Genomic DNA, 103917 nt, shown 5'->3' with positions numbered 1-103917 from the left:
TTTTTCCTTCCAGTGAACCTGAAAGGTTGTGCTTGCCATGTGATGTTTGTTGCCTCAGCTCCTGTGCTTTCTATCTCCCAGTTGTGCCACTGGGCAGTACAATCCTGGAAGAAGGACTGAGTATCAGCCAAGTGTCCAGAGCCTGTTTTAACCACAGATTGTTCTTTTAAAGTCAGTACAGACAGTCAGCTGCCTGCAATTGTCACACATCTCTGACCTTGCCCAAACTCTTGGGTTCACCCACAGTCTTTGGAGTTGTGACCCAGACAGTCTGGCACTGTTCTCCAGGCCAGCAGAGGTGACCTGCATACCAAAGGGACCTGTTACTGGGATCATTCAGCTGCTCTGTGATTCTGTTATCCCAAAGCGCCTGGCAGCTTTGGGGGAGCAACCATGGCCAAGTGGTGGGTACTATCTCAGATGAGCTGACTGCCCCTCAGCTGTTCCAGTGACAGAGAAATGCTCTGTCAGACACCCTAAAGAAGGCTGATGCCAGGTCATCTTCATGCTTGACTCCTAGATGCAGTATGCAGCACGGTTGTCCCCAACTTGTCTGGCACTGTTGCCACTGATTGAGTAAGCAATGAAAATAGCAGGGCATGGAATGGAAAACAATCCATTCTGAACAGGTTACCAGGGAGTGAGTGCTGCCAGGAGGTCACACAGGGAGGCAGCAAACCAAGTAAGACCCTCATTTGGTACTGAGCAGCCCTGAAGCATGCTGTGTTTTTCGGTCATGGTGATTGGGCCCCTGAACTGTGGCTGGAAGGACAGCCGGAGTTGAAACTGCTGCAGGATAGTGGTCTTGGGTCTGATTTTCGTTTTGTCTAGTTTAGTCTATGAAGCCTCAAAGGCTAATGCAGTGTATGGTAAATCAGGTGATTGCTGACAAGAATCCCATTTAGGATCTTGCATGCTGCTACAGAAAAAAGTGGGGCAGAAAACGACTGTGGCAGAAAGCACAGGTGCTTGGTCTTATCAGGTGCTCACAGAATCACAGAGTAATTTAGAATGGAAGGAATGTCTGGAGGTCATCTTCTCCAACCCCCTGCTTGAAGCAGGTCTTAATTAGGTTAATTCAGGTTGTCCAAGGCCATGCCATTTAAACAGCATTTCTGTCAATTCTGTTATATATCACTGGGAAGAACTCACTTCTCAGTTTAAAAGTAGTGACTGACCGCTGTCTTTCGTCTAAAATTCATGGCCCGGGTTGAGTAACTGGTAGACAATTATGTAAAACATCTTTGCTTGTAAATTCTGAAGACGTTCTTGCTCTAGGGCTGGTCAGTGGTCTTCTCCAAAGGCGTTCTTCACCTCTACAGCCAGGCTGCCTATGTAAGTATGCAAACATAGATCAAGGTAGCCTGTTATTACCATTCTTTGGTGAGCAGTCTGTCTGACCAGCTAGGCTGACTTGGCAGCGTTGAACACAGACAATGGTCATTAACATATTTTTACACTTTCATTCACAAAATCCTGTGCACCCACATTCTTAGATTTCATGCTTTGATAGATGGTTTCTGTACTGCTTCCCTGCTATTAACCAAAAAATATTACTAACTGCCTCTGCTTACTGAATGACCTCATAATATCAAGCACTTTGCAACTTGCTAATTTATTATGAAGAAAATTGTTCCTTAATGAATGTATTTTCTTGGCCTGTCTGTACCATTGTTCCTGGGGGACAGATGTGTGTAAATTGATTTTTCCATAATCTGACACAGCTGAGTGCATTTCTTTGTTTTCCACTGTTTTCCAGGACAGTTCATTTTAATGGCTAATTTGAAAACAATTTTTACTAGGCAGGTTGCAACAAAATTGTTGATTGTAAGGAAATAATGTTCTCTCTTGCCCATGCTTAGGAGTAACAACAGGAAGGTCTGTCCTAGTGATATGTTACCTGAAATTCATTTATCTGTTGTCCAAGACTCTTCCACCAGTGCTACTTCCTGACACCCTTTGCAACTTGATGTTCTTCTAAAGAATAGTCTTCTTCTCCGCAACTCTTCAAACTCATTGTGTAGACCAAGATTTCAGGAAACCTTTGCCTCAGACTCCAACTGTTTGCTAAAACCCAACTCTGGTATTTGTTTTTTACCAGACTCAGGAGAGTAGAGGTGGCCCTACAACTTCTGTGCACATCAGGGAAAATTCTGTGCATCATTACTTCAAGGGTCACCTTTTCCTGATGTGCTCGGCCTGGGTACTCAGAGCACCTGATTAGTGATCTCTAAATACTAATGAAAAAATTAATGTTAGTAACTCATTAACAATTCTGCTAACTTTTATCTCTGTGAACAGCTCACTGCGCACAGCCTCAGCCTGACAACAAAAATTGCTACCTGCTTTTTTGCATTGCATCCAAACTTAATTAAACTTTTTCTGTTCTTGGAGTGTGTTTTGTAAGCGTGACAGGTTTGGTGATCACAATATTAAAAGAGAAAAAAGATCATTAAACCAAAGAATTCTAAGATATTCTTATGACTCCTAGATTGAATCAGTTTATCATTGATCTCCAGCACTCTGAGTGCTGAAGTTTCTGTGGGTATCCATATGATACTGGGTAGAGCAGAGATTTCTTTTAAGCACGAACTCTTTTGAGTTTTGCTAATCTTGAAAAAGAAAATAATGGGGCTGGTGGGGAAGGGAAAGGAAGGGCCCAGGGAGAATATTAGTACTTGACAGGTGACTATGTTTTCAGTCAGTAAAGCCCCATGTAAAGTAGGTAACTGCAACAATGTTCTTCAGGGAGCTAGGAGAAGTCAAAAAAAGCGCCATTTATTAGATCAAGGGAAAGGAAGAAATCAGCGTTGGAAAAACAGGAGATGCCATGCAACAGTGCTCAGCTTTCCCCACTGTTATAAAGACTGGCTATCCAGACACTTGCTACTATAATTACATTGAAGTGCCTGTGAATGGACATCTCTGGGGAAAGATGGAAATGGACTACATATGATTAGGTGAAAATTTCCTCTGACTGTTTCCCTTCTACCCTCTGCTACTGAAGTTCTTTCTGTAAGATAATGTTCTCACAGTGAAGAGTGTTCCCATAAAAATGACTGTGAAGCCTCAGTACTTCATTGAAAAATCAAATGCTTCAAACTTTTTGGCACAAATCCCAGCACATCAAAGGCTGGAAACGAGTTTGGTTTCTGGTAACTTTTGGTTTTGGTTTGGAGTTTTAGATGCAAATGCAGAATTTCTCACTAGAGAATATTCATTTTTCCCAGTTCCAGCTGACTCTAAGGAATCATGTTGATGATGCGAGAAGGGAATTCTGGGAAGACTGGTGGCCCTTTTCACAGAGTAAGCATTTTCCACAGGCGGGGTTATGCCAGCCATTAAATGACTAACGTGTAATTAGGGGGCTGGATACTTACAGTTGTCATGTCCCTGATGCCAAGGGAGTACACGACAGCTGTGGAGGAGTGAGCATCGAGGGAGGTTGGACTTAGCTGACTGAGCCATTTATATCTGTACTGGGTTTTGTGTTCGGCCTTTGCGTTGGCTGTCTCGGGAGAAGAGTGACAGTGTTGGGGACAGTGCAGTGCCTCTCTGGGGTGGGTTTTACAGTGAACATACAGTAGAAGGTGCTGCTGCTCAGGAGAAGGCCTGCTGTAGGGACATGAGTTGGACAGAAAGGGAGTGCTGGAAAAGGGAAATTTAACGCCCTTCCTGTTCTGCTGAGGTGAAGAACAAGTTGTCTTGCCTGGGCTGGTTTATCTGCTCTGTCCATCTCTGCCTGGGGAGCTCTTTGATGCGGAGCTGATCTGAAGGTTGCAGTCTGCATATCGACTCCATGCTTACCTCAGTTTGTTTTTATTCTGAAGTTCGCTCCCTCATTTTGCAATAACCCACAGGGTGCTCTGGGTGTTGCGCCAGCTGTGCCTCAATGAAGGATCTTCATTCAGCACCTTTCCCTTCCCATCACACCAGTCAATGTGACTCCTGCGTTTTCCAGCAGCATTTGCTCCGCAGTCCAGACTTTAGTCGAGCCTTGGTTGGCAGTCAGAGAGGCTACCAGACCTACCGAGACTTACCATGGGACCTTCAAAAGTAGGTGACGTGTTTTAACTTGGCAAATCTGATTTGGAGGTGTAGCGGTGGTAAAAAATATTGCCTGCAGGAGAGCTTTAGGGCTTCAAGGACATATATAAATCCTGAAGAGAAATCTTGGACCTCGTTGCTCTATCTCTGCTCCTTTCATCCTAATATATGGCTGGAGTGATAAATGCAGAGGGAAATAAATCCTTCCCTGGCATGGGCAGGACCACAAAGATTTGGTTTCTGTTCAGAAAGACAACGTGATGGCTTAGCTTGCCACATTTCCTCCCTGTGATTGTTTTGTCCTGCCTCAAACAGGATTTTATTGCAGCAGTGCAGAATCTAGAAGCTCTTTTGTGTCAAAATCAAATTTTAATAACATGTTTTTGGAAAATGGTGGGTTTTGGTCAGGTCTAGTTGCAATATTATTTTTCCCGTACTCTGCAAATGTTCCAGTTAAATCGGTGACAGCAGCACAACTACATAAGCAGAGTTCTATAGGTGTTCGTCATTCCAGCTTGACCCTTTTATGGAAGAAGCCACATTTTTTGCAGAGCAATGACGAGGTATTTTGTGTCTGAAAGTGTTTTGTGCAGTCAGAGATGCTGGACATCCTTCGCTGTGCTTTACTCTAACTTAATACTGAAGACAGTGCTGGCAAGTTTAGAGTATTTTTACAAAAGTGAGTTCTCTGGCTGCAATGCTCTGCTGTGCTCTCTTGGGTCAGAGCAGGGATCTGGTCATAAACCTCAGTGAATCTCCTGGAATTGGTTGTTTCTGCTTAACACTCTGGCTCCTGAGTTCATGTGGCAGCAGGAGATGCTCAGACTCCCTTGAGTTTGGTGTTTGTTGCTCTGGCAATTGATGAAGCACAAAAGTATAACCTCAGAAACAAAATCCAAAATAATCTAAAATGTTTTGTGTGTGTGTTTTTGTTGATTTTAACATCCCAGTGGTTTAGCTGGATGGCTGCTTTTTTTTTGCATGTGATTGATAAACACTACACTATTTGTATTTTCACTGCCCTTGCTTTGTGCAAACAACTTTGCGTGGTTGCAAGATACTAATTTTTCTATCGTCGGTATTTTTAATTTTTTAAAAATAATTTCTTAGATGCTGAAATAGAAACATTGTTTCTGAATTGGCAAATATATTCTTTATCCCCACTTAAGTGCTTCTCTATTTTTTGTAAGGACAATAACATTTTAGTCAATACAATGGTTGACTTTGCCAGGAGACTGAGTTCAGCTTTTGACTCTGTGGTCCTTAGTGGTACCCTGCTCAGTACCCCAAGATCCTGGACTCTGAGCAGTGTCCTTACCTTCAGAGCTACACTGCTCTGTCAGGTAAGGAAGAAATACCCATCAGTTGTGAGTACCAGTTTATGTAAGAGTTCTCTACTTAGCAGAGTCAAAAAGCCATTCCTTTTTAGAGGCAGATGTAAATCTAGTTGCTATGTCTTGTTGATGTCAACACTGGTATAAATTTTAATAACAGCATGCTAGGGGGAAGTTAAACAACATCTAAATCCAGTTTGGTTTCCTCCTAGTTAGGAAAGGATTTATTTGTTTGAATAGTTGTTTAGATTAGTGTAAAAATCTCAAGTATGTTGGGGGAAATCTGTTTCGGATAATTAAATATTTACACATCTAAGTAGGGATGGAGACTGACGGGTCTTAATCAAAGACTCTGTGTAGCCTGTTAAATGTCCAGCATGTTTTGCTGGGCAGGGGCGTAGATCTGAGCATGGAGCTGTAAGCCTTGCTGTTTGAGAATATCATGCTGTTCTTTAGTCTTTTATGAGAACAGTTATTCAGAATTAGCTTTATCCAGTTCCAAGATGCCTTCTTTCACAACATTTCAAGCTGAGTTGGAACGTGTACTCCATAAAATCCTTCAGGAAGCAGAGCTGCCAAGGAAAGCTGGGTGGAGTGGACAGCCTTGCAGGTCTTGTCCCTCCTCTTCTGTGTCCTGCAATCCTGGGGAGCAACCACAGTGTCCAGCCTGCAGCTGCCTTGTGAAGAGCTTGTCCCTGGCAGGGCAAGGTGCGGAGCAGCTGGTGTTTATACAGTACTGGAAAAGTGAATATGTAGATGGCAATGCGGTGCTGCTTGCACCAATTTGTCATTGGGTAGATGGGCAAAATTAGTGTAAATTAGAGTGCTGAAGTGTAGCAGGAAACGAATACCAGCCCTGGTGTGAGGACACTTGTGTCCCATCGCCATTAGTGGGAGTTAACTTGATTATTGTAGGAGACAGTCATGGTACCAAACTGAAACCTCTTCTGCTCAGGTTGTCCTAGTCTAGACTCTGTTTCAGGGGAGTCTACTGATAGAATTGTCACCAGACCTGGTTTGACTGGTGTGGAATGGGTATAATTTGTGTTTCCTTGCCATATTCACTCTGTTTCTGGCCATTTTGAACAGAAAAACAGAATAAGAAAGGATGTCCTCCTGAGCCTTAAAATCCAGTAGTCATCATTAACTGAGCAAGCCCCAGTGTAAGCCCAGCAGCTTTTCTGGCCTCTGCTGCTCCTGTTAGAACATGTTGTAGAAGTGCCTCATATAATTATTTTTTTTTCACAGACAGTTCTATGATCAGGCATTTTGCATCATTGTAACCATCTGAAGTCAAGTCATTCTGCTTCCATCACATACTCCTTCCATTTCTGTATTTCTGGTTAGACAGAGATTTTCGTTCTGAATTATGTTGAGCCAACACAAATCTTGGGTTTGTTCAGTTTGACATGATTCTGGTACAAGACAACTGGAAAATTTCATATGGTCAGTGGACAGATTAGGTGATAACATGGGTACAGATTTCGTTGACAACTGGATGTGGGAATTACCAAGTGTCTCTGCAATCAGAGACATGACCAGGGTTTCAGTCTCTGCTGAACCTCTTCTCTAAGGAATGTTTTCTGATTTCACCAGCATTTCTCCCATTATGAAATCTGTCCTTCTATGTTCAGTGAAAATACATTGCTAGGTCACAGAACTGTTTACCCAGCACTATTTACCCAGCTGAGCGGTTGTTTATAATATATAAAGTATAAAATACAGAAAAACCTATTATTCAGCCAAGAACATAAGCTTCCAAACTACAGGAAAAGCTGGATGCTTTGGGCCAGATTTTCAGTGGATACTGTCTGTTGGAGATGCACACAAACCATCATGAAGGGAGAAGGGCTTGGCTGTTGCATCAGACTTGCAGAACTCCTCAGGAGTGATGTTAAATATATATGGTTGTTTTAATGTGACATTTCATGTACCAATAGACAGATTTATTTCAGTAAACAACTAAACCACCATCACTGTCCTATTATGTGTGTATTTATACACTACAATTATTGCTAAGGCTCGTACAGTGATTTTTTTTTTTTTTTTTCTCTCAAAGCACCTAATAAGAGAGAAGTACTGCATGTATTTTAAAACTATGGAGGAAAATTGTCTGAGCATGCCTCTCTTACCTCTGATGGATTATCATGTGGACTGAAGCTTCAGTTTTGGGCTAGTTATATCTCATGTGTGTATTGAGCCGCTGTAAGTACTGTCCAACATTACACACAATGGGACCTGCTGTCAGATGGAATAATTCGTTTTTGAGGCATGAACACCAGGAGACAGAGCAAAGCAGGAATACAGCTCAGAGTTAATGGAAATGGAAAAGTATCAGCCCAGAAATTGCTTTTGTTTCACGCAGATATCTCTGAAAGCCTGGATTTGAAATCCTCCTGGTGAGCTCAGTCCACACCTCTGTTCACATGGAGAAGTATCCCAATGGTACAGCCTAAGCAACGACATTTTACTCAAAAACACTTTTTGTTTTCAAATCAGGTTAGGAACGGAGTGTAAACATTAAAAAACATTGTATGTTGTTATGTAAAAGCAAATAGGAAAGATTATTCAGGAGGGAAAAAAAAGACATCCCAAGTCCCAAAAGAGTCTCCCATCTATTGACCTTTTAAGATTAATTTATTAAACAACTTATTGTCTGAGGAAACTAAGTTTAAAGGCTGATGCTGAGGCCCCTCTGCACCTCTTTGAAATGATAGTCTCAAACAGGCTTCATTAATTGAAAGTCATGTATGTGAGTAAAATTACATGTGTGAGTGACTGTTATGGACTGTTTTCTGTTTGGTAAATGATGACATGGAACTTGAAAGGGAAAAAATGAAGAATTAGAGTTAGAAAAAAATTATACTATGTACAAAAGAATGCTGAGAAAGTTTCCAAGTGTATGATACTCTATATTTAACTGTGTCCCAGCCATGTTACTGCTGCTCTGTAGCAGTTATTTTGCTGATATGATAGGCAGTTATTTCTTCAGGCTCACCTGCTGCCGTGTAGAGTTAACATTCAGCCTTTTAAATAGGCTTCTCAAACTCAACATTTTGTTTTGGGGCTCTGCCAAGGTCATTATAGCTGAAAGAGCTTCTGAGTGTGTTTCCTTCTGTACAGCTTAAGACAAAGCTTTTTAAAATAAGTATCTACAACAATGAATGTGGGTAGGTTGTGTCAAGTTAATTTGTTGTTGGTGATGGTGTTTTTCATTAGCTTGTTCTCACTTCAAACTTAGTAGAAACATTTGCAAGGCACATGAGTCATGCAAAGGAGAACTAGCTGGAGTGGCAGAAAAAGAAACAAAACTGCATGGCAAATGAGAGCTGAACTTACCACTGACTTAGTGGTTTCACCTAAGAGCTGCTGTTCAGAAATACTCTTCTTAATGAGGTAGCCCTGACTATTTATACCTGCATATTGTTCATTTCTCCAGCTAAAGATTTAAGGGAACTTTCCTACAGTATGCTCAGAAATAACCTTGGAGCTGCTCATCTCCAAACTCTGAAAAGCATTGCTTAATTTCAGCTTTTTTTCCCCCCCTATGGATTCACAGATGTGCTTTAAAGCAAACCAGATGAGATAAGAGTTTAACAGCTGTTTTAGAGGACAGGAAGAATGAAGAGAACAGTGGCTAGAAAGGTCAGGGAAAGTCAGAACAGGTATGAGTGACAAACTGAGTATTCCCATTTTCACTCTATCAAATGTCACAATATTTAGTCTGACTTGGCTCCCAAGCTGAAGTAGTAAGGCTATAATTATAAGGCTTTAAAATTACTTTAGAATGAAATATAGAACTTCAATATCCATGTGCAGTGCACAGTAGGCCTGCTGACTCATTGGTGGTAACTTGCAATTATTTTCAACTTACTTTAGTGTATGTACACTTAGGGCTCATGAGGTATAGGTTCCAGCTTTGTGTACTTGGTTGTGAATGTGGGACCCCACAGAGATCCCTCATAGCCTTGGGAGAGGGTCCCTGCAGCCTGTGTTCCTAGGAAGGATGTACCTTGACCTGAACGTGTGTGTGTTTGCAGGAGTGAGGTAGCTGGCTCTAGAATGAAGGACTTGTTGCCAAAATTTGAGGCTTCCTGTTTTGTATTTTGTAATGGTTGATAACATCATAGAAAAATTGCTTTAAGGATCTTCCGCTATCTTCATGTTCAAAGCCGAAGGCAGGATTTGCTATAAGTAACCTTTTCAGGAAGTTTTTTGTCTAACTATAATCCTGACCTACTGACTATTGTCCTACCTTGAGTTAAATTGGTTTAGCACCTGCGTAATTAAGAGCATGGCAGAGAGAAGTGTCTGGCAAAGCTTCCTACTGGTGTTCTCTGGTCTCCTCATGTGTCCCTGCCCTTTCCCTATCACTCCATCACTTCAGCAGATACTGCTCAGAGCAGTGCGTGCCTTCTGCTTTTCAGTTTAGTCTGAGTGAAACAGGAAGAACAGGATGGCCCTCTGAAATCTGCTTCTCTTTTTTCATCCAGCTTTGCAGGCTGAAATGGAGCAGCTTGGGTAATGTATAAATACGTACTATACAAAGCATAGGACACTTCCTAACAATTTTATTGCACAAAGCAGTTTTGGGAGCAAAGGTGTCCATGATAACTGATTTGTTTAATCCGTTGAAAGCTGCACACATTGCTGTATAAGTTGATCTAGCTGAAAAATATGTTTTATTCTTGCAAATTTCCAGTCGGGGGTCACATAAGAGAAGTGCTTACTGGGATTCCTATTTAATTTGGCCCTAATAATAATTAAAAGCTAACAAACCAATCCACAAACAAACATAACCCCTCAAACCCTGTCTGTGTTCCATGACTTCCAACATATCCCAACATCTGTTTCAAATAGTCTTGAGTCATGGAGTCATGGTTTCATTTTCAAGGGTGTTTTGTGAGAAGTCAATACTGCTAGGAAGAATCAGCTGATGTGGAGGGACGAAACTTTAGCTTCCTCTTTGTGGGGTTTTAAATAGAAACGGATCCCTTATTATTTTTTTTTTTTTTTTTTTCTGCCCTCTTGCCCAGAATTCAACAGCCAACAATCAGAGAAAGACATCTTGAGCCCTGGAAAATTGCTCTAATTGTTATTGGAACAGCAGTGGCAGCAGCTATCACCATTGGTCTCCTAGTTTATTTCCTGGCATATGGTAGGTTTTACATAATGCCACTGTTCTGTTTCTGCATTTAGTGTGCCTCCTTTGTGCTTGTTGTGCCACACAATGCTGGGAGTTTGCTTTTCATCAGTCTAACTAAAGCTATTTTGGGGAAAAGCCACCAGCTTCTGTAGAGCTTTCTTTCCTCCCTCATTTTGCATCTTTGTAGACCTCTAAGGAACATTTCTTGCTGTGCAGGCTGGTTTAGGGCTGTGGTTTCTGTTGCCTTTCACTTGCTTTCACTCCTTTCACATCTTCCTGATCATCTGCTTGTGTGATGAGGTCAACACACAAGTCCTCTGGTCTCTGTTACATGACTGACAGAGCCTTCCACCTGTCTCTGCCCATGGTGTTTCTCTGTTCCCTTGCTCAATCACCTGCAGCTGCCTGCCAGGACTTGGTGCTGGGTGGGTGCAGAGGCCAGGAAGGCAGCTGACTGGCAAGATGCAGCTTGTGACCCCAAATGCTGTTTGCTGACCACAAACGTAACTCTTCGGGAAACTGGGCTTTTCATCACTACTTGGCTTAGATCACTCAACTTCTCTGAGTTCTCACTCTTGGGGTCTGAACTTTGTGAATAGGTTGGATACAGGTGAAGACTCATCTTCTCCCTAGATGTCTGCATCTCAGTCAACCCTAAGAGTTTCTCTAAAGTTCATGTATCCTGCTGCTTTGTGAGTATTCCCTGTTCCTTTTCTTTCCCTTTCAGATCAGAAGCTCTTCTATTACAGTGCCGATGTAAAAATCACCAACATCCACTACGGTAATGAATTTTCCAGGCAGTCCTCAGGAAGGTTTAGAGACCTGAGTGAGAGGGTTGAGAGACTGGTAAGTTCGCACCATGCGATTTTCCATTATTGGGGACTGTGCTGATATAAGAGTCATTAACGTGAACAGCACAAATGTCTGGTATATGCTGAGGCCCTGTGGTTGGCAGGATCTGGGCAATGGGTAGCGTGAGAGTCCTGATTGTACCCAACAGACCAAGCACTTGCCATTCTGCTTGTTAGAGCGTCTCTGTCTCTGCAGTGCTGAAGGTCATGCTGACAATATTTTCAGCTTCTTCCTCTATTGTCAATCATGTGTGTCTTCCTTTTCCCTACTCTGAGCCTTGGTTAGTGATTTCTGCCCCACTGTCTCAAAGGAAAGCAATGCTTTTACACCCCCTCCTTTATAGGGCAGGGCACTCTGCCTGTCAAGCTGTTGCTGTGTATCGAGAAAACAACATGCAAGCCCTTTTCCTGCACCTTTGGTATGTTTTGTTGGGAAACCCTCCTACAAATAGCGGAGGCTGCTGAGTGGCTCTCGCTCATACAGTAGCTATAGAAATAAATAGACATATTGCAATTTCCTTTCTGGTTTTCTCTTTGAGACACTTCCCCACAGATGATAATTACAGAGTTAAACTCTTTACAGCAATAAGCATGCTTGTATCTTTTTGTGTTTCATTCATCAGGGTCTGATACATATCTCTTACCAACTCTTTAGCAACCTGCACAGATACTCAGTTAATAGGACAATCAATGCTTTGCTCCCCACTGGCATTTAATTCAGGGTTGTGCCACTTGTCCACAGCAAAACGTGAGCTGTGGTGAACATCGTTGTGGAGCAGCAGGGTGCTGTTTAGGGATCTGGCAGCACTAGCACCTCTTCCGATCTCCACTGAGGGCCTTGGAGATCTTTGTCAAGTTGTCCTCTTTTCTATACTTGATTCCTTTTTGCCCTCTTTGCCTATCAGGGACTGTACCATATTTCCCAAGATCTGCTCCTGGTACATATCTGTATATAAAGAATCTTACATAAGCTGCACTTAAGTTAGGTGCTACCATTTGACAGCTCTTAGCTAATAATTGCAGGCTCATAACCTGGTGAGATGGGACCTTGGAGAGGGAATGTTCTCCCTGGCCAAGAAGACATTGTGTGTTGCTGAGGTGGGAGGAAGGCAAGGGTTGGGGACAAGTCTTTGAGGAACAATCATTGACTAAAGTTATACCCTTTTCCCCTACTTAATTCCTCCTTTCCTTTCCTTTCCTTTCCTTTCCTTTCCTTTCCTTTCCTTTCCTTTCCTTTCCTTTCCTTTCCTTTCCTTTCCTTTCCTTTCCTTTCCTTTCCTTTCCTTTCCTTTCCTTTCCTTTCCTTTCCTTTCCTTTCCTTTCCTTTCCTTTCCTTTCCTTTCCTTTCCTTTCCTTTCCTTTCCTTTCCTTTCCTTTCCTTTCCTTTCCTTTCCTTTCCTTTCCTTTCCTCTGTTCTTTTTTTTTTTTTTTTCTAAAACATGGGTCCTTTGACAGGGAAACATTTGTTTTAGCTAAGAAGGTCTTTCAGATACTGTCCAGTGCAGTCAGATTTCCTGTGAACGTGGCTATTAATTTAGATGCTTGAATGGAAGCCAGAGCATTAGAAACCCGGTCTCCTTTATGGGTGTTGAGCAGTTCTGACAGTAGTGGCAGTAAATACCGGTGCTGGTTGAGCAGTGAGAGCCATTATTTCAGAGCATGTTAATTGTACCTAATGAGGAATACCATAACAAACACACAGAACTGTCTTGCCTTTCCTTCATTCCTGTGACTTTTTTTAAGAGTTGACATTGATTCAGGAATTAACTTCTCCCTCCCTCTCTCAAATTTAGTGAGTAATTTTAGGTCAGCTACCATAAACACTGACTTTTTCTGGATTTAGCTCCAGGTGTTCCATATAACAAGGATGTATGAGACTGAGAATTGTCCATAAGCTTCTTTAAAGTGACTCCATTCACTAACGTTTCCTATAGTATGTAATGCACAGTATGTTCCTTGTAAGTCTGACTCTCTCCAAGCAAAACTCAAGCTTGTGGTGATAAAAATCAAAGCAAAAAATAATATTTCTGTCCAGAGACAGAAATATTCTCTTAACTTTTTGACAGCTATCTCAAAACATCAGCATTTTATTTTCAGGTGTTTCACACTGTCTCTTTAATAAAGGAGGAGAGAATTGAGTTTTTTATCAGATTTCTTGATTTGTCTGGATTCACCAAAATCTTTCTTGTAATCTTTCCCTGGCTGCTGTTAGAGTTTTGCATGTCCAAGCCTTCCCATATCTTTAGTAGTAACGATACTTTAAGCTCATGTTGTGAAACAGTGAGTCAATGCAGATAAATGCATAAATCTTTCCCAATACTTGGAGCAAAGTGAACAGAAGTGAATCATCTTTGATAATTGGAAGCATCCAAATTACCTGAGTTAGTGCAACTCCCTGCTAAGCGCTCCCTTCTCTGATCCCTCCATGACAAAGCTTCCTTCATTAGTCCCCCAGAACAACCCTGAAAGGAGCCCTTTTCAGAGTTGATGTTTTACCAGGAAAAATTTGGTTTGCTCCCATCTTGTGCCTTTCTTGGGACGGGCAACGAACACCCTGGTGTTTGCCTTGGTTTCCAGAGTTGAGCAGTAACACCCATGGTGTGAATGACATTCCCGACTCTCTTATCTCACAGAAGGTGGGAGGGAATGCAACCAGATCATGCCAGAAAGCTGATGAAGCCGGTGCACCCAACCCATCAACATCTCAGGGCTGACTGGAAAGTCTGGAAAATGTCTTGTGGGGTGGAGCTGGAGGAGCCGAGGAACAGATGATGAAAGGTCTTTGCTACTTGCCTGGCCTCCTGCAAGTGACTGTGAAGAGGGTTCACTTTGCTCGCTTGAAAAAGCAGACCCGAGTGTAGCTCGCCAGAGCCTCCTCGTTTTTCTAGCTGGGCCAGTTGTCCTTCCGTTGCCAAGTTCAGATGCACTGTGCCAGACCCTCCCCTCCTGAACTGGATACAAGGGCACAGTTGTAGCCTCAAAGGCTCCTTCCCCAAAGAACCTTTTTTTTTTTTTTTTTTAAATAGTGGGTTTACCTTATGCTTGGCTGATCTGTGCAGGTCTCTTAGATGCCACTGCTGTGTTCCTGTGCCACCCTTCCCCATTGGTTTTGTCTAGCTCCTGCACCACACTTGGATTTTTTTTTTCTTCTCCCACAAAATGTATTAATTCTTTTGGATTTCTCAAGAATGCCTGAAAGTCCCTAACCACACTCTTTATTAACAGCATCTGGAGGAAGATTTCCAAAGGTTTCCAAGCTTTGCTGCTTCAGCCCCCTGGCACCCTGAAGTGTGGTGAAAGCTGAGGCAGCCAGTTCTAGATAGACCTGGGTAACTGGGATGATCCCAGCACCAACTGCCTTGTGCGCAGGGAGGAAGTTGGAGGGACTTTGTGCCCAGTATGGAAATCCATCTTTGACCCCAAGGGAAGGAGCTGTGCATTCAGAAGAGCTTGAAAGGAACACCTCATTAAGGCTGTCTTAATGAGAATTGTCTCAGCTGAAGATGCACCTCAGTAGGAGTGTAGTGTGGCTTTCTCCTTGGTGAATTGGGTGGCTGGGGGAGAGGCATTGTGGTTTGTTTTCTCTCTGTGAGTGCCCCAAGTCACAGAATGGACTGCCATGGATTTACCCCATCATCTCGTCCTCCACAAGGCACCTGGGCTGTCCCCTGTCCTGCCACCATCTGAAACCAACCACTAGCTGGTTGGATCTGGGCAGAGTGGCTGGGGACTGCATTAAGAGGATTCCCTGGGTAACCACTGTCTGCTCAAATACTTGTATTGAAGTAATTGAATTTCATCAAGTAATTTTTGCCTCAGGACTCAGTATTGTGTGTCAGGACAACTCTTTTAGAAGCAGACATCTTGCTTCAGGGATTTCAAGTGATAGAAGTATCTCGTATGCTCTAAGTACAGATGTTGGGGAAAGTTTGTAATTAATGCAGTTCTTGAAATGTGCCCTGTCTGAGAAGAATTGAATTAGAGCAATTTTGATTTAGAAATAGTGTCTCTACTGGGTATTGCAGAGGCACTTGAGATAACACAATAAAATGCTGCAGAACAGCTCTGGCTGTGCCTGTTCTCAGTTGGTTTAAGGACTCACTGATGAGTCCCTGTACTGGAGTTGGTAAGGAAGGAGGCAGTTTTCTCCCCTGGAAGATGATTTTAGAGGCTGTTAACACATTTCTCTGAAGTGCTACCCTCTGCATCCTCAGTGGTGCAGATTCTCAGATGCTTCAGCACAACTCAATTATGACCAAAGGACCCAGTAGTTACCCAGCCCCCAGGCACTGATGTCTCCACTGTGCAGACAGGGTACTGAATTGGAGAGGAAGACCAAATTCATAAAGCCACTTCAGCACTGGAGAAGAGATAACCCAGAGACAGGAAAGACTTTTTTGGTTGCCTATGGCTGATCAGGCAAGAACCCAGCTAGTTCTTCTGGCATGCTCAAGTTTCATTCACCCTCATCACTGTACTTGAGTTTTTTTGTGGTGGTTCTCTGAACTCCCATGTAGATACTTCTGCTTCCAGGGACAGCAGAGCTTTAACACCTGAATACCTTGTTTGGTGGATCGATTAGTCCTTCAGCAGGATGCTTGTAACTGCAAGACTCTCCCCTTTATACCTGGTGGTAAGCTGGCAGTCATCCTGATATCAGGAAGTATTTTTATGGCACTTTTTAGGGTTAGACATGGCACAAGTCTTCCTGGGGAGCAGAAGTTTGTGTGTGTGTGTATTTGGTAGGTGGAGGGAGATGAAATACAAATTAGTTTAGAGCCAAAGCGACTTGCAAAGCTGGCTGAAACTGTACATGAGGTGTGTCTGTCACACCTTCCATGTGATGAGTATGAAGGTAAAGCTCAGGAGAGTGTGGCTTCATCTACTAGTGCCTTTTGGCCTGTGGGTTGGGAAGTTGACGCAGCAGGAGCAGATCTCCAAGGCATCAGGCTTTGGAAACACTCTTAAAGAGACTTAACTCTGGGAGACCAGGCAGTGAGGACTGATTCAGAGGTGATAATTGAACGTGTTTCAAAAAAGGGAGCGTGCTGAAGTTCCAGGGAGTCTAATGTGACTCTTTGTATACAGCAAGTTGAAAAGTACAGGCATCATGTCTGTTCATTTGCTGCATGTGTGCTATCCTCCCACCCCCATAAATTAATTATTTTCCCTTCTAAGCCCCTGAAACATAAAAGAAGATGAAGATCACAAGAAGAGACATTATGGTGGCTGCAGCAGTCAAGTCTTTCCAAGGGTTTCTGCAGCACCCAGACCAAACTCAGTAAGAATGTTCCTGGTTGTAATAAGTTTCAAGTTTTCAGATACGGATCCCAAAATTTAAAACCTTAAGTCTTTCTTTAAACCCAAGCTTTCTTAGGCACTATATGTGCCCTTTCAGGTACTTGATTAGTACTGATATGAGGTTGAGAAGGTCAGAACTTCTATTGAAAGCTTTTCTTGTTCTTCAGTGACAGTGTCGTAACACACTTGACTATCAGTATATACATGCACAGATGTGGCCTTAAAGATATAAGTAAAATGCTGAATGCTGATGGATGAAATCGCTTGCGGGTTTTTTTTTTATTATTTTTTTTTTTTTAGAAATTCATATTTACATCTGAAAAAAAACACTGGCATAGGCATATGCTGCATTGCTTTCAAAATTGAGATGCTTTCTTGCTTTAAATTCTCTTGCCAGTTTTTCCTGTTTCCACATGTAGCACACAGGGATCTATAAAAAGAGTGAGGAAAACATGTAGTATTTTTAAATGTTAATGTGAGTTGATGCAGTGGATTGCATGAAGATGTGGCTTAGTGTTTTTTCTCACCTGTAATATCTCAAACTGTCAGTGTGCTCTACCTAAATAGCACGTACTTCCAGGATGAAATGGTTGTCACTAACAATGTGCCTAATACCTAGCTTTCTAACATAAACTACATACTTCTTTAGCTTTACTGATTCTTTGACTTATTAATACACTTTACTTTTTTAAAATAAAAGGCATGCAAGCAGATTTTTCTTTTTAGTGTTTTCTTTTTTCTTGGTTCATCAAGGCAGAAGGTCTATGAGCGTGTACAACAACAAAAGAAGTAGCTCTAATTCAGATTCAGTATGTGGCAAGAAAAGCTGTAAAATGTGCACAAGGAAAATGGATGTGAGCCTGAGCTGGGTAAAGGAATTCCAAATGAAATAAAGGGCAGTTATCGATAGTGTGTGAGATTAAGGGTAGAATATTATCTTAATTATAGACCCATGATCCAGAATGACTACATTGTTTCCAGGTAATTAAATCAATGAAGTGATTCAAGATGTGAACTGGTGTCACTGAGATCAAAATCTGGCTGGTCCAGAGAGTGTTTAGAACATGGTGTTGTCAAAAGGGAGAATCCGAATTCAGTACTAAACTTGTGAGACTGATGGTATTTGGGGACTTGTAACATGAATGTCACTACTGATCTTCCTCAGATTTCATAACCCTGTTCTTATCCTAAGAGCTACTTGCTCCTCTATTTCACCTTCTTACGTGTAAGTATGGCTTAAAAAACCGCAAAGGGATACAGGGTCGTTTTTCTGGGGAAAGCATACTTTCTGAAAAGTGAAAGCCCTTCTCCGGATGCGTTTTTCCTTACATCTCAATTTTCTCTCCAAAAGTTGGAAAATCTTCTCCCTAAGTGGACAAAAACTTCTATTGCAGTGTGAAAGTTTTAGGAAGTTAATTACAGACAATTGGAAGCAGGGAGCGGGAGTGGGAATACTCAGGTGACCTTAATTCCAGCTGTCACTATTAAATGGCTATAATGAAACTCTAATGCTGCGACATGCCTTTCAAATTGGTTGCACTAGGCATGAGCACGGTACTTTAAATCCTAATGTTATTCCTTGTCTTACTCCCCTTAATTTCTTCTATCCACAAGTCCAATCATTTAGGATCTGCTGTACAAGGTCAGTTAATTCTTTTGCAGCCGACACCTGAGAATCATCTAGCTGAGCTCTGTATTGTAGTGCCAAGTCAGACAGAACTCCCTCACCTCCCAGCTTTAGCAGTCCAGGTAGCTGGAACTCCGAAGAACTGGCGGTACTGTTTGCAGATGTACAGGCTCACACTGCCCTTGTCTGCCCTGACATGTATTGTCTTGGTGCATGTGGCTTCTGCTGGTAAAGTTTCTGATCCTATGGTTTGCTGATGGCCTGTGGATCATTACATGTCTTTGTCCTCAGGTCCATTTTCTTCTCTTCAGGCGAGCACTGTGACTGTTGGGCTGTTGGCTGCTGCGAGTAATTGGTATCTCTGTTTGTAAGGGGAGTGTGATGTCTACATCCTGGTTTGGGACACTGCCAGGTTCAGCTTCTTTTGCTCTCTCTGTCTTCTCCTGGCCTCTATCTCTGGCCCCTTATAGGGTTCCTGAGTAACTCCTCCAGTGAAACCAGGCACAAAGGATGTCAAGTTCCCAAGGGAGCTGCTACTGGATTTGCTTTATGGTCATCTCTGGAGATCTCAGCAGGTTGGGCTATAAATTGGATGCTCATTGTCCAGCAAGTTGGGTACTAGATACTAGAGTTAACTAGAGTTAATACAACTGATTAGTAAATTGTATTCTATGATTACCACAAAACTGGAGGGTATCACTGAGCCAGGTGGTATGTTCCAATTAATATTTGTGATAGAAAAACTTTGAAAATCAGTACTAACAGGCTTTACGTACTAAAAGGTTGTAGTGTGAGGCTGTTGAAGGACTAAACTGGCAGCAGACAAAAGAGCAGTAGTGTTCAGCAATGAGAGGATTTGTGCTTCCAAACCTACTGAATGCTTTTGAACATCCCATGAAAGTAATTCAATGGGTTCAACAAATACCCCAGAGGAAAGTTCTGACAAGGTGGGTTTAAGATCACCTTTTTGGTAAATCTTGTTACCCTCTGTGCAGTGGCAGAGCAGCGTGTGGTGGGAGAAAGCAAAGGCTGACACAGCTGACCTTGCGAGGTCACTTCCAGGCCCAGCTCATGTCAGCCCCATCCTACACTGGAGCAATAAGATCCCTGTCACATATGGCCTGTTTCCAGAACTTGGGGGTTTTTTGGGTCCCAGGGAGGCAGGACATGTCAGGTGACTCTGAAATCATGGAATTATTTTGGTAGGTTGCTCACAGGGCTGGCCTTGCTGCCATGGTGTGACACAAGAAAAAGAGGATAACGATGATAGCTGGAATTATTCAAGATAGGATAGAAAAACAAGTCTTGATCATCAAGGTGTAAAGCAAAAGGAGGAAGAATTTCCTTTGCAGTTGGGTTTCTACAGGTGGGAATGTTTTACCCTTTCTATTTCATCTTTTACTGTATTGGCATTGATGGAGTGAAGCCTGGTTTGTCTTTAAAAGTTCTACTGCATGGAGAGAAGTTTTTTAAAAAATTATAGATGATTTGAAGTTGAATTAAGGAAATACCAGATGGTATTAAGCTAAACGAGATAGCAAACATTAACTTAAAGTCTTGTTTGGATGAATACTAAAATAAAGGTGGTCAGGAAAATGCTGCTCAATCAAACTTGGCACTCAGTTAAGGATGGCTGTAGACCTTGCCTGCAGCAGCAATTGTCACCATTCAGCATTTGCTAGACAAGGGTCAGGAAAACAAGTGAGATGCACTAAATCAGTGGTGAAGATACAGGATCTGGTCAGGCCAGCATCTCTTGATTGGCTGTAATGAAAACAAAATGCTTAAAATGAGTGTAGATGCTTCACCCTGGCAGGATCAGTTTCCACCATGCTTTTGCTTCCAGGATTGTGACTCAAGCTGAGAGGAAACCTCTAAGCAGATTGGAGATAAATGTTTAATGTTTGACATGGGTGTGAAAGATTTTACTAGAAGATTCACAGTAAAAACAGCAGATAGACTATTAATTTTTCAAGTTATTATTTGAAAGCATCTTGCTACCTTTTTTCCTCTTACATAAACTCTGTATGAATATAAAGATTACTGTCAGTAATTCAGGTTACCAAAATCATCACTGAAGGAAAGAGTAGATTTGGGACAGATTCATATCTGTCAAACTGATTTTTAGCAGGTGAGAGTCAGTGGCCATGGTGCAGAGATTTGGCTAGCATATCTTTCCTGATTTGATATACCAGGTTACAAAAGTAAAAACCAAACCAAACCAAAAAACAGGTCAAGTTTGAAGGTGTTAAAGACCTTACAAGAATCACTGGAAACAAAACGACTCTCCAGTTGTTTTATCTATTGGTGATGTAGTACTAAGGCAACTCTTCAGACAGAGAAAGTTAGTGACAGTATGTAACGAGAAGAAAAAACTGACTACTTTCTCATTCAGATATGAAATTGTAAAAGTTAATGGAAGTAACTCAGTTTAAGTAATTTTGGTGTAATTTTAAATAATATGCTTACTGTTCTCTCCATTAAAAATAACTCTCACATCCCTTTTGGGTTGAATTTCTGGGAAAAAAAAAAAGTCTGTTGCTGATAGCTTAGTTGCATTTGGACTCATCAGATTATTTTCTTGAAAAGCACCATGTCTGCTGCAGAAGTGAAGGTGGAAGGTGTTGCAAAAACACAATCTCGGAGATGAGAGGATACACATGGCTTGAAAACACAACTTCCAGTAGGAGATACAGGCTTCAGTAATGTGGTATTGATTTCAACCTCCTTTGGAAGGGAATGCAAATTCTTACCCTCTCCAGTCCTAAGCTTTAAATCAGCCTGCTTTCACTTTTCTCTTCAGTGCTGTAGAAGCTTGAGGTGTACCTCAGCCCAGCTGAAGGCTTGCTTTTGTTTGTGCAAAGAGGTCCCTGTCCTAAAGACCTCAAAAGACCTCAAAAGTTCTGAGAGGCAGCACAGCCCAAGATAGCACATACCATTGTGTGCCACCAAGCTGGCAGTGTGGCTTAGCTATGGGTTTCTGCTTGCACAGTCACCAGTGAAGCAGTTAACACTCTGACAGAAATGACAAGCAAGTATTATCACAAAAAAAAAAAAAAAAAAAAAAAAAAGTTGTCTGAGGACAAGCACTTTGAATAACCACAGGCTGCAGAGCTATAGGAAACAAACCACTTTATTTTTTATTTCTAACCGTATGCCTCACAAAATGCAGTGGTAGCAGCTGGCCAGCTGTCAAGTGATAGGATAAAGTGCATTCTGCATATATACAGGGGCTTGTCACAATTGCTATCTGTCTGCTGTGTTTTTTTCCATAGCATTTTTTTGGTGGCTTCCTAAGTAATTCCACATAACTGCCAGTAACAGTAGGATAAAAGATCAGCTCATGGCATGACAATTATGAACTTTTTTCTTTATGAGCATAGACTTAAAATCACCTTAAAATATGAAGTTTTCATCTTGAAATTATTCTGGCTCAGTACCACTGTGTTGCCAATGTCTTCGAACAGACCAGGCTGGGAGGAGGGGCTTTGTGTTCTTTGGGAAGAATCACCCCCAGATTTCATGGATACATGCTTGTTTCTGTACCTGAAAGACTTCAAGGTGCCTGTGTTTGAGAACCATTACCTCTTTTTCTTTCCTTCCAAAGTCTGAAAATCTGGAGACTTGGTTCTAAATCGGACTGCCTTTATAGGCTAAAAACTTACAAAATCATGCAAGTTTTCTTTTTTTTAAAGCATTTCTCTGTAGTTTTTCCTGTAATACATTTGATGTTGACAGGATAAGTTCAATATACTGACTCTTGCTGGTAGGAGGAACTGCATAACTCACTGGTGACTTGACTGTTTCTCAATATTTCGGTGATCCTGAGCTATTCCTGGCAGAATTTCATGCCATGTTTTACCAGGTAGCACTGTCTCAGACTGATGACGCAATCCTGAGACAACGTTCAGCCTAAAGCAGGATGTGGCTAAGCAGTCACCAGCAAAGATATCATCTGGGGATTGATTCCTTATACTCAGAAGTTATGAGTCACAGATTTCTGATTTCTGATGAGAATTGCTTGATAATTCTCATAACATGTGGAGCAATCACAAGGTGTTATTTGACATCATTGGTAGATTCATTTTTGCATTTCTACAGGACTGAGGGTAAGTGCTGCATCAGAAAGGGCCCTTACAAGAGGCTCGGTGCAGCGCAGAGCACAGCATGTTGTATCCATTCTGTCAGGGTAGACCTTCTCACTCTCTACAACTACCTGAAAGGAGGTTGTAGTATGGAGGGTTTTGGTCTCTTCTCCCAAGTAACAAGTGATAGGACAAGAGCAAATGGCCTCAAGTTGTGCCGGGGAGGTTTAGGTTGGATACTGGGAACAATTTCTTCCCAGAAAGGGTTGTCAGGCACTGGAACAGGCTGCCCAGGGCAGTGGTGGAGTCACCATCCTCGGAGGGGTTGAACAGATGTGGAGATGAGGTTCTTAAGGACATGGCTTAGTGCCAGGCTTGGGTTAACAGTTGGACTCAATGATCTTAGGGGTCTCTTCCAACCACTATGACTTTATGACTCTAAGATTGCAGCAGTGCGATTCAGGATGTTTATAAATATCCCTCATTATGCCTGGTAGTGGACTAGACAGCACACTGATGTACTTCTGGGATATTTATAAAAATGAGTTAACTTTTTATGATGTGCCTTAGGCCAAATGGGAAACAATTAGGAAAAGCTTGTGGCAAATGTTTTCCAGAATCTGGGCTGGATTGCATTTTTTGTCTCTTTCCTGTCAGTTTGTAACTACATGCGGTTTTCTGAATGTTCCTTCCAGCAACACATCCCTTTCTCTCCCTTTTTTGTAGTTAACTCATATTTTTCTTTTTTCAACAGATTGACAAGACATTTCACAATTCCATTTTAAGGAAAAAATACATCCGTTCACGCTTAATCAGAGTGAGGTATGTGAGTTAATAAATGCACAGAGCTGAGAGACAATGAAATGGTCACCAAGCCCAAGTAGAGAGCTATTCGATCAGATTCAGTTAAGTGTATTTTACATAAAACCAAAGCATAATCTCCAGTTAAGCATGATCTTATTCTGAACCACGCTCTCCTTTGTGCTCAAACCTTTAGCAAGCTTTAGCTAATAAAGCACATCTAACTTTAGCTATTAAAAAACAAAAAGCATTTTCAAAATTATTTTCTTCACTATGATGCAGATGTCATTTTGCTTCTTGTGTTGCTGCTGTGCTGGGCTTGTCAAGTGAAACCCAAGTGTGGCCGTGCTGGTTTGGAAGGTCCCGTTTGTCACTGTTGCATCTCACAGAATGGGCAGAAGTAGCAGTGGCAGCACAGCAACTCTGTGATAACTTTAACTTTGGTGTGCTCCCAACCTCCAGCTGTTTACCACATGGGATTCCCTGGAGTCATGAGGGTTTGTCTGTTTAGCAGACCTCGGTTGAGTTATCCTCCAAGGACCCATTCAGTCTCCCCTGGACTCCTGAACTTCGTGCACTTCCATCCTTTAGTGAGAAGGTCCTTGTGAGGAGACACCTTCTTTAGATCAGTTGATGGCCCCTAGTTCTTGTGCTGGAAGAGGCAATGAAAAGTTGACCTCTATCTCTCCTCTCCACGCAATTAGTGGTATTGGGCACTCCCACCATTTTGCTTTTCTCTCCTCTACCCCATCAGCTCTACTCTTTTTTTTTTTTTTTTTTTTTTGTCAGTTGAAAGTCCCAGCCTGCTCAGCCATTCCCTACAGGAGCTGTTCTTTGTTCACCTTGTCACCCTGCTCTGTTTCAGGTCTGCTGTTCCTGCTTTTTGAAATGAAGAAGTCAGACCTGTGGTTAGGATTATAACTGCACAATTATTTTTGTTCTCTCTTATCACTGGCAAATGAATAGAGAATACCTGCTGTATTATTTGCATGTTTGAGCACTGTTGAGTGCTGATAGTGACATTTTTATTGAACTGTCTATTGTAATACTACAGTATTGTTCATGAGCATCCACTGCTTTCCATGTGAACCTTGAACATCTTCACAATCAGACACTAAAGCTGCCAGACTAATGATAACAGCCTTGAGAACTTATTCTCATGAATGTATTTCTCCTTGTTCTTCCAAGGTTTGTGAAATCCTGCCTCCTGCCCTACCTTAGCTGAGCCCTTGGTTAGGCAAGTCACTAAATTAATTATTCGAATGTAGCTTTAGGAATGCTTGTACACACTGACTACAGTGGTTTAAGTGTAGACAGGATGGCTTAAGGATGTGAGTGGCCAGTCCATAGGGAGAAGTAATATCCTTCATTCCTAGCTGTTCCCAGGAACAGACCAAAGCAGTTGCTGTGGTGTTTGCTGTGTTGGATGGAAGACGTGCATGTGCTGAAACTTGTTTGCTTTTAGCAAATGTGCAAGCTTTATGCATGTTTAGTGGCCCAGACTGCAAGCTCTTTTAAGTGGGGTAATTTATTATGGATTTGCTCACAAAATTCTTGGCACAGTGTTAACAATACGTTACTAATAATGCTAATAAACTAATAGAGACAAAACCTTGACTTGGGTGTCTTTTGGCTCTGGACCTTTGCTATATAGCGAGTGATTCAAGGTTGTGCCAAGGTGAGGGTTTTGAGAGGTGTGGTGAGCTTGCAAGAGTTGACATGGTAATTCCAGTGTGGCACAGGACAGGAAGAGGAGTGGGGGGAGAGGTGAGGGAACACCTCAGAAATGCAGAGCAACACCCATGGTAGGATCAGATAGTATCTGGCAAATAAACGGAGTGGCAATCATGCTGAAGTTGGCAGTAAGGGAGAAAACAGCCTGTTGGAAAGTTCACATGGAGCTACATGATCTCAATGATGAGGTCCTTGGGGCAAGGAACATGTCTTTCTGCTCAGCTAAGAAACACTCAGCATGCCTCAGTGTGATAATAACAAATTTTGGTGTGTGATTCCTTTGTGTATAAGCTACCTGCCTTCTGTTTTTATTTTGTTTTTTCCTTTTATAATTACAAATTTCCAAGGTAGTGACATATAAGTGGAAGATCTTCTCTAAAGTGGAAGATCTTCTCTATTCCTATCTGAATGATGCTTAAGATGGAGCAACCTGCTTTTAGCTCGTTCCCTGTATGCAGTCAGAGCAATTCCGCCTGTTGTGGGTTGCGTTATTGCTGCTTGACTCAGGCAGGAAGAGGCAAAGGAGACAAGATTCTCAGTAAACTCTCATCTTTAATGTATAGTGACCAAGGATGAGCTGCCTGCAAGCACAGTGTAAGATTTACTATGCCAGGTTAGACTTGTCGATGTTTGTAGTCTAGCATTCAGTCTCTTGCAGTATCTGATGCTCTAAGGAAAAAACAAATAATACTACTGAGTGAATGTAGTCCATTATATATATTTTTTTCCTTGCTTTTATTTTCTCTGATCTCACATGAGCTTTGCAGTACACACTTCAGACTGTGGAATTGTGTGTCCCAGCATGGATGATGCTTGTTCTTTTCAGTGAGATGTTAAATGCCTCTTTTTTTGGTCCATCTCTTGAATTGTGATAAGTAGATTGTGGATATGCTGCTGAGTTTTGTTTATTGTTGTATAACATGAGGTTATGAGTCACATTCCCTCAAGAATGGCTGAGCAGATCTTCTGACTCCACACGAGATTGCAGTGGTAGAATTGGACTGTGTGATCTCTCCTCTTTCCTCAACCACCTTTTTGATGAATATTGGAATTTTTTCTTTTGTGCATATACAGGGCTCTGGAAAGGCCTGTCTAGATACCATTAACCATCTACCTGGTGTTTCTGAAGTGCTGTCTATCTGGCTTTTCACTGCAATCAAATCAGTTCATTCCCTGCTGCTCCTGTGTCCATAAACCTGTGGTCAGTGACTGCTTTTTAGACTCCAGGAGTACAGTGTTGGTCTGGCCATTTGTTCACAGAAAGCATCATGAAGTCTCCTAGCAAAACACATACTTGACCCTTCAGCATTTGTTTGGTTGTCTTTTGCCAACTCCTTCTCTCAGAAATGTAAGAAATGTTCAAAAATGTATCTAATCTTTTGTAACATCGCCATCGCTAGAGAAGCTAAGATAAAGACTAAGAAATGAAGGAATGGGCTGAAGGTAACCAGACTGTGTTTTGTTGGTTTGTAGCCCAGATGCGGATGGTGTGATGGCAGAGGCTTTGCTCACATTTTGGTTCTCCTCCACTGATTCCAGAGAAGCATTGCGAGAAAAAGTTGAAAGGATCTTACGGACGGGCCTGAAAAAATACACTGGCCCCCTGCGAATAAATGTCAGATATTCTACCATCTCAAGTAAGTATACTACATCTCTCAAAGCGAGCTCTTGCCCTTTTCTGATTGATGGGACATGACTTTTCCCTTTTGATGGTGGCTGTTGCAAGTCTGAATGACCAGCCTCCTTGCTCATTAACAAAAGTGGCAATGTATAAACCCCACCTAAGATAAGGATTAACAGCAGCTGTTGCTTTGTGGCCTTTTCTGTACAGCCTTACCCTCCCTCCAGACTGCAGTACCAACCTAACCAAAGAGCAGGACCCTAGGTCTTGCTTTCTCTGAGGAGCCTGAAACTGCAGCAACTATGTTCGGGTGACAGTCTTTGTAGGGAAACAGCAAATGGACTGAAAGAATAATCTTTGGTGAGGGAGATCAAGATCCTTGCAAATTCCCTGTGGGAAGGGGAAAGGAAGGGAGAATGGTCTTCTCAGTGTCGTTTCTCAGCCCCTTTGCAAAGCAGCCCTGTATCTGCAGGGTATGCAATCTGACAGCACTATGTTTTTGATGTAGTGAATTACCAAAGAGACACCGAAAGGTGAGTTTCGCATTGCTTCTACACTCCTGATCTGTTAGAGGATTTTTGTGCAGGCTTAGACTCTTGTCTCTACAAATGGCTCAGCCTCACTTTACATATAGTCAGCATCTCTTTTGGGGAGGTGCCAGACTTGTCAAGAAAGAGTTACTAGTCAAAAGTAAGGCACATATACTTGCTCTGTTTGGTTTTGCAGACCTTACGCTTACCCTTAGCACAAAGGTGACTGTTTAGCACATGGGTGGGTCCTTTCTCCTTGCTTTTCTATATGAGACTGCTCAACCCAGCAGAGATCTACAGAGGCTTGGACAGCTGTGTTGAGAGAACAAGAACCTTGGGCTACATTCCATACTGGATGGATCCAGGCTTCCTCCTGCTCAGAAAGGACCAGGAGCAACCTCTTGTTCTGCCTCTTGGTGCTTGAAATGGGCAAGTTGCATTGTGGTAATGCAGTGAAACTCAAATATGAGCTCTCACAGACCCATCATTTCTTCATGGGCCAAACCATCTTCCTCACTGGAATGGCTTAGGATAGGTGACATCCCTTTGGACAAAGAATCGCCAGTGTGATTTATACTGTAGTAGTTCCTGTTCAGCAAAGACCACATGGAATTCCTCTCAGAAATAGTGTGAGGGCATCAGCCAGAGAGATTCAAAGAGATTTGGTGGTTGTTGGTTTTGTTTGTTTTTAAGACAGGCAGGTTGTGATTTAGTGAATTTTGAAGCTTTAAATAAAGAATAAAATTGCAAGTATACAAAAATGCTTGTTAGGAAAGGACTGTGATCTTCATGTTGAGTTATCTGATGAGCTGCTTTTTTTTTTTTTTTTTTTTCAGTCTGGTAAAAGTGCGAAGTGACTCAAAGCTGGTTAAGTTGACCTTCAGCTGCACCAGGGCTGTTACAGTTTTTTAACTAGCAACTAGTGAACTAATTAGCTGATATAATTGAATCACAATGTTTTCATTAAACACTTGGTCTCAGTAAAAGATGGCATCTCTCTCTTAATTTGATGAAGCTGTATGATAAACTTCCTGTTGCTTTTCTTGGCTCTCTCAGCCTAACCATAAGACACTGACTACATAAGTCTGCTACTTAGGACAGGACTAGCGTTGTGCAATCGTTCCCTGTGACATGAAGGAATATAAACAAAACCTTGCTGTTCCTAGGAGATGACAATGAAAGATCCCATTTGGATCCTTTTCTGGTGATAGGATTTCATCATTTTGCACACTTGCTATTTTATCACATCTGTACTATTAAGCTTCTACTTTTTTTGAAAAAAAAAAAAAAAAAAACTAATAAAAATACTGTCAGTTTAGACTTTATCCCACCTTTGTTGCGAATACTCAGCATTTAGGCTTAGGCTCCTGCTGGTGCTGCTGTTTAAGGAACCCAGGCTGACTCAAGTGAGGAGTATAGAACAGAGCACTCCTATGCTTTCGGAGGAGATGCAGGTCTCAACTTAGAAATTTAATCTCCTTCCCCACACCTGGGAGAAGTGACAATTTTCAGTAGATCCTGGAAGGCAAGGGGGGATCTAGAGTTTGCATTTCTCACTTCTCTATTCTCTCCTGAAATATCCCACCCAACATCAGTATTTAAACCAAGGCAAGCTAAGAAACCCTATATTTTTTTCTGGGCTCTGCAGCACTTTTAAAACTTCTGCTTCATTCTAGCTTTGGTTTTGCCAACTGGAGTCCTTGTTTATCTTGAGGCAATCCCAAAACATTTTCTTAATGGCTTGTAAAAAATAATTAACCTGTTCATTGTGATCACCTTATCAAAAAATTCTAACTTGGAAGATGTGATATGACTCAGTTTAGCTAAGCACAACTAGTTGAACAAATCCAGGTCAGGCCCTTATTTACATTGCGTGCTAGGAGGGACAGAGAAGGAGAACTTCTTCAGTCTTCCTCCTAGGATCTAATCATTTTGTTGTTCAGCACCATGTCCCAACTTGCACTTCATTCAAAAGCATTTGCTCTGGGGACCAGCTCCAACAAACTCCTGCAAATTGAGTCCAGCCTTGGGATCTTTGGATGCAGTTCAGGGCAACAAAACAAACCTAAGTAGTCAGCTGGCCAATGGGTAGAACTTGCTTGTCTCTTCATTCCTGAGGATTGGCAATAAAGGGGCGATAAAGCCTAAACTGACAATATTTTATTAGTTCATTTTTTTTCCAAAAGAGGTAGAAGCTTGACCATACAGATGTGAAAAAATGACAAGTGTGCAAAACTGAATGGAAGAAAGCAAAATAACATTGCCTGTGTTTTGTATCATTGCTAAACAGTAGATCTTCTTAACATAATGCTGCAAAAATACATTTGTATTGGGGTATCTTTGGATGCATTATTACTGAATTCTCTTCCTGCCCCTGGCCTAGGACAGAGCTGTCTCCAGACATCCACTGTACCTGTGACAGAAAATGGGAAGTGATGAGTATCTCTGCACTTGTGTCCAAACCCCACTGGAAGCCCAAATATTTTTCAGTGGAGAATCAAGCCAACTAAGTCCTGTGTTCTCTGAACAGCAGTGCAAGGGCCAGCAAAATGAGATATCAAAATTGGGTGACTTGGAAACACCCCTGTTTGTCCCCCTTATGGTTCTGGCAACAAAGAGATCTCCTGCAAGGCTGATTTTTTTTGTTTTGTTTTGTTTTGTTTAGTTTTGTTGCCCAGGGTGTCTTGGTTAGAAGTAGAGTTACCTCAGAGCCTGGATCCCTGTTAAGCAAAGTGTAGAGCAGCTTGCCAGACTATTTCCCTCTGTCAGGTAGGTTGGAAGTCTCCCAAAATGTATTTTTGGGAATGTATTTCTGATGTCAGAAGGAAACTGGTTGCAAGAACACTGGCACTGTTCAAAGTGAGTAGGAAGTTCTTCCTACCTGTAATACAGCCAAAGGTTCTGACTGTGAACAATGAGTCATGAATTGGTTTTGATCAACAAGTCAGCTGTTATTATTTCTGTTTATCTGGCATCTGAGGCTTGCTAAAGCTCCTTACAAATACAAAGTACAGGACCTAGGAGACAGATTTTCACTTCTTTATCGAATCTTCTTTGGGAGACACACAGATGAGTGTCTGACCTGGATGACTGAGGAATGTTTCATCTCAAATAATGTATGTAGCAGTGTGGTTTTTGGTACTTTACAAGCCACCACAGCAGCCTGGGGGAATGGAACAGGACATGCATCTGCACATTGGGAAATGCAGCAGAGATCTGATGTTCCTCCACTTTGATGCTATTAGTTTAGCACAAGATGGTACATTTCACTGTTTGCAACAGTCTGCAGAGGCTGACTGAAATGGGATGGACTGCAATGTATTTTTAAATCATTATTTTTTCAAGGATGTGCTTGTGATAAAGGAATTAAGCAAGAAATCATCCTGGCCTAGACAACCCAGATAAGTTGATTTAATTAATTTCTTCACTCAATTCTTGCTTCTCCCCTTCTCTGCCTTGCCTGCAGAGGTTGCAAGTCAATTGGGTTGCCCCTGCTGTATTAGGACCTTGAATGCAGCTGCGGTATGAGTGTAGGTCAGGAATCACAGAATGGTTGGAGTTGGAAGAGACCTCTGGAGGTCATCTAGTCCAACCTACCTGCTAAAGCAGGTTTGCTAGAGTAGATTGCACAGGATCGTGTCCAGATGGGTTTTGAATGTCTCCAGAGAAGGAGACTCCACAACCTCCCTGGGCAGCCTGTTCAGTGCTCTGGCACCCTCAAAGAAGTTTTTCGTCATATTCAGGAGGAAAAATAATGCTAAAAACTGTAGCAGCTTGGATCCACACTACAGAACTGGTACACAGTTTCCCATGCAGATGCCTCCTTGGGCTGCAGGCTGCCCAGCTGGAGAAGCTGTGAGGATGCTGTGAGGTGTGGACCTCTGTCCATCCTTATGGACAGAATTCAGATGTGGTAGATATTTTGCCATCTTTCAGGAAACTTCTGCACTTCCCTTCAGATATAGTTTATGAAACATGGCTGAACGTGCTGCTCTGAAGGACTGGTCTGGTTCCCATCTCACCCCAGGACCTCAGGCCTTCATGGTCTTTAATGTAATTAAATAATGAAATGTAATTAAAGTGGCTATAGCTATTATCCCCACCTCTGTCTGCACTGGAGGGCAGGTGTACTCTGTGACATCCTTCTCAGCTGCCCAGTTTGGTGACATACTAAAACGTGCCAGAGATCCCTTTTTGCCTACATGCACTGTTGTTACCCTAAATAACACTCAGCTAGGTGAGCCCCTGCTTCTGATGGAGCTGAGAAGTCTATAATTTTCTCTCTTTTTGAGGAAGTTGTGATTAAAATGTGACAGTGGGGAAAACACTTCCTTTGCTCTGTGGTGCATTTCATGGAGCTGTGTTTCAAATGCATGTCCAAGAATGTCTTACTAGTACTGAAGCACATACTTCTTATTTCTTTTTTTTTGTGTGTGTGTGTGTGTGTGTGTGTGTGTGTGTGTGTTCAAAATTCTTTCCTCCTGTCATACCCAATTTATGATAATCTCTACCTTGCCTTCGCTGTGGGGAAAAAACAACTCAAGATGTGGGAACTTTATATGATAGAAGACAGAACGCACAGTTTGCCTTTGATGCTACCAGTTATGACTATATATAGACAATCACAGGTGGAAAACCTTAAAGAAAAAGTTTCTTGTGGGAATCAACATCTGTGAAAGATGATGTAATTGAATAAACCAGTACCAGACATTTAGAACATCTTTAATTTTGCAGCCATCTCTGGCCTTTTCCACACTGAAAATGCATAATATCCCCTAATTTTGCATTTGCTTGCCTTTCTTGATCTACTTCAATATAATGTCTGCTCCATTTATGTCACTGGCAGTTCTGCCTGTTATTTTCCTTTTAATATCAACACTGGACTCTGTGGCTAACATTGAATGAGGCAGTGGACACAAGATGAATTCTTCTGGTGCAGTGACACTGAGAGATGTGGCAAAGCGAGCACCTTTTTCAGTAGGAATCTCAGAATCCCTCAGAAGTGGTCACATTCGCTAAGCAGTTATATGTGAACCTGCAAACATTTATATGGTTGCCAAATAGATCCATGGGCTTTGGGCACTGAACTCCCTTAGAAATCCTTGTGTGAACTAACTATTACATATAAACAATTACCAAAATGAAGATGGTTTCCTGCACTTGGTTACTCCCTGTTTCTTTCCATGTTTGCTCAAACACATACATTGTTAACTGCATTAGCAGAAGTAGTTGGCCACTTGGAGAACAGAGCCCTCTTCTGCAAGATGGAATCCCTAAGCTGCATTTCAAGAGATTTCTGTGATTTTAATTTAAACATTAGTTTTATTTTTCAAGTAAGGCAAGCTTTAATTAAATAGCAAGTGCCATTTTACAGAGGCAATGCATTTTCAGGTTGAACTTGTTTCTTGTTTACAATGGAAGCCTGAACACTGTTTTCCTAAATGCAGCCCAAACAACTATTTTTGCATGTGCTGTATGTGGCTGGGACAAGATATGACATTTTAATTGTTACTAATTGATGCTTTTTCTTGGTAATGCAAACAACTAGGGCAACTAGAAAATGAGCAGGGCAGAAAAATTGTTTCTCATGCCATACAAGTGATTGCTTCAAGGCAGAGCTTGCAACACGTTGGCTGGTACAACATGAACAGCTATGCTCTTGCCCAGGCCAAAAATGGTAGATTAGTAATGACTGAAGCCAAACCCCTAATGAGGTAAGCAAGTAAGCAACGTGATTTTTTAGCAGTATCCTATAACCCAGAGCGCTCTCTGCTTCTGATGGGATTGATTGTGGGCTTGGCTTATATGAAAATCATGCCAGTGAGGTCAGGTTTCCAAAAATGTACATGTGCGCTAGGTTTGGGACCTTGGTTTTGAGTCCTGTGTATTGTGCCCTTAATTTCACCTGTCCTGCACAATGGGTTCTTGGTTCTGTTGCCAGGCAGACCTGCTTTCACCTCTTAAAAGCTCTTTAGTTTGAGGTTTTATCTGTGATGTTTTCTTTGTTACACTCTGCATTCCAGCTCCTGGTATGGGATACATGCTCAGGGTGTTGTATCTGGCAGATCTCTAAAGCAAACCCTGGCGAACACAGCGTTTAATTTATTAAAAAGTGTCACTGGACTTTTTCCTTCAACAGTTGGGAAGCAGGAGAGTACATTGTCTGCGTAGTCTTGATATATTATGAAATACATTAAAATTCAAAGCTGTACAGACATCTTATTTAAGACTTGGCAGTGTATGTGTGTTTAAGTCTTGTTCCTCCAAATACACACAAGTCACTCCACCTGGAAGCAATGGATACAGCTCAGAGCAAGATTTTGCCCTTGTGAGGTTTGCACTTTTTTTGTAGGTGTCTCATAAAAAGGCAAACAGAGACATAGACAGGTGGCTGGCAGAACAGCCGCGTGACTCACAGCAAAACTCCATGCAGTGAGAACATGCTAATCAAATTGCTTTCGGCACTGCGCTTGAATGAGCTGCTTGCTCCTTTTGTCGTCTCCATGAGCTTTGCAACATACTGTAAGTGTTAATAATTGACTGCAGGCTTTATAATTAGGCATTGTGAGGTAAAGGTCTCTCCACCCAGAGAAGAGCTAAAAAAACATTATTATCAATATTGCAATTGAAGGCAAAAGGTGCTCTTTCATTGCTGATTAACATTTGTTGGATTCTTACCAGTTTCAAGATATAAAAATATTAGAATGGCCCAAATGCTGAGCTGGTTCTGAAGGTGGGAATTTCTAGGAAAACCCTGGATGCTCATCATAGCTGAAATAAATAAGTAGGGCCAGATTTTTCAAAGCCCTTCTTGCCAATATAAACATATCAGTGAAGAAGTCAAATCTTTAGCACAGCTCAGCACCCTTTTTTCTTTTTTTAATCCTCATTTTAATCCCGTTGCTGGCCTAGATTTTTTACTGTCTGGTAATATTACACCTTGATATTGGGGATCTTGGCCAACAAGTGACTGTGTTATCCATGGAAATTCATAGGATACAACTGCTATTCTTTCATAGGAATTGAGAAAGTACAAGTGAGCATTTTTACTGAAAGGGGACTCAGAAGTTATTGCTTGCCCAACAGTAAACCTTATTTATCTTTACTATGGGAACAATTGCTGTTTATAGTTAATAAGACTGTGTTGCTACATAAATGTCCAATTATAACTCATCTTCCATTCTTACAAAATAAACTAGCAGCTGCATATGCATATGGCATCCTTGGCACTGCCTTTCCTCTGTATCACTCCCCGCAGTCAAGCCGTGCACATGCTGGAGTTCTGTTTGTTTCCTTTTTCTAGCATAATCTGCATAATGTCATTAAGAAATGAATGAGTACATGTCTAGTAATGGTGGATTGCAACCATGCAATTCATCCTGCATACCAGGAGGAGTGCCAAGCCCACAAGCAAAACACAAGTGACAGAAGCACAATAGGTGACAGGGATGAGCCAGAGCCCTTTGCTTCCAAAGAGATTGCTCCTGGCTTGGTGTGGTTTTGGGTCGAAGCTGGAATATTGTTTTGTGTAGCTGCAAAGAGAAAAGAGTAATTAATTAAGTGGGTAAGGCCAGGGATCTGCTGAGAATAGCTCTCCAGCTGCAAAATGAGTTGTGGATGCTGCATGAGAATATAGAAATAACCTAAAAGTTGTTCTGTGTGAAGGGTGTTTTTGGTTGGTGGTTGTTGTTGTTTTTAAATTTTATTTTGACTGCTGGCAACTAAAATGGTAGCACTAGTAAAATAGCATTCTGGAAGAAGTGCGATAGACTTATACCTTGAGCCAATGCTTGTTACTGTGAGCACAAGCATACTGTGTTGTCTGTGAACATCCAATGTGCGTATTAAAGCAGGGAATGCATGGCTAAAACCTGCTGTGCCATGCAATAAATAGCTATTAGTTATCTCTCATAGTGTAGCGGACACCCTGTTGCTCAATAAGATGGGAGAGAGTGAGCCACTGCTCTTGTAAACTGTCATTGCTGCAGTAAAGTCAGTGCCTTCTGGTCCTGAAGACGGCATGGAGTGTCAGAATCCCCTCTGGTCCTCACTGGTGAATTCTACAGAAAAAACAAGGAACTTGAAAACTTTACGCTGTCGAAGTTTCTTTCCAACAAAATTGTGGATTTTGGTTAATACGGGGCTTGTTTTGTCTGTGCTCCCCTCTGGAAACATCAGGGGATACCCTGTGCCTGCTCCTTGGAGGATGCTGGCTGGAGAAGAGCAAGCGGGACCACAGAAGTTAACAGCCAGCACAAGAACACGGCCTTAGTGTGAAATTCTACTGGTTTCCCTCTCAGCCCCCTCAGCTGTAGCTCCTGTGGTGCCCTGTATCCATGTAGCTGTTGGAGGGGCTGCCCAAATCATGTCTCTGTTGTCCTGGCCTGACCCTGATTGTCTATTTGTTTCAGATGTGGAGCCAAAAAGAGCAGAAGCCCTCTTCAATGACAGTAAGTGAGGGCTTTTAAAGCCTGGGCAATCTCTAACTGTTTTAATTAGTGTTAGTAGTCTCTGAGAACTTTTTCTGGCCTTTAAAGGCCTTTTCTCATCCTCCTGTTTAATGAATGTGACCTTGTACTTCACACAGGTGAGTGGTGGGATTAGAAATGGTGCTCAGTCATGGGGAAGCCTTTTGTTTATGTCTTCTGGGATGTTTAGGAGAACTGACATAACTGGCTTGAAAATAATGTTGTTGGGTTGAAAATTCCTTCTAGAAAAGGTCTACATGCACTGCTGAGCCCCCCTGTCGTGGAGTTTTTTTGGTGTGCTTTTTGGGTTTTTTGGGGGGTTTTTGTTTGTTTGTATGTTTCCCCAATATCACAGTATCACAGTATGTTAGGGATTGGAAGGGACCTCAAAAGATCATCTAGTCTAAACCCCTGTTGGAGCAGGAATGCCTAAGTGAGGTCACACAGGAACATGTCCAGGCGGGTTTTGAATGTCTCCAGAGAAGGAGACTCCACAACCTCCCTGGGCAGCCTGTTCCAGTGCTCTGTCACCCTCACTGAGAAGAAGTTTTTTCTCAAATTTAAGCAGAACCTCTTGTGTTCCAGCTTGATCCCATTACCCCTTGTCCTATCATTGTTTGCCACCGAGAAGAGCCTGGCTCCATCCTCATGGCACTCCCCCTTTATATATTTACAAACATTAATAAGGTCCCCCCTTAGTCTTCTCTTCTCCAAACTAAAGAGACCCAGCTCCCTCAGCCTTTCCTCATAAGGGAGATGCTCCACTCCCTTAATCATCTTTGTTGCCCTACGCTGGACCCTCTCCAGCAGCTCCCTGTCCTTCTTGAACTGAGGGGCCCAGAACTGGACACAATATTCCAGATGTGGTCTCACCAGGGCAGAGTAGAGGGGAAGGAGGACCTCTCTCGACCTACTAACCACCCCCCTTCTAATACACCCCAGGATGCCATTGGCCTTCCTGGCCACAAGGACACAGTGCTGGCTCATGGTCATCCTGTTGTCCACCAGGACCCCCAGGTCCCTTTCCCCTACACTGCTCTCTAATATGTAATTTCCCAACCTATACTGGAACCTGGGGTTGTTCCTGCCCAGATGCAGGACTCTACACTTTCCCTTGTTAAATTTCATTAGGTTATTCCCCGCCCAACTCTCCAGCCTGTCCAGGTCCTGCTGGATGGCAGCACAGCCTTCTGGCATGTCAGCTACCCCTCCCAGCTTAGTGTCATCAGCAAAGTCGCTGATAGTACACTCTATTCTACTTGCTATTCTGTTCCTGCCACACAAGATGCTGAACTCCACCATCCCATGGTCACTGCAACCCAGGCAGCCCTCAACCTTTACTGCTTCCACCAGACCCTCCTTGTTAGTGAGGATGAGATCCAGCAGTGCACCTCTCCTAGTCGGCTCCTCCACCATCTGCATGAGGAAGTTATCATCAATGCACTGGAGGAATCTCCTGGACTGTGGCTGGCTGGCTGAATGGTCCTTCCAGCAAACATCAGGGAAGTTAAAATCCCCCACAACAACCTGGGCCTGTGACTGTGAGGCCACTCTCAACTGCCCATAGAAGGCCTCATCAACTTTCTTAGCCTGATCTGGTGGCCTGTAACAGATGCCCACAACAGTGTCACCCCTGCCAGCCTGCCCCTTGATCCTGACCCATACACTCTCAACTTGCTTGTCATCCACTCCTGCGCAGAATTTAGTACATTGTAGTTGCTCTCTCACAAAGAGAGCAACTCCACCACCACGCCTGGCTGGCCTGTCTTTCCTGAAAAGGGCATAGCCATCCATGACCACATTGCAGTCATGTGAACTGTCCCACCATGTTTCCATAATTGCCACCAGATCATAATCTCCCGACTGAACATAGGATTTTAACTCCTCCTGCTTATTCCCCATGCTGCGCACATTGGTGTACAGGCATATCAGGGAGCGAGCAGAGCTCACCAATTTCTCCCTAGGGGCATAGGAAGCCACCCGGTCCTCATCAGTTTTAGAATGCTGCCCCACTGGGGCAAGCCCAGCTACAACCCCATACCCCTTCGAGCCTAGTTTAAAGCTCTCCAAATGAGCCCAGCTAATTCCTGCCCCAGCATCCTTTTGCCCCCATGAGAAAAGAGCAAACAATGAGAAAAGTGCAAGTGCTGAGGGCACCGTAGAGATTCCCCAGGTTGGGCAGAGAGAAGACATGTGGGTCCTGCTGTGTCGGTGCCTCCAGCAGTGCTGGTGTGTGAGACGTAGGGTGCAAATTAAATGTAAACCCCACTATCTAGGAGACAGAGAATGTAGCCAGTGAGGGCTGAGCATTGCAATGTTCAGGACACTTGTTTATTTACCAAACTGATGCTGTTGGTAGCAGGGAGAGGTTTTACGCTGCATATTTGGACACGCAAAGACTAAGTCATGTTTCTCCATGAAAGCTGTTCCAGATGGCTCCAAGGTGTATGTAGTAAAACTGAGTGAGCAAGGACTTCCAATAAATAAAGGAAATTAATCGTTTGGGCTAGTTGGCTGCTCTAATGTGTAGGCACAGCAATTCACTGGAAGGTGTACTATAGTGTGCTAAAGGCAAGGGAGTCCTTATCAGGGATTGAGTACATTGTATATTTGAGCAGATTATATATATGTTATAAATAGATTAAAACCTGTACTTAAATAGAATACTTTAATCCTGCTTGCACAGGGCAGACACCTTATCTTGTGTCTCTCTGATGTAAAGTATTAGAACTGCATCTCAGAGCAGCAACTGCAGAATCTGTTTCATATATGTTTGTCCTGGATGCTGTAGCATAATAATTAATCTCTGCCTTGTTGCTTGTCCTAAGGGGCAAGGTTTAGACCTGGCTGGGTACCAGCATGTTGTTAATTGGTGCTTTAAGGACAGCAGCCTAGCAAAGACCACTGACATGGCCTGTGAGTGAGAAGTGCCCCAAAAGCTGGTAGGATTGTGCAAAGGCAGAAGAGTTTGGAATAATCGCTCCCAGAAACTGGGACTATGTAATTTTCTTCAGTGTGCACTGGAAAGAAGGGAAGGGACCATAAGGAAATGTATAGAAGTTACATCAGCCTGTGATTATAATGAAAATGTTCTGGATTTTGGCATGGCTAGTATCATAACATTGTTCCTTATCGAAATAAAAGGCAATATGATTGGTCTTCTGAAGGTATTGCTGTAGGAGTTGAGGTAGTTTTTTTAGGGATATTTTTAAGCTTTTTGAGGAGGAAGTCAGCTTGTTTGGAGACTGAATAGTCACAAAAAGCCATTTTTGCTTGCAATTTGGGTTTCTTTTAACTCTGAGAAGGTTTGATCTGTTCCTTAGCCACAGGCTGCCTAGTAACGGCAGGTTAAATAACATCACTTTGGGTTGGTTTTAGGTGCTGGTGTTCTGGGGCATTGATAGAACTGTGAGTTATTCCCTGTGTTTTCAACACTGGCTGGTCAGAGGGTTGATAGGATTGTGCAGATTTAGGAGCAGTAATTGAGTGTTGCCAAGAGCTTTCAGGAGGGAAACATGCTAGTGCAGACACTTTTATCAATTCCGGTATGTTCTCTAGTTTTCCTTCCACATGGAAAGTTTCAAACAAGTAGCTGTATCTTTAGATTTCACTGATTTCCTTCATTGTGGTTTTAAATCTCAGAACAAAGCAGACTCTGCTGAACACATGAGCTTCTCAGTATTGCATGACTATTGTTTTTTCCCCAAATTTATGAACAGTTTTTGATTGGCTGTGTTATTGCTGCTGCTTTTGAATACAAGGTACAGTTAACATAACCTTGTGCAGATCCTAGCAGAAAGGGGCAGAGGTTATACTCTGCGTGGCTCCAGCGTTTTGCTGCTGAGGACTCCAAGGGCCCTGAGGCTGGTGTCTCTTCAGTGATGTACAACCCATTTCTGCTTTGTCCCCCTCTGGGTCACTGGAGATATGCAATGCAATGGTTTGGATGGTATTGTCACTATGCAAATAATTCTTAGCTGTCTTTTTCAATGGATTGGGATAGTCCTGTCAACGTTATCCTAATGTCTAGCTGAAATCGGGGCATGGATGAAAACTAGTGGGTCTTGGTCCAGGTAAGATGGATTTGATGCTGTTGGCATGGGAGAAGACAGCTGAAGCAGCTCTGTCCGTCGAGGAAGCTTCTAAAGCTATTGGGGAGCTTCAGCTCCTCCTGAATATCCTGTGTTTAGTGACTGAAACCATGGATATTTTCATTTCTGCTCTCTGGGTTTGGAGCATGGCACTTTTTGTCATGGATGCACAGCGTGCTGGAGGTATCCATGCCTTAGTCTCTGGCTTGGATTACTGTGATGCTCTTTGCCTGAAGTGCCTCTGCAGGGCCACTTGCAGACTGCTGGGTTTGCAATGTGCAGCTGCCTGTTTCCAAGTGACATCTTGCTGATATAATCTGCCTGCATGCATGGTAAAAACCCATGGCTTGGATCATTTCCATCTCAGCTTTTTGTCTTGTTCATGTTTTATCCTAATGACAAACTACCCGGGGCATGAAAGCTAGCAATCCCTGTATTTGGGAATGGTACTGCGTGAATGGTGAAGGGTTTGGTTCCTGATTTGGGCTGCTCATACAGCTAAGCCTGAATGATTCACCATCATGGCTTTCCATAATAGTCAGTTGTTCATTCAGGCTTGTAACAGACGGGGTTGTGCATGAGGATCCCTGATTTGAGGGGCTGGTGGAAGGTTTGTTTTCTCGTTGATGTTAATACTGTCAGAGAACCTAAGTGGTGTGTAATTTTACATGTTTCTGGCAGCCCTATTCAATAAACTAATACACTCTTTCTCCTTTTTGACAGTCTGTGGGTTACGGCAGAACAGATCAGTCAAGTCAATGGCAAAATCGTCATCATTGCGAATAGTTGGAGGATTGTCTACTGCAGAGACTGGCGACTGGCCGTGGCAAGCTAGTTTACAGTACAACAATATCCATCGCTGCGGTGCAACGCTCATCAGCAATACATGGCTTGTATCTGCAGCTCACTGCTTCAGAGAGTAAGTTCCCAGCTTAGGGAAAATCTGCAGCAGAATGTGCCTCACATGTATCAAGTTAGAATCATAGAATCATTTCAGTTGAAAAACACCCTCTGGGTCACAGAGTCCAACCACAACCTAACCGAACTCTAGCACTAAACGATGTCCCTAAAAACCTTGTCTAAACACCTTTTAAACACCTCCAAGGATGGTAACTCCACCACTTCTCTGGGCAGCCTGTTCCAATGCCTGACAACCCTTTCCATAAAGAATTTTTTTTTTTCTGATATCCAACCTAAACCTCCACTGGCGCAACTTAAGGCCATTTCCTCTTGTCCTATCACTTGTTACTTGGGAGAAGAGACCAAAATCCTCCATGCTACAATCTCCTTTCAGGCAGTTGAAGACAGTGATAAGGTCTCCCCTCAGCCTCCTTTTCTCCAGGCTTAACAGCCTCAGTTCCCTCAGCTGCTCCTCATCAGACTTGTGGTCCAGGCCCCTCACCAGCTTAGTCACTCTCCTCTGCACTCTCTCCAGTACCTCAGTTGTGTGGCTTTCCAGATTTGTAGTGCACCCCTGACTCTTTCCAGGGGAACAATTTTCTGCCTTGAAGGAGAAAAGTCAGGGTTGAACAGACTTGTCAGTTGTATCTTTTAATGAGAAATTAAAGACTGACTTTTTGGAGCAGAACTGGCAATTGTATAAGTGGGAATCAAGTCATTTGGCATATTCAGCCAAGAAATGCAGAAAAGGTAATGTGACTGAAATGGCAGAGCATTTGTTTCCTGTTGCACAAAACATTTCTAAAGGTGTTACAGGTAGGCTGCTGCCAGAAGTTATAATCTCACATTCCTACCCCTCCATTCAGCCACGCACTCCCAGCCTGCTTCTGTTTCAAGTGTGAAAACTGTGGAGCTGCAGGGCGTGCAAGATGGAACAATTGGTTGAACAGATAATTAACAGGCAAAAAGAGTAAAGGAGATGACGAGTTTTCTAGCAGAAGAGGTTTTTGATTACACCCTGCAGTCACACAATGGCTAGCTTGGGGGCAAGGAGTAGGGGAGGAGTATGAGACCACATTTGAGGAGGGAGTGAAGGATTGCCCTCCTCTAGCAGTGACCCACAATTACATGGGACACAGTATCATGGAAAGTGATGGATGCTCACCAAGTTTAAATTCTGTAATACTTATATTTACAGCTAGATACTTACAGTACTCTTACCTTTTTCAGCATGAGTCACCCTCAGAAGTGGACTGCTACTTTTGGAGCACTTCTGAAGCCACCAGCCTTGAAACGATCAGTCAAGACTATTATCATCCACGAGAAGTACCGCTACCCACAGCACGATTATGACATTGCACTTGTGCAGCTCACGAAACAAGTTGAGTTTACGAGTAGCATACACCGTGTTTGTCTGCCTGAGCCATCTCAGACTTTTCCGTACAATATTTATGCTGTCATCACAGGCTGGGGAGCACTTACCAACGACGGTGAGTCCTGAGTCTACTAGGCAACCCATATGTTGCAAGAACAGTAGCTCTAAGCTGCTGCTGAACTGACACGACTTCTGTAGCCTTATGTTGTATGGCAGAGTCTAATTCTTTGCCTATAAGAAATAGGTTTGTTTAATAGTGAGCAGCAGTTTCTTGCTCTAAAATTACACTGGACAAAGAGCTACAGTCCACTGAAGCAGAAAACAGGGAGAAGACCCTTCTCTTTTTCCAGCCTGTCCATTTCATATTCTAAATTCTTAATACAGGTAGTCTAGCCATGCACGTGTTACTGAAGCACCTAAGAAAATATTCTCCCAGCCCTAGCGAGAAGCTACAGGTAACTCTGCGAACTTTCAAGAAAATGTGCAGAGTGAGCTGCAGATGGTGACTTGCCAAAGCTCATGCTCTTATCACCTGCAGTAGATTTAACAACTGAATGAAGATATCTTAATTTTGTATCACCTGCCTAAATGGCTAGGTAATTTGCGTCCCATGGTTTTGTATGGAACATCTATGGCATATATGGTGTTACACTTTAGGCGCTATGTACCATGTAGTCATTACTTGTATCTTACTGATACAGTTCCTAAATGAGACTGAGTGTGTGTGCACATTTTCCTTCATGGCCTAATTTAGAGAGAGCAACAAGCAAAACCTCCATATTAAACCAAGTTAAACTGGTCCTCTGTAAGAAAACATTAAACGCTCTTCCTGTATCTTAATCCCTGCAAAGTAATTCTGTTGGTAAACTCACAAACTATTTTTTTTCCCTCAGGTCCGACTCCAAATGTTCTCCAGGAAGCAACAGTGAAACTTATAGACTCAGACACTTGCAACAGAGAAGAAGTGTATGATGGGGACATAACACCTAGGATGTTGTGTGCTGGATACTTGGAAGGAGGAGTAGATGCTTGTCAGGTAACTGTAGCTGAAAATTAGAAAGAAATACTGTTTTAATGCTGAGTCTAGCATTTGGTCAAATAAATATTAACTGGCAGTGTGTTAGTCCTTTATACAGACTCAGATCAAACAGGAATTAGGATGTAAAATGAAATAGCGTTTAGTACACATCATTTAACACATAAACCCCATACTAAGAGAGTTAAATTAGTATAATATTCACAATTAAAACCTTTCATAGAATGAAATGAAATTCTTACTATGTAACTCAGAATAGATGCTACAAGCCCATTGGCTTCTTATAACATCTTGTGTGAAATCTAAAAAATTAGTTTGCAAAGTGGTATGACAAGACATTTACAGAGATAGTAAATGCCAAAATGGTAAACAAGAGCTAAAAACTACATTACTTAAGTGGCCAAGAGCAGACATCTGTACAGCTGGGAAGGAAGAAGATGAAGAATGTAGCAATTAAACTGCCAGCAACAATGCACAATCACTCAATGGAATTAAATTTTGGACTAGATAATCTCACAATAGATCTCTGTTATGATATGATCCTGGTAACAGACATGGATCAGTGGAAGGAAAACTGTCTGAAAAAACAAATATAAGGAAGCTAGGTGTAAATTCAATGGATAAATGCATGGTTCAGACTGGCAAATGTCACAAGGAACTGTTCAAATAAAAATATTTCCATAATAATAACCTTGAGAAAGGTAATTTCTATAATGTTATTTCTAAAGAATGTATTCAGAAGCACTGGTTCAAAACAGATCCCTTCTAGAATCCCAGATGTACAGATTTATGCCCAAAGCAAAACTCCTTGTGGAATAAGTCTGGGCAGCTCAATTCCTCTGTTCCTGCCTGGCTCAGCACTGAAGAGACCTGGACCGAAGGGTGCAGCTGCTGGTTATTTCAGTAAAGCATTTTGGTGGAAGATGGGGAATTTGGGCTGTTGCAAGAGGATTGCCTTTCAACCTGCAAGGTTTCCCGTTTAACTATTATTTTGATAATAATACCATGTAATGCAGTGACCTGTATCTGAATTCAGCCTTTGAGAGTGGCAAACATCTTATGGAGTGACTAATTAGAAGACCAAGTTCCTGACTAAATCCTTTTTGAAATGTAATGGCTGCAAGTGACTAAAAGAATTTGTTGAAAGGATAGTTGTTACTGTAAAAAACAAACCAGGATGTTAGGTGGGCTTACCAACACGCCAGGTCAGTTTAGGTTGCTGTATATATTTGTGTTTCCCTACTATGTATGAGGAAAAAGAAAAGGCAGGTGGGGAGGTGGGGAGCAGTGTTTCACAAAAGGAACTTTTTTTTTTTTTTTTTTTTTTTTCAAATGAGAAAGAATACTGTAAAACCACACAAGACAGGTCAGGGGGTCGAGTTTCAGCAACAGCCTGGATTCTGCACAAATGGCAGCTCTTGAAGTACTGCTTGCTTTCTTCTCTTATTGGAAACACCTCATGTCTATGGAGAGAATTACATTTTCTCTTCTGATCAATTAAATCTTTTTTTCCCCTCTTTCTCTAGGGGGACTCTGGGGGACCACTGGCTACTCCAGACTCCAGAATGATGTGGTACCTTGTGGGAATAGTGAGCTGGGGAGACGACTGTGCCAAACCAAATAAACCTGGAGTTTACACACGAGTAACTTATTTCCGTGAGTGGATTACCTCAAAAACTGGCATCTGATTCCAAAATCAGAAAAGGGATTTAACTACATAGATTATGTGTAACTCCCATTTGTCTGTAATCCTGAAAGGTTATTTTTTTTAGTATATATATTCCTATGTAGGTTGAAGCAACCTTCGCCTGCAGCAAGTGCTATCTTTGCTGTCAGAGATCCTAACTCCTTGTGAATTTATATTAAACATATGAGATTGCCTGCCTCATTTTGAGTCTCAAAACATTCTCACAAGAAATTACGAACTGATGTCATTAGGCTAACATTTGAAAGCTACCAATTTACCTGCTTTGTAAATACAAATATTTTCCAGGAAAAAAAAATAATTCTTCAGCCACAGCTGAGGTCTGAAGCTGAGCATTCTTCCTGCATTGAAGCAAATGTTGTCACAGCTGTGTTTCTAGCATAATGAACCCTTAATTTTAATTCTTGTTAGAGACTATGATCTGCACAGACTGCAGCAGAGACCCTGGATGCTCACCCTGCTCGGTGGCCTTGATGACAGTCAACAGTGGATCAGCTAGGACTGAGCGTATCCCCTAGCTAAAGAAGGGGAGAATTTTTGTGCTTGCAGTAAGTCAGAAGGCACAATATAAAAGCTTGATGTTTTTTTGAAGCACATTTTTAACAGAAAATTTTTGGTGGACTCTGGGAGGTCCAAGTTACTCGAAGGTGCTGTTGTTGAAGCGCCTTATCACAATGCTGTGCTGCTACCTCTGTGCCAGCTGCTTTCTGGACCTACTCTGTTCAACTCAGAACATGCTTTAAGATCCAGAGACACAAGTTCTACCAAATTTGTTTGTAATAAGTGTGTCCCCATGAACAACCTCACTGGAAGGAAACATGGCATTTACATTTGTGCTAAAGGAAAAATAAACATTCACTGCAAATAAACTGAAGAAATAGTGTGCTTTTCCAAGGGCATGCCAGCCAGATGAAACCATCTTGCTGCAGAGAAAGCAAATAGTGATAAACTGCCTTGCTTCACTGATGAATTAATCTCTACCATGAGTGAATATGCTCCTGTCTTATGAGGCTGAAGAGTAATTTCACATTAAAAAAGTCAACATAGGTACTTCAGAGTAAATGGAATCCTTATACATGGATTAAGCACTTTTCCTACCTCCAAGTGTGATGTTCCATGGATTGCTGGTGATGTCACTATCGCTGTCCCATAGAGCCCATGCCTCTGATATGATGTTTCAAAGTGTCCCTCCAGAACTGTCTCTGGCAGTCCCTGGCCACCAGGCTGCTTCAGCTGCAAGTGCAGGACTCACAGGAGCCCATATGAGACACAAAAGAAGCTGCAAGCCCCACAGCTGAACCCACGACAGCTGAAAATCTCTCCAAAGTGTTCTGCCTTCCCTTCTGCTTCGGATTTGGGTCTCTGTTCAGCCTCCCTACTGTGCCAGCTCTCCAACCATCAGCATCCCTGGGAACAAGATGCTCAGCATTTCTTGAAAAATTACCCCCTGAATCCAAAGCCTATATAAGGATGGAAAAGCCTGTGCTGAAGTCTCAGTGGTGAAGGAGGAGGTTGTCATATTACACGCAGAATCACAGAATGTGCTCCTTCCAGTCTTTCTATCTATCTTTTGAATTTTGGTAAAAGACAAGTTGCCTTATCTCAGAAAGAAATTATCAAAGGTTTTAGTTTAGTTTTTGTTTTGATATAGTAGTATGTTTATTCTGATTTTCCATGTCCATTAAAAAATTAAGAAAGGATCTTGGGACAGTTAGGAGGATAGTTAGATGCAGCAAATCTGTTTCCTTAATTTATTGTTGAAGTTTTTAATTTATGCACTTTTGAGTTGCTGCTGTTTTTCAACTAAGAACTTACTCTGGGTCATGTTCAGTTACAAAATAGAAACTTAATAGAGATTTGGATTAGGTCACCTAGAAACACTGGTGTCTTCTAGTGTTCAGGTCCCCCTTTCTTGAAAGCATCCTTTGGGGTGAAAAAAAAGAATACATCTAGTTTTTGTGCTTCATATTGCTGCAAAGGTGAAAATCATGACAAGTGTCTGTCGTCATAATCAACTGATGAATTGCAATTGAAAGAGAATAGCAGTTTGCTTTCATAGATAGCTGAGGCTGTGTTTTGCACTTAAATCTGTTTTTTTGCCTACAAAATGGAGGGGCAGCAATAAAGGGGTGAAGGCCAAACTAGATACAACCCCTATATACTGGTTCCTACCTCACACTGCAAGTGACTTGTATATATAATACCTTTAAAATGAGAAAGGGGGCCTTTATTTCAGATTTTCTCGTGAGAAGCCAAACAGCCACAAGGCATGTGGGAGAATGTCTACCTTACTCAGGGAGTCCTGAGCCAGCCAGATGCACTTTTCTTCACAAATTTTTTAGCAAACTGTCTGGCCTGGGTTTGTCTTACACTCCATGTCAGTGTTTTATTTATGAAGACTCTGTTTTTCTGCCCTAGAATAAAACAAAGAAAATATTGTGTGATTAAAGATTTTTAAAAACCTTTTATTATTGTGGGTGTTAAGATTTAGCAAGGATTCAAACAATATAAAGGGAATATGTTTCATAACATTAAATGTATTTAAAAACAATTGCTCTTTTTTGTCCTTTTATTTTTTGCGTAATGATAACTAAGCTAAAAATTTATATGATTGAAAATAGATTAATCTTCCTTATTTTGACCTAAGACTAACCTAAAACTGCAGTGCTTTTTGTTCATCCTGCCTCCCCCCGGACCTGTTTTTCTTTATCAGTGGTTGGAGCTCTACAGATGTTTCAGCAAAGACAAGGTGGGACATGGGCTTTTCTAAAATACTCAAAAGGTGAATTTTAGCTAATTTTAGCGCTACACAGATTTGATTATGGATCTGAAGCTTCATCCAAGAATCAACCACCTTGCATCTGGCCTTGGAAATACTTGTAAGTGGCATTCCCAGCAATCAGCTGTAGGGAGCAGCTGATTTACCAGTTCTCCTGAGATGTTCCAGGCAGATTTACAGCATTCAGAAATGTGTTCCGAAGTTTTGGCTATTCAAATCAGATTGTGTGAGGCTTGCCAAAAGCTGATTTTCAGCCTGGAGCACAAGGCGGAAAGAAATTAGAGGCTGATTGTGCAAAGTGTGATCACTTGAGGAGGTCTGGTTGAATGCTATGAAGCTGTCACTGGGATTCCTTGGGTGGGTAAAGCTTGCAGAAATTCTGCTTCCTTATCTGCTGTTCCTGTTAACAAATCAGAAGAGCTGAGAGCCAAAAGTTATCATTTAACTCAATGAATATTTATCTGTGAGCTTCCAGCCTGTGTTGGAGATGCATGCGCATAGAAGAGCTGGCGCTTGCTTTTGGAAATGCGTTTCTGTGTGTGTCAGTGTGGAATCGGCTTAGGTAATCGGTGCCATTGTTTATCTGGATAAGGTTTTTAAGAACATTGTTAACGTGGTTTCTAGGAAGGCGTCGATGGCTAGAGCAGCCAAGATCCCTTGGCCCACGCCACTAGGAAGCTGGAATCCTCTTGAACATGCCAGCCAAGCACTCCCACACCTCAAGTTCTGCCAAAAAGTGGAGCCGAAGCTTTGCCAGTCAGGACTGCTCTGCTGCCAGAGCCCATGGCAAGCCACAGCCTGGAACAGGGTGTCTGGAAAACCATGGAAGCAGCACCATTCATGTGGATTTACAGTCATTTCTGCACTGGCCTGCATGCTAAACTGAATTGTGTAGGCCTTGGTGCTTTCAAATAACACATGAAGTTTCGTCTTTTAATTTGCTTAGTAACTAAATGAGACAAATAAATGCATCCTCCAAATCCCTGCTCTGGAGTCCCCAGTAAGAATGTGAAATTGTGCCTGGAAATTAAAAGACTGGGAAAAACAAAACAAAACCCACAACTGTGGAAGTGGCTGGGATTTCCCCCAGCAGATGGAAAGGAGATTCGCAGCTATATCAGCTTCAGCTCCTTTTGAAAAGACTGGCTCTAAAGTTGTGTTTGATAGCTGCACGTAGAATGAGCCTATGGCAGCGCACATCAACTGAAGTCAGAAGGATTTTGGGGCTTGAGTCCAGAATTGGTGGTGTTCTCCTGTCCAGGTATAGCTGACTTGAATATGGCATAAATATGGAGCTCAGAACTTTATTTCTTTATTTAACCAAATTTGAAAAAAGATTAGGGTTATGTGTATTTTTAAAACAGGAGGCTATTGGAGCAAAAGTCAGGTGGCTCCAGATATTTCAGATTTTGCAGTCTTGGAAAATAAGAGCAAAATCTGTATGTTTTTTGATTTGGTACCAACAACCTGGAGGGCTTCTAAGTACAACTGCTTCTAATTGAAGCATTTGGGAACTGGTTTCTTTGGCTTTTTGGGTAAACAGAATCTGACCACTTTTATTTATTAATTTATCTTACAATGCCTATGTTCACACATTCACTGATGGTTAGTCTTTGCTTAATTACTGCTACATTGCTAGGCAATAATTAACTGGATGTTGTCTCCATTTAGGCAAAGGACTTTTCAGTATTCACTGTTATTATGCAAAATCTGTTTTATATGAGATGAAGTGACTGTTATCTAAAAAAAAAACCAATAACCAGGACAGAAAGATGATACATATATGTATTTTTTTTTTCCACAACATATTTGATTGGTAAGTTCTTAAAAATCAGGCTCATCTTCAAGGAAAGAAACCACAACACTAAAGGTAAAAATCACTGTCAGAACTCAAAATTACCAAGTGACAAAAAACTGAAGCTGATGTTTCTTGCTGTTCTTAAACTTCCCTTCACTTTTTTTTCCACCCTCTATAGCTAGGGCTGCTGTTCATTTTGTTCGGCAGATATGTGCACTGCTCTTTGAAATTTTCTGAAATAAGAAGTAATTTTATTCTTGTGCTTTCCGATTTAATGTATTATGTGAAAAAAACTACAAAGCAAATACCAGCCTTAAATATCAATTTCTTTACTGGTAATAATTCCATTCATCATCCTGAAGAACGGAACAGCTTTCTACCTTTCCCTGTGTTTCAGTCCAGCATTTCAGGCTTCTAGTGACCTCTAGTGGTTTTGTGAAATTTGCCCACATCTTTAATTTTCTTTCTGTGTGGCACAAAAAAAAACCCTATTTAGCAGGTGTGAGTACTTTCACCCTGATCTTGCTAAAGCAAAGCCCGTGTTTGAATCAGCACAGTGTGTTCTACCTGTTCTTAGTCTTCGTTACTAGTTTAGTACAAAGGGTGGGTAAATATTGAAGATGATGTGGAAGGGTGCTACGTCTCTATTAGTTACAGCCACAGAAGAGATAAGTACTAAAATAATGCACTGGATGCTAACAAAGAAGGCAAAACTTGGCTTGTCTTGCCACCAGAAATTCCCAAAAACACAATGAAGGTAGACAAAAGGTGCCTTTTTTTTTTTTTTCCTTGTGTACTGTAGGATGGTAGATAGTTGGGAGGTTTTTTAGAGCTACATAATGATACTGATGTTTTTCAGTCATTATTGCTTGTGCAATAAAATGAATCCCTCCTGTTCTAAGTCAGATGTGCTAATGATACAAAGATTTTATGATTAGGCTAGTTAACAAAAGAGAAGGCTGTGTTTAAGTTAAGGGAGATTTTGTTGATAGGAAGGCAGGTGATGCTGGGATCTTAAACAGAGTTTGGGAAACAACAGAAAAAAATGTTTTTAAGAGGGAATGTTGAGTTGGAGGAGGCAGAAGGATGGTTGCTGCCACCAAAAATTCTAAAAAGAGGAAACTTTTCCATAAACCTATACACCGTGTTGGTATGGGACATTTTATGTCCTTTTTGACTACTTTCTGCCAAATCTCTGCAGCCTTGGCTGCTCCCAAGGGTTTTGTAATTTCCCCATTTAATGAAATTTTCTTTATTTTTGGAGTGGGTGCCATCTTTCTGGCTCTCTCCTGCAAGAAATGGTGAAGAAGTTCCTGCAGTAGCAGGGCTCAGAAGTGCTCAATTGTCTAAACCGGTCATTCTTAAACCTGATGGGCGTTTGTTTTTTTAACACATGTGTTACTTTTGGAGCTGAGAATAGTGGTTTTTGTGGTGGTTTATGTGTTTCTCGTTGGATACCTAGCGCGCGGCTTTCCGCTCGCCGCCATCTCACGCCGGGCCCAGGCCGCCTCCCGATCCCGCCCTTCGGCGTCAGGAGGCGGCCCGCGCCGGGCGGCCTTGGCCTGGCCCTTCGCGTCGGCGCAGGCGGGGAAGCACGGCGGAAACCATCCCTGCCGCTTCCCACCCCCTTCCTCCCCCTTTCCCTCGGTAGTGCCGAGGGCTCGATCGCAACGGAGGGCCGCTGCGGTGGTGAGGGCGGATGGCAGGGCCGGGGTGTCCCTGAGGCGGGCTAGGTCGGGGCGCGGTGCCCGGCGGGGAAGAGGCTGAGGCCGGGCTGGCTCAGCTTGGGCGGCATTGTCTTGGTTCCTCACTGTGGATCCGAGGTGTTTGTCACCCATGAGCTCGACTCGGCAATTAACGCTCTCCTTTCTCTCGGCTGACTGAACAGGGATCCTGCATCGCCTGGGATCTACCTCTGGAAACCCTGGACAGGTGGGATGAATCCAGGCAGCCTGCTGAATAGCCAGTAATTAATAACAGCTTCAGCCCGCCGTGACTTCGAGGTAAGAAGCACTGTGGCACAGCTCCTGTGCTTTTGCTGGTTTCCACAGTATCTTTTAGCCCTCCTTAGTAATGCATGGCTTCTCAGTTTGTGCTTCGGCTATGTCTCGTGAGCAGCTGAGGCTTTAAAAATTGAAGGACATTACTTATACAGTTAAACAAAAGCCTTGCATTAAGACTGATAGTCCCTTCCTTTAAAAGGAAACAAGCGAATGTAGAAATGTTGGGCCTTTGGTAGGAACTAGGCCATAATGTTAGAATACTGCCCCCCTCCCTTCATATTGCATACTTTGCTTTAAGACATTGAATACTGGTTGAACTAAAATGAGAAATACAACTTGGATGCAGATATACATAACAAAACTTCCTCGTAAAGCCACTCGACAGTAGTACTACCAAGTTCTCTTTTGGAAGGAGAAAACATGTTTTGCTGTACCTGACAGGTACACCGGCAGCAGCTTGGTTCTGCAACAGAGAATGCAGGAGAAGAACATGGAATTGATAAATTGATAAAAGCCACTGTCAGATGGGTCTGTGTGATACAGGTGAAGAAGGTTCTCTTGTGGGTTGATGGCACATACTCGTTTCTTACAAAAGGCTGTTTGGGAGGGCACGCTGATTGAGATGGTTGTCAGCAACCACAGCAGAGTAAGCTGTGTGTTTTTATCCAGTGGTAGGTCATCTTCCCCACTGTAATACCGCAATTATTTTATGTTGGACAGCCCCAAAGTGCCTGTGTTGTGATGATGGTGGAGCAGAACATCTTGGGGAGATCTGGGCCATGATGAGATGGTGCCAGTTTGCCTTGAGGGTCTTCTGTCCCAGGCAGTGGCTGAAATGAAGGTTTTTCCTGAGCAGGGGCTGAAGCCCACGGCTCTTAGATGAACTGTATTGCTCTCTGGCTTCAGATTTGGGTCCTAAGGTGATCCAGTGATGTTGGAATTACTTGGTTTTGGTGCTTGTTGTGTAAGGAGGTGGGAGCTGCAGTGAAGTGGCTGGTGGTGTAGATGCGATGGAGGTGCCTTGTGCTGAATGCATACACACGTACCAATTAGTATCCACACTGTGGGGGAGTTTAACTGGTGGGATTTGTGGCCTGACTTCATTGTAACTATGTCCCTTTACTACTTCAGTGCTTTCTAATTCAACTTAAAAACAGAAGAGACAAATCTCAGGTCAGAATCCTGTAGTCTCCAAGTTGTGACAGGCTGTGGGTGCCACATTTCAGAAATGTTAAAATGCCCGCCAAAACCATTGGAATGGCGAATAGGAGTTAACCTTTGGGCAAAATTGTGTTGAAAGCTGTTTCAGGTTATATCGCACTCTCGGAGGAAAAGCTCCTTAGTATGTCTGGGCCTTGACTTTCAGTCTTTTAGGAGAAAGGGTTGTCAGCCGTGTCTAGTTTGTAGGGCATTGAAATAAGACATGTGCCTTCCTAGTAGCCATGGGAACTGATGTTCTGGGTCATACATGGGGTGTGTTTTCCTCATGCTGCGTGTGGTGACAGTCCAGGTCTGGGAAGCTCCAATTCCCAGTCTGTGTAACTAAGGAACAACCTACTCCATGGAGGATTTTGTTCCTAATCCTGCTGCTTAGTTATCGCTGAACAATGAAAAGGCCTTTGCTAATGACTGAAGGCCCTAATAGCACAAATATTATGTTTTTTCTTAAAATTCTATTGAACTGATGGCTTAGTTATATATTGTATTAATTCAGATCTTTAGGTATTGATTTCTTCCATTAGCTAAAATGGTAACTTGTTTCCTAAGGATTTTTAATTAATGTAGAAATCATGGAGCATAAATAACTCTTCCTTGTCATTCAGGGATCTCCTGGCTTTTCCAAAAAAGCACCGATTGGGTAGATCCAAGTTAAACAGCTTGGAGCTGTTAATAAAAAATGAAATTGTACTTTGAGGAAATATAGCTCTTGCAAATAAAATAAGACTAGTGCCTCCTCAATGGGGAAATTAATATGTTTCTTTGTATTTTGAAATAGTTTATTGATGTTCTGGAGGTTCTTGTCTTCTGGCTCTTGTGTATTTTAATTACCTAGGTGCTGTGTTCTGTAGGCTTCTTGATGTCCAGAGTGACTCCTATATAACATCGCTCTTTTGTATTTTTTCAGTTCTACTGAAGAATGGGTGTCTGGGGGGGAGAGGTGACAAACTATGAAATTGCATACAATGTAACTTTTTTTTTTTTTTGGTAACCCTTCTAGTTTAAGGAAATCACATTGCATCATGGCAGCAGACTCAATGGAAATTGATGATGCTTTGTATAGGTAAGAACGTCTGATTTTTTTTTTTAGCTTGTTTTCCCTTTCATAAAATAGATCCTCCTTTCCTTCTTCATCTTTCACTACCTTATTTTCAGCTTCCTTTTTGACACTATGTAATTTATGTCCGTCATAGTTTCATTTGTTCTTCAGTCTTAGCCATATTTCTCCATCCTCATGAACATAATCAGTATCTCTGTTATCAGACAGACTTCAGGGCATTGGGGTTTTTGGTAGATTTTTTCAGGGTTAGGTGTGCGATTTTTTTATTTTTTTTTGTGGTTTGGTTGGTTGGTTTTGGTTTTTGTGTTGTTTTTATTTGTTTTGGTTTTTGTTTTGTTTCTTTATTTTTTGTTTGTTGTGGTGGTGTTATTTTTAGTTGTTTTCTTTTTTATTATTATTTTTGTTCTAATTTGTTAGCTGGGAGTGACTTGAGATCACTTGGCATGGCAATAGTTCAGAAAGCCTGCACTGGAGCAAGTGGTATCCTTGGAAAAACATGGTGGGATTAAAAGCTGCTTTGAAAAAAAAATAATCTGTGTGCTGAACAAATGAGGCTTCTTTTCAATTCAACACAATTCTGTGTTCTATGTGTCATTTTTATTTTTGCACTAGTTTTATAAAAGCTGTACAAGAAAGGGTGGAAAAAGTAGTATTAAGGATGGTTTAAGTTTAATTGTATAGTTAGAAACTAGGAGTCTTTCAAAGCTCAGAGTCTGACTACGAAATCTGCTGCACCCTCTGGTTTGAAGATTTCTGGTAACAAAGAAATTCTTTGGCTTGCATGTGTCTTCAGCAGTTAATTCCAAAACACTACTATCCTGGATGGGTTTTACACTCTAAAATTAAAAGTTATTTTTGTTTTCTAAAACCTGGCATCGAAAAGGTCTACACTAAATGCTTTTCACTGTTTGAATTGTGGCTGTGAATATTAAATTTGATATGCATTTATTTCTGAAAGCACTATACAGTTGAGGTATCTGCATGTTATAATTTAAGTTGCTTGTTGAATGGAGGACTATAAATAGAACTGTGCAGGTGTCACTAGTGACAAACCCTCATCTGCAGAATTAGAGATGGATTGGGATGGAATAAGTGAAAATATTTGGACTGTTTTGGAAATGACTGGGAACTCTTGACTTGCTTTCATATGCTCTTGACTTCATTTGTATGTTGTTTTCATCTGAATTTATCCCTGATGTAGTCGCCAGCGGTATGTTCTTGGAGACACGGCGATGCAGAAGATGGCTCAGTCCCATGTGTTCCTGAGTGGCATAGGTGGTCTTGGTGTGGAGATTGGTAAGTTTAGGTAATGTTCATTTAACTACACACAAGTGGATGTAAATGTACTGTCCCAAAAGACTTATAAAGCTTATTTGAGATGTAATAAGCATCTGAAGTATCTGAATGAATTTTTATGTTGTGTGAATAACACAGCAGATGCAGGAAAGATCCCAGACTTTTCTCTAGTAAGCTTTTTACTAGAACAACATTTCAAATTTTGCTTTAAAATGAGCTTCCATGGTGCAGATCACTTTGCCCAAAATTTTGTGTCTTGGGTGAAAGTTGAGGGTGAGTAATCCAAGTTATTCCTTTAGGCATCAGTATCAGTGCATGTAATAGAGGAAGAGCTGTAGCCTGAATTATCCCCATGTAGGAAATGCAGGAGTGGGAGTTAGGCAAATAGATGCAATTTGGTGAAAAATGCCCCGGCACGAGAGACTCATTAACAATTTCCTTTACTCTCTATGAGCAAGGCTTGTCCTGGCTGGTTCTTACCTGAGGTATTACACTTCCCATTGGCTTTAACAGGACTCTGCACCAGCTGCCAGAACAGAGTCATGGGGTTTTGCAGTTTATTGTCATTAGTGTTTCTGTAATCAGGCTCGTGGGATGAACAGCTGACAGTGACAAGTGTCGGGAACCTTTTGAACCTTGCTCATGGTGTTCCGCTTTCACCAGCGCTGTTGAATGCTTGAGCCAAATGTAAGAGGACAAAGCCTTAAGCTGCAAAGTTCTTACTAGCAACATACTGATATTGTCCACCCACATAACTATTCAGTTACAGCTTTGCAAAGATCTGCATCAGTCTTTCTTTATTTTTTTTTTTTAGCCAAAAATATAATTCTGGCTGGGGTAAAGGTATGTAAAACCATTCTGGTTTGGGGTATGTTTGGGTGAGTGGGAGGAGAAGGGACAACACAACTAGCTAATGTTAAGTTTTTGAAACTATCTTTCAGTAGTAGAATTGCAAAATATTTTAGGACCTGAAGGTGAAAACTTTAATGATCTGGCTATTCTAGTGATATGGTTTGAGTCTCACATTAATGTCAGTCTGAGTTTTTATATCTTTTGAGGTGCGACATAGAAGCACTCTGAAGTACATCATGTAAGGTTTAGGCAGCTGCTAATCAGACATTAAATCTTTTTGTACAATGTAGCCTCTTCTAACTGGAGTGTTATAAACTCAAAAGCCAAACTATTCAAAATATGTTATCCTGTTCTGTCATCCATCAGAATTTGCTTGTGTAGATGTTAGAATGATTGGGTGTTTTGATCCAACAACTGCTTTTGTGCTGCTAGGATTAATTTTACTAGAGAAAAGCCTTTTAAAACTTTCTTCTGATCAAAAAACCTAGTTTATAATTTTAGAAGTTAATTAACTTACAGATCACAATTGCCTCGTAATTGCAGTGTGGCAAAAATCACCCTTGATATTTAAATGCTCTCATCCCTGTGAGCTGGAAGGAAAAAAATAATTTTTAGTTTTCATTTAAATTTAGTTCTTAAGGAAAAATTTAATGAAATAAATCTTCCACATCGCTTCTGTCTCTCAAACAGTAAAAATTTTCTCGGAGAAAGCTTAGAGGGGCTTGTCCTGATACGTGGTACAACTAGGCCTGCTGCAGTGCTAGTCCTCTAGTGTCTTATGTGGGGCTTAATCCATCCTTTTGGGTGCTCTGGCCATATATGCTTCTTTCAGTAAATGCTTTTTGCCCAACTTTCTTAGGCTCTTACAGTTCATGACACCAAGCAGTGCACAAAATGGGATTTGGGGATCAACTTCTTCATCCATGAAGATGATATTACCAGTCAAAAGAACAGGTTTGTGAAGGCTTTGGGGCAAGGAAGGGCTGAACCTGAGTAGGAGTAATGGTTTTATCAGTGGCAAAAATAGCTGTTAACTGTCCTAGAGCTGCGAACACAGGTCAAATACTTGTGAAACCCTTTCTCTGGAGTTCCTGGCCTTGAGTATGGTGCCTGGGTGGATATTAGAGGAAGTCTAGGTTGGGACTGGGGTCCTGTCTGTGTTGAGCATCTCACTGCTTGTAATTGGGAGCTTATAATGTCAATTTAGTAGTGGGGACCAGGGCTTTTTTTCTTCCTTAGGCTTTTTCTGTCACCCATGTGAGACGAGTAAACAGCCATGACACCAGAGCGTCAGTGAGGCCTGCTGTATATCCGGCAGAGCTTTATCCTCAGACCCGCTGGGAATTTAAGTGCAAATAAATAAGTTTGTGCCAGGAATCTTCCTGATGGACTTTTGTTAGGGCATGTGTGGAATGAAATTCTGTTTTGAAAATATGAGTTTGTAGATGCATGAAAACAGTGAAAGTTGCTGTTTTTTCAGGGCTGAGGCCACACTTCATCATATTGCAGAACTCAATCCGTATGTCCATGTAGCAGCATCAACTGTGCCACTAGATGAAACCACAGATCTGTCTTTTCTAAAACAGTACCAGGTATGTCAGGCTTAAAGCAGTTGTATGTGGTATTTTGCTCAGGACAAACAACTTGGATTTTTTTATGTAAGTAAATAAAATGAAAAATAACTTTGAAGTACATTTTGAGATTATGTAAACAAATAAAAAGTCTTGTATTTGGACTAATTAAATGGTCATGCTAATTTTTTTCCAAGGCTGAAGCAGTGTTTTTTGTTCCTGCAATTATTATGAAACTTACTGTGACAATAAATAGCTGAGATTGCCATGATTTTTTTTTTTTTGTTCTAAGATGAAACTGGATATTTTTGCAGCTGCCTAGCGCAGATGTTTTACGAATATTTTGTATGCTGTGTTACAAGCGATAGAAACTCGGACTGTGTAATTAGAAAGGTCATTTATGTATGTGTGCATGTATCTAACAAAATGTAGGCTCCTCTGTGGCAGAATGCGGATATTTTCAGTTGTTCAGTCAACTGTCTCCTGCCTGTGTGCGTGGCTCAATCTAAGTTCTGAACTTTTGCTGTGTGGCTATTGATTATACCCAAACTAATCAAGTTTCTGAGTGTCCCAGCTGTAATAAGCCACGTATATCTGAATGGGACACAGTGCATGTCCTTTGTAACCCAATATTATCCTAAAACTTAAAAGAATACTTGTAGAAATAGTATGTCTGCAATTTGATGAGCACCAGTTCTTGAAGCTTGTGCAGACTTCTTGGTGCACATCGATGAGTATTATTTGTTTGTTTTGCTACTTTAATCTTAAAACTCAAGATCTCAATTTTTTCTGAGATTATCCATAGCTGGTTTTGTAAGTATTCTGATTGGGCTTTGAGTTTCACAAGTGCATTTAAAACAAAAAGGTAAATGAGAGTTTGCTGTTCCTGCTCTTGCTTATCTTGCTGCTAGAACCTGTGGAGCAGTAACCCATCTGTTTTAATGTGCAATGAAAAAACAGAAAAAGCAGCCTTGAGTCAGTTATGTGTGGGGGAAAGGAAACAGGACACTTAAGTAACTTACTTTTAGTGCTATTTTTTTCCATAGCCTGAAGATGTTGGTGGCATTTGGTGTCTTAGATTGATTTCTGTTCTTGTTCATAGTGTGTCATATTGACTGAAGTAAACCTGTTGCTGCAGAAGAAGATTAATGACTTTTGTCATGCTCAGCAGCCACCTATTAAGGTAAAACAAAAACTAAATTCAATGTGTGAGGTTATTCCTTTGGCTTGTGCTGTTTTAGGGATACTCAAAATTTTTACTTTCTCTTGTAGTTCATCAGTGCAGATGTGTATGGAATATGCTCACGTTTGTTTTGTGACTTTGGTGATGAGTTTGAAGTGCTGGATACAACAGGAGAGGAGCCAAAGGAGATCTTCATTTCAAATATAACACAAGTAAGGGATAGAAGTTGTTGTGCTGCTTCAACTTTTTTTGTAATGACTCGTTACTGGCTATGTGACCAAGCAGAGTTGAAAACTGGTGGTATAGCAGAGGTGAATAAAGTTCATTGGTTCTTGTTTCTTCCTCAAAACCAGTCAGTGATGATGTCCTAACATCATAGAGCCTCCTGGTCATTACTTGAAATGTAACATAACAACACTGAGGCTTTTCTGTTGTTGAGAGAGAGAAAGAAATGAGATGAAAGAGGACATAGCCTTGGTGCAGGAATAGTTTAAGTCTTCCAAGGAAGCTCTGAGATAGGTGTGAAATGAACCCAGTTTTATGAGAGACTGCAGCACATATGGAGGGAGACTACTGGAATGATCAAGGGGAGTGAGAGTGAGAACCTGTTTGTAAAGACATTTAACAGTTTGTTTTAACCTACCAAAGCAGAGGTGACAAGAAGAAGATGTTTTTGCTAATACTTCCAGTGCAGAATGTTAGGACGTACATTTGATCTTGTATTATTGTTTCTATGAAAGGGAACACCTGTAGCTGCTTCTGTCAACTCTGGAAGTCCAGACTAGATCCTCATTCCTCTAGTAGCAAGTTTGGTGATGGGGTACTTTTTTTTTTTTAGTCCTATCTCCAGTCTAATCAAACTAGAAGGAGTTGTATAACAAGGCTGGTTTGATCTGAATTGAAGATCGTGATAAGACGATTTGGGTAGCCTGTTCTTTTGGATCTTTAAAAGGGAATGGATGACTTGATTGTTCTCATTAATTATGTAAATAATACACAGTTATGTTTCATGACTTGCGCTAATTGCCTGCCTAGGCAAGAATTATATATAATTTTTTTTTTCCCTGCAATTCACAATCTGATACTTAAAGCTTAGTTGTATCTGTTCTGCTCTCTGAAGTGTAAAACTGACCAGAATTACAATGCAATACCAAAAAACCTATCAAGTGGCTGTTCTTGTCCTGCAGACAGTGTCAAGGTGGCATTCTGTCCCTAATTTGGATAAGAATTTTCTCTGGTCAACTCATTTGCCATTCTTCATGCCAAGGAAAATGTAATCTGCTGTAATTAAGTTTTATGCTATTCAACCGAAGTCTTTCTAATATTGGGAGATCAGGAAGGGATGGCAGGAGACTCTACCTGGTGGACTGGCTTGCAAATCCACAGTGTGACAGCCTGAGCTGCCCAAAAAGATCTTAAAGAGCCATCCTCAGCCTGCAGAGGGGTCTCTGTGTGCATGTGAGCTTGGCATGACATCCTCTAATAGGATGAGAGGTGGTCTGAGATTCCTGCACGTGTAAGCCTGGTTCTTTGTGATCGCCTTGAGGCTGTGGCTTTTCTGCTCAGCTTTATAAGCTTCCTAACTTTAAATAATGTGTTTGGGTTGTCCTTTTTAAGGAGATGAGATGGAAGGGAAGCATGGACTAATAAGGACCATTCATAAGAATTTAGTTTTTAATGTCTGTGAAAGTTCTTTTGTACATGTAGTCAATTTTTTGTTTTGAGAGAAAGATAAACTTGCTGCTACGTCAGAACAGAACAATGATTCTGTTTGCTAGGAGCTAACAGAAACGCAGTTTGCTAGCATGTTGAGAACTCTTAAAGGTAAAAATGAGACAGTCTGTGCTGCGAGAACTGTAAAACCGAAAACAACAGGACACAAAAAATCGTAGGTAACTTCCTTATTATGGGAGAACTGAGGCCCCAAAAGTATTAGGGGCTGCAGTTTCAATAGACAAAAAGCTCTGTGTCTACAAAGCATGTCTCCTTAACCCAAGACACTTTTCTCCTTACTAACTTTGTCATTTTTGCTTTCAGTCAAATCCTGGTATTGTTACTTGCCTTGAAAATCATCCACACAGGCTTGAAACAGGGCAGTTCTTAACTTTTCGGGAAGTTAATGGAATGTTATGTTTAAATGGATCCACACACCAAATAACAGGTAAACTGTTGCTGACTCATTTGCAGTGTATTTATTTTTCGGCCCATTTTAGCTCACTGTAGTGCTACTGTAGCCAGAGGGGTTCTGGGTTGTGCAGGTCTCCAGTGAGCTTGCATGTAAAAATTGCTTTTTGGTCTGATGGTCAACCTGCCATTGGCTTCATTCCATTTAATAAAGTTTTTCCAAACTCATATTGCTGTTTAAGGAGCAGTGGAAACTCACAGCTTGTGGAAACTAGTTGGCAGCCTCTGAGGTTACTGTCAGTAGTTTGCTGATTAAACTGTTTTGTATTTTGGAGGGTCCCATAATGCCTGTACTTCTGGCATGGTTTTGGACTAAACTAACAGTAATTTGTGTCTCCCTGCTTGCCGTGTTGTTTTTTGGGTGACAATTTTAGAGCAAAAGAATGCATTGACATCACTCTGTTTCTAAGCATGTTTTTGAAGTGATTCCTGTGATTTCTGTTTACCCTGCTTGGTCTGCATCATGCATGTCTCAAGTCAGATTACCTGGTTCCTTTTGGATACTGGGGAAGTGCCCCATTTCAAGATCTGAATGTCTGCTTGGAGAAGGAGAGGGTGGGTGGGGCCTGTTTGTTTTTGACTGTTTTGTAGTCTGAGACAAAACCAGTACACTTGAAATGTGTTCAAGTCTGTTTTGTCTGGACCCTTCTTCTAAATCATGGCCCAGCTTTTGGTTTCAGTTTTCCATGAATTACCACCTTTTGTGTCATCTTGTTTTGTCTGAATGGTGCTGCAGGTGGTGTGAGAGGAAAGATGTGACTTTAATACTCCAGCTGCCCTTTTTGATGTCCTGTTGTTCTAGTCACTGGGCTAAAATCCAACTCCGAGCAGTACACTGGACACTGCTGTGCACAGGCTAAATGAAACAGAGTGATTTCATTTTTGTTACAAAGCTGTGGTCATCAGAATTCTCACGACATCTGCTGCCACTTTAAAAAGCTTATTTAATGGCAGATCAGTTGCACACTACAAAATTACAGCATGAAATGCATTGGCAAAAGCCCACTTTATTGTAGACAGAATTACACAGAATGACAGAATGGCTGGGGTTGGAAGGGACCTCTGGAGATAATCTTGTCCAACCCCCTGATAAAACAGGTACACCTGTCCAGTGCAACTGGATCATTAGTCACTGTTTCTTTTCTTTTCAGTGGTGTCACCTTATTCCTTCAGCATTGGCGATACATCAGACATGGAGCCTTACCTACACGGAGGCATTGCTGTCCAAGTGAAGACACCCAAGATGCTTTACTTTGTGAGTGTGTGTTTGGCATAACCGGGTTCCTGAGTGTTAATGGTCTGATTACTGGAAGCAGAGTTCAGCAGATACATGATTTGGTTACCTACAATTTGAGTTTTGTTGGGTAGGAGAAGTTATACTGATCTACTGAATTGTAGAGAGTAGGAAATATGACAAAGTTACCTGCCAGTGTAGAGAGAAAAAAAAAATTATGGGCAGCCTATCCCTGTACTGCTGCAGACTCCGTGAAGGCTTACAAATATCTGGGTTCTTGGCAATGTTCCGAGAAGAAAAACAATTGGATGAGTTTGTATAAGAAGGGTTGCAAGCTATGGGATGCTGTGTGCCTTTTTGGCCCCACAGAGAACAGGTCGTGACTGCCCTCAAGTTCTTCTAAAGAGCTGGAGTGAGGACCAGCTGCTTCTGCTATGAGAACGCTCAGCTCAATAGCATGTCTCTGTGCAGCAGTAGCTTCCAGCTCTTGCTGAGCTGGGAAATTCTGCAAGCCACCAGCCACTAGTTGCCTATAAAATCTCTGCTAGGCAACCTTGGAGCTGTTTCAGAAATTGAGTCTTGGCACCAGGATGTGAAATGTATCTGTGACACATGTGATTGACAAAACTTGCGGTAGATTATTATTTATGCATCTTCTGTGTCATTAATTAATGGTGTTATAGAAATGCTAGTAAGAAAGGATATTTGGTTCTTAGTCTCTCCAGGAAATGTTTTGTCAGGTAGCAGTGACTGTCATGTCCCTAAGTGGCTGTGTTGTAATCATGAATGCTGTTTTTGCAGGAACGGTTGGAGAAGCAGCTGACAAATCCATTATGCCTTGTTGCGGATTTTAGCAAGCCTGAGGTAATTAGCTTCTTGAGATTTGGGTGTAAGTGCTTGAATGTTAAAACTATGTGGAATGTAATCTGCAGCTTTACATGTATAACAGTATAATTTCCTAACTCTATTCTGTAGAAGCTAAATATAAGTTTAAAGAGTGAAATAAGAGCTCAGTATCAGTTCATTATGGTTTAGACTGTTGTGGAAGCTTGTTATTTGTGGTCTGCACCAACTATATTGAATATGCATTTCTCAGCCTCCTATGCTGTTTAAAATCTCAAGGTTTTGATAAGTCTTTAATTCATGGACGTGTAAATTTTGCAAGTGCCACAGTGATTTTTCCTGTATTTAATGATGATGTTTGGTTGGTAAAAATCACATTGTAATCAAAGCTTGGATAATCAGAAGTTGATCATATGTTGGTTGTGAGCTGGAGTGAACAGTGTGAGAATTTTATTTTTCCTTTGAAAAAGATTCAGAGGTATTTTTCAAGTCTGAGAGGAAGCTTGCAGTATTTGCCTCCAATACAGTTCTGGTGAAAGATTATGGACATGCAAGGCCTGTAAGTCTCAGGCTCATTAAAATTTTAACCTAAAAAAAGTAGATGGTAATGATTTTTGTTGTTGTTTGATGATGCAAACTCTGACTTCCCTGTTCATATTTTCTGCTTTTGATCCTTAATGCTGGGCTTTGTTACTGAGGTTTGGCAAAATGCAATGCGATCTAATGTCTAATAAAAAGAGATCACTGCATTTTGCAATTTCAGCACTAAATTCTTTTGGAGACTCACTGGACTCAGTTTAAGTGGGTGCTGAATGTGAGTGAAGGGTTTTGCATTGTTACTGAGTAATACTTCATAATCTTAGTTTGTAAGAACACCTGTAAGGTATTTAAAATTCACTTTTTAATGCTATTTAAAAACTTTTTTGGAGCAAAATGACTACAAAATGAGAAAGTGAAATGGTAACAGAAGAGTTCAAATAGTTGCTTTTGTTTCCTTCAGTTTTCTCATGTTTCTAACTGATCAACAGCTACTGTTTTTTTAACAGGCACCTTTGCAGACCCATGTTGCCATGCTTGCCTTGAACCACTTCCAGGAGAACTTTGGTCGCGGACCCAACATTGGGTAATGCAGCAGTCTCGTGTTCACGAGACCTTAAATTGGACAGATCCCTTTTTTTACTGTAGTTACTGGTTTGACGTGCAGCAGGGCACCTTGTCTGTCACTTAATAGATAACATAGAAATAATAAGTTGAAATTTAGATGAAAAATGTTACCTGATGCATGTGTGGGTTAACAGGGTTTTGCCAATATAGCAATGGCACTTTCTGGGCCCAGGTAGACAGAAAATCCTTCTGGTGAAATTCTTCTCAGTTCCATTTTCTTCCCGTTGTAGGGTTAATAAGGAAAATTTGTTTCAGCGATTCCTGAGTTACCCTATAGCTTACAGATTTTTTTTTTTTAAAAGGTCTGAAAGATTTGTTTATAATTTTCAAGGTTACTTTTTCGGCTGTAGTTCTTGATGTGCCTGATTTTGGGTTAAACAAGACAAAACTGATTACAAAGTATGAATCTTGAAACTGGACTTGCACAGGTGCTTCTCCACTGAGAGTCCTGTTCTTGAGCTAATAATTCTTTATTGCTCACTGTTAAAGCCAGTATTAATTGCCAAACTCTTGCTGCTCTACCCAGTGCTTTGTTCTCCCTTGGCTGTGTTTCCTAGAAGGACTCTGGAATGTTTAAGTGATCATTATTGTTTCTATCTGGGTGTCTAGATGCCTTCAAGATGCTGAGGAAATGCTGAAAATAGCCATGTCTATAAGTGAAACACTGGAAAACAAAGTAAGTAACAAATCAGCGTCATTATGAGTCATTTTGCTGTGCTCGTTTACTTGCCTAAAGGTCATTCTTTGGTTGTTGGCCATCGTTCTTCTCTTTGTATTCATCTTTATATGGATCGGTTGGCTTTCTGAAGGCTGTGCAAGGAAACAGGATAGTGTTTCAGCACAAGTTCAAACAAATATTCACCTTATATGAGGGCTGAATTCCGTGGTTGCGTGAATCCGGTTTTTAGATAACTGCTTGTTAGAAGTACAGGGCATACAGTGGATCTGCCTTGTCTGGAAACCATTTTGCTAGTCAGAGTGAAATAATTTTTCTGTCTTTTTCTGAAGAACAATAATCTGTGACACTGAGCACTAACTTCCTCAACTGAAGGGCTAAATCTCTTATTATGTCTTATTTTTCAGCCTCAAGTGGATGAAAATGTAGTGAAATGGCTGTCCAGGACTGCTCAGGGGTTTCTGGCCCCTCTGGCTGCAGCAGTGGGTGGTGTTGCTAGCCAGGAAGTCTTGAAAGCAGTGACAGGAAAATTTTCTCCATTGCAGCAGTGGGTGAGGCTGGTTTGGCTTTTGTATCTTGATTTTGATGGTGATGGTATAAATGTATGATTATGTGTAAATGCTATATGATCAAAATAACCTAAACAACTTCTATAACAGGAAAAAAGACTTGAGACTTAGTTTATGAAAAAATATGATGGTTTTTAAGTGTACAATGGAAGTGTGGCCAGTTTCATTTAAAATTTTCATATTTGGGGTTCAGGCATCACATTCTTTTTTCCCCACAAGCAAGGAGAGTGCATGGCTTAAAGGTGTGATAAAGTCTAGTTGTCAGCCCAAGCTACTGTACGCAAGAGCTGTGCTTTTAGACTCTCAGGGCAAGTGTCAGAATAAAGTCAGATTGAAAAATTTCACACTCTAATTTGGAGGATTTAGAGGGGTAACATGCCTCTCAGAAATCAAAAGCTTGTGACTCAGATTGCAGTGAGTTGTTTTCCTCTGTGTCCAGGTGCTTTTTCCTGTTCACTGAAATTGTGAACTGTGGGGAGCTGAATGCTGCATAGTCTTCCACTTACAGTAAAATCTTAGTGCTTCTAATTTCTAGACTCTTATACATAGGAAATATCTACTTTGTTTTTTAAACAAAAATAACAGTGTTTCTCACAGGTTTTTACTGTGTTGTTTTTCTACTTTTGTTCACAGCTGTATATAGACATGCTAGACATTGTAACACCTCTAGAAAAGATGGGCTCTGAAGAATTTCTCCCACGGTAAATATAAGTACAGTCTGCTGGTTTATCTGCTTTTCACATCTGAGTCTCAAGCACACTGGGAAGATGCCTTTTAAAGTTAATTCTGAGCAGTTTGCTGCAGGGAGGGGATTGGGGTTGAGAACGTCTGTCCTGTTTGAGCGTGGGAAGAACAGGGATTATAGGGTATGATATATAGGTCTGATTCTCTTGGTTTGTGTCAAAGTTCAGTTTGGCATGAGTGATACTACCATGATAAATGGCAGCTGAACCACTCTTCTGGTCTTCTCTCTTGTGCCTTGCATAGGGGAGATAGGTATGATGCCTTGAGGGTTTGTATTGGAGACGGTCTGTGCCAGAAGCTGCATGATTTGAATGTGTTCTTGGTGAGTATGCCTGACTTTTGCAAATGCTCTGACACAGCTAACATCCACTGTCTTCAAAATAGTGAGAGCAGCCCTGATGGGTGCAACTGCAGAATAAATGGTCCGAAACTGCGATGGGACTTGTCTATTATACTTGTCTTTATGGTTTCCACTTACATTTCTGACTCCAAAAATGTGATTTTTCTTCAGGTTGGCTGTGGAGCGATCGGCTGTGAAATGCTAAAAAACTTTGCACTTCTTGGTGTTGGTACTGGACAAGACAAAGGATTGGTAAGTCACCCATTAACTTCACTTTGCTTATTAAAAAGTTACTTGGCAAGGAATAATTAAATACTTTAGACTATTTAAACATTTTTAAAAGCCTAAACCTTATTTCAGGTTGATCTCCTTTCAGAGTGTAAAATGACCCCAGCACAGAGTAGAAATTATGTGCAATTAGAAGCAGAACATATGTGGAGCAGTCTTCATGTATTTTGGATTTTAAACCAGAATTTAATCAGCCAGTGTTAGTATAGGCAGAGCTGTTAGCCACAGTGGATGCCGACAGGAATGCTTTGTTTTGACAAGCTTCTGTGGAGATTTCATTCAGGTTGTTGCTCAGTGATACACTTAAAATTATAACTTCAGCTGTTGCTTTTGCCCCTTCTGACTTAGGTTACAATTACAGATCCAGACTTGATAGAGAAGTCCAACCTGAACAGGCAGTTTCTTTTTCGACCTTATCACATACAGGTAGGGTTTTTTTGTTCAATAAGCTTTCTGGATTGTTGTTCTGCTTCCCTGTCCTGTGTCCCTTCTGAGAGCTGAACTTGTGGATGTATATACCTCTGTCCAGAAAAGAGTTAAAGGCTGTAACAAACCCCAGTATCTTTTAAAACAATACCTAGGCTATGTTGGCACCCCACTTGTCACCAGTATCAATCAAGAAAACTTGGTGGTCTGATCTTAATTTGTACTAGTATTTTTGACTAATGAAATATCTTGAACTTGCGAAGAAAGAATTGTGTGCTGAATGCTGTGCTGCAGAGGAAGCTGCAATGAGTTAATATGCCAGAAGTGCCGTAGTATACCATTGAAATTCAGAGAGAATAAAACCAAACAACAAAAAATACACGGCGCAGGCAGAAGTCTTCTCAATAGAAGAGCTACAGCTAATGGGACTTGACCTAAATTGCTAAATTCTGTCTTAATTCAGTCTTCATTAAGCTGGAAGATAGCTTGAGGAAAAAACATGTATGTTCAGTAAATGAACAGAATTTTTATTTTCTAAGAAGCAGATAGAAAATCCCTGTACTAGCAAACACAGCACAAAATTTTAAAAAGTGGCTCAGTTTTGACAGCAATGGGGAAAAGGGATTCTCTTGCCCAAAACCCAGCAGCTGAATGTTCTGTCCCCTGTTTATGTCTAGCAAATCTGGGAACAAATTACATTTCAAGTGGATAAATAGAACGTGAACAATGCAAGATTTCAGAAACCATGCTGTTTTGAGTTCTGGTGTTTTAAGTGCTGACCCCTAGATAATTGAATGTGGTATATTAAAATGGGTAGAAGTGTCAGACAGGTGAAAAATGATATTTCACTTTAGCTTTTGAAATGTGGAATTCCTTGCAGTAATGTGATTATTCACAGGTGTTTGTATGTGCTGCGTAGAGATAGTCACAGTAACAAATGGGTTTATCAGCTGACAGTCGTGAACTGCTCTTTTCTTATGGCACTTTAAGAGCATGTGACATCAGTTCCAGTTACTTGATACATTTCTGCTGCACCACTTAAGCACTTTCACCTTGTGGTCTCTGACCCGCTACTTTAAATAAAACTAAAAAATAGATTAAGATGACATTGATTTGTGAGGGAGGTGTATGATTAAAGAATTTCCTTTGTTGTATGTTTTGCATGCTAACATTTCTATCAAAGTCTGATGAGCAAATGAAGGTGATACTTCTGTGTCCCAGATGCTCTTTATCTGGATACTGGTTTTATATATATGTATGTGTTTATAATTTCAGAAACCTAAAAGCTATACTGCAGCAGAAGCAACTCTGAACATCAATCCTCACTTAAAAATTGACTCCTATATTAACAAAGTTTGTCCAGCCACTGAAAATACGTACAGTGATGAATTCTATACCAAGCAAGATGTGATCGTGACAGCGTTGGACAATGTTGAGGCACGGCGATACATTGATAGGTGGGTTGCGGAAAGGAAGCAAGGGCTACTTTTCGCCTTCTTACTTGAACTCTGCTTTTTGGTTCTTAATCTTCCTGATCTGGAACTGCTTGTAAGATCTGATGGCAACTTGCTCAGATTTCTCTTGTTCCTTGATAAGGGATGCTGGCTGGGCGGTGGAAGGGGTTCATTCGTGTGTTGGAAACCAGTTCTGCTATCATGTGGCTGGTACACGTCACATAGAGAGCCTGGGAGTGAGTCCTTGGAAGTAAATAGCTGTCTAGCTCCGATGACGGGGAGAATACTGTGACAGTCTTAAGGCTGAATTACTTACGCATAAGAGTATGTATTTAAATTTATAAGTAGGAAAGTTTACATTTAAATAGAATTACTAATGCTTCTTATCCAGATTGGCTCAGGTTTATGGTATCCTCATCTGTCTTGAAATAGCTCTTCTTATTTAAGCTCTTCTTTTCCTGAGTTTGGTGCAAGCTTTCCGCTCTTCTCAAGGCTTAAGGAGTCAGTTCTGGCTACACCCCGATCATGTCTGCAAGGCAAGAGCGTGGTGATCAGTCTGATCCTGACAATCTGTGTCTTTCCATGTAAGTCGCTGTGTAGCAAACCTGCGTCCTCTGATAGACTCTGGAACCATGGGAACAAAAGGACACACAGAAGTTATTGTGCCTCATTTGACAGAGTCGTATAATAGTCATGTAAGTGTTTTAAGACCATAGTTTACCTTCAATAGCTAGTCCCATAATGCCCTCTGAGAATTTAATCATTTATATATCTAAGTGGCTCATATTAGTTGCTGAGGGTCAGTACTATTAGGAAATAATTATTATATGAATCGTAAAATGCAAACTTTGGAAAAAGTCCCAATTTTGAAGTGTTTCCAAGGGACTGACTTTTTCTTTTTCTTTTAAATCTCCCTTTTAAATAAGAATCTAGTCCCAGAATTCATTTGCAAGCAGGTGTTGTACTTGTGGGTGCCTTTCTTAAACTCCTTTCTGCCTGCTTGTTTGGTTCTTGGTGACGATCACCTCCACAGGCAGGTAGGAGAAATACAAGTAGGTGTTGATCTGCCAGTTTCTCCAAGTGTGCATAACAGTTCTGATTGCCTGGGGAAGCGGAAAAAGAACCTCCAGACTCCTGCAGTGTCTCTCTAAGTTCTTGTGAAACTGCCTTCACAAGGTAGAAATTCACTGGTTGTTTTCAAGTGTTGAGTTTAGACTATTCTTCATAAACAGGAAGTCATACCTTCGTTTTCATAAAACAAATTTTGTTCTAAGCATAAGTGAGTCACCTCATATTTTACGACAGTGGAGGTTTAAGTTTACACAGTCTAGTCTTCATGCTGTTATTAGCAAGAAACTTTAATAAATTTGCATTTACCCACAATTCTCCACAATTACAGCGGGATCCACCAGAAGAAGAAATACCTTTTTGCACCTTGAAGTCTTTCCCAGCTGCCATTGAGCATACAATACAGTGGGCAAGAGACAAGGTAAGGGAATAAGCTTTCATCATAACTTACTGTGTATTTGGAGAAGTGGAGCATCTGAAATACTACTCGCAAAATGTGATATTTGTTCTTTTTATTTCCTAGTTTGAAAGTTTATTTTCTCACAAGCCTTCATTGTTTAACAAATTCTGGCAAACATACCCATCTGCAGAAGAAGTTTTACAGGTAGGAGAATGTTGCAGAGGTAAAATGCAGGGTTTGAGCTAATGTTTTATTCCATTTAATTTCAGTGAGATTTTGGACTTTATTCAGAAAACCCAAATACATGTTTGGCCAAGTCGTTAATTGATCTTTCATTTGAATGGGAATTTCTGCTGCGTCTCATAATTAAGAACTGAAGTCTTGTGCAGGGGCTGCTTCTCTAGCTCCTGTGTGCTCTGTACTTGATATAAAAATATCAGAAATATTGAAGCACTGCTAACAAGTGTATAGTAGACATCATGCTGCACAACCAGCTGCCACAAATGAAGGGAGAACATAGTTTTGAGTGAATTCAGCAGTGTAATATATCAGACTCAGTTGTTTAATATTTTTTCTTGTGAGTCTGTAATGGCTTATGGTTAGCCGGGCTGGTGGAAATACATCAAGTAGAATACAGCACCTGTGAAAAAACCCAGTGGAGAGGATCACATAAAGGATTACGTTTCACAAAGTGATCCACCGTTTCGTTTTGTCTGTAACTTACTAAAACTGTAATTACCCTTGGACTAGATTGGGAAGAATCTTGTCTGTTTTTTAACGTTTTCATATTTCCTTCTCTGTCTAGAGAATACAGTCAGGGGAGAGTTTAGAAGGCTGTTTTCATGTTATTAAAACACTCAGTAGAAGACCCCGAAGTTGGACACAGTGTGTGGAACTAGCAAGGTTAAAATTTGAGAAGTATTTTATCCATAAGGTAAGTAGGTAAGACCTAGAAATGAGGTTCTGTTCTGAATATCTGAATTTCTATTCTGAATATTTGGTTCCCAGTGTTGCTTAAAGTGTGTGTGTGCAATTTGGTAGGAAAGATGTCATCATAGTGGTGGTGTGTAATTATAAATATATAGTATCTGTATGTGTGGAAATCCTGGTGGTAGTTGTCATGTCGAGAAATAAACACAGCATTCCCAATTGTGAATCAGCTTGCACGAATCCTAAAATGACAACAGGGTTAGGGGAACACTTTGCTCATTGGATTAAGTGTCTTGCTTGGGCTTTGGACAGATGAGATGACATTGTCATCTTTGTCCTGTGACTCTCAGGAAGAACAAGTCACTCTGTTGTCTAGTAGTACTTGTGTCTTTAAGTTCTCCATCTCAACACAGGCGTCTTAGATTATATTTTTTCAAACTTGTTAAATTCAACTATGTGTTGGAATGTCTCAAAAGCTGTATCAAGATTTCGCATCATTACTAAAAAGGTGTGATTTAGTGTGGTCATGTCAGTCTGTATGTGACAAATTACTAAAGCTACTCTGACATTTCCTTCAGGCTCTTCAGCTCCTTCATTCATTTCCTCTCGATACACGATTAAAAGATGGGAGTAAGTACAAATGCCCCTTTGTGCCTGTTGTGCCTTGCTGTTCCTGATTGCCTAGGATTTCATCTTAACTCTTCTTCCCAGGTTTGTTTTGGCAGTCACCAAAGAGGCCACCTTTCCCAGTGAAGTTTGAAGTTAGTGATCCTTTGTAAGTATGGTACTGCCTCTGATACGTTTTACAGCATCCTATAAAACTCACCCACAACAGAACATGCAAGACAGCAGCTTCATAGCACAAAAACTTGGGATGGTACTTGACAGGTACTAGTGCATAGTCTTGCTGTGGCAGATTTGGTGAACTGTCTCTCACTTTCACTGCAGGTAATTTAACTTTCACTGACATGAGCTTGGAGCGTGCTGTGGGAAGTTCTGACAACATCGAATGTAAAATGACTTAGAACAACCTGTTGCATTTATTGTCTCATGACAGGATTACTGACTTGTTGCTGTCAGATTCTCCTGCCCCCATGATAAAATGACTACCCAAAATGACCTAGTGAAGAGACCTCTTCATCATGATTTGGGTCTGATCTAGATGGCTTTTTATTATCATCATGTGTCACGTGAGCGTTTGTAGTTACTTTCTTGACTGCAGAGGTTTAAGAGGTTTACTGTGGTTTTCATTAAATAACTGCACTTAAAGTTTTCTTATTTTTGGGGAGGACATCTGAGCCCTTCCAAATGTGTCGTCTATATTAGGCTGTGCTGAAGGCTGGAATCCTGTTTCTGTGTCTATTTGAGATATCTTTGAATGTGGTTGCAAACCTTCTTTTGGGCAACTGAAGTAAAAAGAGAACCAAACAAAAATTATCTTCCTCTTTTCCTTCAGGCACTACGGTTTCATTGTGAGTGCAGCAAAACTCTTTGCAACAGTGTACTGCGTTCCTGTCACAGAGAAGGTAATCCATATTGTAACAGTGATCCCATCTCATAACGTGGACGTACATATTCGGCTTTGGTCTGATGTCCAGTTGCCAGTTCTTTCCAAGAACTTACTAAAGTCATTCTGCAAGTGATCTGTCCTTCAGCAGTGTTTGATCAGCAACTGCCTGCACTTGGTCATCTTTATTTAAATTCCTAATGCCTGCACTTGGTCGTCTTTGTTTAAATTCCTAATGCGGAAAAGAAATTACTAGTGTATTAGGTGTTTTCAGTAAGCACCGAACTTGGATATTCTTATTTTGATGGACCCATTTCCTGTGTAATGTAATAACTGATCTGAAAGTTCTCTTTTAAGGCATTTTTAAGTGTCTTAGCTAAGGTCTGGGAGTTAATTTTTTTACTATTTGTAGCCTATATGCCATTTATCCTTTGTTTTTCTCATTACCCTTTTTATTTTTCTCTCTAATTGGATCTTCCTCTAAGTCACATTCACTCTTCAGTTGTGTTCAATTTTCAAGTGCTTCACACCTCTCTGGTTCATTATAGCAACTGAAATGTCACTTGGTGTTTCAGTGATGTTTCACAAAAACGTCATTGAATATTTGTGGGTTGCTTTTGTATTCTTTGAAATGCTACAGGTTATAGAGTGTTTTTTGTTAGGGGGCCTTTTGAGTTGACGTGTGTTTAAACCATTTTTCTTCTAAACATTACAGGATTTGTCAGAGGAAACTATTTTGAAGATAATTTCAGCTGTGAAGGTACCAGAGTTTAGACCTTCAAACAAAGTAAGTATGATGTTTACTTTAAAGAAAAAACAAATCCACCAGCAGGGTCTCACATCTCCAACTACTTCTTTCACTGATGCTGATCAAAACCAAATACAAATTAAAATGTATTTTGGGGAAACAAGAACATGGCATACAGGACTGCTTTAACTGGATATAGCTAAGGTATCTATGTATCGAATGCTAAATGCAAGATATGGGGGGGTTTGTCTTTTGCAAGTAATTTGTAGCATCGTTTTCCATGCATGGGTCTGATTGTAAGTTTGCAAGCTTCTTCAAAGTTTATATGATTCTGTACTTCTTTAATAAAAGTAATAAAGTGTTACTCATAAGCAACTTTAAAGCAATCCTAGACTAGTGTAAATTTTTTATTTCTTTCTTGGTAATATTAAGGATGTGTCATCACTTCTATGTTTATTTTTGAAGTGTTACCTTCAGAACAGCTTAAGTATTAGTGTGCAGTGGCTGACATTAGTCATCATTTAAAATTAGCAAATATTCAGGGTGTTTTCATATTCTCTTGTCCACTGTTAACACTTGTCTCATGAATGCTTGCCTCGTGAAGAAAAAACTATGTTTTGGCTCAGAATCACAGAATGGTTGAAGTTGGAAGGGACCCCTGGGCATTGCCCAGTCAAACCCCCTTGCAGGGGCAGGTAGGGCAAGTCAACAAGGACTGTGTCCCTTCAGGCTTTGAATATCTTTGAGGATGAAGACTCCACAGCGTCTCTTGGCTACCTCTTCAACCATCCTCACAATTTTGGTGGTTCTGATTAATTGTTTTTTTCTTTAAAATGTTTTTTTATGTTTCTTCTGGAATTTTGCTTGTTGCAGTTTGTGCTCATAACCCCTTGTCCTGTCACTGGGTACCAGTCAAAAAGTCTGGCTCTACCTTCTGTACTTCCCCCATCAGATACTTTTACACATGGAGATCCCACTGAACTGTGCCAGCTCTCTTAGCCTCTCCTTGTATGAGAGATGCTCCAAGTCTCTTAATGGTCTATGTGGCCCTTGGCTGGGCTTGCTTCAGTAAGTCTGTGTCTCTCTTAAACTGGGGAGGGAAGCTTGCAGGGAAGCCAGGGCATCTAGTACACTTCACATTTGTGCTGTACGGAGTTCATGTGTTCCTCAAACACTGTGCACAACTTGCAGGTTGTACAGACTGATGAGACTGCAAGAAAACCAGATCATATTGCCGTCAGTAGTGAGGATGAAAGGAATGCTATTTTCCAGCTGGAGAAGTCCATACTGTCCAATGAAGCTCTGGAAAGTGAGTAGTATAAACCAGCGTCACAGCTGAGCAGCATCTTGCAATTGCACTGCCAGCAGCTAGTGTCCACGTCTTTGTTTGGGTAAAGCAGTTCTGTAGTTCTGCAAGAAACAAATAGCTGATCTCTGAAGTGCCATGCAGATAACTCTCTTTATTGCTTGATATTTCCCTGTGTTTCTGTAATTCTGAGATTCCTGCAAGTTTTAGGGGTCTCTGTTATACCTGCATCCAAGTACAGCCCTGATGGCTGAGAGGTAGAACTTAAAGGAATCAATCTGAAATTACCCTGAATTGTGAAGACTTTTAAAGTTGTCTTCAGCATCTTCTAGATATGTTAAAATGGGGATACTCAAATCCCATTTTTGTGCTTGGCCACATGAAGAGGTCATTGGGCAACAACTACACATGTGCGTTTTTAGCCTGTGAACACAGAGGGGAAAGATTACCTAACCTCTGCCTCCCATGCTATGGAGTCCACACTGAAATTGTTACAGATAAAGCTTATAGAGGGAATTCTCACAGGAGGGAGCTATGGCAAGGTGGGTACATAAGAAACATCTGTAGGACTGTCCAAAATCTATTCCTGGTGTGGCAAGGAAAATAAAATTGCAGAGCTCTGTTGTTACTTCTTTCGTATGTGCTTCTAGCAAGGGAAGGCAAGTTTTAAGTAAGGCATCAGGTTCTAAAATGTGAAATTTTAAATTCAAGGTTCTATTTCCATAAAATGTATGTTTAGGACCCCTTCAGTTTTCTAATAATAATTTTTGCTCCTTTTTTGGTTTCATGAGCAGATGACTTGAAAATGAAGCCCATCTCTTTTGAAAAAGATGACGATAGTAATGGGCATATAGATTTCATAACAGCAGCATCAAACTTGCGAGCCAAGATGTACAATATCGAACCAGCAGATCGGTTCAAAACAAAGCGCATTGCTGGAAAGATTATTCCTGCAATTGCAACAGCTACTGCTGCAGTGTCAGGGCTGGTGAGTGTGCTTTTTAAAATGCTTAAAATGCATGTTGCTTTCTCTTGCTCTTCCTTGCCTAAACCCACTGTTGTCTGGATATTGATTAACACTATCCTGATGGAGCCTCGTTAAAGAAATGGGCTTATTTCAAACTTTTTTTCTCATGTACTAGTACAGTACATCGCTCTTTGATCTAGCTGTGTTAAGCTCTTAGTGCTTCTATTTCTGGTTTGCTGACCAGAAAGAGGAGTTGAAGGTCAGCATTTTGGTTTGTTTTCTGTAATTATTACTAACTTCTGTCAGAGTGCCGATGTCAGGAGTGTAAAGGATCTATTCTGTGGTAGTTAACATTTGTGCCCCTCAGCAGAACTGCATGTTTTGTGGAGGTGTCTTGAATTAAACAATTTGGTAAGAGTTCTGTATTAGGAATGCTTTGAACGTTTTAAATATTTTTATTAGCAGTGACAGAATCGATTTCTTGGTGGCATATTTGGGTTGTATCTCCGGATGTGGTTTACTGTGCCAGTTGTCAAAGACATTATTTATTATATTTATTTATATTCATTGCTGGCCTCTTAACTAAACTAGTGCTGATCACATAGTACCTAAAACCGGTGTTTGGTCTCATGGAACTGTGTGATTTTTATTTGCTGCAGGTTGCACTGGAACTCATTAAAGTTGTGGGTGGCTTCTCAGCTGCAGCGTACAAGAACTGTTTTCTGAACTTAGCCATTCCCATCATGGTCTTTACAAAAACTGCTGAAGTAAGAAGAACAGAAATCAGGTAGGAAGAACAGTGGCAGAGGGCGGTATTTGGAAACCTGCTATTTGATGCTTACGACTTGGTGAGCCAGTACAAGAAGTGCGATGTTTGTGTAGCTACTAAATCAACAACCAGACTAAGGCCTTGTGCGCTCACGTTGCAGTACTGTGATGGAACCACAGTTCAGGGTCATACTCCAATTAAATGTTCTAGATACTGGAAAGGTTTTTTTTGGTTGTTCTTTAAACTTGGAAGATAATGAATCACTTAGTACTTGACATCAAACTCTGTTATCCTTTTGTTATGTACTGCCGAAGGTGTAAGAGCCTTAGCAGACCATACATTGCTAAAGGTGTAAGGTGTTAGTACTGCCAAGAGTGCCCCAGAGAGCGTTGCTCAAGAACTTTCCATTTGGAAAGTTCATCACATGCTCTTCTGTCCTAATTTTAAAAATAGTGATTTTTTAAGAGCTTAAATTTGTTTTTGGTGGAAGCTGTGGCTAGCTAGGCTTTCAAAATGTAGAGGAGTTAGATGTGCAGCACATTTCTTAATAAACATCCTGGTGACACTGGACACACTTGTCTTGGTCAATACAAAAGCTATTTTTCAGTAGGTCTGAAAGCTCAGGAAGTTCGTTGCCAGATACCATGTTGACTCAGAGCTCTTAGTGTGTCTTTTCCTTGGGTCAAAAGGCTGGAGAAAAGGCAGCAGAGAGGGAAGAGGTTTTTCCTCAAGATAAAACAGCAAGTTGCTAGAACAGAGAGCAATTCTTCAACATGTGTTTAAGGGAAGTGCCTGAGTTTATGTTGGAAAGTAACAAACAACCTTTCTCTTTTTAAAACAGAAATGGGATATCGTTTACAATCTGGGACAGATGGACAATTTATGGGAAAGAGGATTTTACTCTATTGGACTTCATAAATGCTGTCAGAGTAAGTTATCGTCTGTTGTACTGGGTTAATACAAGATGAGAGGAAAGGGTTTTCTTGTTTTGGGTGGCTGGTTTGGGCTTTTTTTTTTTCTTTTGCCAAGTTGTTGTTTAAACTGAATTAATTCTGGAAAAAATTAATATCAATGGGAATGTCTCTGAGTAAATGTGTCCAAGCCTATTTTCAAGGTTTTTGTTAATTCTGTTGGTTCAAATGTATCTTAATAAAACATCTGCCATTGTCCATGCGTTTGCAAGTTTTCTGGTTGGGATCCTATGGTTTTGAATTAGCTATGGTATTAGCAATAGTTGTATCTGGTGGCTTGTGCAGTTGCCCTAGTCCTTTAATAAGTTTAAATTTGTGAATTCCAGGAGAAATATGGAATTGAACCAACTATGGTCGTACAGGGAGTCAAAATGCTGTATGTTCCAGTGATGCCAGGTCATATTAAAAGATTAAAACTGACGTAAGTATATCTGGAAAATGGATGCAAGGATATGAGTGCACCTACAAATTATGTTCACTGGTTGTATCATAAGGATGTGTCTCTGACAGCAGTGTTTTCTCTGAGCAGTTGCTAATCATTAATGTTTGGGAAAGAATAAAGGTAACTTCTTCCTATAGAAAAAAAAAAATCTACAACCTGTTGGACCAGGATCTGAATTTACAGCCTGCCTCAGTATAAATTGTTTATATTCTTTCTCCTGCAGCTGTATAAATCATTTTGAATGAGTAAGGTGTGTAATGAAGACAAAAGTATGGTGCGAAGGCACCTTCTTGTGAATATCAGGATTTATTACCCTGAGACTTGGCTTAAGCTTTCCGTGTAGTTACAGCAACTTGGGGTTCTGTTACAAACAGTCCCAAAGGCTTTATAAGATGTTTCCATGACAAATTTTGGTCTTGTTTGTGTGTTTGTTTTTTCCTAAAGTTTTTAAAGCCTTTCTTTAATATGACAAGTGTTGCAAGACTGTCTTCATTTCAGATTTACAGTGTTGACTGCCAGTATACTTCTTGAAAGCAGATTTTAGAGACATAGCTATCTGCCTTAGTCTGTAACTTGGGGTTTCCTCATACAAATGGATATAATCTCAGTATCTCTGCTGAGAAGAGGCTAATGCTTTGTGTTCTTGCAATGGAACAAGTACTTTGGGGAAAGCAGCTTTTTGACCTGTGTGCTAAAGGATGACCAGAAGGGAAATCTTTCTCAAAGTGACCTGTGAGGAATAGAAATAAATTATTTCTCATATGAGTTGGCAAGAAAATAATTTTGAGACATCCAGCAATACGTAAAAAAACGTGATTGATTTACCTTCTACTTCAATATTGTATTGTACAGCTTCCAAGCCATAGCAGTAGCTTTTGAGACTGGTGAGAGTGAAGGGCAGGGGTTGCACTAGACATGACAAGCTTACCTTAGTTTAAACTCACATTGTGGTCACAGAGGAAGAAGTCCCAGATCCCTGCTGTTTTTCCCCCTTGTTGCTTATTTGCCTTTGAAATTCAAGGACTTGAAGAGTCTTGACTCCAACAGAATTGCTTTCCATCAGAACTGTGTATCTAGTGTCTGCATTGAAGGTGATTTCCCTAATAATATATTAATACCAGCCATTATTGGTAGATTGAGAATTTTCTCCTACTTGCTGACCAGAGCCCTGCACAGAAAGTTCATTTTGCCTTGTGCCTCAGTAGGACACCAAAGAGAAATCAAGTAGATGAGGAATCCCATCTGAAACAGGGCATTTTTCATTTTTGAACTGAGCACTTGTTAGTGAACAATGTAACAGCTCACTAATGGGCAAAGTCTGACAAGGAAAGTAGAATACTATTTACTGTACCTCAGGTGGAAGAACAGGTTTTGTGTCAAAATTCAAAGGTAGCTTATTCTCCATTGTAATCTGGTTTATAGTATGTTGGACTTCATTGTTAGAAGTGAAATTCATCCTGGCCATGAATTCCCACTGCCAGTTCTTATATCATAAACTGTTCTTCATTTCCTTGTAGGATGCAAAAGCTTGTGAAACCATCAGCTGATAAGAAGTATGTGGATTTGACAGTATCGTTTGCTCCAGAGATTGATGGAGAGGAAGACTTGCCAGGGCCACCAGTGAGATACTACTTTGTTCAGGAAGACAATTGATGGTAGAGATACAGTCCACTCCAGGACCATTTGTTTTGAAAGGAGTGTGCTAATTTTCAGCTATTAAAGGTGGTACTATATCTTTCTTTTTGGTGAAGCCTTAATTAAAAGAACTGGTGAAAATCAGTGGCTTTGCACTGAAGATATCTGCTCCTGTTTTCTTCAAAACTGTTTGCTCAAAGGAGGATTGGTCATTCTGTGGATGACATGTTCAGTACAGTCCTTAAAGACAAGATTTGTATTAAATTATGGGATACTGAAGAAAGCAAGAATGGTGAACCTAATAAATTGTCCCCATGTGCAAATCAGGCACTGCTTAGAGAAGAGTCCGAAAATGGAGAAGCTGGCATTTTATGATACTCCTGGTGTTCTAAGAACATCTCAAATATATTTCATGTGTTACTTCTCAAACAAGAGTTTTGATCTTGCCATCTACATGTGAGAGTTAATACACCCAACAGATTTAAACTCTGACTAAAAAAAAAAAACAAAACAAAACAGCTTTACTATATTGTTAGTGCTTTATACAGAACAGTGATGCCATGTATCAGAGCAGCTCTCTTAGGCCAGTCTCACCATGGATCCTGAGCTGGTTTAAATTGTCACAGCTCCTCTGAAGTCCAACCCCCAGGAGGCCTGGAGTTGTTGATTTTCTGCACTTAGACTGTTCTTTGCAGGAGTACTGCAATATGGGGAAATTGGAACCCCATTGGAGAGCTGAGTTAATGCTGACAACAATAAAATTTGTCTTTAAGGAAGAGATGATGTTTGGTGTGGTTGAGCCTTTCTACCCTCACCAAATGAAAAGCACTGTAGCAAATGATGACTTTGAAAGGAAGAAAAGATAAACGGCCCTCAGTGTTTGTCACAGCAAACCCTGTTTCCTCAGCTGCTCCTTTTGGTACCATTTCCTTCTAGCAAATGGTTGTGCTGCATGCCTGTCCACATGATGAGCCTGGGTCGCACCAAACACTGAGGTTTTTATCATCTTCAGTCAGTTACTAGGATATCTAAGTGTAAAGTATCTGCTAAATCAGAAATAATTAGGGACTGGCTTTGCTGCTGTAGTGAGGCAGAGGTGTTACAGAAGCATCTGTGACACTACCTTATTTTCTCTTGTAATTTACATACTGGATAGTTGAGCTGCTAGTTTTTGTTTTCTCCCAGTGATGATGGAGTGAAGCTAGAATAAAACCCCATGAACTGGAAAGACTTAATTTGATTAAGCCTTAGGTGACTTTATCTCCTGCAGCTGTTGCAAAAGCTATTGACTGCTTAGTGGTTTATCCTCAATCCTAATGTATTAAGCTTAGGGATATCTTCATGTTTAGTGAACAGTATTGGTCAGGAATTTTACCTTTTTTCCCTTCGTGGTTACTTGTAGTCAGGAACAACAGCTATTAGGCTGGGCATTTGAACACCAAGGTGTATGGGTCTGAATAGTTGGAATTGACACAATTATTCCAATATTTGGAATTTAGTCTTAGTTTTCTGGAAAGGTGTATATAGTTCTACAGTCAGTCTAGTTTATAGCTATAATTGTCTAGATTAGTAATACTGCTTTGTAAACTACCTAACTTATTTTATTTTTTTGTTAAGGACTTCTTTTAGAGAAACTTTTTCAAACAGGAGAAAAGGTGACATTTAGAGGGCAGAGAAGGCACAAGCAGACAGTAAGTTTCCACTTACAAATAAAAACTGAAAGGTGTTTCCCTGTGGCAGTATTAGAATCTGAACTCTGACTGAAATCACTGATTAGTGCTAAGGATGACTTGAAGGCTTAAGTTGGAAGTGCTATTACCTCTCACAGTTGGAGGCCGGAAAGTGAATCTTTCAAGTATGTCTGTGGGTGTTAACATCATGCTTATACTTTCAAAGTAGCATATAAAAATAGTATTAAGTCTTGGTACTTTTTTGAATGGCATCTGATGGTCCTCAGGGTTTAAAGTAAATTTTCAGGTACAATTGATAGAATGACTTTTATTAATGGCAACACATAGAGCTTTGTGAGAACCTTGGAGGTTGGCAGGTGTTGGGGCCAGAATTTACAGTCATGGCTGGATCTCTATACCATTCTTACCATATATAACTGTTGGATGAATGTCTGTACTATGAATGGGTTCTGCTCAGTTAAACAGTTGCTGATGGGAAAAACTGAAAATGCACAATGGCTCAACATATTTATTAGCAGACTGTTAAAATGTTCTGAATATTAGTTAATCTAGGGAAAACCTTGCAAGTAATAACCTAAAGAGGACCTCAGATAGAAGACATATTCATGTCAAGTGGCTCATTAAAATTGTTTTTCATGTTTAAAAATCTTCTGAATTGGTAATATGGAGAGTGAATCTATTTATATCAAAGGTTGTATAGAGTGGAGTGAGGTGATTTAGTGTGAGTTTGTGTTGGATACAGCCCATTCCTCCATCTCTTGCTGCTTTGTATCAGAAGTCCCAGCAGGTGCTCGGTGGGATCACACTGAAAGGGCTCAACCAAAGTGGGCAAGTGAACTTTCGGGGTGTGGAGGTGCTGGTCTTCCACATTGCCAGTGCTGCCACTACCAGTATTGGTGCAGAGGCTCATTGCACTACCTGGAGTCTCAAAACTGGTTCATTTGGGTTTTTTTGGCTTTGTAATGAAAGCTTGTGTGTTTGTATCTAGGAGTGTTTGATGCCACATTCCCAGGCAGCAGCTAGAGCTAGCCCTCTCCCTGGAGCAATGAAAAATTGTTTGCTAGAACACTTCAAAATATCTTTCCTTCAAAATGGGCTGGACTGAGCAGCAGACAGGAACTGGACTTGGGGATGCACAGACTGGAACCAGGATCAGGATCACAGGCAGGGTCCTGTTCAGTGCCAGCCACGGACAAAGAGTGAGACCCTCGTGATCTCCAAGCTGCGTACAACATGGATGGCATGAACACGAGTTACGCTGGCAAGGCTATGTCATTCTGAGCTGTGCAAAGAGATGCGAGCTCCTGGGCTAACACCTTTGCCAGGCCAGGCTTATCCAGGGGAACTAGCATGGCTGCCAAGAGATGTGATGTCTGAAGGACTGCAGGAGTAATCTTTCCCTTAAGAAATCTTTGGGAAGTCCTTAAGGTAGATTGTGTTAATTGAATATTATACAGCCCCTTGTAGGACAGTTCATTTTTTAACCTCTCTATGAAAATAGTATTTTGAAAGAAGGGAACACTGTCTAATCAGGTTGGGATTCACATAGTTCAGCTGGAGCTTATACTGGCTTTAGTGGTCAAGATACTGCTGGGAGGGCTTTTTATGTTCAAGGATGTGCTGGAACAGTCGTTTGCATAATCCTTCTTTCCCCTCTCTAGAACATCATGCATTCTTGTAAGTTGTCCGAAATGAAAGTGTGAACAAACATGGTGAGCAATAGTTTCTGCGTGCATAACAGCCCATCTTGGTGCAACTGCCATTCAGAATCTTTCTTACCTTCTTACTAGGTGCCTGTGATAATCTGGAAGGTTTGGATTCTGCTTTGAATAAAATGCTGCACACGTGTTACTGTTGGAACAGTGAAATAAGTATATCTGTGTACTAATTCACCAGACGTGCATTGACAGAAGTGGGAATGATGTAAGAATCCACAAGGAGATCTTGGCATTGCTATACTGCAAAAGACTGTGTAAATGTAATTTAACCTATTCCAGCCATCCTTGGCTTTTTAAGTGATTCAGCTAGGCCAAGGTTAAGTCATTTGTGAACAAACGTCATTTACTTTTCCACTGGTCATTATCGAAGAGGGTCTTGGTATTTCCAAAGTGCACTTAGCTAAGATGAACGGTAGAAAAAAACACAGGGCTGAGGGTTTCTCTCAAGTGTACTGTTTGGCTGTTTCCTTGGTTATTTCTTTATCCCACGATAAAGACCTAGAGAGTTGTTTCTGTCATAGCCTGAGAAAACAAAATGACAGTCTAAGAATGACTACAGGAAAAAAAGAATAAGTACAATATTTCATGTGGAAGCCTCAGGTAACTCTCACCTTTTTACAAGTACTGTGCTCGGAAATAAGCTCCATCACATCCTGAAACCATGCTCTTCTTCAGTACTGCATGTTCAATTAGAGAAGACAAGAAGTAGGAAGGTATTAAGAAATATAAATAAATATAAAAATACAATATGCTCTGTTGGAGTAAAAAGAGAAGGTAGATGTAGATCCAAGTGGAAGGCCAAGCTAAGGATGTAAGCGAATTGGGTACAAAACCTTGTAGGCAGTCGCTGACTGCCACAGTCTATGGCTTCTGAATGGTGAGATGGTCAGATAATTTACTCACATTCTTCATTTTTACAGGTGATGTGCACCTGTCAGTGCAGTTCCTCCTGGTTTCTTTTGTATATTTTATCATTCAATTATTTACTTGTTTCATATTCCTGGATACCCCTGAGAAAAATTTCTGATGCCTCAAAGTGGAGTTTCCATGGTGCTTGGTTCCTTTGTGATGCGGCACTCTTTGCCTGCCTTTTAGTTGTGCCTGGCTGTAAGCTCTGCACTTAGATGTCGAGAAGGCAGCTCTGCTCCCACACCACAATGGAGCTCTGAATGTCTGAGGGAGAATGGATAAATGTTGGTTGCTGAGGTCAAAGCTTATCCATCTAATTTCTGTGAGTACTAAGGATGGGGTGTGGGGGAAAGAGGAATAACACAAGTTGTAGTTTTCACCAAAAACCTAGCTGCTCTCCAAAGGAATTTGTTCAGAAGAAAATAGATTGAAGCTTTTTTTTTTTTTGCTAGAACTTGAATTAAGTATAACTGACAGATGTGCCAAAGTTCAGTCCCTTGTTTCTATTTACAGAAGCTCTTCTCACCAGCAACAATCCTTGAGGATTTTTCCCATCCGGATCTTCATCATCACAAACATTAAATCCATGAGGCCTCCCTGAGTATGTGCTTTGTGACTCCAACTAAACGCACAGCCACAGTACTCCATGAAAGTATCAAACACATTTTCCTCAGCTGCACACACCAATTCACACACCAAGTGGCAATTGACCCACTCAAAAAGTGAAAAGCACTCTAACATTAGGGAGCAATGTGGACACATTGGTAGCTCAGCTGTCAAAAATAATACTCGTTTTGGGTTGATTAGGTAAATTAATATCATGTTGTTTGTTCTGTTCTAGCTTTTTTGATAGCCTTTCTGTTATGATATTCAGTACCTTTATTTTTTTTTGACTATGCAGATGAGAGAGGGAAGGGTACAGAGAGATATCTGGAGTATGTAAGATGTATAGGTTCTAGGCGTTGTTTGCCAGAATCCAGATCTGACATGAAACTGGGAAACTTTCCTTTGAACTAATTTAAATGTTTTAAACATTTGTCAACATTTTGTCAAACAAACAAAGGGGGTGTGTAATGGAAGGAAAATCTATTTCAAATACTACTTCAAAATCTTACTCTCCGTAAAAGGCATGAAAGTAGAACATAGTGGGAGATAAACATGTGGAAAGACTCTGGTCTTCTAAACCATTCTCTTGGTGGGCCCATTTGCACAAAATTTTGATTGTGCCAGTTCATTTGCTCTAGGGACAAGATCTAGGAGCTTGACAGTCTGACCTGGGATTTTGTGCATTTGAAGGGATATTTTACATGGTTTGTCTTTAAATTCCATGTGCCAGCATCTGTAAATCAGCACCATGCCAAGATAGATATGATTGTCTGACCCTCATGCAGTCACGCTGGAGTGATGGGAAAAGGTTTTCTGTCTCCTTGTGCCGCAGATACACCCTGACCAGTAGAACTGGTTTGGGATGCTGAACTGGGAAGGCGCCTTCTGTAAAGCAGTTCACTTACCTGGTTTGTGGTTGGTTGTGTGGGGTTTTTGGTGTTTTGTTTTGGATTTGTTCGGTTTTGTTGTGTGGTGTTTGGTTTCTGTTTTTGTTTGGGTTTTTTTGTTGTTTGTGGTTTGTTTTGTTTTGTTTTGTTTTTTTTGGGGGGGGGGGTGTTTGTTTTCTTTTTTGGAGGGGAGTGGGATGTTTAAAACACAGAGATTTTCACAAAAATGAAGTAAGGAACTTGTGAAGTCTGCTAGGTCATACACGTGAGGGTGAGCAACATTCCCCTGAGTGTCCTGTGGGTGAATCTTGCTGCATCCCCTGCCAGCTCCAAACTATAGTCTTCCTGGTGGTTTCTGTCAAATTACTAGTGTAAAACTTCTATAGCACTCAGCATCTGGGCACTAACAGTGTTCTCTTCAGGTAAATGTCCTCATTAAACCATCTGTGTGAGCCAACATAGGCAGGTTGCAGGAACAACCACAAACCACAGATGCAATGTAAAGGGTAAATTTATTTTCATTACCTCACAGGAGCAGTTTACCACAGTGCTTTGAGCTTTTCCAAAATGAGTTTCAAGGATGTATGATAAGGTGCCTTTAAGACTTTTTCATAGGCCTGTTATCTAAACACAGAGGTTCTACTTGTGATCTATGTGTTTTTTCTACACCACAGTTGCAGTTCCTTGAGCGTATATACAGTTCTCCTCCTCGCCGATCTGTTATTCCCACACAGTAGCCATCTGCTAATACTCCTCAAAAGACTCATTTACTCAACATAATAAAGCTCTATGAGGAACTGTGGTTTCCCCCAAATGTAGTGTGATCAGATTCGTTCTTTGGAGCCTAATTAGGAGTTAGTTTTCATTTTGGATCAGAACTGAGCTTCTGCCTCCATTGTGCCATGGGCAAAAGTAAGTAAAGTAATGAAACAATACAATTGTTAGGAATTTCCCAACTCTTTAGTGCCAGCACGCAGTGACAATCATGAGCCACATATACAGAGAGAATTGTTCATTGAAATAGTAAATTCAGCTTGGACTGATTTAATAATTTTTTTCGGTGGTCCTTAAATATAATCCTGGGAGGAAGGAGCTGGTTTATGCAATATCCAAAAGAGCTTGTTTCAAATGTGTTGCAAAGTTAGCATTACTACTGAAGTCATACTAGTTTCCATGATACGTGGTAGCTTTCACTGGATAATACATATTCCTCTAGAGTCTTTTAATTACTACTGGCAGAATCAATGACTAACCAATTTGGATCAAATGTAATTGATATCCACTCAGTCTTTTTGTCCTGCACCTATGCAAAAGGCCTACAGAAAAAGTCATGCAATAACCTATCTCAATGGCTTGAACTCATCAGTAATTCAATTGGAGACCATAAAATCCTACGTGGTAGTGCGAGAAGTACTGCTAGGTGATTACTGGGTAGGCAATAATAGCTGTTCTCCCTTTTCCATGAGGATGGATTACATTTTATAGTGCCCTACTGAATTAATCCTTCTTAAACTTGGCCCTGAAAGATAATTACTCTTCTCCAGCTTGTCTCTAGACAGCTCTCTCATCTGGTACACCAAGAGCAGATAAGGGGAGTTGCAGCTAAGTAACACCAAAATGGGAATCCTTCTATTTCTTCTTCTAGTTTCTTTGCCCTCATCTCTTGCTGCCTGTGTTAAATATGCTAACCTGCAGTCGCACTACCAAACAGCTTGCAGCAGAGTGACATTTTGGAATTGATCGGCTTTGCAAAGGGATGGAGAGCCCTCCAGCTCCATCGCTACCCGATCGTTGACTACTTGGCAGCATCAGCCCTTCTGTCAAGAGTGTTTGTCTCCAATAAAACAACAATCATTATCAAATTCAGGGAAAGAGAATTGCCAAGAGGTGAGAAGTGAACATGGTTATTCAGGATGTCTTTCATCCCCAGAGCCTTGCTAGATAGAAGCTTGGCTTGCAATAGCTGCTGGGTTTGTGGGGCTTTTTATTTCCACCAGATAACTGTCTGTGTGCTACCCTTGTCTAAAGGCAAACTTTGTACCCTCAGAAACTGGAAAGTTTCTTAAAAGATGCAAGCCCTCTGCCTAGAACAATAGCATGACATATGTCATCTGTTAAGGGCCTCAAGTTGCACCAGGGGAGGCATTGGAACAGGCCGCCCAGGGCAGTGGTAGAGTCACCGTCCCTGGAGAGGTTCAACAGACACTGAGATGAGGTTCTCAGTGACATGGGTTGAGTTAATGGCTGGACTTGATGGTCTTGAGGGCCTCTTCCAACCAAAATGATTCTCTAATTCTACGTCTGTGTGCATACCTGTTGTGGATTAACTTGGTAGACAGCTATGCAGCACCCAGCTGATAGCTCCCTCTCCCTGAGTGGGATGAGTAAGAGTCAGATGGGGAAAAAAGTGAGAAAACATGGGTGGAGATAAAGGTGGTTTAATAGATAAAGCAGAAGCTGTGTACACAAGCAAAGCAAAATGAGGAATTAATTCACCATTTCCCATCAACAGGCAGATGTTCAGGTATCTCCAGGAAAGCAGGGCTTCATTGAGTGTAACAGTCGACTGTCCCAACTGTCCCATCTTTCCCAATTTGTTGTGCATCCCCAGCCCACTCCCTGGTGGGGCAGTGTGAGGAGCAGGAACGGCCTAAAATATCCCTGTGTTGGCCATGCTGGTTTTGTCGCAAATCCAAAACATGCAAGTTACAATTAAGAAAATTATCTTTGTACCAGTAAAATCTGTTAGTCATTAGTGATCTGTGAAGCTCCTTGCTACTTTATCAAGAAAAGAAATTATATGAGCTAAGGACATCATGTTTCCACATCTAGGTTTGGGCTATTCTCTGGCTAGTGTTCAGCATTCCCTCTCCCTGTACTTCACCATGTGAGCAGGCAAAAGCTATTTGCTTTCTAGAAAAAAAAAAACTCTGCAGAAAAGATGGAAGTTTGTAAAGGTAGAGGTTCAAAGGAGTATAAAAATTTAAGAAAGGGACGGAAGCCCCTGTCTTGTGGGAGGTGGCCTTTCTGAATTGTCTGTGCTTACAGCATTAGTGGTCCTGTGTTCAACTCACAATGGGCAGAGCAACCAGAGAAAATAGTTAAAAGTAGACCTCTACCTAGAAATAGAAGGGAAGAGCACTACTGTGGGGTGATCTACAGCCATTAAAATTGTGTTTTCTTATTAAAAAGACACATTATTGCTCAAGCAGGCAAAATGTTGTCAATGGAGGACTGTTCTCTCACGTGTTATCCTAGGTTGCTTCTGATGCTGATGTCCCTCGATGGACTAGCTTGATACATCTGAACCCTGGAAACAAACGCTAGATCATAACAGACAATCACCTACAATGAGGGCAGGACTTACATGGAACTGAGAAGGCAAAAATCCAAATTTGTCATTCACAACCAAGTCATATTCAAGGAAAGTGCCTGCTCTCATTGGAGGGAAAGGAAACAAAAAGTCTTTTTTCTTGTCAAAACTTTCTGCTCCATGCCCCAGGCTGATATGTTTAGCTAAGGGAGAAAATGTGTTGATATCTGACCATATTAATGCAGATATCTCATGGCCTGGTGACCATCTCTAGTAAGTCCAAGTCTGTCGTGAGGAACACCTCAAGAGCACCTGAGATCTTCCCTGACCTCTGTGTTTCAATGGGCAAAACAGGCAGCAGTATTAATAAGTACTGGCTGAAAATAAGCCATTTTTATGCAGATGCTCCTGTGAATCACTCAGGGCTTTATTCCATTTGGCTGTGGAGACAATTTCCCTGTGCATTACTTACTGTTGATGTTTCTCTGACCTTCAGTGCTCCAAGTGAAATTGCTCTCAATAACCTCTCTTCAGCCAGCTATTTCTCTTCAAACAGAACAACTTTCTGATGCGGCCTTGCTTTGACTTTAATGAGGCAGGAGGCTGAAGTAACACTTAAGAGAAATAGGGAGAGAAAGGAGTAGGTGCTGCATTTTCTGCTAATCACCGGTTCAGTCAGAAATTTCACATCTAGGAAGTGCCATGTATTTTCAGTGATATATGTAAAAAGTATATTTTTTAAATGGGTTCAGTTTTTGGTGTGGGACTTTTTTTTTTTTTTTTTTTCTCTCCACTCACTCCTTTCAGCAGAGACCAGAATCTTACTTTTGACTTTCCAAGGCACTTTGCTCATGTGGCTCTGGATTTGCAGCCCTCCTCCCCGCAAATTCACTGCTGCTCATGCACACATATAACAGCCTGTTAATTTTACTGCTGCTATTCATGTGGATGTTGTTAGGATCCTACCAGAACTGGTTATAAACCAACACTTGCAGGGCTCCTGCTGCCATAGTAAAGTTCAGCAACATAGATGGCAAAGAGAACAGCATATTTTTTTTTTTTAACAGAGGCACTTTGAGCATGTCTGTGTTCACACAGTGGAAAAGGTAACCTGAAAAGTGGAAAAGTTGCTTTAATAATCCCATAACTTAACAGTGGAATGTGCTGAAGCTGCAGGAATGTTTGTATTTGGATGAAACAGGCACGGCGTGTTTGGCATTGGGAGAATCAGCGAGGTACCAACTCTGTTATTGTATTTAGATATAGTTTCTCATACATAACCATCTCTTTTAATATCTGCAGGAGAATAGCTAAGTTGCCCTGTCATTTCTTCCAGTATTACCACAAGAATCAGCAGACACTCAAGAGCTTCTGGTTTAGCTGTTCTCCAAATGCTGCTGCTAAAGGCATCACTAGAGAGATCTGGGGAAATCGGGCAGTGATAACAGAAAAGGAAGGATGTCATGGTCAATTCTCCCTCTATCACTGGATCTCAATCAGCCCTGTATGCTGCTTATTCTCTTAGGACTGTTTTTTAGAAGAAAGTTTGTTGTCAAAAACTCCATGCTTCTTTTGTCAAAGAGCTGCTGTTTTGTGCTAAAAATGACTTGGTGTTTATCTTCATCCCCACCTTTTGCTCAGGGTGACCTTCTCCTTCATGTGCAACCCTTCCTCTGTTAGCCCAAGTGCTCTGGGCTTCTCATCAAAGGCACAAAGACTTTTCAAAGGATGATTCCATCGCTTAAGAAAACACTGATGGGTTGTGTTTGGTTTTGGTTGCTTTTTTGTGTTTTGTTTTTTTTTTTTGTCCCTTATCTTTGCATTTAGAAATATATTCATGACTTCAGCCCAAAAGATTCAACACATGAGCAGCCTCAGATACTTGCCATGGAAAATATTTGTCAGATAAGTTTGGTGAAGCCGTAAACAGTTTAAGGCAGGTTTATGATGGCAATTATCAGGTGGGTTGTAGCATTATAAAAATCTTTGCACAGGAGGCTAGAAAATGCACTGGAGAGAGACGTTCTGTTCCTGCCTTCGAGAACGACAGCTCTTCTTGTTTTTGGGCGGTAACATTGTGTGCTCTTGCTGGAGAATGAAGTCCAAGGTCTTTCCTCATGATAAATGGGGCATAATCTTTTGAATGCAGATTTTGCTTGCCAGGCTGATTCTCCTTTTCTTTAATTCTCTGTAGACTCAGGCCAGACATGAAAGAGAAATTTTTGACCCTGAGGGTGGTGAGACCCTGGCCCAGCTTGCCCAGAGAGGTGGTGGATGCTCCATCCCTGGAGACATCCCAGGCCAGGCTGGATGGGGCTTTGAGCAACCTGATCTGGGTGAAGATGCCTCTGCTCATGGCAGGGGTTGGACTGGATGAGCTTGGAAGGTCCCTTCAACCCAAACTGTTCTGTGATTCAGTGAGTCTACTTGAGCAGAAAGTGCTGTACATGGAGTGGAGGCAGAGAAAGAAAAAGCGAAGATCCATGCACCAAAGGGAGTGGAAATGTGGGTGGATAAGAATACAGCAGATCTGAACATTTATCTTCCGTTCTATTTGTATGGATGGTGTGCTGTGGTGTGGAGGTTTTTCAGTCTGCCGCTGAAATAATCACAGGGGACTGAATCTGTGCATCAAATTTCCCCTACAACCTTCTAACCAAACATTCCAACTGAACAGCTACACCTTGAAATCTTTTTTTTTATTCATTATAACTTTGATTAGCCACACTGATTTCTTAAATATGGCACCTTTTAAGAAAAAAATATTTTAAAAATACAGATTAAAAGCTTTTTCCCTCCTATAATTTCTTCAGTTAAAACTGAGGCATACCTTGAACTCCAGGTGTGACAGGATTTGTTTAGTATACTCACCTTGAAGAGAGTGTAAAGACTGAAAAAAAGAACATAAAAAGACTAAACAAAATATGTCACAATAAACAAAAATAACAACCAACAAAAAATAGTGATAGGTTGCCTACTCTTGCAGTTTTTCATAAACTTTGTGATTTAATTGCAACTCTTGGGATAGTGGTTGATTTTCCTAAAGGCCTGATTACTGGAGTTACTTCAGGAGAATCTCAGCAGATATTGAATTTTTTAAATATGCATACATCTTTAATATTCTGGACTGAAGAAGGTTTGATGTACAAAGTGACAGCCATTGCTTCGGAGGTGAAAGTTACAATTTTTAAATTCTGCCACCAGCAATGCAGTGGCAGGCATACATAAAATAAATTTTTAAAATTGATTTTTTTTCCTAGTTATCTGAATGTTAGTGAGGTTTGATGTACACAGAGAGCTTCACAAATATTTACAGGCACCTAACAGAAATAACTTCCCCAATCCCATCAGTGTTTGGGTCCCTATTTCTTTTAGCTGCTGGAAGCTCTGGCTGCAGGGACACTCAGACCTATGATGTTGAAGTCAAGGTAATTATGGACAAGTTATTTCTGAAGTAAGACTTTTTTGTGATGTGGGTCTTGCTTCTATGTGGTGAATTTTATTTGGAAAATGGTACTTCCGCGCTTACTGTGGTAACTCAGGCTACCAAGGTATGCCCCTGTCTATATCGAGTGAGAAGTTGAATGGCTCACCAAAATTCATATATTACTTCAAAGAAGCACATTATTTATGTGCTTCTCCAAGTACACTGCATGGAAAAATATAAATGAAGCATAAAGCTCTTACAAATTAAGCCTCAGCATTTTTTTCTTTTTAGCATATAAACTGCTAGCCAGGATGTGATTGGAATGTATTCAATACTGGTTTTTCAAACTTTAATTATGTTTGCCCAGTAAAACTCAAAAACTTGATATGGTCCTGCTGCAGCTGTACTAAACAGGTAGTAATTGGAAAATTTAACTCAGAAGTTTAATATCTTATGTAGTAAAAGGTAAGGTTACATGTTGCATACAGAAGAGATTTTGTCAAGTATGAAAAACTGTGCGATGTTAATTTTAGTCTTGAAGATCTGCTCAAAAAGTATATTGTAAGCTGTAGTTCATGGCTGAAGAGGAAAAAAAAATAGGGAAAGGAAAAAGAAGGACAAAAGAAAAACATTTCTATCTAAAATTCATTATTTTGCCTCTTGAATCACTTGTAATTAAAATAATCACATTTAATTTTGTCAGAGCCTTTCACACAGTGCATTTCAGCCCTGAGGCTTATGTTTCGAAGTGCAAAGAGACAAACATGTTTAACTATTAGTAATATAAATAAAAGCAAAAAAAGAGATGATCTGGAGATGTGTATCTGGACACAGAAGTCAGTGTCTTCAGGAGCAAGGACACTGTCCGCTGTGTCATGAAATCTCACTCCTTTCGCTCTGGCATCCACTCAGTCTCCTTTGTAAGATAATTTTGCAAATTATCTGCATAACACTTTGATTGTCACACAGGTTACCAACTAATTTGTACCAAATGAATCTGCCCAAACTTATTGTGACCTGAGAGGACTTTCACCCAACTCTCTACTTGTCTGCTCTTGTCCATTCCTAAGTGATCTTTCTGCTTTTTATGCCAGGTCTGCTCTCAAAGTTGCTACTGTTATTGGAAACATAGTCCAAATAATAAATTCTATGATTTTTTAAATTTGTAAATATTTTTAATTATTTTTATTATTTATTATGAGGTTTGTGGTGTGTTTTACTTTGTGTTTGATTGGTTTTGTTTGGGTTTTTTGGGGTTTTGATTGTTTGTTTTGTTTTTTGTTTGTTTATTGGGTTTTTAACTGATAGGTCTATAGCTGTCCTTGGCCTTTGTCTGTGGGTGACTGGATTGATGTAAAATTAAAAAAACAAACAAACACAGAAAATTACACACACGCCAACCCAACAAATTTTATCTATTTTTTGGTATCTTGAGAGAGTATGTACACAACTACACACAGCTGAGTGACTTTTATTGGATGCAGTGGAGTTCGTGCACTCTCTTTTTTCCTGCTGGATGTTGGGGAGGCTGCTGTAGTGGGACCATCACATGGGGGAAGGCTTTCCCTGAAAACTCCTCCCTCTCTATAGAAAAATTGTTTTTGCCCCCTAGAATAAGCAAGGGGAAAGCTGCCCTAGCAGAGGAAGGACCCTGCCTACTGATGATTGTTTTGCACTGGGTACCAGCTCTGCTTTGATTCTTATATTCTGCTTTGTTTTTTCTTATGCAAAGTGTCAAAAACCTCTTTTCTGCAAATTAAACCTGCCATAGCAAAGAGATGTCCACAAGATGGCACATCACTCCTGCAATTCCAGGGAGCCACAGACGATGGATGAAAATGCATTTATTTCCCTCATGCCTCAGAAAAACCTTCCTTTCCTCGCAGTTGAATAATTTTGTGCCTCCTATACTTCAGCATGGTACATCCATGTTAGAGAAAATTGCACAGGACTCTTCAGAGGAAAAAAAAAAAACAACCATCTCCTATCTCATCCCCAAAATCACTGTAGAAGAAGTTTTTGTTTTTAAGAAATTGTTCATATGTAGAAGAGAAAGAGAGTGGAAAGAGTTGTTTAACATTGCTGCTGTTGATACTGTGCAGAAATCTGAACGGTGCTTTGTAGGGTAATAAAGGTTTCAGAGCTTCTGCCATCACTGTGGTACAACAAAATGGTTTGGGATGGGACGATGGAATGTACCATCCCTGTTTCAGTGGGTCTTTTTTCAGTTTCCAGCCTAGCACATGTCATGGTAAAAGTCATCCTTGGAAACAGGTTATAGCAAATATCACAGAATTCTCCTTAAAGCTGTGTTTTTGGCAAACTACTCAGACACGATGGCTTGCCCACAGTGTAGTGTCGGTTTTAGCTGTGTGGGGCTTTGCTCCACAGATATTGTTTTGTTTCCCCCCTCCACCAGGTCTCTGCACATCCCTTAAGGGCCCGTTCTACAGCTCATGAGGCACGAGGCTTTGTGCCGATTTTTTTCCTCTTTGCTGAGCTCATGTCTCATTTCTGGGACTGCGAAGATGGACCTGTTTGTTTAGGTGGTACACTGAGGTCTCTGTTCAAGTTCTGCTTCTTCCCAGCATTGCTAGCAGATCTGCAATGAGTTAGCTTCTCTGAGACATGTCTCCTCTAACTGAAAAAAGGTGATAAAGAGTACATCCCTGCCATGAGGCTATGACAGTAAGGAAATTCAAAGTCACACAGGGCTCAGTTTATCTGACTACTCTGTAAGAGATCATTTACCAAGGCAAGGCAAAATGTCTCTTTTCCCCTTTGCTTAACCTATTTATGATACAGTTATAAAATTTCTGCCATAGACTCAAGGGCACAGTTTGTCAAACTAATACAATTTCCTTGCTTAAGGTATGCCAGGGAGGGGTGGACTGGACATTTCTTACTAGTCCTAAGCTTGTGTTTCCCTAGCATGCTCACAACACACTTCTGAGTCCTGGGACCTTTCAAGGTTAAAGGCAACTTTCTAAAGTTGTTCTGATAAGAACCCTGTGAAATGTGACAACTTTATTACATGGAGAGAAAAGCAACATTTCAGAAATGTAGAAGAGGTGAATAGGGAAAAAAAAAAAAAAAGTGTGCCCAACCTGTAGAAAAGATTTCACTTGTCTGTCTCTGAAATTTAATGGAGGCAAAAGTGAAAATTTTTTGTGATGAATTCAGTGTCAAAGAGATGTGCCAAATACCTTTCTGAAATATGTGCATTCATTATCTGTTTATCCAGAGCACAGGCAGGCACAGCATGGCAATATGATCTGCTGAGAATATGCCTGCTTCCACCTTCCCCAACAGATAGTGACCAGGGGGAATAAGTTGGCTGAAATCAAGTGCTCGAGACTTTCTTTTCCATTAATGAGAGGTTGACGTTATCTTTTTCTAGCCAAATGAAAATATTTGCAGAAAAATTGTCTGTCTTTTTTTTTTTTTTTTTATTCCCGTTCCCCCTTCAGCAAGAAACTTCAATGTCTACATAACTTTTCATGGGGTTTGGGAGGAACACTGCCTCCTCTTTCCTTTTTTTGAAAGGGAAAGCTCGATGGAAGAAGTAAACCTAGAGAAAACAAAATTAATAAAGAAAGTACTTCTAGGGGGGAGGAAGGGGGCCCTTTTTCCTTTAAAACGTTACTTGCAAGAAACAACCAGGGTTTTTCAAACAACAGAAGTCTTCCTTCCTGTTGTATGCTGCTCTATTTTGTTCCACAGAGACAAATGCCAGCTCATACCATGGATTTCTTGACACTGGCCCTGGCTGAGCCAGCCCTCCACAAACCATGACTCTGCCATTGAACAGGTGTCATGAATGGGCAATTCAGACTGCTTAAAGAAAGTGTCTGAAGTATTGGCAAAAGTGTTTTTACTGAAATATGGTGTTGTAAAAGTGTGATGTTGCAAAGTTGGATGGCAAGGTTTGCTCTATTACTGCATGGTCCATTCAGTGATGGACTCGTAATGGTTTGTTTACCTTGATCTCAAGGCACAAAATTAAAGCAACCAAAATGCCAAGGGGTTATAATTCAATCAGTGTTCATTATTTTGCCCGTAATAGCAAAAGAGAGTAAGAAAAAGGAAAAGGGAAAAGAAACAGGTAAAGAAAAATTAAAAAGTGGGAATGAGGATTGCTTTACGACCAGACGAGTTCCGGAGGTGTCCCTCTGGTCTCTGGTCCTGCAGAGTTCTGGGGACATCTCGACAGTGTCCATTCGGGAGTCATCTCTTATGTTTCTTCACCCCTCCTCACTCCCATTGTTTGAGGCCAGTCTCTGCCTTGATTTCGCAACCCAGGCTTAAACTGTGCAGGCTCGAAAGATCCACGCTTCTTTTGCCAGCGCTTACATGAGACCCTCATAACAATCCCTTTTAGGAGACGGGGGCTGGTTTGGCTGAAGCAGCAGGCAAAGTCCATACAGCAGCCATTGTAAGCAGCAGCCTCCCCGAACTGGAGAAACCAGTGCAGCACAATGCTTCTCCTCGGGCCTCTCTCCAAGTCAATGTCCATGCGTTCTTTCTGTCAGGGCCTCGGTTCTCTCAGTTCTTGATGGCGATGGTCAGGCAAATCTTCAGACCGACTCTTACACTGCACAAAGGATGGTTGCACTGCACAGTGATGGTTGAAGGGTCTGGAGCACAGGTGTGATGGGGAGCAGCTGAGGGATCTGGGAGATTCAGCCTGGAGAAAAGGAGGCTGAGGGGAGACCTTATTGCTCTCTGCAACTGCCTGAGAAGAGGTTGGAGCCAGGGGCAGTCGAGCTCTGCTCCCAAGGAACAAGCAACAGGACTAGAGGAAACGGCCTCAAGTTGTGCCAGGGCAGGTTCAGATTGGATCTCGGGAACAACTGCTTCCCAGAAAGGGCTGTGAGGCACTGGAACAGGCTACCCAGGGCAGCGGTGGAGTCACCATCCCTGGACGGGGTGAGCAGACATGGAAATGAGGTTCTTAGGAACATGCTAGGGTTGAGTTAACAGTTGAACTCAATGATCTTGAGGGTCTCTTCCAACCAATATGATTCCGTGATTCTATAATAAGCAACCATGCCAAGAAATATATCACATGTACTAGGTGACAAAAGAACTGCATTCTAGAAAAGTGAGGAGCTAAACTGCTTCCACTAATTCTGCCGATGGCCTTGCAGTAGCATACTCTACCTTCACAGCAGACAGGCATGAAAAGTTGCCATTCTTAGTAATAATTTTCATGACCAGGTTTGGAGGACATTCTTGTTTGTTCTCCTAAGTTCCATTTGCTGCAGGTTACATGGCTGAGATTGGGCAAGCAATGCAAGCAGCATTTGTTTGGAGGTAGAAATGATCATGGAGATGGACTTCTGTAGACCTTATCTAGAATGCAATTTAAAATTAATTAAAAATGTAAAAGGTAAATTAAAAGCTAACAATTTCAACCTCATAAAGGAAAAACAGACATATTGATTGAATACCATATATAGCTGATGATTATTGCAACCTATAAAAACCCCAGGCTTGATTCTTACCATAAAAAAAACCCACAACCAACCTGCAATGAAATTAGCAGTGTAAAATGTTACAGCCCAGCTAATTATAGTGAAGATTTAATGTGTTTAATCTCTTCTATACTTGGGGTGTGGTCTGTCACTGAAGCCAAGGTCAGCTTGCGGAATTTGAGTAGAACTTGCTCTAGTGGGAAAGGTGAGATAGGATTTTGCCCTTGTATTGCCTACATGGTTTGGAATCTACTGCTGAATTGAACTCTAAAATACCAAATATTGTCAAAAATTCTTGGTTTGGTGTGTAACAACAGTTGCCTCAAATGTCATGATTTTTCTGTGACCTCAGTAATCTTTAATATTCTTACTGAAATATGAATCTCAGGTAGGATTCTTTGACAATTATTTGGAAAAAGGCTGCTTTAGATCAAGGCATCAGGTGCACAGACTAAGTGCCTGGGTTTTGTTATATATTCAAGTCTGATAAGTGGCAATATATCCAGAAGAGAATGATGCATCTTAGCCTGCCTGCCTTCCTTCCTTCCTTCCTTCCTTCCTACTTCCTTTCTTTTCTTCCTACTTCCCTTCCTTCCTTCCTTCCTTCCTTCCCTCCCTCCCTCCCTCCCTCCCTCCCTCCCTTTCCTTCACATTTCCTGCTGCTACAAGTTGTGTTACCTGGTCACACTGGATTCAAATTTGTACTGCTGAGTACTTTATTATTATTACACACAGTGGCAGTCTTTACTTCTGCAAATCTTTTCCAAAATCGGGATGAGGTGGGGGAAAGCAGAGATAATTGTCCTATTATCCAGACAGTAGCAGTAAAGGGACTTATGAAGACTACAAGTGTCGCTTTAACTAAAACAAAAAAAAAAAAAAAAAAAAAAAAAAAAAAAAAAGTCTAAAACAAAAGCAGTACCTGAAATGAAAAGGTTTTCTGTTTCTGCTTTCAAACAGGTTGGTGGTAGGATCAAAGAAAATCAATTGCCTTGTATGTGGTGGAAGTGCCCATCAGAATTAGCACCAACTGTCTTGCGGGTTGACAGATGATGTTTCTGGGTGAAATCCACACCAAAAAGACATCCGGTGGCAAGCCAGACTGTTTGATATAATGTCTGCTAAGTGTTGTCACTACTGGAACGTAATTGTGCTTTGCTGAGTCTGCAGATGAAAAAAAGCTGGTTTGATCAATTTGGGGCAGAAGAGATGTAAAAGTAACAACTAAATCAAAACTCTCACAACTTGTCTCCTTGGTTGTGATCCGGGTAGGAGTGGTGATGATTTTGTAGGTCTGATCGTTCTGCAGAGCTGCTCCAGGGGGCAGTCTTTGCCTTAAATTCCCTCACCACCAGTGAAAAAGCACGTGGGGTTCATTAACACACTTGGGGTTATTTGTCACTGCAGTGCAAATGTCATTATAGTACTTCACTGGTCACAACACCCTCTCTGCCCTTTGTAAGAAATAAAATATTCCAGTGTTCTTTCTTTCTAACATGTACTCTAGAAGGAGCCAAGCATTTATTATGTTTTATAAGGTTGGTTGGAAGATGGAGAGTGCTATAGGCAAAAAACATTTCAGAGCAAGAATTAGGTTATATTGTAGCTGGGGACTTGTGATATACTATATCACAGTAAGGTTTCTTGTTTCTTTGTTGGTTTTCCATTAAGGTTTTGTGTTGTGTTTTGTTTTGGTTTTGGTTTTTTACTTGTGTGTATCCTGAGCTCTGGGCACAAGAATTTGACATCATCTATAACTGCATGTCTTGGATTAATGTTTTAAATGGAGCATCATCTTCCCTGTAACATGTGCTTTGTGTGTGCGTTAGTTTCCCTAATCCTGTTTCTTCTGGCAGCTTGTCCTCAGGAGGTGGTTACCGACTCGAGAAGGGAACAAGGAGACGAGGTCTCCAGCTGGTCACAGCTTGTGTGAACCCAGCCAGGGCAGTTCTCAATGTACTTAACATTCTCACTAGAAAGAAGTATGGTTTTGTTTTTTGGAAGCACAAAAGCAGAAGTTTATTTACATTTCAGAATCAGGTCAAATGGAGCTTCCATTCATGCTGGCTCATTTTCAGCTTGCTCTTTACCAGGATCCCTGTGTCCTTTTCTGCAGAGCTCCTGAAAGCTCATTACTCAACAGCCAGTCCCAGTGCATGGGATTATTTTGTTCCAGGTTCAGGTTTTGCATTTGCCTTAGAATCACAGAACAGTTTGGGTTGGAATGGACCTTCCAAGCTCATCCAGTCCCACCCTTGCCATGAGCAGGGACATCTGCATCCAGCTCAGGTTGCTCAGAGCCCCATCCAGCCTGGCCTGGGATGTCTCCAGGGATGTGGCATCCACCACCTCTCTGGGCAACCTGTGCCAGTGTTTCAGCACCCTTGCCTTCATGATATTTCATGATATTTCTTGTCAGGTCAGCCCTCTCGTCAGTTGAAGTCCCTTGACCTTACCTTCTAGAAAATCAGCTGTTCCTCCTCCAGTTTGGTGGAATTCCCAAACCAGTGGGGCTGTGCTGATGAGGATATCAAACAGCAGTACTCCCTGTGCTGACCACTGAAGAATGTCACTGGTATCTGGCTACAGGTTGGACTTTGTCTCTTCAGCCACTACCCGTAAGTCCAGTGCTCCAGCCAGTTTTTTTTACTTACCCATCCAGTTTGTACCTTCCCTATGTGGCCACAAGGATGCTATGGAAGTTTGAGTCAAAAATCTTGCTAAGCGCTGGGTAAATTGCATCCTTTGCTCTCCTGTTGTCTACAGAAACAGTGATTTCATCAGAAAAGGGATGTGCTTTCCAAAATGGGCTTTCGGAAGCAAAATTTCCAATAAGTGAAATTTCAAACAGTCTTGTCAATGGAGTCATCCATGCCTGTTCCTAAGAAGAGGACTGCTGGGAAATGTCTGATATAACTCACATCTATTCAGATCCATTTTTTGCCAAATAGTTCCTGGTGAGATTAGACACCCAAAAGGTCAGGTGCCCATTCTGTGAGGCTGAGGCTCTTTCCCCAGTGCATTGTCACTGCTGTTTGGCTTCCCACAGAAACACCTTTTGGGTGGTTTTATTTTTAAACAATATTCTCCTTTACCTTGCCAACAAATCTCTCAGTATGTGCAAATACAAAAATGCTAATCTGCCATGTTTGTTGTTGTGAAAATTGAAGTGTAAAATGCTGGGGGAGGAGGGGAGGTGAATCTCCATTTACAATATAATGTCCTGTTCTGAAGGTCTTGGTCTACATTTCATTATTCATCATGGGCTTATTCTCCTCATCTCTTATGCATCAGCTTTGCACCCACATAATCCTCATGGATTACATGCTGATAGCAATGTGAGAGAAGTAAATTGTCTCCGTAGAAGACGAGTGGCACAGGGGTTTTCCCATTGACATTTCTTATAATAACTTTTTCCTAAACAACTGTAGTTTGACAAGAGCTATTTTGTTAACTCTTTAACTAATGGCATGGGTTTATATCTCATTGCAGTGGTGAACCCATCTCTGAAACATAGCTCATATTCTGAGAAACTTCAGCACTGGGAGCTTATTCTAACAGTGTTGTAAAATCGCATTTGAGACCTGAAATGCTAATGTAGGAGCCTGTAATTCTGAGTATGTTTGATCCTGGCTTTAATGTTTCCCTACAAGAGTGAGTTGCGGAGCAGGTCTCAAAATGAGCAGAGGGAAGAGGAGCAGTAAATCAAATTTTGCCCTGTCCTTCATGTGGACAAATATATAGAAGTAATAACCATTGTTTACTGTGTCAGGCCAAAAGGAATGGGATGTTGCCCTTCCTGAATCTGTTTGTTGTGATGGGAGATGTACCTCCCCTCAGAGAGGTCCTCCTTTAAGAACTACTGGGCACAGTAAATCATGTAATGAGCTAATGTGCTGTATTTTCAAGAAGGAATGCAAGTTGTCACCAGGATTTAAAAAAAAATGAAAAGGGGCTAGAATGAAGCTTTTAATTCAATATACACAAGAGAAACTGGCTTGTCTGTACTATTAAAATGCATAATTTCAGGTGCCTTCACTGCATATGAGTATCTGTTTTCAAGGCAACTGATAAAGTGACACCATTTAATGTATCAAATTTACAAGGTTTTAAGGGAAAATTCTACAGAATTCCTTGCAGAGTAAGTATTAAGCTAATTCCTCTTCTGAGCTGCTGGTGCCGAAACAAATTTGAAGATGGTTCTGCAAATAAGCTAAGGGAATGTGTTGACTTTCTGGGTTGTGGAAGGAGAGGGAAATGCAAGGATGTGAAGCTGCTGCCCTCTATGCTGCTCAAACAGAGGGTGTTTAACTGGCAGGTAGGACATGTCCTGAGCCACATCCATTTTTAATCAAAATGAGGCAAAAGAGGCACCATACTGCCAAGGCAGTGAATTCTAAGCAGCTCTTGCTATTATAGGAAAGGAAGGAACACAGAGCCAGTCATGAATTTTTTAAACCATTCTGGTTTGGGTACTTAAGCCAGCTTTCATTCTGGCTGCATGTGATCTGAGCTTCAGCCCAATCTTTTTTAATAGAATAGGTAATGCCAGGGAGGGAGGACAAGGCACACGTAGGTTGCCTCATGCAATGAGCTTTATGTCTGTCTTAAAGATGCCCTGACTTAAAACAGCATTCTGTTACTGGGAGAGAAAAAAAGAAAGACGCACATCCATAGGATGGCAGTAAACCACAACATGTTCCCTACATGTTTGCAGTAATCATAAAAAAAGGTCATGTAGCTATGACACACAAATCTGCGTTTGGTTTCTACACTGTCTGTAAGACCACAAATAACTTGTTTATCCTATCAACACATTGTTTTTCCATCTACAATGTGTATATGTGTGTGCACGCATAGGAAGGGCATCTTGCTGATCATGCAGGTGTTGGTGTGGATAAATATAACAGAATCACAGAATCATTTAGTTTGTAAGAGACCCTCAAGATCATCGAGTCCATCCAACACTGGCACTAACCCATGTCACTCATGGAGTGTAGTGTCTGGCTCTGCAACAGCGGAGGATCTGCACTGCAGTCCAGGGTGCATCCGAATGATTTTTGCTCTTGTAGGAAACCTTACTGAAACTTTTTCCCCTTCAGAGAGTTGCAGGGTTTTTTTCTCCAAGGTAACAGCAAAGATGCTGACAAATTCCTGTTACCAGCCCTCTCTGTTAGGTTAACAGTTGGACTTGGCAATCTTGAGGGCCTCTTCCAACCAAAAAATTATTCTCTTTGGGAAGAAGGAACATGCATGGGAGAAAGGACATGCCACAGACCAGGTAAATCTGATTCCTCTCTACATACCTGCTGGCCTGAAAGTGCCCAACCTGAGCATTTCTCATTTCTTCCTCAACCCTGAAGTTGCACAACTTCAGGCTCAGCTTCATGCTGGGTAAGAGAAAGTGTGGGCTCCCAGAGAAGGAAGGTGGTGTTGGGACAGCGCAGGAAATAAGGCAAGAATGAGAAACTGCAGAAGAGGTAAAAAAGCAATGCAGGAAATAAAAATATTTTTAAGAAGGTCTCTGAAAATAAGCAACCATTCATAAAAGGCTGAATCACATAAATGCTGATCTGTAGATAGCTGCACACCAAGGGAGGGGAGAAGTGAGAAATCAGAGGAGGAACAAGGCACCTAGAGACCGGGTCTGCCTCTGGGTGTATAGAAGCCTGGCTGGATGCTCTCTGGTTCATGGACTGAAGAATGAGGCTTTCTCCTGCACCCATCTAGCCTATTGACTCACCAGCTGAAGAGATGAAAACTGATTTAACTGATGGGTCTGAGGGCCCATTTCTGCACCAATTCACCTTGCAGAGTGCTGACAGAAGAAGGACTGGGTTTCAGATTATTCCAAAAATCTACGTTGAGCATTGAATTAGGTTTCATGTTCCTGAACAGCAGAGGGCTGCTACCAGATGATTTATGTAGTGCCAGTGTTAGGTTAATGGACTCAATTTTGAGGATTTCTTCCAACCAAAATGATTCTGTCATTTTCTTCCAACCAAAATGATTCTGTGTCATTTCTCTAACCCTCCTGCCATACGCAGTCTCATCAGTTAAGTCTTGTTTTGATTTAACAAACAATAAGGTTTCTGGGGCATGGACTGTCATTTTCTACATCTGTATACACAGGGTGCTGGTTTCAGTCCAATGGCCCTAAGTACTAACTCTAACAAAGCTGATGTGAAAGATCTGCCAAGGGGCTGGGAGGACTGAAGGGAGACAACAGAGGCTTGTGAACTCAATATGTGGGTCTGCAAGGGGACACTTGAAATGCTTGAAAGAGTTAACATCCATGGGGCTGTTCCTGAAACTGGGACTCCTCCCTCACAGTCCTTATTTCTGCCCCTCACCTCCCCTCTATCTTACCATCTACTGAGCAGTTGTCCTAGTCCCTGCCACACGTCTCTGAAAGCACACCTCAGCTGGATGGAGAAAACCGCTGTTGAGCTCTACATGAAGGCAGACCGCCAAGAGAAGCACAGAGAGAAGTGGAATTGTTGAAGCCCTTATAATTAGTAACTAAGGTCTCAAGAGAAAAATACTGCTGCAAAAAGGTCTGAAATACTAAGGAAAAAAAATAATGGAGAGAGCGAGGAGACAGTCACTTGGAAAGATCAAGGACCAGCTTGCTCCAAGAATCAGTGAAGGCCAACCCATCACCTCCTGGCTGGTGAGTGCTCAGCAGGCATCTTGGGCAGGGGGGTGTGAGTGCATTAATGCTTAGCTGGGAGTCCCAGCTAAGGGGATAAGCAAAGATCAGTTGGTCCTACCTGGGTATTGTATGTCTTAGCCAACAAGTAACTGCTCTG

The 103917-nt window shown here is 41.2% G+C and overlaps 2 protein-coding genes and 1 long non-coding RNA gene across 5 annotated transcripts; 2 read left to right on the top strand and 1 right to left on the bottom strand.

Annotated features, from left to right (window-relative positions):
* Window positions 1-3751: 3751 nt before the first annotated feature.
* On the top strand, window positions 3752-47203 carry LOC102090975 (transmembrane protease serine 11E). Of its 2 annotated transcripts, XM_065061637.1 has the most exons (10): window positions 3752-4056; window positions 10418-10539; window positions 11255-11373; window positions 23146-23213; window positions 26400-26563; window positions 35489-35527; window positions 40360-40555; window positions 41767-42026; window positions 42805-42947; window positions 44474-47203. In XM_065061637.1, the coding sequence occupies exons 1-10, from the start codon at window positions 3893-3895 to the stop codon at window positions 44633-44635; spliced, it is 1437 nt and encodes a 478-aa protein (XP_064917709.1). In that variant the 5' UTR covers window positions 3752-3892; the 3' UTR covers window positions 44636-47203. The 2 variants fall into 2 exon arrangements, with proteins under 2 accessions (XP_064917709.1, XP_064917710.1); XM_065061638.1 differs by lacking the exon at window positions 35489-35527 and having other exon boundaries at window positions 44474-44835.
* A 3511-nt stretch (window positions 47204-50714) lies between these two features.
* UBA6 (ubiquitin like modifier activating enzyme 6) lies at window positions 50715-79853 on the top strand. 2 transcript variants are annotated; one of them, XM_005511927.3, is made up of 34 exons: window positions 50715-50918; window positions 51118-51232; window positions 53451-53513; window positions 54712-54806; window positions 55621-55649; window positions 56518-56612; window positions 57139-57250; window positions 58332-58412; window positions 58502-58624; window positions 60450-60573; window positions 61748-61851; window positions 62632-62694; window positions 63720-63796; window positions 64447-64513; window positions 64921-65064; window positions 65716-65783; window positions 66070-66148; window positions 66338-66418; window positions 66803-66880; window positions 68156-68337; window positions 68924-69029; window positions 69734-69823; window positions 69926-70006; window positions 70608-70736; window positions 71311-71362; window positions 71444-71507; window positions 72189-72258; window positions 72955-73026; window positions 74179-74296; window positions 75088-75281; window positions 75920-76047; window positions 76871-76958; window positions 77327-77421; window positions 78960-79853. In XM_005511927.3, exons 3-34 carry the CDS (start codon window positions 53473-53475, stop codon window positions 79093-79095), a joined length of 3066 nt encoding a protein of 1021 aa, XP_005511984.1. In that variant the 5' UTR covers window positions 50715-50918; window positions 51118-51232; window positions 53451-53472; the 3' UTR covers window positions 79096-79853. The 2 variants fall into 2 exon arrangements, with proteins under 2 accessions (XP_005511984.1, XP_021156068.1); XM_021300393.2 differs by lacking the exon at window positions 69926-70006 and having other exon boundaries at window positions 50759-50918.
* Window positions 79854-82893: 3040 nt separating this feature from the next.
* LOC110365844 (uncharacterized) lies at window positions 82894-83537 on the bottom strand. The gene is made up of 3 exons (XR_002425727.2): window positions 83390-83537; window positions 83098-83163; window positions 82894-83008 (listed from the first exon to the last, which is right to left on the bottom strand). It is a non-coding gene; the product is annotated as an uncharacterized LOC110365844 (long non-coding RNA).
* Window positions 83538-103917: the final 20380 nt, after the last annotated feature.

The sequence above is a fragment of the Columba livia genome, chromosome 4 (assembly GCF_036013475.1).
Source record: "Columba livia isolate bColLiv1 breed racing homer chromosome 4, bColLiv1.pat.W.v2, whole genome shotgun sequence".
Lineage (NCBI taxonomy): Eukaryota > Metazoa > Chordata > Aves > Columbiformes > Columbidae > Columba > Columba livia.
Note: the sequence above shows the minus strand (reverse complement) of the source record. Positions and strands in the feature narration are given on the sequence as shown.

What these genes read in the sequence shown, in the direction of transcription:
- LOC102090975 (XM_065061637.1), top strand. Translation starts at nt 3,893, where the DNA reads ATGAAGGATCTTCATTCAGCACCTTTCCCTTCCCATCACACCAGTCAA. An exon ending in TCACGCTTAATCAGAGTGAG is followed by an intron (nt 23,214 to 26,399) that starts GTATGTGAGTTA and finishes GTTGGTTTGTAG; the next exon opens with CCCAGATGCGGATGGTGTGA. An exon ending in GAGGAGTAGATGCTTGTCAG is followed by an intron (nt 42,948 to 44,473) that starts GTAACTGTAGCT and finishes CTCTTTCTCTAG; the next exon opens with GGGGACTCTGGGGGACCACT.
- UBA6 (XM_005511927.3), top strand. Translation starts at nt 53,473, where the DNA reads ATGGCAGCAGACTCAATGGAAATTGATGATGCTTTGTATAG. An exon ending in TGGTCTTGGTGTGGAGATTG is followed by an intron (nt 54,807 to 55,620) that starts GTAAGTTTAGGT and finishes TTTTTTTTTTAG; the next exon opens with CCAAAAATATAATTCTGGCT. An exon ending in GTCCAATGAAGCTCTGGAAA is followed by an intron (nt 74,297 to 75,087) that starts GTGAGTAGTATA and finishes TTTCATGAGCAG; the next exon opens with ATGACTTGAAAATGAAGCCC.